This window comes from Somniosus microcephalus, unplaced genomic scaffold (assembly GCF_052327205.1).
Source record: "Somniosus microcephalus isolate GS21.2 unplaced genomic scaffold, FLI_Smic_1.0 unresolved_chr6, whole genome shotgun sequence".
In the NCBI taxonomy this organism is placed as follows: Eukaryota; Metazoa; Chordata; class Chondrichthyes; order Squaliformes; family Somniosidae; genus Somniosus; species Somniosus microcephalus.
In genome coordinates this window covers 1,539,534-1,683,712 of record NW_028225184.1, presented here as the reverse complement: position 1 = coordinate 1,683,712, position 144,179 = coordinate 1,539,534, and positions in this window count along the sequence as shown.

Sequence of the window (144,179 nt, the reverse complement as noted above, 5' to 3'; positions counted from 1 at the left end):
TAGCGAGAGGGTTTGAGTACAGGAACAAGGATGTCTTGCTGCAGTTGTACAGGGCCTTCGTGAGACCACACCTTGAGTATTGTGTGCAGTTTTGGTCGCCTTATCTGAGGGAGGATGTTCTTGCCATGGAAGGAGTTCAGCGAAGATTCACCAGGCTGATACCTGGGATGGCAGGAATGACGTATGAGGAGAGATTGGGTCGATTGAACTTGTACTCGCTGGAGTTTAGAAGAATGAGAGGTGATCTCATTGAAACTTATAAAATTCTGACAGGACTGGACAGACTAGATGCAGGAAGGATGTTCCCGATGGTCGGGGAGTCCAGAACCAGGGGACACAGTCTAAGGATAAAGGGTAGGCCATTTAGGACAGAAATGAGGAGGAATTGCTTCACCCAGAGAGTGGTGAGCCTGTGGAACTCTCTACCACAGAAGGCAGTGGAGGCCAGTTCATTAAATATATTCAAGAAGGAGTTGGATATATTTCTTAAGGTTAAAGGGATCAAGGGGTATGGGGAGAAAGCAGGGACAGGGTACTGAATTTGGATGATCAGCCATGATCGCATTGAATGGCGGAGCAGGCTCGAGGGGCCGAATGGCCCACTCCTGCTCCTATCTTCTATGTTTCTCTGAACAATTATCCAATAGCGATCATAACATGATCGAGTTCAAAGTACTGTTTGAAAGGGAGAAACGTGAAACAGCTACTAAGATTCCAGATTTAGGTGAGGCCGACTTCAATGCAATGAGACAGAGATGGTCCACAGTAAACTGGGCAAATCTGTTAATGTGTAAAATGACAAGATCAGTGGGAGGTGATCAAAAAATAATTTAATGTGATACAGCACCAGTTTATACCCCTAAGGGGAAAGAGCTCGACTTGCCAAAAAACAGCCAGGGATGACTGAAGAGGCAAGAAACAGTATAAAACTAAAAGAAAAAGAAAAAAGTGGCACGGCTCCTGGCGAATGGGAAAGATACAATTGGCTATGATAAAATTGACCCTTAGTGTTAGGGGGATTAAATACGTGGGGTTACAGGGATAGGGTGGGATATGTGTTGGTGTAGGGGTTACGGGGATCGGGGGTGGGATATGTGTCAGTGCAGGCTCGATGGGCCGAAATGGCCTCTATCTGCGCTGCGGGGTTTCTGTGAAAAAAAAAAAAAAATCAGCAAAGGGTGTCAAAACAGAAAGTAAGAGCTGCAGAAAGAGAGAAAGAAAGAAAGAACTTGCATTTATTTAGCGCCTTTCACTTCCTCAGGATGTCCCAAAGCGCTTTACAACCAACAAAGTACTTTTGAAGGGTGGTCACTGTTGTAATGTGGGAAACGCGGCAGCCAATTTGTGCACAGCAAGCTCCCACAAACAGCAATGCGAGAATGATCTGATAATCTGCTTTAGTGATGTTGGTTGAGTGATAAATATTGGCCAGGACACTCCTGTTCTTCTTTGATAGTGCCATGGGATCTTTAACGTCCACTTGAAAGGGCAGATGGGGCCTTGGTTTAGCGTCTCATCCGAAAGACGGCTGAAAAGAAGAACGATAGAGTTTAGTCTCAACGAGCTGCTGAGAATCAGGGATTTCAAACAATCCCATTAAAATGGGACCAGCAGGAATAATGATCACAAACGGCTCTAGTAATAAATAGTTCAAAACTTGCAGTCTAAGAGGAAGATAAAATATATATAAAGAAAAAAAGATCCTTCAAAGACTGTGAAAAGAAGCTTGCAAAGGATATCAAAACCAACACAAATTTTTACAATTTTGATGGCCTCCAGTTTTGCTCTTCCCCACAAGTGGAAACTGTAATGTCCGCATATAAATAACACACGGACTGCAGGAGAACGGTAATAACAGGTGTTTACTGAACAGAGGGTATGCTGGAACTAACTGTACAAATTACACGGTGTTATATACAGGTGTGGTCACTACTGGTACTGCAGACAGGGGCTGTAAAAGATAGTTCCTCTCTTAAAGGTACACACATTACAGAAACACTCTGGCCTAGGAATTCAGTATCGCCGCGTTTGGGGCGCTGCAGCCGGGCGTTCGCTAAATTTAGCGCCCGGCACAACTTAGCGCCACCTTCGCCAATATTCAGTTGCATCACCCCAAGAGGTTGCTGCGGAGCTAAAGCAGGCGATGCACGACTATCATAAGGTGCTAAACCGGCGAGCCGAGGCGCTAACACTGAGGGCGGGCACAGCGCAGGTGTGGCGAGCTGCTGATTGATGGCAGACACGGCGGCGCCGGTCAGTTCTTAAAGGGGGAGGGTCGACTTGTTTGGCTGCCATGCCCTGCACACTGCAGCCCTCAAGCAAGGCCTGAGCATTGATGATTCATCAGCTCTACACCCCCCCAAGAAACTGGAGAAGGCTCGTGAGTGAGTGGAGCGCTTCAGTGAGGATACCCTGAGTCTTCTGGTTGGTGCTGTGGAGCACAGGTGCCCTACCCATTTCCCTGATGGTGGGAGGAGGCCACTTCCAAGCGAATACCGAAAAGCCTGGAGGGAGGTTGCATACAGGGTCACCACCAACAGCTTGGTTGCCAGGACTCCACTTCAGTGCAGGAAAAAGTTCAACGACCTCACTCGGGTTGTCAGGGTGAGTACTCTTTCCACTATCCTCTGCATTCCTGCATGTGCACCTCAGTTTCTGGCCGAATGGACCTGAAAGCCCCAATGCCCAGCCCTCAACCAGGAGCTATGGGGCTCTCATGAAAACCACTTGCACATTCATCACTTAACACACTGTCAGGGCTATTCCACCATGGGAGGCAGTGCAGGCAAGATCAGGGCTTCACATTGTCAGAGCTATTCCACCATGGGAGGCTGTGCAGGCAAGATCAGGGCTTCACACTGTCAGGGCTATTCCACCATGGGAGGCAGTGCAGGCAAGATCAGGGCTTCACACTGTCAGGGCTATTCCACCATGGGCGGCAGTGCAGGCAAGATCAGGGCTTCACACTGTACTTAGAGGCCGTCCTTTCTCTTGCAGGGTAAGCTGGCCTACAACCACAGGCAGCAGCTACGGACCGGGGGAGGCCATCCTGACCTGAAAGAGCTCAGCGACCTGGAGCAGCGTGTGGAGTACATTATGTCAGGCCGACTGATTGGCCCCGTCACCAGTGGAGATGCCGACCCTGTTCTGGACAGCGATGGTAAGCTCATCAATTTTTGGACCTCTCTCTTTCCACTTGTGCCTCACACCAGCATCCATTGCCACTATCGAACCAATGCAGTGCATAACAGCACTCATGCCTCCCTCGCTGCCGCCCTGTCCTCACTCTAAATTAACTCTTGTGTCTCCCTGCTTTCAGATGCTGAATCGCCAGGTGAGGAGGTGGCCCCTCAAGCTGCCACTGTCAATGAATTGGAAGGTGAGGAGGAGGAAGAGGAAGCCGGCCCATCAGAGCCACCCTCATCCGAGGCAGCCCATGGCCATGATGGGGACACATCTTCCCTGGAGGGGAGCAGGGGCGAGGTGTTTGAGGAGAGTGAAGCTCCAGGGCCCAGCGGGCTCCAGCAACGCGGGAGGGGTGGGGAAGCTCGGCAGCCTTCTCCCCGGAGTGTGAGTGCGGCCTTCAGTCCTGCTACGGTGAGCACAGAAGAGGTGCGGTTCCTTGCGGAAATGGGTGCCCCGGCTGAGCGCAGGCACACTGAGCTCATGGCTGCAGTGGCAAGGATGCCTGACTCCATAGAGTCACTGGCAAGGAGTGTACAGGAATTTGGGGCAACACAGGCCAGGAGTCTGCAAGAATTCAGTGCAACACAGGCCAGGAGTCTGCAAGAATTCAGTGCAGCACAGGCAAGGAGTCTGCAGGACTTCGCGGCAGCACAGGCGGCTTCCAGCCAAGTGTCATAGAGTCATAGAGTCATAGAGTAATACAGCACGGATAGAGGCCCTTCGGCCCATCGTGTCCGCACCGGCCATCAAGCCCTGCCTAATCTAATCCCATATTCCAGCATTTGGCCCGTAGCCTTGTATGCTATGGCATTTCAAGTGCACATCCAAATGCTTCTTAAATGTTGTGAGGGTTTCTGCCTCCACAACCCTTTCAGGCAGTGAGTTCCAGACTCCATCCACCCTCTGGGTGAAAAAGCTCTTTCTCAAATCCCCTCTAAACCTCCCGCCCTTTACCTTGAATCTATGCCCCCTAGTTATTGACCCCTCTACTAAGGGAAAAAGCTCCTCAGCATCCATCCTATCTATGCCCCTCATAATTTTGTACACCTCAATCATGTCCCCCCTCAGCCTCCTCTGCTCCAAGGAAAACAAACCCAATCTGCCCAGTCTCTCTTCATAGCCGAAGCACTCCAGCCCTGGTAACATCCTGGTGAACCTCCTCTGCACCCTCTCTAACGCGATCACATCCTTCCTGTAGTATGGCGACCAGAACTGCACACAGTATTCCAGCTGTGGCCTAACCAGTGTTTTATACAGCTCCATCATAACCTCCTTGCTCTTATATTCAATGCCTCGGCTAATGAAGGCAAGTATCCCATATGCCTTTTTTACCACCTTATCCACCTGTTCCGCCGCCTTCAGGGATCTGTGTACTTGCACACCCAGATCCCTCTGACCCTCCATCTTGCCTAGGGTCTTTCCATTCATTGTGTATTCCTTTGCCTTGTTAGTCCCCCCAAATTGCATCACCTCGCACTTTTCCAGGTTAAATTCCATTTGCCACTGTTCCGCCCATCTGACCAACCCATCTATATCGTCCTGCAGACTGAGGCTACCCTCCTCGCTATTTACCACCCTACCAATTTTTGCATCATCAGTCGTGCTGTGCATTCACTGGCTGGTCTGATGCAGACACAGATCAGGGCCACATGGGCACTTACTGCTGCCACCCTCGCTGGATCGGCCAGGCATCGCCGGGGCCCTTGCCGCACCGCAACAGCCCAGCAGTCTGTTCTTCAGCAGGTTGCTGCACCTGCTGCAGTGCTGTCCCCTTCGAGTGCCAGTGTGTCAGCCGACCAGGGAGTGTCTGTGCTATGTCAGGTTGGCAGCATTCCTGCAGCCAACACTGTCACTCCTCCACTGCAGCTGCCACCACCCGTATGACAGACTGCTGCCGCCCAAGCAGAGTTGGAGCAGTCAGCAGCCGGGCCCTCCAGGCCCAGAGCTGGTCCAGGCCGTCCCCCAAGGGCATCTGCCATCTCACCATCTGACCCTCAGCAGCCTTCCCCCAGCCTTGCTGCAGCCACTGGGGTCCCATTGAGGAGGAGCTGCAGGGTGGGAAGGGGCCATTCGCACATGTGGGGCGGATCACCCTCACAGGGGAAAATGTAGGAGGTGTGGCCAAATGTTTGTTTTAAATATGAAGGCCGAGACTGGTGTGTTTGTTTTATAAAGGCCGAGACTGGTGCGTTTGATTTTTATGAAGGCCGAGACTAGTGTGTGTGTGTTTTATGAAGGCCGAGACTGGTGTGTTTGTTTTTTATGAAGGCCGAGACTGGTGTGTTTGATTTTTATGAAGGCCGAGACTAGTGTGTGTGTGTTTTATGAAGGCCGAGACTGGTGTGTTTGTTTTATAAAGGCCGAGACTGGTGTGTTTGATTTTTATGAAGGCCGAGACTAGTGTGTGTGTGTTTTATGAAGGCCGAGACTGGTGTGTTTGTTTTTTATGAAGGCCGAGACTGGTGTGTTTGTGTTTTATGAAGGCCGAGACTGGTGTGTTTGTTTTTTATGAAGGCCGAGACTGGTGTGTTTGTTTTTTATGAAGGCCGAGACTGGTGTGTTTGTTTTTTATGAAGGCCGAGACTGGTGTGTTTGTTTTTTATGAAGGCCGAGACTGGTGTGTTTGTGTTTTATGAAGGCCGAGACTGGTGTGTTTGTTTTTTATGAAGGCCGAGACTGGTGTGTTTGTTTTTTATGAAGGCCGAGACTGGTGTGTTTGTGTTTTATGAAGGCCGAGACTGGTGTGTTTGTGTTTTATGAAGGCCGAGACTGGTGAGTTTGTTTTTTATGAAGGCCGAGACTGGTGTGTTTGTGTTTTATGAAGGCCGAGACTGGTGAGTTTGTTTTTTATGAAGCCCGAGACTGGTGTGTTTGTTTTTTATGAAGGCCGAGACTGGTGTGTTTGCTTTTTATGAAGGCCGAGACTGGTGTGTTTGTGTTTTATGAAGGCCGAGACTGGTGTGTTTGTGTTTTATGAAGGCCGAGACTGGTGTGTTTGTTTTTTATGAAGGCCGAGACTGGTGTGTTTGTTTTTTATGAAGGCCGAGACTGGTGTGTTTGTGTTTTATGAAGGCCGAGACTGGTGTGTTTGTTTTTTATGAAGGCCGAGACTGGTGTGTTTGTTTTTTATGAAGGCCGAGACTGGTGTGTTTGTTTTTTATGAAGGCCGAGACTGGTGTGTTTGTTTTTTATGAAGGCCGAGACTGGTGTGTTTGTGTTTTATGAAGGCCGAGACTGGTGTGTTTGTTTTTTATGAAGGCCGAGACTGATGTGTTTGTTTTTTATGAAGGCCGAGACTGGTGTGTTTGTGTTTTATGAAGGCCGAGACTGGTGTGTTTGTGTTTTATGAAGGCCGAGACTGGTGAGTTTGTTTTTTATGAAGCCCGAGACTGGTGTGTTTGTTTTTTATGAAGGCCGAGACTGGTGTGTTTGTGTTTTATGAAGGCCGAGACTGGTGTGTTTGTTTTTTATGAAGGCCGAGACTGGTGTGTTTGTGTTTTATGAAGGCCGAGACTGGTGTCTTTGTGTTTTATGAAGGCCGAGACTGGTGTGTTTGTTTTTTATGAAGGCCGAGACTGGTGTGTTTGTTTTTTATGAAGGCCGAGACTGGTGTGTTTGTGTTTTATGAAGGCCGAGACTGGTGTGTGTGTTTTTTATGAAGGCCGAGACTGGTATGTTTGTTTTTTATGAAGGCCGAGACTGGTGTGTTTGTTTTTATGAAGGTCGAGACTGGTGTGTTTGTTTTTATGAAGGCCGAGACTGGTGTGTGTGTGTTTTATGAAGGCCGAGACTGGTGTGTTTGTGTTTTATGAAGGTCGAGACTGGTGTGTTTGTTTTTATGAAGGCCGAGACTGGTGTGTTTGTTTTTTATGAAGGCCGAGACTGGTGTGTTTGTGTTTTATGAAGGCCGAGACTGGTGTGTTTGTTTTTTATGAAGGCCGAGACTGGTGTGTTTGTGTTTTATGAAGGCCGAGACTGGTGTGTTTGTGTTTTATGAAGGCCGAGACTGGTGCGTTTGTGTTTTATGAAGGCCGAGACTGGTGCGTTTGATTTTTATGAAGGCCGAGACTGTTGTGTTTATTTTTTATGAAGGCCGAGACTGGTGTGTTTGTGTTTTATGAAGGCCGAGACTGGTGTGTGTGTTTTTTATGAAGGCCAAGACTGGTATGTTTGTTTTTTATGAAGGCCGAGACTGGTGTGTTTGTGTTTTATGAAGGCCGAGACTGGTGTGTGTGTTTTTTATGAAGGCCGAGACTGGTATGTTTGTTTTTTATGAAGGCCGAGACTGGTGTGTTTGTTTTTATGAAGGTCGAGACTGGTGTGTTTGTTTTTATGAAGGCCGAGACTGGTGTGTGTGTGTTTTATGAAGGCCGAGACTGGTGTGTTTGTGTTTTATGAAGGTCGAGACTGGTGTGTTTGTTTTTATGAAGGCCGAGACTGGTGTGTTTGTTTTTATGAAGGCCGAGACTGGTGTGTTTGTGTTTTATGAAGGTCGAGGCTGGTGTGTTTGTTTTTTATGAAGGCCGAGACTGGTGTGTTTGTGTTTTATGAAGGTCGAGACTGGTGTGTTTGTGTTTTATGAAGGCCGAGACTGGTGTGTTTGTGTTTTATGAAGGCCGAGACTGGTGTGTTTGTTTTTATGAAGGCCGAGACTGGTGTGTTTGTGTTTTATGAAGGTCGAGACTGGTGTGTTTGTTTTTTATGAAGGCCGAGACTGGTGTGTTTGTTTTTTATGAAGGCCGAGACTGGTGTGTTTGTTTTTATGAAGGCCAAGACTGGTGTGTTTGTGTTTTATGAAGGCCGAGACTGGTGTGTTTGTTTTTTATGAAGGCCGAGACTGGTGTGTTTGTGTTTTATGAAGGCCGAGACTGGTGTGTTTGTGTTTTTATGAAGGCCGAGACTGGTGTGTTTGTGTTTTATGAAGGCCGAGACTGGTGTGTTTGTTTTTTATGAAGGCCGAGACTGGTGTGTTTGTGTTTTATGAAGGCCGAGACTGGTGTGTTTGTTTTTTATGAAGGCCGAGACTGGTGTGTTTGTTTTTATGAAGGCCGAGACTGGTGTGTGTGTTTTTTATGAAGGCCGAGACTGGTGTGTGTGTTTTTATGAAGGCCGAGACTGGTGTGTTTTTTTGTATGAAGGCCGAGACTGGTGTGTTTGTTTTTATGAAGGCCGAGACTGGTGTGTTTGTTTTTTATGAAGGCCGAGACTGCTGTGTGTGTTTTTATGAAGGCCGAGACTGGTGTGTTTGTTTTTATGAAGGCCAAGACTGGTGTGTTTGTTTTTATGAAGGCCGAGACTGGTGTGTGTGTGTTTTATGAAGGCCGAGACTGGTGTGTTTGTGTTTTATGAAGGCCGAGACTGGTGTGTTTGTTTTTATGAAGGCCGAGACTGATGTGTTTGTTTTTATGAAGGCCGAGACTGGTGTGTGTGTTTTTTATGAAGGCCGAGACTGGTGTGTTTGTTTTTGTTTGACAATTTTCCACATTGTCGGATAGATGCCAGTTTTGTAACTGTACTGGAACAGCTTGGCAAGAGGCACGGCTAGTTCTGGAGCACAAGTCTTCAGCACGATAGCCGGGATGTTGTCGGGGGCCATAGCCTTTGCTATATCCAGTGTGCTCATTGTATTGTGGATAAAGGGAAAAATATTATCATTTGGTAAGTTTTTTTATTGGGATTTGGAATCCATTGTGCTCCTTTAAAAAGGGACCATTATGATTGAGGGTTTAAGTGCTTCCATTTAAGGATTAATCATAATTGATTAACTCAGTTGTTTACAGCCACCAGACTCCCGGGCCTCCAGGGGGCGCTAATTCAAGGAGTCTCCTTTAAGTTCTGATACTGCTCAATCTGTCGAAAGACCCCAGTCCCTATTGGCTCCTAAATTGATTTTGACATCTGTTCATTAATTGTAATTGGAAACAAAATTAAATGATTGTCAGTTTAGTTCATTTGTTTTTTTCTTGTGGGGTTTGGGTGGGGTGACGAGAAGGGAAACTAGGTCAGGCAACTGGTTAGCCTCCTCAGCCAAGTGGTGTATAAAAGGCCCAGCCGGCCTCTTTCCCTGATTGGGAGATTGCAAGGGGCTGTGTGAGGGAAAGGCTGGAACTGAGGCAGCCAGAACATGATAAGCCTGCACAAAGGTTTAAGAGTGCTTACTGGGTTGGGGAGAGATGTGAATTCTCCTAATGCAAAGCAGTTGAATTTGAGAATGGAACCTCTCTGGTCATTGAGGTGTGAAATTGGGAGTTTCTTTCATCTCTTAGAAAGATATGAGGAGACTTAAAATTGCAGTAATTGCAAAGATCCTTTTTTTGGAAACTGCAACTCTTCTAGTTTCACACCTGGTTTGTGCTCTGCTTTAATGCTTTTGAAGCTGGAGTTGTAGTGGGTTCACTTGTTAGCTGGTGTACAAAGCAGCTTGAATGCTCAGTATGGGCTGATTATAAACCTATTAAATTAAATTTCTCTATAAAGGAGAGAGTTGAGGGGTTTCCCATGGATTGATGAAGCTCAGCTTAAACGTGGCGCAATAGCAGTACGCTTTGCCTCTAAGGCAGAGAGTGAGGGGTTCAAGCCCCACTCCAAGACTTGAGTACATAATCTAGGCTGACTCCCTGGTGTCATATTGGAGTGCTGGATTGTAAAGAGTTGCTGTCTCTGATGAGATGACTAATCTAAAACTAACTTGTGTTTAGGAACACTTGAGAAGTGAGACTGAACTAATGAGTTCATGGATTGGCCTTGTTCAGACTGATCTTCAATGGGAATGGTACAATCCAGTTTAATAATCTCTTTAACAAGCAGTTGGGATTTGACTAACTTTACAACCAATCATGTCTGATGCTGCAACTTGGGCTGAAAAGGCAGGAGACCAATTTAAACTTTATTGACTCCCTTCAAACTTCTATAAAGTGGGGCAGGTTTCTCAATTGGAGACCAGTGTTTACCAGGAGTATGAAGTAGTTAATTGAATGGACTGGGGTTAGGATTGAAAATTGGATTAATAATCAGCACCAATGGATCCAGTTCAAGAAACACTGCTGGTAATTGGACAGGTGCTGTGATCAGGGGGAGTGCTTCTGAGCACTTGGTTAACAGCAAGCTATTGCTCAGACTTTTAAATAGCAAAAGTTAGTCAGTGGAAAGAACATGCTGAAAAGCTATAAGGGTTTGTGGTTCTGGGGTGGGGGGGAAGCATTTCTCAATACAAAACAGATTGATTGACTGGGCCTTTAATTAGGGATCATTGATGGGCAGTTTTTCTGTTCTCCATATCTTTCTGGGAGAAACTTCATTTCAGCTCTGCAGGAATTTCAAAGAGAACCTTTTTATAAAAAAAAATAAAGTTGTCCATATCACCAACTTCCAATTGCACACCTGGTTTACACTACTTTACTTTAATCCCTTTTGAAACTGTCTGAGCTTTTGAAACCCAGATTCTGAATGGTGTACACCTGACATTCATGATTGAGCAGGGAATGGGTTGGTTCTGTAGAGATACAGGAGCAAGCATGATACCAAATCTTGAGCTGTTGGAGGTCACGCATCGGGACAGGAGGAGGCTATTCATCCCCCTTGAACCTGCTATTCTATTAAATCATGGCTGATGTGAGCCTCATTCTATTTACCTTCCTTTGCTCCACATCTCTACTTTACCCAACAACAAAAATCTCTTGATCTGTCTTGAATTTCAATTGACTGCAGCCTTTGGGGGAAAGTTGCACATTTCCACTAACGTGCTTCCTGATTTCACTCTTAAATGACTGAGCTTGAAGATTATGGCCTCGTTCTGGGTTCCCCACCTGCAGTTTTTCTCTCTCTGCCTATACAAATCCTTTTTTTTTTAAACAACTATTTAGACCAACTTTCTAAACTCTCTGGGGAATACACAAGTCTGTGCAACCTGTCTTCCATAATTGAACTCTTTAAACCCGGTATCATTCTGGTGAATCTGCGCTGCACCCACTCAGAGGCCGATATATATTTTCCTGGGGGGCGGGGCCCAGGACTGAACGCAGTGTCCAGATAGGGTCTAACCAAGACTCTGTGCAACCAAAATCTCTCTTCCTCACTCTTTGAATTCCAACCTTCAAGCTAAAGGCCAACATTCCATTAGCCTTTCTGAACCAGACCACCAGCTTTGTGATTTGAGCATTCGCTGCTACCTGACAATGTGCTGAGTTATTGTAAATAATTTGGCTTTTTGATGAAATGGAGATCCATTTGAGGCAACTGGACCATATTTTGAGATGGAATTTTAGTCTTGAATTCCGATGAATCCTGGACTCTGAGCACTCCTGCCCCTGAACCTTCATGCACTTGTTGAAACCAGTTCCTGGAGCCAAATTCTTGTGCAGCAGTTTTGAAAAATAAAGCTGGCTTTTAATTTGAACAGGAATGAACCATTGGGTTTTTACAACAATCTCTTAGCTTCCATCCAGCCCATTCAAATTCAATTTGCCATGGTCAGATTAGAACTCAAGTACTGGTTTGCTAGTCCAGTACAGAACCACTAGGCCACCATACCCTCAGCAAAATTCACCTTGGTCAAGCTTCATATGGACTCTGCCCATTTTACCCAGTGCTGTTAATTTCCTGAATGTTTGTCTAATTCTAGTAAGTTCTCTACATTTTGGGATCATTGGAATTGGAAGGGTTTTAGATCATCTAGTAAAGAATCTTTTTCAGCATGTCTCAAGTGCTTTACAGGCAGCCAATTTATGAATGGCAAGGTCCCACCAACAGCAATAAGATAATGACCAGATCATTTGTTTTATAATGAACTGAGCGATAAATATTGGCCAGAACACCAGGGAGAACTCTCCTGCTCTTCAAAATCGTGCCATGGGATCTTTGTGGCTGGTTAACTATTGTGTGCCTCACTTTTGCTCCAATCTTTGGGTTTGCAGAGAAGCAACAAGGACACAAGAATTTTTAGGAACAGGAAAAGGCCATTAGACCCAACAAGCCTGTTTCTCTCTTGGCCCCACCTTCTCGCCATATCCCTCAAGCCAAGGATCTTGCTGCCTCTACTGTCTGTCAATGACTCTTCCTGGGAACTGATTGCAGCAAAGCCCTGAGGAAAACTAGGATCAGCTTTTTGTTCAGGATGTGGGTGTCGCTGACCAGGCTGGCATTTATTGCCCATCCCTAGTTGTCCTGAAGGTGGTGGGCTACCTTGAACAGCTGTGGTCTTTGTGGCAATGGTGTTGGGTCGAGGAATTCCAACATTTGAGCTGACTAATGAAGGGTGAGTGTTATTTCACCAAGTGAGGGTGGTGTGTGACCTTGGAGGTGATGGTCCCACAACATTGCTTCTCTTGTCCTTGCTGGTAGAGGTCATGGAGGGCAGTAACCTTGCTACACTGCACCCAGTGGGTTGGACATGCAGCAGCCACACAGCACTACTGGTAAAGGGTGGATAGTGAGTCTAGTGGCAGGACTGCTGACTAGGTGAACTGCTCTGTCCTGGGTGGTGGTGGTGAGCTTCCTGAGGGATGAACAGGGAATGGGAATCTTCATCTCAAGTACGAATATGCACCACTAAATTGGAAACCAGATACAAAAAGTGACTCGAGGGGAAGGTGTCCACTACATGAGAATTAATACAACCTACTATCGGATTCTCCATCTGCTCACTATCATTGTGAGGGAATGGGTTCTTGGTTAATGGGTTCGGAAGATGGCCAATAACTCCACTGCTCTTATGTAGTCTTTTCCACAATACTTCCTGACTCACTCACTGTGCTGGCCATTGCTGACTCTCCGAAACCAGTTCCTTCACTCGACCCCAGCGAGGGAAGTTGCCAAGTTGAAGACTTGGTTGAGGGGGGGGGTCTGTGCACCCTGAAATGCTGCTGTTCGTGGTTGTCAAGTGATTAACGTACATTCGTGCTATACGTTGCTAGTCTGAGGGGTTACCTCCGCTTGTTTATTTATCTAGCTGTCGGTTAGGGTTATATATATACTCAGCAATTCAGGCCACTCCAGAACTTGAGCCCATAATCCAGGCTGACACTCCCAGTGCAGTGCTGAGGGAGTGTTGCACTGTCGGAGGTGTCTTCTTTCAGATAAGCTGTTAAACAGAGGCCCCCATCTGTCCTCTGGTGGGTGTAAAAGATCTCAATGTAGGAGTCTCTGCACTCCTAGCAAAGAATCTATAAACTCACTGGAAGTTAACAAACTGAGTTTAATGTATTAAAACTTTACAAAACAAGAAAATGCAGGAGAAGCTCTAAACAGGTCTTTTCACTATCACTCCACATGAGGACTGGCTGACCACGCCCTCTACCTCTGACGTCACATGACCCACGTGGTGATTTTATCGCGTCAGAGTGCGATTTTGTCAATCTAGCTGTTTAACCAGAGCCAACATTAAAAGGTGATAAACATGCTTAAAGGCAATTATACAAGTCACTGAGAATCTTAGTGGCTTTTTGCCACATCAACACTATTTCTAAGAGCAGAGGGAGTTCTCCCCAGTGTCCTGAGCCAATATCGTCCCTCAACCAACATCACTGAAAATAGATCAGCTGGCTTTGTAATTGCTGTTTCTGGGATCTTGCTGTGTGTGAATTGGCTGCTGTTTCCTCAGTTACAGCAGTGACTAGACTTCAAAAGTAACTCATTGGCTGTGAGGTTGTGAAAGGCGCTATATAAATGCAAGTGCTTTTTAGTTTGCTGTTTACAGGCATTCTCAACTGAGAATCCCCCACCACGCTCCGTATTTCCCCCCCCCCCCCCCCCCCCCAAACCCACCACGTATCTCCGACGTGGTACAGGGATCTTACGTGTTGTTGGGAGAGGTGGATTCGGTCTGTTCCTGTGTGCAGCCATGTCTCTGCTGGTAGCAGCTCGGGCACTATTTTCCTCTTTATTGGCACCTTCCTGTCTTCCCCCCCACCCCACCAGTTTGCTGATTTATTCCACATTGCTTCAAAGAAGCATCCCCTGCCCCCTGGATTCGAGGGCCGAAGTCTGAGGGAGCTCTGGAGATATTCATGTAATGCAGCCATTCAAGCCCGAACTATAAATGGGGTCTGGCACCCAACAGTCGGGGTCTGTGCAGGTGATTGGAGGCGGGTTGGGTGGGAAATTTGAAAAGTTGCAGCAGGTCAGGAACCTGCCATCGCACCGGCCTTTCCCTAGGGTGCGTTGCTGGTGCAGCAGCAACCAGACAGGCAGAGGTGGGTGACCTAATTCAAATCATTAACGGGTAGTTGTCAGACCCTTGAGCACCTTTTTCAGACTACCTTTCTAATTTCCCTGGCTGCCTGCGGGATTCACACAGCTCGGGAACCACATCTGTCGGCCTGAGGCAGGAATTGAGTGGCCATTGATCCAGCTGATTCGATGATGGCATGAAATGTACTATAAAAGCTCCCACCTCACAGCTGATCACTTTCCTCGGGCAGAAGCTGTTGTGACTGCATTCTCAGCACAGACTTAGCTTTTTACAGGTGGCAAGTGTTTCCAGCAAAGTCGCCATCTCGTCTCACCTCATTGGTAGAACCAATCACAGCATTGACAGCTTGCTCCTCTGATCTCTACTTGAACTGCCATCTATTCCATAAACATGGGTGCCGTTTATACTGTCACCTTGGTCCTCTGAAATCGGGCCATGAGCCCCAACACCAACCGATGCCCTCTTTGCCATTGCACACAATCACATCCATTTCACCAAGAATGAAGCAAGTGTCACTGCACGTGCGGTTGGATTAGCTAATCTGGCAGGCTTTCCAAGGGTGCAAGGCATCGTTGACTGCACACATGGCCCTTAAGCACCCCATCGCAATCCAGGTATTTTTGTCAACCGCAAGGGCTTCCACTCCCTCAACGTTCAGCTGGTGTGTGACCACAAGAAGGAAATTTTGCATGTTTTTGTCAAGTACCCTGGCAGTTGCCATGACTCCTACATACTGTGCCAGTCTAGTGTGCCTCCGCTATTCAGTCCACCAGACCAACTTAACGCAAGGCTACTTGGAGACGAGGGCTATCCCCTGAGGACATGGCTAATGATGCCATTGAAAAGCCCATCCAACGAAGTAGAGGAGTGCTAAAACTCCAGCCACATGTCCACCAGAGCCATAATCGAGCAAACCATCGGTTTGCTGAAGATGCGCTTCAGATGCCTGGATAGATCAGGTGGAGCCCTGCAGTACTCAGCAGCCAGGGTCTCCAGAATCATCGTGGTTTGCTGTGCACATCTGGTCCGGTCCCCCTCAGTGCCTGCAAGTGGCTGGAGAGCACCTTGCTGCACATCAGGGGGGCCATGGGGACCTGTTTCTGCACAAGCAGTCCTACTCAGAAGGACTTCCATGAAGGTCTGGTTTCTCTGTTCAATAGATGACCATCGCTCCTTCAGAGATGTCATTCTATTCAGAACATCACCATGTTTTCTGCACTCTGGCGACTTATCACGTGCATGGAGGTTGCCACTTTTTCCATGGTGAAGTGTTCATGCGCCAATGACTCCACAAGGGGTCTGCTCATGTTAGCAATGAACTCCTCCATTCGCTCCACACTTGCAGCGACCCTGGAGACAAAACCTGCCAGAGACTCCTGCATCTGTTCCTGGAGTTCCAGCCCTGCTGATGTTATGGATGGACCCAGAGGCAGAGGGTCGACATGCAGCTGAGCCGAGCTGGCAGATTCCTGCACCCTCCGACTAGGACTCACCACTGTTGTCCCTGTCTCCACAGTCTGCTGATGCTCACTTGTGAGCTGTGATATACCAGGTGACAACACTACTCTATCTCACGATGTTCCCTCCGAGGTGTGAGTGTCTGCGCTGGTGTTGGGTGCGGTGAATTCTGCTGATGCTACACCCTCAGAGGTTGCAGCTTCCTCTGAGGAGTCTTGAGGCTCATGCTAGTGGGGATGGATGCTTGCAATGGTCCTGTGGGGGAGTAAAGGAAAGATTCAGATGAGGCCAAGGTTACATGCATATTGCAGATGATCATACGTCCATCTGTTAGAGCTTCAGAATCATTATCAGCGGCTCATGCAATGTCATTGAGAGACATGGAAAACTATTCTGTCACCAGCTTGCTGTATTGTGCCTGTCTGTCCGTGTCTTCCACCCCCACCCCCCCCCCCTTGGAAATCTTCCTCCACTCCCACGATCTCCAGGACCGCCGCCTCCCAGGGGATGAGCTGGGCTACTGAAGGTGGCCCTCCTCCTGTCGTTGCTCTTTCCCTCTTATTGTGAGCTCTCTTTTCCTGCAATGAGGGAGACGTGTGGAGTTTGAGTGAGAATGAAGGAATGAGTGTAGAGACTCCAGAGCATAGATGCTTAGAAGGGGACAAAGATGAAGTGAGGTGGCAAGACCAAGGGCCCTCCCTGTGTGTTGTAAGTTGTAATAGCATCAGTGATAGGGAGTGTGAGGGCAGCACAGTCGATTAGTTAGGTGAATGTGACCATAGAGGGGGAATGGGTAAGGGTGCATGGATGTCAGTGTCAAGTGGGAATTGGAGGAAGAGATTGCTAAAGCTGAGTGCTGGTGAGGAAAGGCAATGGGGATCAGATTGAGGGTGATGGGAAATTCATACTCACTTTTCCAGTGCACAGAGGGTCATGAAATCTCTTCCTGAACTGAACCCAGCTTCTGCAGGATATTGACAGAGTTGACCTCCTCTGCCACCTGGATCCACACAGCCTTGGTCTGCTGGGGAGGCTTCTTCCTCCCTGAAGAAGGGAAGAGCACCTCTTTATTTGCTCTTGCTCCCTCTACTAAAGCCTGCAGGGCAACATCAAAGTGGGGTGCAGACCTAGATCTCTGGCTGGCCATTCTTCCTGCAGGTGTCTCTAACATGTAAGGGCAAGAGCTTGGCAGTCTGCAGAAGAAGCAAGGCTTGTTGCAGACCTTAAATGCAGCAGCAATGATGACATCATCAGAGGCGACTTTCGAATTGGTAATCTCCTTGGCCATGGGTTCCCACACGTTGGAACTCAATTGGCCAATTAAGTTAAAATGGCATCATTTTCCCACATCGTTTTAGAATCGGGTGGCTAACACGAAATGCAGATTACACGACTCCAGCCCGCCCCAGTAACAAAATCCAGCCCATTGCTTGTGTCAGGATGGCCAAGCTTCCCATCATGCCTTGTAATTATGGTGGCAGCCTAATACATGGCTTCCAACATAGCATGTTACAATAACATTCCCATTAACCCTGTGCTTCCCACATCAATCTAAGAATAAGGGGCTGCCCTTGCAAAACTGAGATGAGGAGGAACTTCTTCACTCAGAGGGTAGTAAATCTGTGGAATTTGCTACCCCAGAGAGCTGCGGAAGTTGCAACATTAAATAAATTTAAAATGGAGATAGACAGTTTCCTCGCAGATAATGGAATTAGGGGTTACGGGGAGAGGGCAGGGAAGTGGACGTGAGTCTAGATTCGGATCAGCCATGATCCTATTGAATGGCGGATCAGGCCCGAGGGGCCATACGGCATGCTCCTACTTATGTTCTTATGTTATGTAATCCCTCCTGTTGGCCCTGCTCAAGAATCCTTTCCCTCCCCAACAGCCACACCCGGATGTTCTACCTAATGGCTTTATATCCAGGGATCCTCTGGACAGCCACAAGTGTCGCATCCCGACTATTGAAGCTCTTACGGCGTCACCTGTGTCCTAGTGACCTGGCTCTGCCTGGGTTTAAACCACCACTCATCATCGGCGACCAGTCAAATTCAAGTATGGTATGTCCTCCTTCAGTCATCTACTTGTGGGTCTTCAGGTGGCTGTGGAGGCCAATCCGAGATCCACAGACTCTACTACAGTGTGGGCATGTAAGACTATTGGTAGTGACTGGAGTATGGGTCGTCTTAAGTTGTTGTGTCTCCTTACGGCGCTGGCGTTTATCCTCAGCGGCATGCTGGAGATTCTTTTAATGTAGTGCGGCTCCGTTGTGGATACACTTTCTCCAATTGTCTCTGTCCAGTGCGATTTCCTCCCAGTTATCAATATCGAGATGGAACTTTTTAAGGATTACTTTGATGTTATCTTTGTAACGCTTCTTTTGACCACCAGGAGACCTCTGCCCTTCCTTCAACTGGGAGTACAGAACCTGTTTTGGGAGACGTGAGTCTGACATGCGAATGACATGTCCTATCCATCGGAGTTGATGCTGCATGATGAGCGTAGTGATGCTGTAGATATTGGCCTCTTCAAGTATACTCCAGTTTGTACGCTTGTCCTCCCAGCTGACCCTCAAGATTTTGCGTAGAGAGCGTTGGTGGTATTGCTCTAAGGCTTTGAGATGTCTACTGTATGTAGTCCAGGTTTCAGCTCCAAATAAAAGGGTGGGAAGGATGATGGCTTTGTATACAAGGATTTTAGTTTGGACTTGGAGGTCATGATTTTCAAAGACTCTCCTCAGTTTAGAAAAGGCTGCACTTGCACAACTCAGGCGGTGATGGATTTCAGAATCAATGTCCGCTTTGGAGGATAAATGGCTACCAAGATATGGAAAAGTGTTATTATCAATCTACAGAAGGAGGAGTTGCAAGCTGATTAGGTGATGGCTGGTGGAGCACCTGGGTTTTCTTTATATTCATGGTGAGGCCCAGAAGTTTGTAGGCTCTGGATAAAGCATTCAAAGTGTTTTGTAGATCATGCTCGGAAAGAGCTGTGATGGCGTTATCATCTGCATACTGTAACTCCATAATGGTAGTGATGGAGACTTTGCTCTTGGCCTTAAGCCTATTGAGATTAAAAAGTCGGCCATCAGTACGGTAAAGGATTTGAATTCCGATGGGCAGATCATTGCTGATGAGATGGAGGATAACTGATGAACACTGCAAAAAGGGATGGAGTAATGATGCAGCCCTGTTTTACTCCTGTCTCAACTGTGAAGGGCTCTGAAATAGAAACGCTGCTGCTGAGAACTGCTGCGGACATGTTGTCATGTAGCAGCCTCAGAACTAAGATGAATTTATTGGGGCAACCAAGCTTAGACAAAATATGCCATAAAGTCTGGCGGTGGACAGTGTCAAAAGCTTTAGTTAAGTCTATGAAAGCCATGAACAATGATTGCTTTAGTTCATGGCATTTCTCCTGTAATTGACGTGCTGTGAAGATCATATCAGCTGTTCCTCTGGATGGTCGGAAACCACACTGCGACTCCGGAAGCACCTCCTCGGATAACGGCAAAAGTCTGTTAGCAAGGACATGGGCAAGCACTTTACCTGTGGAAGAAAGAAGGGAGATACCTCGGTAGTTACCACACACCGACTTTTCCCCCTTTTTAAAGATAGTAACAATCAAAGCGTCTGAGATCTTGTGGAACTTCTTCCTGCTGCCATATTTTCAGGAGGAAGTATGTGTGTCAGGAACTCACGTCCACCTTTTAAGGATTTCTGCTGGAATCCCATCTGAGCCGGCAGCTTTTTCGTTTTTCATGGACCTGATGGCATTCTGCACTTCTACAATGCTTGGGGGAGCCCCCATTTCCTCCCTTTCTGGTCTCTGCGGTAATTGATTGATGGACTCCAGATCTGTGCTACTGTGTCAGTTGAGCAGTTCTTGAATATGCACCCTCCATCTTGTGTCAATTGCCTCCTTGTCCTTGAGCAGAGTTAAACCGTCCTTAGAGCGTAAGGGGTTTAAGCCACGGTAGCTTGGTCCGAAAACTGCCTTGGTGGTACTGAAGAAGCCTCGAGTCCCCAGTATCCGCCATACGTTGTATTTCTAGGGACTTTTGAGACCACCAGTTGTTCTTCATCTCCCTTATTCTCTGCTGGACATCTGCCTTAACTCTGGCATGAGCCTTTCTTTTGGCCTTGCTGCTCATGTTGTTTTGCCAGGCGCAGAAAGCTTTCCTTTTCCTTTCTATGAGCTGTTCAATTTCTGAGTCGTTCTCATCAAACCAGTCCTGATGTTTCCTGGACTTGAAACCGAGTATGTTCTGGGAGGTGTTGAGGATAGTGGCTATCAGCAGTTCCCAATGTTCTCCAGTATCATGTGGGTATTCCTTTGGCAGACTGCCTGATGGAATCCTGAAAGCACTGCTGTATGGCAGTGTCCTCAAGACATTCAATGTTTAAATTTGGCCGGAACTGCTCCTTCTGAGCACGTATCTTGGGCTTTAGTTTGAGGGACATAGTTGCTCGGATAAGGTGATGATCTGTCCAGCAGTCATCAGTGCTGAACATGGCCCTAGTGACCAGAACATCATGATGATCCCTTGCCCGTACAATGACATAAGCCAATGAGATGCCACAATTTTGAGCGGGGGTGCCTCCAGGAGGTTTTGTACTTTTTTTGTCGGAAGAAAGTGTTTGTGATTGAGGTTGTGCTCGGCACATTTAGTGACAAGAAGTAGTCCATTTAAGTTGGACTTTCCGATGCCCTCTTTTCCTATGATGCCTTTCCATAGTTGGTAATCCCGACCGACCCTGGCATTGAAGTCCCCAAGAAGAATGACTTTATTGTCTTTTGGGATACCAGACAACGTTTTATCCAGGTCAGCATAGAAGATCTCCTTTACTTCATCGAGCGAATCCAGGGTGGGAGCATAAGCACTCACAACTGTTGCCATCTGATTGTTGGATAGGGTTAGACGCATTTTCATGAGGCGTTCATTGATTCCCACAGGAAATTCGGAGAGTTGGCTAACAAGTTCACTTTTGATGGCAAATCCAACTCCATGGATCCGGGGGTTTTCCGTTGGTTTCCCTTTCCAGTAGAATGTGTAACCCCCCTTCTCCTCCTTCAATTGACCACCTTCTGCTGGTCGAGTTTCAGATAGGGCCACTATATCAATGTTGCATCGTTTCAACTCTCTGCATACGATGGCCGTCCTTCTCTCTGGTCGATCACTTGTTGCACTGTCTACTAGTGTCCGCACATTCCATGCTCCGAAGTTCAATTTTCTGTCTTTAGGACACCACTACATGCTCCCTATCTCTAGCTGCCTAAAGACCCACCTGTCTTGGATTGCTCTAAATACTTTGATACGGGCCTGGTTTAAGAGGTGTGCTTTCACCTTTTTTCCATTACTCAGGTTATTGCTTTAGCCAACCTTTTTGGCTTTCCTTCGCCGGGCCCATCCAGACGTCATGAAGGAGATAGGCAACAATCGACAGTTGAATCACCATTAATGCATGCGATATTATGCGGATCCACGGATGGAACAGAATGTTCAGTCCCCAGTCCCATTAGTCATCCCACCAAGTGGTGACCTTAATTTCCTCCTTTATTTATGTCCTTGTTCTGTTGCTGGAGCGTGTAATACATCTTCTGGGGTTGGGTGAGCTTTTTCCGTAGCTGCGCCATGTGTTCCGGCAGTGGGGGCACTTCGTACCCAAATTTGTTGAGGTAGTTTGGTAGTTCCTTCTTGATGCATTCGGACACCTGGATTGAAGTGGATTCTCGTCTGTGTCTATCGATCAATACTTCTCGTCAAATCCTCACCGGTAACCTCTGGGGTGAAACAGAACACCGGGCTGGGGATCTCCGATCTGGTCTGAGTACTCAAGTTTTCTGGTTAGTGGTTTCACAGTACTTTCCTTTGTCGACATAAGCAGCCCGTGTTGGTGTTAAACGGGCTCCAATGGCCTCCATAGTACAGTTTACCCCTTTTATTTGATGCATTAAATCCACAGGCCGCAATTGGGTCAACTCATTTTTGAGGGCAAATTGTTATTCCCTGACGGGTGGTGCAACCTTCCAACTTATTTCCCACGAAACTATCTTCATATGTTACTGCATACATAACGTATTATGAGACATTACCCCATGTATTCCCCTGAATGATTCCCATGTTTTGGGCTCGATATACATCTCGAGGCTCTGTTCCCGGTCCGATCACTGGTATTGCAAGTAACAGTCCCAGCAGACCGCCACTGTTCACTTTACATTCAATTTGTGTGTGGGTATACCTGCACTAGCCCCCTGTGTTGGTATCCTGGGCTAGTCTCTCCTTGATGGGCTGGATTAGCCAATTGCTCATTGCTAATACATAAGGGTACCTCACCTTTTTATCTGGGCAAAGTTTTCCCTGGTCTGTTCCACCACCCCAATTTCCAAATGTGTTACATTTCCTTGGAGCATTTTTGGAGGCTTTATGGTTATCCTCAATAATTTTATTCCTGGTTTGGGCATGCGCCTCTGACAATAGCCACGTCCTGAAGCAAACCGGTAAGCACCTGATCCTCAGTCAATTGGGAGTCTTGGTTCTGATTCTGCTCCCTTCGAATTTCTTTAATTCTGGAGCCCAGGTCTCTAATTTTACTGTCCAGGGTTGCTACATTAATCGTATTAACTATCGAGGTTCCAGTGTTAAATATGGCCGCCACATCATTAAGCGTATTTCTCCTGTGTCGCCTTGAGGTGTTGGCCCGGTGACGGCTGTTCCCTTTAACACCTTTTTCCAGCACTTCTCTTGTTAGTATTTGACACAGCTTCTGGGTTTTATTTGAACCCAACCAGGGATTCCCATCAAGTCTAGTACCACGGGTACCAACACATGGTGTACATTATCATACATTACATTTCCTGTCTGGACCAAAACCAACCCATTCTTTGGTCCCGGTGTTTGCTTCGAACAGTTTAACGGGTTTGGGTATGTTACCATTTTTTGTAGGGGACATGGTTGGAGGTTGGATTGGTCACCGTCTGTGCATATTAACACGGCTGGCTCAAAGTTACACCTCGGCCTCTTTGGCGCGACACACGAGCATCGTCTCTTCTTGCTTTACATTGGTAGAATATTCTCATTGTTCCAAAATATATACATGAAAGATCAGTTTGCTACAGGTTTCTCCCTTCCAACATCCAAGTGGCTGGGGAAAGACATTAGGTGCCAAGGTTGAAACATTATTTGGGCTCTCCCATGTTGAGACTCATAATTTATTATTACCTTTTGCCACCACCTTGCCATTTGGACATTTTAATACATGCTGACTCCCCGTTCTCTAATCCTAATTGTGTTATACTCTCGCCCTTTATAACTTTAGTCTGGTGGAGCCATTCCGATTCTGAGCACAATTTAATCCTTCCTTCTCATATGTCCATATTATCCTAATATGGCCTCTCATCTGTCCATTCATCCCCTGCCCCTTGAGGGTAAGTCCACGTCATACCCTCTGATTTCCCCCTTATTTCCTGTTCCAAGTCTCTCTGGACTGCCAAGAGGAGGATTCCTGGTGCTTCCAGGATGATGTACAGTTGCTGCATTCTTTATCTGCAATAAATAATTAAGGCATTGGCTGATGGCCCTCCTATTGGCTGAAACAGATTTGATTCAATTTTATATGGTTTTACCTGTGACCCAGTGTTTCCAACATTCCCCCTCCTCTCCTGTCTAAGCCTACACGTGTATCACTAGTCATGAGAACCTGAAATGGACCCTTTCCACCGTGGAGCGAATCCAGGTCGCACAGAAGTTTCTTTATACATCACCCAAGTCCCAACCTGTGGTACATCCCGGGAACTAGATTCCTCCCTTTTCAAGTCAGATGCCTGGGCTTGATCCCTAACCTCTGACCTTACCATTTTCAGCTGCTCACATAACTCCAACAAACCTTCTAATCCTATCTTTAAGTGGTTCGGTATCAGTATGCCCAGAAATTAGTGTCTCTGGAAGTCGTATTGCATGACCAGTCATTAATTCATATGGTGCAAGGCCAGTAATTCTATTAGGGGTCACCGGTAATCTGATCAGGATGGATGGGAGAACATCAACCCATGTTGCTTGGAGAGGAGCCACCAACATCCCTCTCATGGGTCAGCCCCACTTCAGAGCTAGCAAGTGGCTGGACAGCACCTTGCTGCACTTCAGGGGGGCCTTGAGGACCCGTTTCTGCACTGGAAGTCCCAGTGCAGAGGACTTGCATGAAGGTCTCATTTGTTTGCTCAACAGCTGAATATCACTCCGAGAGATGTCAGCCTATTCTGAACAATGACCATGTGTTCCATACCCTGGCGACAAAGCTCTTCCATGGATGTTGCCATCCTCTCCTCTACCTTTGCCATCCTCGCCGACAGTAGCCAGCCTTACCATTAAGTTAGACATCCTCTCCGCGGAGGTTGCTATCCTTTCCGTGGTGATGCGTTCATGCGCCAACGCTTCCACAAAGGCTCTGCTCATGTTAGCGATGGATTCCTCCATTCACTCCACACTCGCAGCGATCCTGGAGACAAAACCTGCCAGAGACTCCTGCACCTGTTCCTGGAGTTCCAGCACCGCTGTCCTTCTGGTGGACCCGGAGGCACAGGGTCGACATGCAGTGGAGCCGAGCTGGGAGCATCCTGCGCCCTCCGACGAGGACTCTCCACTGCTGTCCCTGTCTCCACCATCTGCTGATGCTCACTTGTGAGCTGTGATCCACCAGGTGACAACAGTACTCTGTCCTGAAGGTCCCACCGAAATGTTAGTGTCTGCGCTGGTGATGTGTGCGCTTAATTCTGCTGACGCTGCACCCTCGGAGGTTGCAGCTTCCTCTGAGGAGTCTGGAAGCTCAGGCTCTTCCTTTTTGGACAGTGGGGACGGGGGCTGTCTCTGGTCCTGTGGGGGAGTAAAGGAAAGAGTTAGAGCTGTGAGGTCAAGGTTACCTGCACATTGTATTGTGCAGGTGATCATAAGTCAATGTGTTAGGGCATCAGATTCATTTATCAGTGACTCATGCAATGCCAATGAGCGAGATGCCAAACCATTGTCACCAGCTTGCTGTGATGTGCCCGCCTCTCCGTCCCCACTTAAGAATCCTCCTCGATACCGGCCATTTCCAGGGCCGCCTCCTCCGAGGTGGTGAGCTGGGCTACGGAGGCCGCCCTCCTCCGGTGCTCACACTTTCCCTCTTATTGTGGGCTCTCTCTTCCTGCAATGAGGGACAGAAGTGGAGTTTGCATGAGAATGAAGGAGTGAGTGAAGAGAATCCAAAGCATCGATGCTTAGAAGGATACCAAGGGCCCTCCCTGTGTGTTGTAAGTTGTCATTGCATCAGTGATAGTGTGAGGGCTGCATGGTCGAATAGTTAAGTGAATGTGATCATAGAGTGGGAATGGGTAAGGGTGTAGGGATGTCACTGTCAAGTGGAATGTGGAGGAAGAGGTTAGCAAAGCAGTGGGGGGAGAGGGAGGAGGCAGAGATGGGCGGGGATCGAGATTCCAGGGCACTTGGCTCCAGACCTAACTCACTGCCGACTACAAACCCTCTGGTGACACACGGTGTGAGATAGAGATCCATAAACTGAATTGTGTTAATGATTGCAGCCGCTCCCATTGCTGCCAAAGAGTGATATAAGATGTCAGGTACAGAGAAGGGCTATAAGGGAAATGACTTGTGCTAGAGAGAAAATAAATATTTGTATTTCTAGCGCGTCCTTCACCACCTCAGGACGTCCCAAAATGCTTCACAGCCCATGAAGTAGTTTTGAACTGTCATCACTGTTGTGAGGTGGGGCAGACGGGGTGAAAGCACCGGTGGTGGATGCTATTTTCCCCTGGTCGGTCAGAAGAGACCGTGGGGACCGCAAAAATGACTCAATTGCTGTGGGAGGGAGGTCTGGCCCTGCCTTTTGGGCTGGGGCTGTGGGATCCTTTCCCTTGTCCTTCCAAGGATTTTTACAGTCTTTTCTCCAGTGACCGTCTTTCCCGCACCCATAGCAATTTAACCTAGCCTGAGAGGGCTGGTGCCACTCTTTCTTACTCTGGCTCCCAGGTTTAACCTCATGGACTCTTCCCTTGCGTTGGGGAGCCTCGATGCCCCTCATGTTCCTGAAGGCTACTGTGAGCTGGTGGATCACTGCTTCTTCAGTGGTCTGGGGGTTTCGGGGGTCAAACCAAGCCATGACCTGGTCTTGGATCTGGGGTAGGCTGTTTGTCATGAGACACGTGAGTCAACTGGACTGGGTCCAGTGCTGCCCGCCCTGGCATTCTGGGCATGCAGTCCGGTAGACTGGCCACAGCCTGTCTGTGAACGCCTGTGGGGACTCCCCTGGGAGCTGCACTGTTTTTTCCACCCGAGTGAATGGGCTACCATCATTGAGTCCCATGGCCTCCAATACCTCATTCTTGAGACCCTCATAATCCCTCTGCCCCCTCTTGCACTTGCCAGATAGGGACTGGAGGAGATCATCTGCCAGGGAAAACAGCAGCATTTTTGCTTGTTCTGCCTCATCGCAGTCATTTACACTAGTTGCCTGCTCTATCTCCCTGAAGTGCAGAGAGGGGTCTCCCTTTTTAGTGAGTTTAGGGATGTGGCTAACCATGTCCCTGAGCTGATGGGTGCCATACGGCACCACAAACTGATTCTGGATGGCCCCTGGGTCGTCTTCATCAACAGGTGGACCGTACCTCTGTTGTCGGAGGGGGTACACTGGTCCTGGTCCCGGCCTATCTAGCGAGGCCTGCTGAGCTTCCTCTACCTTCCCAACGTCCACCCACCCCCCCCCCCTTTGCTGCCAGAGCTCCTGAAAGCTCGGAGCTGTGGGTGGTGGTCGTGGGACCTTTGATTCCCTGACCAACCTTTTCCTGGGTGTTGCCAGTGCGACGGTTTTACTTGGGTTGCCAGTAAAATCCGACTGACGTGCCTTCGGGCTGATCAGGCATATCATCCCCTTTTGCTCTTTTTAAAGCCATATTATTAAGGCTTTCTAACTCTGCCCTACAGGGGCCATGATCTGCTTCCTCAAACCCTTGCTCGCAGGCCAGCTTATATGCTGCCTTCACTTCTTTAACCTTTTCCTCCTGCTCTTTTAATTCTTGTATGAGGTGAGCATTCTTCTCCCGCACCCTCATCTCATTGCTCTTGGCCTCTGCAACTAGGCACTTCAGGTACTCTGACTCGTGCCTCGTGTGGCTTTTGCCCTCACTAAACTGAACTACCAGGTGCTCTACCTTGGCCTGGTATTCCTCAACCTCACTTTCCCTATCCCAACACTCTGCCCTGGCTTCCCTAAGCCTGCGGGTGACTTCCCCAAGCCTGCGGGAACCTAACCACAAACAAACCAGTGGGATAAAAAGAAACCCAATAACTGCTGCTCTCTCCAGACTCAAACCACTGTCTGCCACATCGCACACCGTTGCCGACGGTCCTGCCGCGGTCACCATTTTGTAGGAATTCCACACAGGTAGCGGGGTTGCGGTTATTGTCTCTGGCCAGTCAGAAGCCTCTGAGCTGCTCCAGGGACCCCCGTGCGGTTTTGAAGCGCTCCCCTCTTCCTGGTTCTGACTGCCGGACTTATTCGGTAGCGATGTAGACAGAAAACGTGACTCATGGTTTGGGTGCAAAACAGACCAGTATTTATTGAAACAAAAAAAAGAAACAAACTTAAAATGTAATCGATACAGCACTTGTGCCTGGTACAGCAATTTTGCTTAATGCAGTACACTCACTACTCCTTGCTCAGTGCAACACTCCTTTAAATACAGTACACTTTATTAAAAAAAAAAAAAAAAACAGCTACAGTGTTCACCACAGCACTTCTCTGCTTGGTACAACACCCCTTTAATACAGTTTCAATATAGAACTCAGTGTTCACTATAGCACTTCTCTGCTAGTGCAACACTGTCTTACTTAAAATAGGGGAGGAGAAACGGACACAACGAGGGAAAATCGACTAAAATCACAGTTCTAACAAAATTCCCACTTAATTCCCACCCCTATACCTATTCTAATTTACCTTGCAAAGGGCCAGAAAAATATATGCTCCCCAATTAAAATGCCTGCTCCGTGCCCTGCGATCTTTGATCCTCACTGCCCCGAAGTAAAAACACCCCAGTATTTTAAAAGTAAACTGGTGTTCCACTTCTTCAGGCAGGCTCCCACATTGTAGAGGGCACAGAGGTGAGGCCACAGAGAGAGAGAGATGGCTTCTGAGAAGCTATCTTTTATACCCCATTTGGGGCCGAAACCTTCCCGTCCAAATCCGGATGTATCTGGGCTAAAACTGAAGGGATCCAAACTGTCCCCATTGTCCAGAATGGGTTTGGATGAATTACCCATTCATTTAAACTGTTCCTTTTCTCAGTTTAAATGTGTCTTCAATTGTCTGTGATGGGCTTTGAATGAAACTGCCTTGGTTTGGGGAAAAAAAAGGCATGTCTATTTCCTTGATTGCTTTGAGTAAACAGCCTTGAAGGTAACAAAGTCATTGTCCTTGTGGTCAACCGAAACCGCAGTCTTAAGTGGATAATCCTTTGTGTACACAAAGTAGCAGTTTCTGTAAACACATCGATTGTCTGCTGCAGGGAGGGGAACTCCCCTTTGATTAGCAGCTTGACTGCCCCATTGAACCTTTTTCACAGACACTGCAGGCTAAGAACATAACATAAGAAATAGGAGCAGGAGTAGGCCAATCGGCCCCTTGAGCCTGCTCCACCATTCAATAAGATCATGGCTGATCTGATCCTAACCTCAAATCTTCTATCACTCTCCATCCCACCTGAACCAATATGATCTCCCGGGAGAGGCGAAAAACCAGATTAAAAAAATCCAATGGCCAATTTGTGAGAAAAGATCTGGGAAATTCCTCTCTGACCCATCTAGGTGATCGAAACTCTTCCAAGAGATCACTCTGTCCCTATATTTTCTACAGTACTTGCCTTCTGTAAAGGTGATCTCCACCCCAGCCAGGAACAGGAATAAAACCATCTCCTGAAATCTAACACAGAATTAGAACACAAGAAGTAGGAGCAGAACCAGGCTACATGGCCCCTGGGCCCGCTCCACTACCCACAGGGCTATGACCATTCCGAACCTAGACTCATGTCCAATTTCCTGCCCACTCCCCGTAACCCTTAATACCCTTTACTTCTAGGAAACTATCTCTTTCTGTTTTAAATTTATTTTAATGATGTAGCTTCCACAGCTTTCTCGGGCAGCAAATTTCACAAACCTACCATCCTCTGAGTGAAGAAGTTCTCATCTCCGTTTTGAAAGAGCAGCCCCTTATTTTAAGATTATGCCCCCTAGTTCTAGTTTCACCCATCATTGGGAACATCCTCACCACATCCACCCGATCAAGCCCCTTCACAATCTTATGTTTCAATAAGATCGCCTCTCATTCTTCTGAACTCCAATGAGTAGAGCCCCAATCTACTCAACCTCCCCTCATATGACCACCCCCTCATCCCCGGGATTAACCGAGTGAACCTTCTTTGTACTGACTCGAGAGCAAGTATGTCTTTTCTTAAGTATGGACATCAAAACTGTATGCAGTATTCCAGGTGCGGTCTCACCAATACCTTGTATAATTGCAGCAATACCTCCCCTGTTTTTATATTCTATCCCCCTAGCAATAAAAGCCAACATTCCATTGGCCTTCTTGATCACTTGCTGCACCTGCATACTAACTTTTTGAGTTTCGTGCACCAGGACCCCCAGATCCCTTTGTACTACTGTACCTTTCAAGTCCTTTATCTTCTGCCATGCGGTCTGATGGCCATTTTGATACCTGGATTTTAAAGGTATATCACCCAGGTATTCTTTAATCAAAAATAATCTTCGGAACTGTAGGAAATTTTGAAATTATTGTGAACTCCCTACACACCAGAGAGCAGACTGCGCCACTGTTTACCGTCTCACTGAAAGGCGGCACCATTTGACAGTACAGATTCTTCAGTGCTGTTCCGGAGTGTTATCCTCGGTTATGTGATGAAGTCTATGGAGTGGGACTTCATCCCACAATCCTCACACTCAGAGGTGAGAGCGCGCCCCCCGAGTCACAGCTGACCCCTACCACTGGGGCAGAGGCAGCTGCCCACCTGCTTCTGGAATGTGTGTTTGCAGAGGCAGTCTGGAGAGAAGATGCAGTGGATTTTCTGTAGAGGCCGGGTCCTCCCAGGAAATTCCCTAACACGGGCCTCTGTGCTCAATGGATCCTTCCCAGGGACATTTACAGAATCACAGAAAACCCCACAGTGCAAATAGAAGCCATTTCGGCCCATCGAGCCTGCACCGACACATATCCCACCCGATCCCCGTAACCCCTACACCAACACGTATCCCACCCTATCCCTGTAACCCCACGTATTTAATCCCCCTAACACTAAGGGTCAATTTATCATAGCCAATCAACCTAACCCGCACATCTTTGGACTGTGGGAGGAAACCGGAGCACCCGGAGAAAACCCACGCAAACACGGGAAGAATGTGCAAACTCCACACAGACAGTCGCCCGAGGCCGGATTCGAACCCGGGTCTCTGGCGCTGTGAGGCAACTGGACATTGGCCCAGAAAAAACATCAACTGATTGTGGAAGGACTTGGAGTGACATCTTTCCTCCAATATTAGGAAGAATCTCTTCTCACAGTGGTGAGAATGTGGAACTCGCTGCCACATGGAGTGTATGCAGTAGAGGGCATGGATGAATTGAAAGGGAGGCTTGAATTCCAGGATGACTATATACTGTGCAGAATGAATTGGGAGCTTTTTTTGTATATGTTTGAGCAAATGAAATGTGATTTTGGATATAGAAAACATCTCTAGATACTCAAACCCTGTATCGGGTATTTGGGGTCTGTGGATTCACATCTCAGCCAGTGCTGCCCTCCCAGTCCCTGATAAAGAGGAAGTACATCACAGGGTGTGGGGGTGGGACTGTGGGACAGACCAGTGGGAAATGGGAGGGGGTGAAACGACATCCTATTGGGATTGATCTTTAAGCGCTTCCCCCCTACAGGAAGGACATTCGAGCAAATCCCGCAGGGAGAAAACACAGACTGTGACTTTTTGGGATGTACCCTCCATCAGACTGAGAGAAACATGCTTTTTAGTGAGGCTGGGAAAGTCGAGGGGGAAGGGGGAGAGGAGAGACCAATGTTGATTTGAAATAAATGACTCGTTTTACTGCAGAGATATTGTCTGTAATTCTATCCTGCAAAATGTTCCATATCTTTCACAATATACAACATTGAGGTATATTTTTATGTTTTCCTGGCTGGGCGTTAAGCAGCGCCTGGGTGAAGCACAGAAAGTGAAATCCAGCGTGGGGGCTCCATACCCCTTACACAGCCCAGCAGGACTTTCTTACATTCACTTCAATGGAAGGAGAATCTGGGCAGGTTCTGTCATTGGCTGCAATCCTCCCCGCCGGACAGAATTCTATTCCATTGTGTTTTGGAACCTACTCTCGGCCATCACCAGCATGGTGCGACTGCTGCCTCCCACACAGAGGCGCCTCTCACCCCGGCTGCTCTTCCAGCTTCGCAGTCATTTACACAACTTTACCCGGCTCGCAAGTCCCAACCCGGGAGTCCACCTGGAGTGTGTGTAGGAGTGGGAGGGGGAATGGAGAATGGCTGCACCGGCCCTGACAAGCCTCAGTTCTGCCGCTGTATATTTCAGATACAAGTTCACACATCACTCAGTGCTGAATATTAAATGTCCCTCGCACCACCCAAAGCAACTCTGGGTTTGAAAGATCAACAGGTGCCGCTTGCACCCAGCGTTGCTATGGGGAAAATTACTGTAAATATATCTGGTGACGTACTTCTGTCCTTTGAATATCATTTCAATAGGCCTGTCCATGTGTGGCAGGCAAGCCAATGGGCGGAAAATAGGTGGAATACATCCAGAACCAAACTTCCACCCACTCACCCGAGCTCTGCCCATTTAATTACCAGAGGGAGGGTGGAAGGGCCCAGGCCAGGGCTTTGATGCTAAACTACATTGGTTTATATATTGCATCTCCAGATAATCTCACCAGACGCATCTGAGCTGTTAGGAAGTTTATTGTAGGTGTCAGCTGTGGCTCAGCGGTTAACACCGTCGTCTGAGTCTGAAGGTTGTGTGTTCAAGTCTCGCTCCAGAGTCTTGAACACAAGTCTGGGCTGACACTCCAGTGTGGTACTGAGGGAGTGCAGCACTGTCGGAAGTGCTTGTCTTTTGGAAGACACGTTAAACTGAGGGCCCGTCTGCTCGCTTAGGTGGAAAAAAGATCCCACTGCACTATTTGAAAAAGAGTGAATCATCCTCGGTGTCCTGACCAACATTTATCCCTCAGTCAGCATTACTAAAAACAGATTATCTGGTCATTATCACATTGCTGTATGTGGGAGCTTGCTGTGCGCAAATTGGATGTCGCATTTGCTACTTTACAACAATGACTACATTTTAAAAACTTGTCATTGGTTGTAAAGTGCTTTTGGGTCATCATGAAGTTGTGAAAGGTGCGATACCAATTCAAGTCTTCTATTTTCAAAGAAATCACATGGTTAGATTTTGCCAAATTTGATTGCCACGCACCACTATCTAATTGTAACTAAATATATCAGTTATTTCAGTCTGCAAACCTGTGGTTTGTGTGATAATATACATTTAACCCTTTTAGCTCCGGTATCATTCTGGTGAATCTGCGTGGCACCAGACTCTGCCATTTACAGAAACAAGAGCTTAGACGAGACTACATTTAATTCAGTCAGTTAATTACCCCAAGTCAGGGATCTCCGACCAAAGTTAGATCAGGAGAAACCCTCCCTGTGAAATTTCAGGGGCAATTCTTCATAGCCCGCATTGGCCGGGAATTTCCTCCGCCAGTTTTCCTTTTGAGAGAAGGTGCGAACCCGGGACAGGATGGAATGTCCCGCAAACTGCTCCCCTCACACTATCCCACTTTCTGGACTCTGGGAAATTTACATGGATCGGGCAGCGGGCCCCCCATTAACAACACAACTGGGGTCCCCACCTCAGGAAACTCAAAGCACAGGCCCGGTCACAGTGGAACAGTGCTGGGCGGAGGAAATAGCAAGAGGGGAAAATTCCGTCAATTTTATGCGAGCCCGGTTCTCCCGCCCGACCCCCTGCACTGGATCTTTCTGCACAACCATCCCTCCCAGCCATTGCTGCCGAGGCTCAATGTGACATGGGACTATTATGCGCCACTCCCCAAATGGGCTCTAATTTAAGACCAGTTGAAAGGGGTTTGGGGCGGGGGGCGATGTGGTGTAACAGGGTCACGTCCCAACTTGTGCCCCTCCCTGTGCAGAATACTGCTTACTATTATGTCAAATCGACCGAGGATATCAGGTCCCACTGCATCTCATGTCAATCCAGCTCTCACTGGTGACTGAGGTCAGAGAACTAAGTTTGATGGCATCCCTGCTCCCAACAAACACTAACTGCAAACGGTGCTGACACTTTCTGTGGAATGGGGAGGAGCATTCCTGATTCTCCTCACGCCCCCGAAATGAAACCATTGTCTGATTATCTTTCCCTGGGCAGCCTCCAGCACTGCCTTTAAGGATCGCTGGTTAGGCCGCTAGAGACCCGCCTGACAACCGAGCTTGGGGATAAGTTGGAGATCTTTCCTGTGTTATGGGCAGGAATGATTTGAGCAGGGAATCAGGGCCTGGAGAGCGCAATGTGAGCCGCCACTGTGGGTGTCACTCAGTGCCTGTAATGTTTGAATGGAGGTGGTGAATCAGTGGGGATCAGAAAGTCAGCCTCGACCATTGGCTAGAATCCAGGAGTGGAGCTGGAACCCACAACACTTGGACCCAGAATCCAAAAGGGCTGCAGACCACACCAAGTTTACACTGGGATTGACATTCAATGCCTCTTCTGGATTTCTATCTGATTGTCAATTATCAATAAATCAATCACTTACATAGACAGGTTTTCTCATTGACAAGTGACTATCAGTAAATTGACATTTTGACATTGTCCAGTGATGAGGACAATTTAGTGCAGATAAAAAGGCTGGCGGCTCAACACTCGGCCGGTGATCAGGGCCTGACCTTGTCACCTTCCTGCAGGCCTGTACACATACTGACAGCGAGGAGTAGCCACACTCTCCTTAAAGCACTCAATCGGACAGTTTCTATGGCAGGTCAGAGAGCCGGTCCTGCAGACTGCCCCAGTGCACAATGTTGATTCTCAGTCCGAACACTCAGATTGAAGAGAATGGTACACTGATCATCATCAAATGGTGAAGTGCCCACTCTGTCACTTCTTCAATTGTTGCATCAAATGTTTTTAACTTCAGGGCAGTGATGTCATTAGTGCCCCGTGCTGACCTGTAGCAACACAGAGGGTGAAATTTGTCTTGGCAGGTAGCGCAAAACAGGCGCATCTGCTGCCCATTTCACACTCCGCCCAATATTCTTTCCCACAGGTTGTAAAATGGGCTGCTGATTGGTTGTCACCCATTTTGCAGAACTGCCCAAGGTGAATCTCACCCCCTTTGGTCATCGATAAAGTTGCAGAGACCAGTCACTCTGACTTGTGCCCACCTCCAGTCTGACTATAGGATCCCCTGGTCCCACATCACTGGGTGATTTTTCACCGCCATTGACCACCTCTCTCCCCCTGTATCCCATAAACAGGTGACACTACATCACATCGCAGCCTTTCACTCCTCCCGCAAAGAGTAAGTCAGTGGGTTAGAATAACTTGTTCCAAAACACACCGACATAGTACTAGAAACTGTTGAGCTCAATTGCTTGGTGCTGTGTTAATTACACTTCGATTACAAACTGATTAACAACAGGAACTGTTTATTACACCAGACCAGGAGAGAGAATCTATAATCAAGCCATAGGAAATGAAAGCAATTAATAAATCCCAATCCAGTAGATTTTCTTCGGTTCTGCATTTTTCCCACCCTCATGTAAACAGGGACTGATGTAAGGGTGGACTTTCTCAGTGAACGTGTGGAGATTGTACATGTTGTCCGCATTGTAAAATGACACCTGTCCAGCCTCATAGTCCAGGTACACCCCGATCTTCCGGGGCTTCACACTCTGGTTGAGGCGGGGGTAGATGGTGAAGTGAGAGCCTTGTATTAATTTCCATTCCTCAGCCAGTATTCAGTATCCAGATTCTGGTACCGCTACCACATAGCCTTTCCTGTCAATGGACTCTCGGGCCACTCCCTGATCCCACTCAATCTTTTTCCCAGTAGTGCCTCCCTGATGTGAATCCCTCAGATCCCAGGACACCGAGCCTGTTGTTAAACCTTTCCGGAGAGTGAGTGAGAGACGCCTCCATCTCTTTTCACTTTTCACTCAATTCAATTCAATTCAATTCAGTTCAAATTACTTTATTGGCATGACGAGATAGATCTTATGTTGCCAAAGCACAGAAATACATGTATGATTGACCATATAAACACAGATCTAGACATAGTGGCCCCGAATTACAGAACCACATTAACAAACACCTTCTGAAAACCCATATACATCACATATGTTTCATTCCATCGATCTATATCGAAAATTCTTAAAAACAGTGTGAAAATTTGTCAAACACGACTTGCCTACAGCTTATCAGTTCGAGCCACCATGATCATCCCCTCTATCAATAAATGTTCACGAATTTGACATTCAAATAGAGATTCCAGGAGTTTACTCACAACACAGTCCTCCCTCTATCTCATCTGCACTGCTCGATAGACTGCAAAATCCACCGCGAAATGTGCTATTGCCCTTCCTATTCCTTAGCTGTATAGATATAGGGTTGGATTTTGCCAGTGGGGCGGGCTGGGGTCGTGTCAGGTGGTTTTTGTGTCAGGAACTTTAAGTAGTTTCCAGGTCAGTAAACTCATGACGTTCCCTGTAATTCCTGTCTGTTGCCTCTGGCCTCTCCTTTTCCCAATCCCACTAAAACTGTTCCCTTTGTTTTCAGTCCACAAAGAGTTATACCCGAACCGTTCCCTGGTCCTTTGTACAGATACTGACGGAGCCGCTGGGCATTTTCACCTCTTCATATCATTGTTTCAGATTCACAATATTTTCAGTTTATCTATTTAGTTCCTATTTGACGAGTATCTCTTCGGTAACATTCTGTGATTCTAAGATTTGATATCCTGTCAGTTCTGTGATGTTTAAATAATCCAGACTCATTCTGTGTCCCTCCCACTTACCCAATGTTCTTGTCCACTGAAATGCCCCTCGTATGTTAACAATAAGCTGACTCCATCCACCCCTCCTTCAATCGCCTGTTCCAGTCTGTCCCAGTAGAATTTCGTGAACCGGAACAGCTGGTAATCGTCGCACTTTGTCAAGAACTCCGTGATTGTAGAGTTCGGATCTGTGAACACAAATGGAGAAAACTAAACACATTATCCACTTTCTACCCAGGTGGCTACATGTCATCGTATACCAAATGGCTACAGCTTCCTCTGAGCCACATTATCAAACACCTTCTGGTGAGCCACATTATCAAACACCTTCTGATAACCCACATACACCGCATGTACAAAATTCCATCAACCTGTATAGTCACGGCTCCACAAGACTGCATCTTAATGTGTTAGGAGATTGGGCACATGACTAGCAAATGATGTTTAGCTTGGATAAGTGCCGTGTTATGCCTGTGGGCAGTGCGAGTGCTCAACATTCATACACCCTTCATGGTATTAAATAAGGGGGAGAAAGGAAGATCCAGGCATTCTAGTGGATACATCTCTAAAGGTACAGGAGCAATGCCATGAAGTGATAGCTAGAACAAAGGAAATATTGGGGTGCATTCATAGGACAGTAGGGTATAAGACGACCTATTCTGTCCTAGTACAAGACTTTGGTAAGGCTTCACTTGGAATACTGTGTCCAGTTATGGTCCCCACATAAGTTGGGTGATATTGGGGCTTTGAACCTGTTGCAGAGGAGGGACATTAGACTAATTCCCAGTATAAAGCAACTTCGTTATCAAGATAGGCTAAGAATTTGGACTCTACACTTTAGAGAAGTGATGGGCCTTCAATAACCACAAAACTAGAAGTTATAGACTTAAACAAGTTGGCTTTTAATCACTAAGATCAGAGCTAACATCTCAACATGCCGACTGGTTCACAGGAATGAGTCATACAGATCCTGGGATCTTTATGGAAGAGAAGTCAGGGGCAGAGCCAAGAGCCAAGACCTGGAACCTCCCAGGTTAGTCGGGAAAGAGGAAGTGAAACTATACACAGTGGGGGAGGGTAATATACATGAGTGCAAAACGAATACAGGATCAAGACAAACAGATTTCATTACATTCACCCCTTCTATAGATTTAGTCCATCGGGGTAATGTTTCTTAAAAGTTGGTATAAGTGAGTCTGTCAGGAGGTTTTGCAGTTCTCCGTGATCGGCGCAAAGCCAGTTGGGGTGCCTCTAGGGGAGTGGATTCTGGTTCCTCTGCTGTCCGGGCCTCCACAGTGTCTTCCAGTTTATCTGCAGTGTCCTCCAGGTTAAAGTTGGGTATTGATATCTCTGGGCGTCCTGTCTGTTTGTAGTGTAGGTCCTCATCGGGTAGTCTCCCATCGTTCTCTCCGCTCCCCGAGGGAGCGAGGTCTTTTATGGAAACAGTGTCCTCTCGCCCGTCAGAGTATTCGATATAGGCGTACTGAGGGTTTGCATGGAGGAGCTGTACCTTTTCCACAAGGGGGTCTGTTTTATGGCCTCTCACGTGCTTCCGCAATAGTACTGTCCCCGGAGACGTCAGCCACATGGGTCGAGATATGCCCAAGGTGGATTTCCGGGGGAAAACGAACATCTTTTCGTGAGGGGTAGCGTTAGTGGCAGTACATAACAGACCTTATGGAGTGGAGCACGTCGGGGAGGACTTCCTGCCAGCGGGAGGTCGGAAGGCCTTTTGACTTTAAGGCTAACGTGACAGCCTTTCAAACAGTAGCATTCTCCCTTTCCACTTGCCCATTACCCCGGGGGTTGAAGCTAGTGGTTCTGCTAGTGGCTATCCCCTTCGAGAGCAAGAACTGGCGCAGCTCGTCACTCAAGAATGACGTCCCCCTATCGCTGTTTATGTAGTTCGGCATGCCAAACATGCAGAATAGATTACAGAGACACTTGATGACCGTGGCACTGATCATGTCTGGGCATGGAATGGTGAAGGGGAAGCGGGAATATTCATCAATGATATTGAGGAAGTATACGTTATGGTCGGCAGAGGGAAGGGGGGTCCCTTGAAGTCCAAACTTAGGTGCTCGAATGGCCATGTGGCTTTGATAAGGTGTGCACGGTCAGGCCTGTAGAAACGAGGCTTGCATTCTGCACAGATGCGGCAGGCTCTGGTCATTGCCCTGACCACCTCGATGGAGTGGGGCAGATTGCGGGACTTTATAAAATGGTATAGTCGGGTGACCCCTGGGTGACAGAGGTTGTTGTGGAGACCCTGTAGTTTGTCCGTATGAATGCTGGCACACATTCCCCACGATAGGGCGTCTGGGGGTTCATTAAGGGCTCTCGGCCTGTACATAATATCATAGTGGAATGTGGATAGTTCGATCTTCCACCTGAGTATTTTGTTTTCCCCCTTTTGTTATTAAACATGAAAGCCACCGACCACTGGTCGGTGAGCAGGGTGAAACGTTTGCCGGCTAAGTAGTGTCTCCAGTGCCGCACTGCCTCCACTATAGCCTGTGCCTCCTTCTCGACAGAAGAGTGCCTGATTACAGGTCCCTGAAGGGTTCGGGAGCAGAAGGCCACAGGTCTCCCAGCCTGCTTTGAGGGTCGCAGCTAAGGCGAAGTCTGACGCATCGCTTTCGACTTGAAAGGGAATGCATTCGTCCACTGCACACACTGCAGCCCTTTTTAATGTCCTGTTTGATACTGGTGAAAGCCTCCCGAGCTTCAGCTGATAGTGGGAAGGACGTCGATTTAATGAGGGGTCGGGCCTTATCAGAGTAATTGGGCACCCATTGGGCATAATACGAAAAAAATCCCAGGCACCTTTTTTAAAGCTTTGGGATTGTGTGGCAGGGGCAGTTCCTTTTTAGGGGGCGTAATCGGTCAGGGTCCGGTCCAATTACCCCATCTTCCACCACACAGCTGAGGATACAGAGACGGGTTGTGTTGAAGACACATTTGTCTTCGTTGTAGGTTAGATTCAGCTTTAGGGCAGTTTTTAAAAATCTCGCAAGATTTAGATCGTGGTTTTGCTGGTTGTGCGTCCAGATAGGGGTAGGTAGCTTGTAGTTTATTCTCATCAACCATGCTGCCCATCTCACGTTGGAAGACCGAGACCCCATTTGTTACCCCGAAGGGCACTCTGGAAAATGGTAGAGGCGCCCGTTCGCCTCGAAGGCGGTGTATGGGTGGTCCTCCATTCTAATGGGGAGCTGGTGATACGCGGATTTGAGGTCGATAGTCGAGAAGACTCGGTATTGCGCAATCTGGTTGACCATTTCTGATATGCGGGGTAAAGGGTAGGCGTCCAGCTGGGTATAAATATTAACAGTCTGGCTGTAGTCAATTACCATCCGTTTCTTTTCGCTATTTTTAACTATGACTACTTGGGCACGCCACAGGCTGGTACTGCATTCAATAATGCCTTCCCGCAGGAGTCTGTCCACTTCCGCCTTGATAGTGTCTGTCTTCCAGACTGTACCGTCTACTTTTGGTCACTATGGGCCTACAGTTCGGAGCGAGATTAGCGAATAAAGAGGGCGGGCTGATTTTTAAGGTTGATAGGCCACAGACTGAGTGGCGGCTGGGACCCGCCATATGCTAGCATGACACTTTCGTGGTGGCACTGGAAGTCCAGGCCCAAGATTACATTAACAGAGTTCTGGCATCACGAGGAGTTTAAAATCCTTGTAGTCCATGCCTTTTACAGTCAGTGTTACCACACAGTAGCCCAAAATGTCCGAAATGTGGGGCTTAGCAGCCATAGCAATTCTGCTCCGTGTAGGGGTTACCGTTAATGAGTGCCACCGTACCAGGCTAGGGTGGATAAAACTCTTGGTACTCCCACAGTCAATTAAACATTTTGTTAAATTCCCGTTTACCTGTATGTCCATCATGGATTTTGTCAACGGGTGTGGCCTGGATTGATCCACCATGATCGAAGGCACTGTTGGGCCCTGGGCGGCCGTTGAGTCAGGAAAAGATGGTGGATCCCAAGATGGCGGCCCGCACGGCACGCACGAGGTGGTGACTGAGTTGGAAATCGAATTCCCCCTGCAGACTTTGCTAAAATGCCCCTTTTTCTTACATTTGAAGCATGTAGCGTCCTTCGCTGGGCATCGTTGTCTGGGGTGCTTGGCCTGGTCGCAGAAGTAGCATTTCGGGCCTCGAGACATTGCCGCTGTAGTAGGACTCCTGGGTGAACTTCTGTGTGGGGACTCCGGCGGTGTAGAGCTGGTCTGAGACCTGGATGGGGAAGATGGCGGCCCCCTCGGTGCGCACGAGGTGGTGAGGGCCGCATGGCCGGAAGAATAAGATTCAGAGTTTTTCTGGGCCACGTCCAGTGATCGTGCAGTGGCCACTGCCTTTTTTAAGTCCAGGACCACCACCTCCAGCAGTCTCTGCCGGATATAATTCTATTTGAGGCCCATGATGAATGAATCGCGGACCAATTCGTCAGAGTACGCGTTCGCCATCACGGCCTTGCAGTTACAGTCCCGGACCAGGTCCTTTAGGCCCTGTAAGAAATCGTCCATTGATTCCTCTGGTCGCTGCCTGCGTGTAGCCAGCAGATGTGTGGCGTACACTTTGTTTACCGGCCTCTGGTATTGGGCCTTCAGGATAGTGATGGCCTCCATGTAAGAGGTGGCGTCCCGGATGAACGAATAAATCCGATGACTTACGCGAGTAGTCAGTAGACTCAGTTTATCTACCTCGCTAGTGGATGAGGCCCCCGCGAAGAATTTGAAGCATTTGAGCCAGTGTCCAAATTGATCTGATGCTTCAGCAGAATGTGGATCCAAGTCCAGACGCTCTGGTTTTAGGAGTCGATCCATCCTAGTATTCTTTAGTGATTAAAATTGATGGGCCTTCAATAACCACAAAACTACAAGTTATAGACTTAAACAAGTTGGCTTTTAATCACTAAGGTCAGAGCTAACATCTCAACACGCGACTGGTTCACAGGAATGAGTCATACAGATCCTGGGATCTTTTATGGAAGCGAAGTCAGGGGCGGAGCCAATTGCCAAGACCTGGAACCTCCCAGGTTAGTCGGGAAAGAGGAAGTGAAACTATGCACAGTGGGGGAGGGTAATATACATGAGTGCAAAATGAGTACAGGATCAAGACAAACAGATTTCATTACAAGAAGCAAAGACTAAGCGGTGATCTGATTGAGGTTTATATGATGGGAATCGATTGTGTTCCATTTGCCACTTTGTTCCAATTACATAGCTTACGGAGGGCCAGGGGTCACCATTTTAAGTTGTGCAAGGCCAGATTAAAGTTCAATGTCAGGAGGTGGTTCTTTTCCCAGAGAATAGACGACCTCTGGAACAGGATACCTTCTCTGGCGGTGGACACTGACTCGGTGAATTCCTTCAGGTGAGAACTGGACCGGTTTCTGTTTGGTGCGGACATTACCGCTTACAACAGGAAGACACTTCTGGGAATTCAGTGTAAGATTGATTTGCTGGACTAGTTTCAATCGCCTAGATGGGTCGGAGAGGAATTTCCCCTATTTTAATTCCCCAAATTGGCCTGTTTTTTTCACATCAGCCATGGTTTGGTTTGGGATAGCTAGAACAAAGTATGACAAAGCATTGCAATTGTCTGGGAAAGTCTGGATGGACCAAAGGGTCTTCACCTGTCCTTCATTGTTCGTAAAATTGTCATATACGACTTTTCTACAGCTAATCCATTCTAGCCTCCCCTCATCCTCCTTCTTGCTAAATGCTTGCTAATTCGACCTGGATTAACAGATTTGGTGGCGTTTCTACACAATGGTCTCTGGTTACCAGGGTAATCCTCTCTCCACATTAGAACAGAAACATCACTTGGGCTTCTTCAGTCCACCTGTATATTTTTGATATTAAACGTGGGTTGAAATGCTGTGGTCAGTCCCTCCTATCTCCTCTCTGACTTCCTCTAACAGTCTGGGGTGCATTATTTCTGAGCCCAGTGACTTCTCCACCTCGGCTACTTTAGCCAGATCCAAATCCTTCTCTACAGTGATCTCTAACTGTGGGCCCACATCCTCCTCTAGTACATGAAAACTTCACTTCCACCATCATTTTTAGAAAGTAAAGGAAATATTTTGAATCTCCCCAAAATTGCATCCGTCACAACTAGTTTACCCAGCCACCCCTCTATCTCACCTCAACTGCTGACTGGCCTGCAAAACCCACTGGGAATTGTGCTATCTTCCTTCCTATTGCTGAACTGTGTACATATGGATTCCATCTTAGCATTGCTCCCTGGAACACTGTTATCTTCTAAACCCCTCCCCTCTCTCTCTCTCTCTCTCTCTTCCTTTCAGACATTCCTTAAAATTTAACTCTCCTAATATCTCCTTATCTGACTGTCAAATTCCCAGGGGTTGGGGGATGTCGGGAAGCAGATCGATGGCGCCGCGTGTGAGCCGCACGCAGTCGGCCCCGATGTCGAGGAGCGTCTGCCGGCTGTACAGTAGGTCTGTCCTCAATTCCCGTATCAGCAGAGTCCAGAAGAGAGTGAAAACGCTCAGTCTCGGGAGAGACAAAGCCACTGTGTCCGTGTGTGCTGCCATTTTAAGCTGTTGGAGGTCACACATCGGGACAGGAGGAGGCTATTCATCCCCTTGAACCTGCTATTCTATTAAATCATGGCTGATGTGAACCTCATTCTATTTACCTTCCTTTGCTCCACATCTCTACTTCACCCAACAACAAAAATCTATTGATCTGTCTTCAATTTCAATTGACTGCAGCCTTTGGGGGAAAGTTGCAGATTTCCACTAATGTGCTTCCTGATTTCACTCTTAAATGACTGAGCTTGAAGATTATGGCCTCGTTCTGGATTTCCCACCTGTAGAAATTTAGTGTTTTTCTCTCTCTACCTATACAAATCCTTCACTTTTTAAGCAACTATTTAGATCAACCTTCTAAACTCAAGGGAATACACAAGTCTGTGCAACCTGTCCTCCATAATTGAACTCTTTAAACCCGGTATCATTCTGGTGAATCTGCATTCCTCCCCCTTAAAGGCCGATATGTATTTTCCTGGGGTGCGGGGCCCAGGACTGAACGCAGTGCCCAGATAGAGTCTGACCAAGACTCTGTGCAATCAAAATATCTCTTCCTCACTCTTTGAATTCCAAACTTCAAGCTGAAGGCCAACATTCCATTAGCCTTTCTGAATCAGACCACCAGCTTTGTGATTTGAGCATTCGCTGCTACCTGACAATGTGCTGAGTTATTGTAAATAATTTGGCTTTTTGATGAAATGGAGATGCATTTGAGGCAACTGGACCATATTTTGAGATGGAATTTTAGTCTTGAATTCCGATGAATCCTGGACTCTGAGCACTCCTGCCCCTGAACCTTCATGCACTTGTTGAAACCAGTTCCTGGAGACCAATTCTTGGGCTGCAGTTTTGAAAAATAAAGCTGGTTTTTAATTTTAACAGGAATGAACCATTGGGGTTTTACAACAATCTGTTAGCTTCCATCCAGCCCATTCAAATTCAATTTGCCATGGTCAGATTAGAACTCAAGTACTGGTTTGCTAGTCCAGTACCAGAATCACTAGGCCACCATACCCTCAGCAAAATTCACCTTGGTCGAGCTTCATATGGCCTCTTGCCCATTTTACCCAGTGCTGTTAAGTTTCCTGAATGTCTGTCTAATTCTAGCAAGTTCTCTACATTTTGGGGTCATTGGAATTGGAAGGGTTTTTAGATCATCTAGTAAAGAATCTTTTTCAGCATGTCTCAAGTGCTTTACAGGCAGCCAATTTATGCATGGCAAGGTCGCACCAACAGCAATAAGATAATGACCAGATCATTTGTTTTATAATGAACTGAGGGATAAATATTGGCCAGAACACCAGGGATAACTCCCCTGCTCTTCAAAATAGTGCCATTGGATCTTTGTGGCTGGTTAACTATTGTGTGCATCACTTTTGCTATATTCTTTGGGTGTGCAGAGAAGCCACAAGGACACAAGAATTTTTAGGAACAGGAAAAGGCCATTAGACCCAACAAGCCTGTTTCTCTCTTGGCGCCACCTTCTCGCCATATCCCTCAAGCCAAGGATCTTGCTGCCTCTACTGTCTGTCAATGACTCTTCCTGGGAACTGATTGCAGCAAAGCCCTGAGGAAAGCTAGGATCAGCTTTTTGTTCAGGATGTGGGTGTCGCTGAACCGGCTGGCATTTATAGCCCATCCCTAGTCCTGAAGGTGGTGGGCTACCTTGAACAGCTGTGGTCTTTGTGGCAATGGTGTTGGGTTGAGGAATTCCAACTCTTTGACCTGACTAATGAAGGAAGAGTGTTATTTCACCAAGTGAGGATGGTGTGTGACCTTGGAGGTCATGGTCCCACAACATTGCTTCTCTTGTCCTTGCTGGTAGAGGTCACGGAGGGCAGTAACCTTGCTACACTGCTCCCAGTGGGTTGGACATGCAGCAGCCACACAGCACCACTGGTAGAGGGTGGATAGTGAGTCTAGTGGCAGGACTGCTGACTAGGTGAACTGCACTGTCCTGGGTGGTGGTGGTGAGCTTCCTGAGGGATGAACAGGGAATGCGAATCTTCATCTCATGTACGAATATGCAGCACTAAATTGGAAACCAGATACAAAAAGTGACTCGAGGGGAAGGTGTCCACTACATGAGAATTAATACAACCTTCTATCGGATTCTCCATCTGCTCACTATCATTGTGAGGGAGTGGGTTCTTGGTTAATGGGTTGGGAAGATGTCCAATAACTCCACTGCTCTTAAGTAGTCTTTTCCACAATACTTCCTGACTCACTGTGCTGGCCATTGCTGACTCTCCGAAACCAGTTCCTTCACTCAACCCCAGCGAGGAAAGTTGCCAAGTTGAAGACTTGGTTGAGGGGGATCTGTGCACCTTGAAATGCTGCTGTTCGTGGTTGTCAAGTGATTAACGTACATTCGTGCCATACATTGCTAGTCTGAGGGGTTACCTCAACTTGTTTTTTTATCTAGTTGTAGATTTGGGTTAGGGTTATGTTGTATCCATGTGTTAATGGAGACACGGAATGCAGGAGTTGGTTTAACAGGTGTTTACTGAACAAAGTCTGGAGGTGAACTAAAAGATACAAGACACTATACAGGCTTATATAGCCTGAGTGGCCACTACCGGCATTACAGTGCACAGGGGCTCTTAAAGGCACATACACCACAGGTTATATATATGCTCAGCAATTCAGGCCACTCCAGAACTTGAGCCCATAATCCAGGCTGACACTCCCAGTGCAGTGCTGAGGGAGTGTTGCACTGTCGGAGGTGTCTTCTTTCAGATAAGCTTTTAACAGAGGCCCCCATCTGTCCTCTGGTGGGTGTAAAAGATCTCAACATTATTTCTAAGAGCAGAGGGTGTTCTCCCAGTGTCCTGAGCCAATATTGTCCCTCAACCAACATCACTGAAAATAGATCAGCTGGCTTTCTAATTGCTGTTTCTGGGATCTTGCTGTGTGTGAATTGGCTGCTGTTTCCTCAGTTACAGCAGTGACTAGACTGGAAAAGTAACTCATTGGCTGTGAGGTTGTGAAAGGCGCTATATAAATGCAAGTGCTTTTTAGTTTGCTGTTTAGGCATTCTCAACAAGTGAATCCCCCACCACGCTCCGTATTTCCCCCACCCACCCACCCACCCACACCACGTATCTCCGACGTGGTACAGGGATCTTAAGTGTTGTCGGGTCAGTTGGGGGAGGTGGATTCGGTCTGTTCCTGTGTGCAGCCATGTCTCTGCTGGTAGCAGCTCGGGTACTGTTTTCCTCTTTATTGGCACCTTCCTGTCTTCCCCCACCCCACCAGTTTGCTGATTTATTCCACATTGCTTCAAAGAAGCATCCCCTGCCCCCTGGAGTCGAGGGCCGAAGTCTGAGGGAGCTCTGGAGATATTCATGTAATGCAGCCATTTAAGCCCGAACTATAAATGGGGTGTGGCACCCAACAGTCGGGGTCTGTGCAGGTGATTGGAGGCGGGTTGGCTGGGAAATTTGAAAAGTTGCAGCAGGTCAGGAACCTGCCATCACACCGGCACCGGCCTTTCCCAAGGGTGTGTTGCTGGTGCAGCAGCAACCAGACAGGCAGAGGTGGGCGGCCTAATTCAAATCATTAACGGGTAGTTGTCAGACCCTTGAGCACCTTTTTCAGACTAACTTTCTAATTTCCCTGGCTGCCTGCGGGATTCACACAGCTCCGGAACCACATCTGTTGGCCTGAGGCAGGAGTTGAGTGGCCATTGATCCAGCTGATTCGATGTTGGCATGAAATGTACTATAAAAGCTCCCACCTCGCAGCTGATCACTTTCCTCAGGCAGAAGCTGTTGTGACTGCATTCTCAGCACAGACTTAGCTTTTTACAGGTGGCAAGTGTTTCCAGCAAAGTCGCCATCTAGTCTCACCTCATTGGTAGAACCAATCACAGCATTGACAGCTTGCTCCTCTGATCTCTACCTGAACTGCCATCTATTCCATAAACATGGGTGCCGTTTATACTGTCACCTTGGTCCTCTGAAATTGGGCCATGAGCCCCAACACCAACCGATGCCCTCTTTGCCATCGCACACAATCACATCCATTTCACCCAGGGTCAAGCAAGTGTCACGGCACGTGCGGTTGGATTAAATAATCTGGCAGGCTTTCCAAGGATGCAGGGCGTCATTGACTGCACACGTGGCCCTTAAGGCACCCCATCACAATCCAGGTATTTTTGTCAACCGCAAGGGCTTCCACGCCCTTAAAGTTCAACTGGTGTGTGACCACAAGAAGGAAATTTTGCCTGTTTGTGTCAAGTACCCTGGCAGTTGCCATGACTCCTTCATACTGCGCCAGTCTAGTGTGCCTCCGCTATTCAGTCCACCAGACCAACTTAACGGATGGCTACTTGGAAACAAGAGCTATCCCCTGAGGACAAGGGTAATGACGCCATTGAAGAGCCCATCAAACGAAGTAGAGGAGCGCTACAACTCCAGCCACATGTCCACCAGAGCCATAATCGAGCAAACCATCGGTTTGCAGAAGATGCGCTTCAGATGCCTGGATAGATCAGGTGGAGCCCTGCACTACTCGGCAGCCAGGGTCTCCAGAATCGTCGTGGTTTGCTGTGCATGTCTGGTCCGGTCCCCCTCAGCACCTGCAAGTGGCTGGCGAGCACCTTGCTGCACATCAGGGGGGCCATGGGGACACATATCTGCACTGGCAGTCCTACTCAGAAGGACTTCCATGAAGATCTGGTTACTCTGTTCAATAGATGACCATCGCTCCTCCAGAGATGTCATTCTATTCAGAACACTCACCATGCTTTCTGCACTTTGGTGAATTATCACGTCCGTGGAGGTTGCCATTTTTTCCATGGTGATGTGTTCATGCGCGAATGACTCCACAAAGGCTCTGCTCATGTTTGCAATGGACTCCCCCATTCGCTCCACACTTGCAACGACCCTGGAGACAAAACCTGCCAGAGACTCCTGCATCTGTTCCTGGAGTTCCAGCCCTGCTGATCTTATGGATGGACCCAGAGGCAGAGGGTCGACATGCAGCTGAGCCGAGCTGGCAGATTCCTGCACCCTCCGACTAGGACTCTCCACTGCTGTCCCTGTCTCCACAATCTGCTGATGCTCACTTGTGAGCTGTGATACACCAGGTGACAACACTACTCTATCTCACGATGTTCCATCCGAGGTGTGAGTGTCTGCGCTGGTGCTGGGTGCGGTGAATTCGGCTGACGCTGCGCCCTCAGAGGTTGCAGCTTCCTCTGAGGAGTCTTGAGGCTCATGCTCTTCCTCCTGGCTAGTGGGGACGGAAGCTTGCGATGGTCCTGTGGGGCAGTAAAGGAAAGAGTCAGATGAGGCCAAGGTTACATGCATATTGCAGATGATCATACGGCCATCTGTTAGAGTTTCAGAATCATTATCAGCGACTCATGCAATGTCAGTGAGAGAGTTGGAAAACTATTCTGCCACCAGCTTGCTGTATTGCGCCCGTCTGTCCGTGTCTCCCCCCCCCCCCCCTCGGAATCTTCCTCCACTCCCACGACATCCAGGACCGCCTCCTCCCAGGGGGTGAGCTGGGCTACTGAGGGTGGCCCTCCTCCTGTCCTTGCTCTTTCCCTCTTATTGTGAGCTCTCTCTTCCTGCAATGAGGGAGACGTGTGGAGTTTGATTGAAAATGAAGGAATGAGTGTAGAGACTCCATAGCATAGATGCTTAGAAGGAGACAGAGATGGAGTGAGGTGGCAAGACCAAGAGCCCTCCCTGTGTAAGTTGTAATTGCATCACAGTGATAGGAAGTATGAGGGATGCATAGTCGAATAGATAGGTGAATGTGACCATAGAGAGGGAATGGGTAAGGGTGCATGGATGTCAGTGTCCAGTGGGATGTGGAGAAAGTGATTGCTAAAGCTGAGTGCTGGTAAGGAAAGGCAATGGGGATCAGATTGAGGGTGATGGGAAATTCATACTCGCTTTTCCAGTGCACAGAGGGTCGTGAAATCTCTTCCTGAACTGAACCCAGCTTCTGCGGGTTATTGAGAGTTGACCTCCTCTGCCACCTAGATCCACACAGCCTTGGTCTGCTGGGGAGGCTTCTTCCTCCCTGAAGAAGGGAAGAGCACCTCTTTATTTGCTCTTGCTCCCTCTACTAAAGCCTGCAGGGCAACGTCCAAGTGGGGTGCAGACCTAGGTCTCCGGCTGGCCATTCTTCCTGCAGGTGCCTCTAACTTGCAAGAGCTTGGCAGTCTGCGGAAGAAGCAAGGCTTGTTGCAGACCTTAGATGCAGCAGCAATGATGACATCATCAGAGGCGACTTTCGAATTGGTAATCTCCTTGGCTGTAGGTTCCCACACGTTGGAACTCAATTGGCCAATTAAGTTAAAATGGCATCATTTTCCCACATCGATTTAGAATTGGGTGGCTAGCACGAAATGCGGATTACACGACCCCAGCCCGCCTCAGTAACAAAATCCAGCCCATTGCTTCTGTCAGAATGGCCAACCTTCCCATCATGCCTTGTACTTATGGTGGCAGCCTAATACATGGCTTCCAACATAGCTCCAGCATGTTACAACAACATTCCCATTAACCCTGTGCTTCCCACATCAATCCCTCCTGTTGGCCCTGCTCAGGAATCCTTTCCCTCCCCAACAGCCACACCCGGATGTTCTACCTAATGGCTTTATATCCAGGGATCCTCTGGACAGCCACAAGTGTCGCATCCCGACTATTGAAGCTCTTATGGCGTCACCTGTGTCCTAGTGACCTGCCTATGCCTTGGTTTAAACCACCACGACATACTCCCTATCTCTAGCTGCCTAAAGACCCACCTGTCTTGGATTGCTCTAAATACTTTGATGCGGGCCTAGTTTAAGAGGTGTGCTTTCCCCTTTTTCCCTTACTCAGGTTATTGCTTTAGCCAACCTTTTTGGCTTTCCTTCACCGGGCCCGTCCAGACGTCATGAAGGAGATAGACAACAATCGACAGTTGAATCACCACTAATGCGCGCGATATTATGCGGATCCATGGATGGATCCGAATGTTCAGTCCCCAGTCCCGTTAGTCATCCCACCAAGTGGTGACCTTAATTTCCTCCTTTATTTCATGTCCTTGTTCTTTTGCTGGAGCGTGTAATACATCTTGTGGGGTTGGGTGAGCTTTTTCTGTAGCTGCACCATGTGTTCTGGCAGTGGGGGCACTTCATACCCAAATTTGTTGAGGTAGTTTGGTAGTTTCTTCTTGATGCCTTCGGACACCTGGATTGAAGTGGATTCTCGTCTGTGTATATCGATCAATTCTTCTCCTCCAATCCTCACCGGTAACCTCCGGGGTGAAAAAGAACACTGGGCTGGGGAACTCCGATCTGGTCTGCATACTCAAATTTTCTGGTTAGTGGTTTCACAGTACTCTAATGAGACACAGGTGAGGAGAGAGATACAGAGATATGGCAGCAGTGTACTGAGGCATCCTAAACCGCCCACTTGCAGCCAGCAGAGGAACGTGTAGCTGGGACCCTGACATCCTCTCCATCTCACGGTCTGAGTCCGGCTCTCTGTCCAGTTGGGCTCCCTCTCCTGGTATGTGTCTGATCCCGGTTCTCTCTCCATTCGGGCTCGTGGTCCGAGCCTGGCTCTCTCTCCCTCTAGTGGGATGAGTCCAATCCCGGCTCTCTCTCCAGTCGGGCTCCCTCTCCTGGTACGAGTCCGATCCCGGCTCTCTCTCCCGGTCCGAGTCCAGCTCTATCTCCAGTCGGGCTCCCTCTCACTCTCGTGGTCCGAGCCCGGCTCTCTCTCTCTCTCTCTCTCTCTCTCTCTCTCTCTCTCTCTCTCTCTCTCTCTCTCTCTCTCTCTCTCTCTCTCTAGTCGGGCTCCCTCTCGCGGTCCGAGCCCAGCTCTCTCTTCAGTCTGGCTCCCTCTCCCTCTCGCGGTCTGAGTCCGAGCCCGCCGCTCTCTCCAGTCAGGCTCCCTCTCCTGGTCCTAGTCTGAGCCCGGCTCTCTCTCCAGTCGGGCTCCCTCTCCATCTCGCGGTCTGAGTCCATTCCGATCCCAGCTCTCCAGTCGGGCTCCCACTCCCTCTCGCGGTCCGAGCCCGGCTCCCTCTCCCTCTCGCTGTCCGAATCCGAGCCTGGCTCTTTCTCCAGTTGGGCTCCCTCTCCTGGTAAGCGTCCGATCCTGGCTCTCTCTCCAGTCGGGCTCCCTCTCCCCCTCACGGTCCGAGCCCGGCTCCCTCTCCCTCTCGCGGAACGAGTCCGATCCCGACTCTCTCTCCAGTCAGGCTCTGTCTCCCACTCGTGGTCCGAGCCCGGCTCTCTCCAGTCGGGCTCTCTCTCGTAGTCCGAGTCCGAGCCCGGCTCTCTCTCTCTCCAGTCAGTCTCCCTCTCCCTCTCGTGGTCCGTGTCCGAGCCCGGCTCTCTCTCTCTCCAGTCGGGCTCCCTCTCCCTCTCATGGTCCGTGTCCGAGCCCGGCTCTCTCTCCAGTCGGGCTCCCTCTCCCTCTCATGGTCTGAGTCCGAGCCCGGCTCTCTCTCCAGTCGGGCTCCCTCTCGCGGTCTGAGTCCGAGCCCGGCTCTCTCTCCAGTCGGGCTCCCTCTCACGGTCCGAGTCCGAGCCTGCCGCTCTCTCCAATCAGGCTCCCTCTCCTGGTCCTAGTCTGAGCCCGGCTCTCTGTCCAGTCGGGCTCCCTCTCCCTCTCGCGGTCTGAGTCCGTTCCGAGCCCGGCTCTCCAGTCGGGTTCCCTCTCCCTCTCGTGGCCCGGCTCCCTCTCCCTCTCGCTGTCCGAGTCCGAGCCCGTCTCTCTCTCCAGTTGGGCTCCCCCTCCTGGTAAGCGTCCGATCCCAGCTCTCTCTCCAGTCGGGCTCCCTCTCCCCCTCACGGTCCGAGCCCGGCTCCCTCTCCCTCTCGCGGTACGAGTCCGATCCCAGCTCTCTCTCCAGTCGGGCTCCTTCTCCCCATCGCGGTCCGATTCCGGCTCTCTCTGCAGTTGGGCTCCCACTCCCTCTCACGGTCCAAGTCCGAGCCCTGCTCTCTCTCCAGTCGGGCTCCCTCTCGCGGTCCGAGCCCGCCTCTCTTGTCAGTCTGGCTCCCTCTCCCTCTCGCGGTCTGAGTCCAAGCCCGCCGCTCTCTCCAGTCAGGCTCCCTCTCCTGGTCCAAGTCTGAGCCCGGCTCTCTCTCCAGTCGGGCTCCCTCTCCATCTCGCGGTCTGAGTCCGTTCCGAGCCCGGCTCTCCAGTTGGGCTCCCTCTCCCTCTCGCAGTCCGAGTCCGAGCCCTGCTCTCTCTCCAGTCGGGCTCCCTCTCCCTCTCGCTGTCCGAGTCCGATCCCGGCTCGCTCTCCATTCGGGCTCGCGGTCCGAGCCTGGCTCCCTCTCCCTCTAGCGGGATGAGTCCGATCCCGGCTCTCTCTCCAGTCGGGCTCCCTCTCCTGGTATGAGTCCGATCCCGGCTCTCTCTCCAGTCAGGCTCCCTCTCCCTCTCGCGGTCCGAGTCCAAGCCCAGTTCTCTCTCCAGTCGGGCTCCCTCTTCCTCTCGTGGTCCGAGTCCAAGCCCAGTTCTCTCTCCAGTCGGGCTCCCTCTTCCTCTCATGGTCTAAATCCAAGCCCGACACCCTTACTAGTCGGGCTCCCTCTTGCTTTCCGACTCCGAGCCCGGCTCTCTCTCCTGTTGGGCTCCCTCTCCTGGTAAGCATCCGATCCCTGCCCTCTCTCCAGTCGGGCTCCCTCTCCCTCTCGCGGTACGAGTCCGATCCCGGCTCTCTCTCTTGTCAGGCTCCCTCGCCCCATCGTTGTCCGAGTCCGGCAGGACTTGTACTGCAACACAATTGTTAGTCATTGGGTCACAGCTTGTACTGTTGTCAAACCTCAGTGGCAAGCATATAAATACCACAAACTCATTTGTGCCCCACTACATAATCACTAGCAGCCAGTTTCTGCAACACCGGGGCATGAACCATTTGAATTCGACATACCTTACTGGCAAAGCGCAAGGAATTGAGTGACTCGCTGAAGTTCTCTTCCAAAGGGGAGATATTCACAAACATCAGCCTGCAAGGAAAAGGTTACCAGTTTTAAAAAAAATTCACAAATTAGGTAAATGGAACATCATAGTACCGACTGGAGGAGAAAGCAGCTTACGTCTTTGAATTGCCTGGTAAACTATTCTGCAGCAGGTAGGTCAGCTTGCTGTTCCGGAAGGGGATATGGGATTCCTGGAAAAAACAAGGGAACTCTTTAGTGACAAGAGACTATTGGTAAAATAGCTCCACCCACCAGCACTGTCCCACTCCAGAGACATGAGCCCATAAATCTAGGCCGACACTCCCAGTGCAGTACTTAGGGAGTGCTGCACTGTCAGAGGTGCCGTCTTTCAGATGAGATGTTAAACCAAGGCCCCCGTCTGTCCCCTCAGGTGGATGCAAGAGATCCCATGGTACTATTTCGACAAGCAAGGGAGTTCTCCCCATTAGATAGGGTGTAAAAGGGGTATGGAGCCGAACCAGTCCCGTTCACAAAGCTTTGAACCTCCTATACTGCATCTTACCTTTTTTGACAGTGACTTGATTACACGCCCAAGGCAAGAAAAGCTGCTGTTAATTGCCTGAGCCTCCTGCAGATGATCACCCTTCGGGTGTGATTTATCCATGCGCTCACTGCCTGCCAGGTCCACCAGACTCAGGGTCGCTGAACCCATTGGGGGAAAAACCAACATCAGCATTAGCAAAAAAGCAAGGTTACCGCATCGGGCTGAAAACATTAAAACCTGCTTGGAGAGGCAGGTCTCGAATCGGAAAGGTTGACAGGGACCACGTTCCATGTTTGACAGCAACACAAAATGCCACGATCTTGGTAGCAAACGCATCAATAACCAATTGCCTTATGGAGAGGGTGGTACTCATTCTATTGGACACCAAACGGCATTGTAGCATTTTCAAACCAAGACAAGAGGCGTGGGAGAGAACGGTTTTCAGAGCAGAGGGAGAAAGGGAAGGAGCAGAATCTTTAGGAGGCGTTGGAAAGTAGGGAGGGGGGTGGGGAGGTGAGAGAGAATCAGGTGGAACTGCAGAGGGAGGGCGTGTCTGGCCATTGTGTAACAGTGGGACTGGGCAGCTACTAACAGGCCAACAGCACATGATCGGAGTAGGGAGGGACGAGCTACAGGCTCCGGTTCAAAGCTAGCAGACTGAAGGGATGAAAGCCTCCTTCCTATGCAGGGTGACTCTGGTAGTTAGTCTCACGCTAATCTCCGATCCAGCAGGATGGCCAACGTGGGAATCGGGAAAGTGTCACATTGGTGCACAGTCGGGATTGTTAAGGTTGGGGTGGTGCCATATTGTTGGGATGAACTAGAGGGAGCTGCTGCTGCATCTGGTTACACAACACTGAATCTCAGGGGGGGGGGCGGGGGCAGGAAGGAGAAGTGTTGTCTGATATGCAAAGTGCATTACTTCCCCATTATTTGCCTCAGGCTCTTGTTGCAATGTACGGCAGGGATTCTGCCAGTTCATTCAGGTTACACACCTAGTGTCAGCTTCGAGTCACAGTGATGGGAAGTTAGTGAGGGGTGCGATTTGTCTTTTCAAAGTAGCACGACTACCGCCAGGGGCTGTGCATAAGTAAATGGAGCCTTTTGTTGGGCACCACGGGTCAGTGCTGCCCTACAGCAACACATAGGAGCTGGGTTAGCAGCTTGGACAAGACACAAGTGGCTGTGCGCTCATTGGGTGCTGCAAATAGAACCCCTTGTAGATTGTATAATTCCAGTGTAAAGAGGGGCAGCAGGCAATGTTAACCCACTGCTTCAGTTCTACAGACAAGCACCACAAGCAGCATCTAAGGAGGATCGCTGCAGCCCAAACTCTGCCCATCGCTAGAGAAGGTAAACGTTGGGACAGATACTCACGTGTACTGGAGATCGGCAAATAGAGATGGTATTTATGAAAGAGAATGTCTTTTAATCTAATGACTGTTCAACTCTTTATACAGCAGTTACAGGAGACATCATGCTAGTGATGCATCTAGAACGAAACTGAAACCAAACTAAAACTGCCTTGCTTGTCTCTGTCACATGCCCTCTGCTGGTCAGGCACAAGCAATCAATACATGCAAACATGCTGGTAAGGCATCATAATCAAACACCATCTCTATTTGCTGATATCATTAGGGGGGGGGGATGGGGGGGAGAGGGTAGAGGGGGGAGAGGGAAGGGGGTGTGGGGGTTGACAGTATCTCCAGAATTTTCTGTTTTTACTCAAGCTATTGGTGGGTGGGGTACAAATGGAACGCTCAAGATCTGTGGTGGGACTGAGAGGGTGCATGGGGAGAAAGAGAGCAAGGAACAGAAACAGCTTCTATTTTAACCTGATGTAAATGGAGTGTAAAAATTCGATAGGGTGTAAAAGGGGTATGGAGCCGAACCAGTTTGTAAACAAGCAAAGGAACCAGATATGCAAGACTTCGTACTGAGCTGGTATAGTGCCCAGGGAGAAGCAGTGTTAGAACTTCAATGGATCAACATCCCTACTTTGCAGAATTTCACTTCTGAAGTAATTCCCACTGCCACACAATGACTCCATCCAGTAAACATTGGAAGCAGAAAGCAAGCAGACAGTGGTGTCATCCAGACACTCGAATAAGTGGGCAGTGCAGCGACACCATTTCATAGTCCCTGTAAAGTCAATTGGGCAACCCTTTCGTTTCCTGCTTTGCGGGAAGAACAGAACACCCCTGACTAACAGTCAGTAGCATTGCTGCAGTTAATGTTTATTGCTGGTTACCAGTTTGAAGGATCAGGGACACAGCACAGGTCAATCTTACCTCTTCCATTTTAGTCAAGATGATCACCTTCTCATCATTGGGCAAGAACTGAACGTGCGCAAGTTCATTGCCATCTTCCTTCTCCGAGTCCAGAACTGGCCACATACAGCAGATCACGCGGATGTTACCCTGCAAAGGAACACAGCAGAGGGAAAATTATTGGTTACATATGGGGCGAAGAGAAAGAATTCCTCCGATCATCTACTGCTTGTGAAGCCGAAGCTACGAGCGAAGGAGAAAGCACTTCATGGCCGAGCAAATGACCAGCTGAGCCGTTCAGACCAGCAAGGCCCCAGCTTCACCCACATTCTGGGCTCTGTTAGTCTGTTTTACTTTAGCTGCAGTAAGTCTGGCCTGTGGCGAAAGACAGACCATGTTTTACTCATTGCTATGTACTCACTCCTGGTGGAAGCACTTGGCTATGGTGTATTGTGACCCGACTGATGCCCCAGAGTTAATTAGCCGGCCTTCTTCAACAGCCATTTAGGCAAGTACCCTAGGTTGACTGTTCAAGGTAACCATTGGAGTCTGCTCCAATCCCTGTAACCCACCCCCTACTTTCTTCCTGTTTAACTCGTGTTGTTCAGTCCTTTGAATTCCTTTAGTACTAACCCGACCGTTTGTGCCTTGTTACCAATTCATTGACCACCTAAATCAAGCCCCATTAGGAACTTGCCTTTCACATTCTTGGAATGTCCCAAAGCAAGTTAGCCAAAGAATGACTGAGTGTAGTCACTGTTACAACAATGGGATCAAGGAGTAGTTAACATGTTTCAGCAATGTTGGTCAGGAGAACTGAATCCCAGCTCCTCTTCAAAAGAGTTGCAAGATTTGTTTTGTCCAGTTTTCTCTCCCTCCCCCAACCCCCACCAGGAGGGCAGGACTTCAGTTTAACATCTCATCCTACAATGCAGTACTGCTTAGATTATGGGCTGAAGTCCTGAAGTGGGCTTAAACTCTCAACCTTCTAATTAAAAGGCACACACAATTCCAGTAGATACCTTAACCTCAGCTCCAGGTCCTGACCCTAGTCTCTTCCCTGGTATCTGGTGAATCTAACTCTACCTTACCATTACTTTCTATAGTGGTGTGCCTCACAACTGTACAGTATTGTGACTGCAATCCAACCAATGTCTTGTACACACATTACACCATGCTTTTTGTATTCAGTCCCCTGGACCAGATGCATTTCCATTTTGCTCTCCTCCCTGCCCTTACACTGAACTGTATTTGCCACATCTATCCTCCTATATCTCCATGTTCTTCCCATTTGCAACACTCCCACTTTGGCAGTCAGCGAGTCTCTAATTTATCCATGTCCAACATGCCCAGTATTTGGAGAACAGAAAGGTGCCAGCACAGATTCCTGGCAATGGCACTGGCTGCCTTGGGCCTTGTGTACCTGGAGCTCTTGCACAGTGTTGTGCAGTTTGCGCCTCTCTTGTTCCGTACAGTGCAGCCTTTCCTCCCGATCCACGACCACATCTCGCAGCGACGCGATTGTTGTCTGCTGCTCCTCTATGCACGCAACCTTGTGCGCAAGGTCCTGCTCTGTCAACGTCAGCTTGTTCTGGACAAAGAATGGCAACGTGGCCAGTCAGCACTATTATTTTAGACACCATCTGAAAGGGACACGTTAGTAAACATGGTACACAACTAACTAATACATTTGCCCCAGTAACAGCCGATCCCTAACTTCAAGACTCTTCCCTGCAATATCCCGGTGAATGTTTGAAAGCGAAGTGTGGAACTGATCAGCTCTGGAAAAACATCCCTTGTTTCTGTCTAGTGATCATAGGCTTGTTCTTTCAAAAGCAGTGGACCGATTTAAAAAATCATAGAAATTTTGGGGGATGTTTAAGCGCCTTGATCGCCCCGTCACACTTTTCCAAGTCTGTGCTGTCAGTGGGACATTCTCCATTGGGGATGGGGAGTTCCACCCGTCAGGGATTGGGGGCCCTCACCATCGGCAGTGTGACTTTGTAAGACTATCCCTTTAGTTAAACGACCCTCTGCTAGTAGATATTTCTCTAAAGGGCATCGTATTCATTGAATCGCCTCAGTGGCTGCACAGAAGGAGGCCATTCGTGTAGTGTATGTACCTTTAAGAGGAACTATATTTTTATGAAGCCCTTGTGTACTGTAGTACTGGTAGTGAACACTCGGGTATATAAGCCTGTATAGCGTCTTGTATAGTTTAGTTCACCTCCAGACTTTGTTCAGTAAACACTTGTTAAATCATTCCTGCATTCCGTGTCTCCATTAACACACGGATACAACAGTGGCGACGAGTTAGAAACGGACTTACCTGCAATTCGGCAGCACCTCAAGGAGATCAATTCCTCAGACGAAGGTCGAAGAAAAAAAAACTGTGGTTTCACCAGCTAAACGGGCTGGTGGCAGGTAGTGCACTGATCCTTCCTGGGCGGCGGGCTGGGGCTCGATCGGGTGGCTCTGCAGCGGGGCCGGGCAGCGAGTCGGAAGGCAGAAGCAAACAGAGACAGAGGGTGGAGCACTCAGGAGACGGCCGGCGCTGCAAAGCAGGTTGGCGTTCGAACCAAGCAGAGGGAGGGGAAAGTCCCAGAGAGTCCGACGGGAACGATTCTCCAAGTGATGGAGAAACTGTTCAAAATATATGTGTAAATAAAAACCGCGGAGAACAGCGTTGGCAGCAACGGCAGGAAAGCGCGGGAGGCGCCATTTTGACTCAGCAGGGAAGAAGGGACAGCGCGGGAGGTGCCATTTTTGATTTTCAGGATGCCTAAGACTGGCAATATTACTGCTTTCGATAGTGATATAGAGGATTGGACCACATATGTGGAAAGAGTGGAGGTATATTGCAAGGCGAATGAAGTAACTGATGATAAAAAGGCATCGGTACTTCTAAATCTGATGGGCGCAAGGACATGCGGGCTGTTACGAAACTTGATCACTCCAGCCAAACCGATGGACAAGAATTTTAAGGAGATTGTTGATACCCTACAGGAGCACTTAAACCCAACACCGCTGCTGATAATGGAACGATTCAAATTCTTCAGGAGGAATCAGCACAAGAATGAAAGTAACGCTGATTACCTCACCGAATTACGAAAGCTGTCAAAGCACTGCCAATTCGGGGCAGGACTGGCAGATTCTCTGAGACAAATTCGTCTGTGGTCTCCTAAGCGAAGGAACACAGAAAAGGCTACTTTCTGAGAAAGATTTGACACTGGACAAGGCTTTCAGTGTGGCTGTATCATACGAAGCAGCAGCAAGAGGAGCTGCAGAGATACAGCAAAAGCCACAGGACTTCGGCACCCATGAAATGACACGGGGTTTCGAGAGATGTTCTCGCTGCGGCAGATCCACCCATGACCAGAGGGACTGCTGGTTCAAGGACAAAGCATGCAGGCAATGCGGAAAGATGGGACACATGGCACGTGTATGCCGATCTGGAAAAAAATCCACTGACAGCAATAAGGAAAAGTACAGAAAGGTACAAATGATGACGGACAGTAGCTCCGAAGACCAGAAGAGCGATAGCAACTCTGGAAACAAGAGACTAAGCTGTCTCAAATTACATAATGAAGATTACCAGACCATTTGGGTTACCCTCACGATAGCGGGGTCCCCAGTTAAAATGAAGGTAGATACATGATCAGCTCTGACCGTCATAAGTCGACGGGATTACGAGCGGCTATTTCCGCATATACCTTTTGAAAGACACACCCATTATCTTGAAGACATATACGGGGCAGAAAGTATAACCCAGAGGGAAAATAAGGGTGCCTGTTGTATACAACGGCGAGGAAATACAGAAGTTGTATTTATACGTTCTGCAAGATGGTGGCCCACCGTTGTTGGGACGTGAATGGATCAGAAAGATATGTTTAGGCTGGCACTCCATTCAGGCACTGACGGTGACCAGTAAGAAAAAAAATGATGATGACTTCATACCTGGACGATTAAAAGACATCTTGGCTAACGCCAAAGAAGTGTTTCAACAGGAACTAGGAACCCTGACAGGCGCCACCGCCTCAATAAAAGTGGAAGATGCGGCAATTCCCAAGTTTTTTAAGGCAAGGCCGGTGCCATACGCAATTCGTCCAGCAGTCGAGGCAGAGCTGGAGAATTTGGAAAAAGCAGGCGTGTTATCCAAGGTAGATTGGAGCGAGTGGCCAACACCCATCGTCCCGGTCATGAAGGAAACGTTGAATAATGATAAATCTGAAGAACAGAGAAAAATTCGCAGGGGACTTCAAGGTGACTGTAAACCCGGTTCTTCACACGGTACAGTATCCTCTTCCGAGGATAGAAGATATTTTCGCCTCACTATCCGGAGGGAAACGTTTCGCCAAAATTGACTTGGCACAGGCATATCTACAGATGGAGGTTGAGGAGGCCTCTCAAAAAATCTCACGATAAACACACATAAAGGCCTGTACCAGTACAATCGACTGGTTTTCGGAGTAGCATCAGCTCCAGCTATCTGGCAAAGAGCTATGGAGCAAGTCCTGCAAGGGATTCCGGGGACTCAGTGCTACCTAGACGACATCCTTGTAACAGGAGAAAACGACAACGAGCACCTTGCCAATTTGGAGCAGGTGCTCACGAGGCTGAGAGAACGGGGCCTATGAGCAAATCGCCCCAAGTGCGAATTTTTCCAGAAACAAATATCATATTGTGGCCATGTCATTAACGAAGAAGGGTTGCATAAGTCACCGGAAAAAATTGAAGCGGTCGTAAAAGCCCCAGCACCTGAAAATGTCTCACAATTAAGGTCGTTCCTGGGATTAATAAATTACTCTCATAAATTTTTACCGAACTTGTCAATGGTTCTGCACCCTCTTAACGCACTGCTACAAACGGGAGTACTTTGGAAATGGAGCGAAGACTGTAAACATGCCTTCCATAAATGCAAAGGCTTGATCACGTACAAGGAAGTGTTGGCTCATTACAACCCATCACTGCCAATCAGACTGGCGTGCAATGCATCCCCTTACGGCGTGGGAGCGGTATTATCGCATAGATTCCCTGATGGCTTGGAGCGGCCGATAGCTTTTGCGTCACGCTCATTGAACTCAGCTGAACATAACTATGCCCAGATCGACAGGGAGGCACTAAGCCTGGTGTGGGGAGTGAAGAAATTCAACCATTACCTACACGGACAAAAATTTACCTTGTTGACTGACCATCAACCCCTCGTCTCCATATTCAACCCTAAAAAGGGCGTTCCCATTATGACAGCGCAAAGGCTACAGAGGTGGTCCCTTTTCCTAGGGGCACACCAATATGACATAGAATACAAAGGAACAAAACAGCATGGGAATGCTGACGGTTTATCGCACCTACCGTTGCCAACGCTAGAAGAGGCACCTACAGTGGACCCAGTGGAGATGTTCCACTCGACCATAGTGGAATGTCTACCAGTGGCAAATTCTACCATTGAAAAGGAAACGAGAAATGACCCGACTCTCTCACGAGTCTACGATTTAACGGTGAAGGGATGGCCAGCACATGGCGAACCACTGTTGCCAGCATTCTCGCAAAGAAGAGAACAGCTGTCAGTGTGCTGAGGAACCTTGATGTGTGGATCCAGAGTGGTGATTCCGCCCAAACTCCAGGATAAAGTGCTAAAGGAGCTTCACGAGGGGCATCTGGGTGGAGTAAAAATGAAGAACTTAGCCAGAGCGTTTGTGTGGTGGCCAGGTATCGATGGAGACATCGAAGAAATGACCAAGAGCTGTCTAGGATGCCAGAAGGTCCAGAACGCCCCACCACAAGCCCCTCTACATCCATGGGAGTGGCCCTCCTCTCCATGGCAAAGGGTACATATCGACTTTGCTGGTCCATTTATGGACTCAATGTTCTTAATCGCGGTTGATGCACACTCCAAGTGGCCGGAGGTAATAAAGATGTCCTCCACCACCACGGAAAAAACCATCACAGTATTAAGGACCATATTTGCCAGGAATGGGCTGCCTGAACAGATCTGTTCTGATACTGGACCGCAATTTGTATCCGAAGAATTCAGGAAGTTCTTAAAAAAAACAATGGGGTTAAGCACTACACGTCCGCCCCATACCATCCCGCCACCAATGGATTAGCTGAAAGGTTTGTCCAGACCTTCAAGAAGGCCATAAAGGCCATGGGTAATGAAGACATAAATCTACAACATAAGGTAGATAACTTCTTGTTTGCATACAGGAATGCAACACATGTGGTTACAAACCAAACCCCCGCCATGATGTTTTTCAATAGAAGACTAAGATGCCGGCTGGATTTGATCAAGCCAAACATCAGAAGGGACGTAGAGAACCGACAATTTCAAGGCATGAATGAAAGGCCAACTAGAACCTTCCAGATAGGTCAACAAGTTTTGGCCCGGGACAGGGCTTGATGGCCGGCGCGGACACGATGGGCCGAAGGGCCTCTATCCGTGCTGTATTACTCTATGACTCTACCGTACCGAGAAATGGCAGCCTGGAACTATTTGCACACGACTAGGACCACTGATGTATACCGTGGATATTGTAGAAAGCATAATAAGGCGCCATGCTGACCAGATCATAGAGTCATCCAAAAAGGGACAACCTACACCACAACTCTATATGCCTAATGATGAAGCAGAGATACCCACAGTATCTACCTCCGATCCGGTGATACTGGAACCAGATGAACCCAACACTGGCATTCAAGCCGAATCGACCTTGCCAAAAGAACCTACTACACCACCAAAACCTACTACACCACTGAGGCGTTATCCGGACCAAGTCAGGAAGCCTCCAGACAGACTGAATTTATAATTGATTAACTTCAGCAAATGTGTAGATTATTGTTCTTGTAAACATGTTAATTAATGATTACTTAAAATGTTATGTACTATTTTTCTAAAAGGGGAGGAATTGTAGTGTATGTACCTTTTAAGAGGAACTATTTTTTTGAAGCCCTTTTGTACTGTAGTACCGGTAGTGATCACTCAGGTATATAAGCCTGTATAGCGACTTGTATAGTTTAGTTCACCTCCAGACTTTGTTCAGTAAACACTTGTTAAATCACTCCTGCATTCCATGTCTCCATTAACACACGGATACAACAATTCGGACCATCGAATCTTTGCTCGCTCTTGGACTGGAGCCTGGCCTGAGATGATGTAATATATTTGGTTTTGTTTGTTAAAATCGTACATTGCTTTTCCTTTTGAAGATTTAATAAGTAATTTTCATCGTTGAACCAGCCTTCAAAGTTTAAGTTAATGCTGCTGAATAAGTTAAGTGTCTCGGGGGGGTTGTGGAAAGCACGTTAGTGTATGTACTTTGCAGAAGGAACTATGGCCTAGAAATTGGGTTGGTAGCGCCGGCGCTGAGCGCCTAAAGAGACCTAGAATTAGGGCGAAGCCCTATGTTGGGGCGAACGCTATGAAGATAGCGCCAACTCAGATAGTGACTATACATTTAGCGCCTGCGCTAAGTGTTTGTGCGCGCCCGCGAGTGCAAGCAGCTCATGACGTCATTTCAGTGTACAACGTCTTTTAGGAGCGCCTGAGCGCATATTGGGTGGTGCCCGGAGCCTTAGCGCCCAGCGCTATTAGTGACAGTTCGAGGGAGGGCTAACAGGCCCTTCTCGGAGTAGGGCGGCACTATTTAAAGGGGACAGCTCTAGTGCAGAATCTTCTGCCACTTGGCCTGCTCATTGCGATCGCTGCTAGAGAGAGTTGGCGAGCTAATGTGGAGCGGAGTTCTGGGATTTGAGCTTTACAGTACTTGGGACCTTCAACCCTGTCCGAAGCACTTGCAGCACTACACCTAAAAGCCTTTTGACCAACTGGCATCGGAATGGGAGCTTGTTTGGAGGGCGACGGCCTCATCGCCCAACACTGTGAAGGGGCAGAGAGATGGCAGGAGAGAGGGCCGGGATTGGCCAGAAGGAGGAGGGGCAATGGAGGTTGGCCAATCCGACGGGATGCTGCGAGGGTCTTTAGGCAGCAGGTGACAATCCTTGACATGTCGAAGGAGCAGTGTTTGCGAAGGCTCCGAATCTGGAGGGGCATTCTTACTGATCTGTGCCACCTGCTTGGTCAGGATCTGCAGCCACGTGAACGCTGCAGAACCTCTCTGTCCGTGATGGCTACACTGACTGATGGCCTCCATTTTTATGCCAACGGATCCTTTCAGTCAGCCATTGGGGACAATGCGACTGTCGCTCAGGCTGCAGTCCGCTGTTGCATCCGGCAAGTGACAGATGCCCTTTATAGGCGAACGCGTCAATTCATTACCTTCCCTCGGACCCTGCACAAGCAGGCGGAGGAGGAGGAGCAGGAAGATGGAAGGGCTGCTGAAAGTGGAAGGTCCATACGTCAGAGGCTCCTCTGGACTCGTGTCGACACCCCTGTGGCGGAATGATGAGAGTCTTAACTCGTGCACTTTGGATGTTTGAGGGCCTCTGAATGCCAGCATCACTGAAAGTAGTCACATGCACCATGCAACATTGAAACTTCTGTTTATTGACACAAAAGTCTTTCATTACAGCTAAACAACGTAATGTGAGCAGAAACCATAACTTTCAAAATAACTGTGAACTGTTCGGCAAAGCCGCAAAACTCAACAACCTTCTGCAAATATAACAGCAGGTGAGGGTGTCCTTGAATTTGGACAAACAAACGTCTCAGCACCTCCCTCTACAACTGGCCCCTTGAGGGAGAACGACTTCTCTTTCGTGCCCGGCCCCTTCCCTCCCTGTTGCTCCTACGTAATTGGACCCCAGTGGCGGGCTCAAGGCTGGGGGACGCTTGCTGACTGTCTGTAAGCGCAGAAGCCCCTGAGGGACGGCCTGGCCGACCTCTGGGCTTGGAGGGTGTGGACGCAGGATGCTTGCTGTGACCATGGCTGGAAGCAGCGTGGCCTGCAGGTGGTGGCAGCTGCAATGCAGGCGTCCCAGCGCTGGCATGTGCAATGGTCTCCTGCCGAGAGAGGACACCTGCACCATGGTCGGACGACACACTGGCTATCTGAGGGGAGCGGCTCGGCTCATCCACCACAACCGCATGCTCCACTGATTCCTGGCCTTGTACGGGAGTGGAAGGGCCCGGGGTGATCCTATCTGATGCAGAGAGGGTGGCTGCAGTGAGAGATCGCGTTGCGTCAATCTGGCTGTGTAGGAGCCCAGCAAGTGACTGCGTGGCAACAATGAGGACCTGTGTGCCAGGTGCCAGTGCTTCGGAGAAGGCCTGGACAGTTCTTCCCATGGCTTCGGACAAGGCAGGTGCTGACCACTCCACTGCCTCGGACAAGCCCTGCACAGACTTTTCCAGGGATTGTCCGAAGCCCTGAACAGTCCTTTCCATTGCCGACTCAAAGCCGTGGACAGTCCTCTCCATTGTTGGGCCGAAGCCCTGGATAGGCCTGTCCGTTGTGGCCCCGGTGCCCTGGATAGACCTGTCCATTGTTTCCCCGAAGTCCAACATACTCCTAGCCAATGAATCTATTGACTCAGGCATCTTCTCCACTGCAGCCATCAGCTCCGTGTGTCTGACCCGGGCCTGTTTGCTCATCTCAGCCAGGCGACGCACCTCATCTGCACTCTGTGCAGCAGTCATGACGACCTGCCTTGCCCTGCGGGGAGACGGTGGCTGAACTTGCCTATCCCCCCTGCGTTGCTCCATGCTGCTTGGTCCGGCAACTAGTTCATCCTCAGAGCCACCCCCCCTCCCCTCCAGGGGACTACTATCCCCAGTCTGCAGATATCTCAGCTCCCCGGATTCTGCAACGGCTGGTCCAGATTCCTCCTGGTCCTCGCCTCCGGTGGCACTGGCAGCTTCAGCGCGTTGAGCCCGAGTTGGTGCTGCTTCATCTGAAAGTGGGAGGTGGAAGAGTGGCTTTAGCAAAAGGACAGCTTTGCTGAAAGGCATGCCAGATTGCGGCAAGGCTCTGACATGGCTGCACACTGAGGATGCATGCTGGCGGGGGGACCAAGTGGAAGGCAACAGGTGAAAAAGATGAGAGTCTTACCCTCACTGTCGGTAATGGGGTCGCCAGATGCAGTGGTCACAGGACCAGACAGACATCCTCCAAGTATCTGGTGCACTCTCTCCTCCAGATCCGTGAGAGTGACCACTTGTGCAGGTCTGCCACCGGTTCGACGCTGCTCCTTTCGAATCATCGCCAGCTTGGACTGCAGGGGAAAGAAGGGGAGGTTCTGTTACATGATGCCTTGAGACCTCATCGCATGCCCCCCATGGTGCAAGAGCCCTTACATGAGGCCTTGAGACATCTGTCCATGTGTGTGCCCAGAAAGGGCCATGGGTGCATACTGACAGATGGCCATTGGCGCATCATTGCAGCAGGGTGCCCGAAGTCAGCTGCAGATGGAGGGAAGCACAAGTTTGGTAAACCATCACTCACCCTAACTATCCGTGTGAGGTCGTTGAATTTCTTCCTGCACTGAACAGGGGTCCTGGTCGCCATGCTGCTGGAGTTGACCCTCACAGTAACCTCCCTCCAAGATCGTCGATAAGCCTTCTGATTCGGCCTCTTGCCATTATCCAGATACAGGACCTCCTGACAGTGTTCAACTGCAGCCACCAAGTGGTCCAGAGCCTCAGTGCTGAAGCGCTCTGCTCTCTGCCTAACCTTCTCCATGATGAACAAGTTTGTACCGCCAGACAAGGGCGAGTGCCGAATCTGAGGCCTACAGGGCGTTGGGTGTTGAAGCTCAGGCTGACTGACCCACCCCTTTAAGAGCCGGCCGGCGCCTGGAGGTCTCGTGCTTTCCCGTAATTGAGTTCACCTGCGCTGCACCCGTCCACGTCGAAATTGAGTAGCGCTTGACCTTTTGCGCCTTAAGAGCACCGTGCAATGGCTGATTTAGCGCCTCAATCCCCTTTGGGGGCGATGCGTTTCGTCTGGCTATAAACTTTGCGCATCGCCAGTTCTAACGCCTCAAGCGGGGCTATACCCAATTTCTAGGCCTATATTCTGCAGTCCCTGTATACTGCAGTACCAGTAGTGACCACCCCTGTATATAAGACTGTGAAGTAACTTTGCATAGTAGTTCCAGTTTTGTCTCCACTCAGTAAAGACCTGTTGTAACCAACTCCTGCAGTCCGTGTCTCAATTACACATGGACATAATACTGGTGACGAGCAGATCCAAACTTACCTACAGTTCTGCACCACCTCATGGGGATCCATCCAACACAAGGTGGATAACTTCTTGTTTGCCTACCGGAATGCGACACATGCGGTGACCAACCAAACTCCAGCCATGATGTTCTTCAATCGATGACTAAGATGCCGCTTGGATTTGGTTAAGCCAAACATCAGAAGAGATGTGGAGAACAGACAGTTTCAGAATATGAATGAAAGGCTGACCAGGAATTTTAAGATAGGTCAACCAGTTTTGGCCCGGGACTATCGCACAGAGAAATGGCAGCCAGGAACGATCTGCACACGGCAAGGACCTCTAATGTATACCGTGGACGTTGGAGAGAGCATTGTAAGACGCCATGCTGACCAGATTCTAGAGTCACTGGAAAACGTCAAATCTACACCACGATCCTATACACCTGGTGATGAAACCGAAGTACCAATTGCATCTACCTCAGAATCGGTGATATTGGAAGCAGACGAACCAAACAACGACGTTGATCCCGAATCAACTTTGCCAGAAGAACCTGATACCCCAAAGAGGCGTTATCCGGACAGAATCAGGAAGCCTCCTCAAAGACTGAATTTATAATTGATTAACTTCAGCTAATGTATATAGCAACTGTAATTGTAAATATGTTATTTAATTATTAATCGAATGTTATGTACTGGTTAGCTAAAAGGGGAGGAATTGTAGTGTATGTACCTTGAAGAAGGAACTATATTCTGCAGCCACTGTATACTGCAGTACCAGTAGTGACCACCCCTGTATATAAGCCTGTGCAGTAACTTTGTATAGTAGTTCCAGTTTTGTCTCCATTCAGTAAACACCTGTTATAACCAACTTCTGCAGTCTGTGTCTCAATTACACACGGATGTTACAATATACAGTTAATATCAACATTGTTTCTGAAAAATGGGATCTGCGTTCGAGGATAGGGAACTGGAGTCGAGGTACAGATCAGCCATGGTCTAATTGAATGGTGGAACAGGCTCGAGGGGCCATGGGATGGTACTACTGTATTAAGCTTCTAATCATGATTTGGAGGAGGCTGTGTGCTGATACAGTATATTAGTAATAACCATAACACTATCACACTGCATCCTTAATCCTTATATCTGGCTTTCTATCAGATACGTGTAATATGTTTTGCTAAAACTAAAATCGGGTTGAAAATGGGGTTGCGTATTATTGGATGTAGATGACTGCAGCCCATTTGGCGCACACGGCACTATGGGCAGGAATCAGAAACAGGAGTAGGAGTTGGCCATTTGGCCCCTCGAGCCTGCTCCGCCATTCAATAAGTGACTCATGGTGCCAGAAGTGTATGCCCCACAAGGCTCATGAAAGCCACATTTGCCGCCCCTCACAATGAGGCTGATGCACCTGAGAAATACCAATTCACTCGGTGCCCGTTACAAACTCCGTCGCAAGGAAAGGCTACGGGAAAATGTTGAATTTTTTTTTGGATTGCTTTGACCTTCCATCAGTGCCATTGCCCTCACCTGTGCCCTTGGTTGAAATCGAGACCATCATTTTCCATTTCTGTGCGCTGCTGGGGAGACAGATCCGTAAATTCCGCACCCCCAGCCCATGATTTTCCGACCAGTAAAGTTATTGGTGGAAAATCCCAGCCCGGTAATCGAACCTGTGGCAATTTGCTCTGGTTAGTGTTACCAATGGGTGCGGCCTTTGCTCACTGGAACCCGGAACCCACAAGGATAATTTCAAAGAAAATTAAACCTCACAAATGATATTTTGAACACAGAAAAAAGAAACACACTTGTGTCAAAAACTCAGATCCGAAGAGACTAATTACAGAGAAACGTTAATGAGAGGGGAGATTATCTTCGATATCACAGACTCAAGGAAAGGATAGTAGAGCATATTTTCTAATAAGCATTGAACAATGCTCAGTAGCTTGTCCTGTGCGCTCCTTTAATGCCACCGTTCATCTTTTTACACGTTACGCGTTTGTTCAGGAACAGCTCAGAAACGCGACTCCAATCTGCTCTTTTCAGTTTCAAATGGGGATGTGTTCCAGTTAAAGAAATAACGAGCTTGTATTTCTACAGCGCCTTTCACAACCTCAGGACGTCCCAAAACATCTTACAGCCAATGAAGTACTTTTTGAAGTGTCGTCACTGTTGTAATGTAGGAAATGTGGCAGCCAATTTGTGCACAGCAAGCTCCCACAAACAGCAATGAGCTAAATGGGAAAACAGGAACTGCTAGATGAAAAATGTCCATCGATTTCACCTTGTATCACCCTGGTAGTCCAATGATACAATGATAATGGAGAGCTTGACTTATGAGAACAATACATGCCACTTTCCTTCAATGCCCAACAGCATAAGGGCCGTCTGCATCACCTGTCCGGTGAAGTGACTCCCCTGGTCGGACTCCACATACTGTGGTAGTCCCCACCGCGAGAACACCTCTCGGACTAGGATCCTTGCAGTTCCCAGAGCCATGGCATTTCTACAGGGGAAGGCTTCCACCCACTTGGTGAACACATCCACCAGGACTAGGCAGTACTTAAAGCCTCCCTGGGCGGTGGGCAGGGGCCCGATGTACTCGACCTGGATCGACTGCCATGGTCCCTCTACCCGCCTGATGTGTCCGATGGGCACCTTCCTTTTCCGGGGGTTAGGGTTGTTTGCAGCGCACACGAGACAGTCTGCACAGAACTTGCAGACGTCCTCCCTGAGTCCCGGCCACCATCCTGCCTTGTTGCTTCTCTGCAAACCCAAAGAGTATAGCAAAAGTGATGCACACATTAGTTAACCAGCCACAAAGATCCCATGGCACTATTTTGAAGAGCACTTGTTAGCTGGTGTACAAAGCAGCTTGCATGCTCAGTATGGGCTGATTATAAACCTATTAAATTTCTCTATAAAAGAGAGAGTTGGGGGATTTCCCAATGGATTGATGAAGCTCAGCTTAAACGTGGCTCAATAGCTCTATGCTTTGCCTCGAAGGTGTCTCCATCTTTTTCCAAAGACAGTGGCAGGATGCTGGGAAAGGGATGAGGTGGAACGTCAGCACACGGGCGTGCGGAGTCCCATACTCTCCAATCCTGGTGAATGCCACTGAGCTCATCACCCGCCCCCGCAAGCCCTTGCCCACAATTCCGGTAGCCAAAGCCAGCAAGGAAGGTGCCCTGACACTACCAAGGGACCCGGGAACGGACTGGTATTGGTACCCACTGAGTGAGGAGGACATAGACAGGCTAAGTGAGTGGGCAGAGATTTGGCAGATGCAATATAATGTTGGAAAGTGTGAGGTTATGCACTTTGGCAGAAAAAAATCAAAGAGCAAGTTATTATCTAAATGGAGAGAAACTGCAAAGTGCTACAGTACAAAGGGATCTGGGGGGTTCTGGTGCATGAAACACAAAAAGTTAGTATGCAGGTGATCAGGAAGGCCAATGGAATCTTGGCTTTTATTGCAAGGGGGATGGAGTATAAAAACAGGGAAGTCTTGCTGCAGTTATACAGGGTATTGGTGAGGCCACACCTGGAATACTGCGTGCAGTTTTGGTTTCCATATTTAAGAAAAGATATACTTGCTCTCGAGGTGGTTCAGAGAAGGTTCACTTGGTTGATTCCGGAGATGAGGGGGTTGACGTATGAGGAAAGGTTGAGTAGATTGGGACTCTACTCATTGGAGTTCAGAAGAATGAGAGGCGATCTTAGCGAAACATATAAGATTGTGAGGGGGCTTGATTGGGTGGATGCGGTGAAGATGTTTCCACTGATGGGTGAGACTAGAACTAGGGGGCATAATCTAAGAATAAGGGGCTGCCCTTTCAAAACTGAGATGAGGAGAAACTTCTTCACTCAGAGGGTAGTAAATCTATGGAATTTGCTACCCCAGAGAGCTGTGGAAGCTGCAACATTAAATAAATTTTAAATGGAGATACAGTTTCCTAGCAGATAAGGGAATTAGGGGTTACGGGGAGAGGGCAGGGAAGTGGACATGAGTCTAGATTCGGATCAGCCATGATCCTATTGAATGGTGGAGCAGGCCCAAGGGGCCGTATGGCCTACTCCTGCTCCTACTTCTTATGTTCTTATAGTGGAAATGCCTTCTGTCTATTGAGTTAGTTTCCATCACTCTCAGGCAGTGCTTTCAGATCAAAACTCGGTGTAAATCATCTATCGTCATCTCTGCCCGGTTCTTTTGCCAATTGAATTAAATGTGTCATTTAGAGACCCTCCAGCCAGTGGAAATTGTTCCACTCTATCTACTCTGGCCAAAACCCATCATCATTTTGAAAGCCTGTCAAAAACCTCCTTGACCTTCTCTGCTCTAAAGAGAACACTCCCAGCTTCTCCAGCCTATAAATGTTGATTCATCCGCTTTCAATAGATCGACTTGAAAGCGGTTACACTGTTTAAATGTTTGTAGGTATGTTTCTGAATAGTAAATCCCATTCTGGAAATGGGACCCAATTGATTCATTTCGTAGCTTGTGCTGTTCAAGGCTTTCAACCCAATGCCTTTCGATTTTTTTATTTTGCTTGCAGTGTTGGGCACGTTGGCGACCAACTATGTCTCCACTATTGCCAGCGAGGCAGTCCCTTGCATGGACGATGCCGTTACCTCTATGGCCAGGATAGAGAACGCGGCCGCTGTTCTGGAAGCCTCGGCTTACTACAGGCAACAGATTGTAGAAGTGCCAATGGAATCGAAGGAACTTTCGCACCTACATAGGAAGTGCAAAAAAGGTGCCCTTCAAGTCTTTATGCAGCATTCCTTCAAAGACCAGAATCAAGAGTACCAAAAATGAGTGGTGGTAAGGGTTCCTACACACCTTTTTTGTCTGTTGGCTCTACACGTTGGAGATGTTCTTTGGAAGAGCGCCATATTTAAACCTGCACTGGACGTTTCTGCAAAGGCGTTTTTTAAAATTATATTTGTTCCTGGGATGTGGCCGTCACTGGCAAGGCCAGCATTTATTGCACTTCTTGAACTGCTGCCGTCTGTCTTCTCTAGCGGTTTTTACAATTGAATGACTTGCTAGGGCATATCAGAGGGCAGTTAAGAGCCAACCACATTGCTGTGGGTCTGGAATCACATAGGCGAGACTGGGTAAAAACAGCAGATTTCCTTCCTTAAAGTACATTATGGTATCTTGGTCACCGTTACAGGTACTAGCTTTTATTCCAGATTTATTTAATGAACTGAATTTAAATTCCCCAACTGCCGTGGTGGGATTTGAACTCATGTCTCCGGATTATAGTCCAGACCTCTGGTTTACTAGTCCAGTAACATAACCACTATGCATCAACACTGAACCACCTTCCCAATTTCTGATTTCTTCACCTCTGCAACTTCTGTTGGAATAGGATCGTTACAGCACAGCAAGAGGCCTTTCCGCCCGTCGAGCCCGTACCGGCTCTCTGCAAGAGCACTTCAGCTAGTCTCAATCCCATGCTCTTTCCCCGTAGTTCTGCAAATGTTTATCCTTCAGGTAATTATCCAATTTCCTTTTAAAAGCCACGATTCCATCTGCCTCAACATCCTTTCAGGCCGTGCATTCCAGATCCTAACCATTGTGGGGACAGGAGCAGGGAGGATGAGCAACCTGGCCTCAGCACCATGGAACGGGGGGCCATTCAAGAGGGGGGAGTAAATAGAAATGTTGTAGTGGTTGGGGATAGTATTATTAGGGGGATAGATAGAGTTCTCTGCAGCCGAGAGCGAGAGTCCCGAAGGCTGTGTTGCCTACCCGGTGCCAGGGTTAAGGACATCTCCTCTGGGCTGGAAAGAAACTTGCAGTGGGAGGGGGTGGATCCAGTTGTCGTGGTCCATGTTGGTACAAACGACGTAGATAGGACTAGGAAGCCGGTTCTGTTAAAGGAGTCTGCGCAGCTAGGGGTCAAATTAAAAAAACAGGACCTCAAGGGCAATAATCTCTGGATTATTACCTGAGCCACGAGTGAATTTGGTTAGGACAAATAAAATTAGAGTTAAATGCGTGGCTCAAAGACTGGTGTGGGAGAAATGGGTTTTGCTTCCTGGGACACTGCCACCAGTACTGGGGCAGGAGGGAGCTGTTCCATTGGGACGGGCTTCACTTGGCCAGTGCTGGGACTAGAGTCCTGGCGGATCATATAACTAGGGCTGTAGAGAGGGCTTTAAATTAACTAGTGGGGGGGAAGTTCCTAGAGAGCAAATAATAAAAATGACAACATAGAAGGTCATAGACTTAGGTAGCAGTGGGGAAATTAAAAACAAGAGCGTGTCAGGAAGGGGCAGAAGGTATGGAGTAAAAGGTAAAGTAATAAAAAGGGCAAAAGCAGGAACTAAGTGTCACAAAACATATTTGAAAGTTCTCTATCTGAATGCACGTAGCATTCGTAACAAAATAGACGAGTTAATGGCACAAATAACTACATGTGGGTATGATCTTGTGGCCATTACAGAAACATGGCTGCAGGGTGACAATACCTGGGAATTAAACATACCAGGTTATTTAACGATCAGGAAGGACAGGCAGGAAGGAAGGGGCGGTGGGGTGGTTATGTTAATAAAGGAAGGAATCACAATACAGAGAAATTATATTGGGTCAAAAGATCAGGATAATGAAACAGTTTGGGTGGAGATAAGGAATAATAAGGGGAAAAAAACACTAGTGGGCGTAGTCTATAGGCCTCCGAACAGTTGCAACTCTGTTGGACGGAGTATCAATCAGGAAATAGTTGAGGCTTGTAATAAGGGAACATCTATAATTATGGGGGATTTTAACTATCATATTAATTGGACAAATCAAATTGGGCAGGGCTGCCTTGAGGATGAGTTCATTGAGTGTATTAGGGGTGGGTTTCTTGAGCAGTATGTAACTGAACCGACCAGGGGGCAAGCAACCTTAGATCTGGTCCTGTGTAACGAGACAGGATTAATTAAAAATGTCCTAGTAAAGGATCCCCTTGGAATGAGTGACCATAACATGGTTGAATTCCATATTCAATTAGAGGGTGAGAAGTTTGGATCTCAAACAAGTGTGCTAAGCTTGAATAAAGGAGACTATGAAGGTATGAGAGTGGAATTGAGTAGAGTGGATTGTGAAAATAGATTAAAGGGTAAGACGATACATGATCAGTGGTGTACATTTAAGGAGTTATTTTACAACTTCCAAAAAAAATATATTCCACTGAGAAGAAAATGGTGTAAAAGAAAAGACAGCCATCCGTGGCTAAGTAAAGAAATTAAGGATAGTATTCGACTAAAAACAAGGGCATATAAGGTAGCCAAATCTAGTGGGAGGATAGAGGATTGGGAAAACTTTAAAAGACAGCAAAAAAGGGCAGTAGACAGAAGGCTGGAAACTATAGACCGATCAGGAAGGCCAATGGAATGTGTTGTTCTGGCAGGTTGTGATTAACTTAATTGCAATAGGTCAGAAAATTACGTTAGTTGCTGCTGACTCGGTTTTAGTCCACAGGCAATGGTACAAAAATACATTAGATATCAAGTATCCCATCATGCACTAGTAAGGGCAAAATCATATTTCCACATTCCCTCCTTTTGTCCTTATCAAGGACAACCTAGTCTAGCAAGATTGCATTTAATCTTTCCTTCTCCATCAAATAGGTCCTTGATCTGTACCTGCATCATTACTTTAACTGGTTCTGCATAATAACTGTGGCCAACGCTTGGTCCTGTACTCTTATCCAGGCACCATGAGCTTACTGGTCTCCCTAGCCCAGATGTATTGATGAGGACCAGGGAGGGGAGCTGTCTAGCATGGTCATACTTAGGCTGATACCATCCTTTGAGGGTGTCCAAATCGTACCCTGCCGAGGTCCAATGCCTTTGCCAGTCTTCATCTACTATAATCTTTTTGGGGCCATTTAACTCATACTTGGTAATACTCCCATTTTGGCGTAAAATCCATTCCATCGTCTCTGACTCATTGAAGGGGATAGGTCTTAATGGAATTCCCCCTATACTATGTATGGGAACATGGGCAGAAACCCAACAGCTGGAAGCGCTTACCGTTGTTGTGTACATGTATGCCATATACAAAAATGTATTTATATACAATTCGGGCATTGCAGGTATTATAAGTGCCCCAAGGAAACATAGTCCTAATGTCCAGTTCCATTTACCAATGGGTTGGTGATTTCTTTCCTTGTTTTCTGGAGCTCTTTTGCAGTGGGAGGCGTGGATCCATGTTGGTCTCTCTTTCACCTTTACATCAGTATTAGTTGCTAGGAGTACTTGGTACGGACCTTCGAATCTGGGTTGGAGACCGTTCTTTCTCTTGAATACTTTCACGTATACGTTGTCTCCTGGTTTTAGGTTATGGCACCTTCCTTCAGCTGGTTCAACCTGGGCTTGCTTGACCTGTTGGTGGAAACTGGAAATACACTTAGTTAAGGCAATGCAATAATTCAACATATGTTCATCCATCTTGTGAATGTCCATCTGCTTGGCAGTGAAGGGTGCAGAAAATGGCAGTCTCTGAGGTCGTCCCATGACGACTTCACGTGGTGACAGTCCCGTCGTTCTGTTTGTTGCTGATCGCCTTACCATCAATGCCAAGGGTAACAGTTCGACCCATTTAAGTCCTGTCTCGCTGCAGAGTTTGGAAAGTTTATTTTTCAGCATACCATTATATCTTTCTACCAGTCCCGCTGACTGTGGATGACAGCTGCAGTAGAAGTGTTGGTTGATCTGTAAAGCCTTACACATTTCTAGCACAACTGTCCCAGTAAAATGTGATCCATTGTCACTTGAAAGTTGTGCAGGTATACCAAATCATGGTACAATTTCTTTTAATAAACATTTAGCAACAGTAACTGCATCATTCTTTTTTTTTTTTACATGGAAAGGCTTCAATCCATCGTGAAAACACGTCTACAATAACTAATACATATTTAAATCCTAAACATACTGGTAATTCAATAAAATCCATCTGTAAATGTACAAAGGGTCCTGTTGAATTTGGGTGGGAGGCAGCCTGTACCTTTTCCATTTTACCTGGGTTCATTGTTTGGCAGGTAATGCATTGTTCACTAATTTGTTTTGTAATTGTCAATGCCTGGTGAATACCAAGTTTGTGTGATATAGTCTGCCATCCCCCCTTTGCCTGCATGTGAACACGTGGACACATCGGGCAATCCATGGGAGTATTGACTTGGGAGCCGCCGTGCGGCCGTCATGGTAGACCCATACTCCTTCAGGTGTTTTAAAACGAGAATCATTCACCCAAGCTAACACTTCGTCCGGACTGGCCTGTAATTGATAGGCCAAAACGTCATCAATTGTGGGTGGGGGATTGTCTGGATCTTGATTTCTAAGAACATATGCAGACACTTGTGACCCTGTATCAGAGAGAGCAGCAGCCTTAGCTGCTCGATCCGCCCTATCATTGCCCAAAGAAGCATGGTCTTGATTGCCTGTATGTGCTTTGCATTTAATAACAGCAACTTTTGTAGGACACTGGAGAGCCTTTAAAAGGTTATCAATTTGTTCAGCATTTTTAACTGTAGATCCTGATGAAGTCAGGAATCCTCTAAGTTTCCAAATTTGACCATAATCATGAGTGACTCCAAATGCATACCGAGAGTCAGTATAAATATTCACTGATTTTCCTGTAGCTAAAATACATGCTCTTGTAACAGCAAACAGTTCTGCTTGTTGTGCTGAAAAGAAAGATGGTAGTGAGCATGCTTCGATAATTGAATGATCATTGGGAATGGCATATGCACTTTTTGGCGAGCCCTTTTCGTCTCTGAGGGCTGATCCATCAACATAAAATATAAAATCGCTATTGTCCAGAGGAGTTTCTACAATGTCTATACGAGGCTTAGTGATAAGCTGAGTCACTGATTCACAATGCCTCTTGGGTAGGTGATGCAATTAGCAGGTCGTCTACGTACTGTATGAGGGTTGACCCATCGGTTAAGACAATGTCCTGTAAATCATGTTTGAGGCACTGCGAAAAGATAGTTGAGCTTTCTGTATAGCCTTGTGGCAGTCTGGTCCATGTGTATTGGGTTCCTTTGAACGTGAAGGCAAACAGGAACTGGGAATCTTGGTGAATAGGAATGCTGAAGAAGGCTGAGCAGAGATCAATGACCGTATAATACCTTGAATTAGGAGGTATACTGGCCAGGATAGTGGCTGGGTTTGGGACAACCGGGTAGGCAGGGAGAACAGACTCGTTAACTGCTCTTAGGTCTTGAACCAACCCTGACTTATTCTCCACTCCTGTTGAACTGCAGCTTTTGATAGGCGTAGGACCATCTGTCCTAGATCAGAAGATTTGAATTCATGTGCCACTGCTAGTGTACAGTGTGGCTTAGAGACTTTTACCCTGAATAATTCCCATGCTGTTTGGGTCAACAAGATTGGTGACGCTATTCCTTCTTGCCCAATTAAAATTCTTCGGATTTTAAGTGAATATTTCTGATGCAGAAAGGGCTTGTAATTAATTGCCACTTCTAGATCTTCTCCCGTTTTGTCATAATAGACTGTACAGTGCAATTTATCATGCCAATGTCCCAAATTAAACTGCTTCTGGTATTCTGATACTGATCTTGTGACATACTGCAATGCTCCCACAGTCATCAGTAATTGTTTACTGAGGTTGTCATCATGATTAGTCCAACAATAAGCTGAGTCACTGATTCACAATGCCTCTTGGGTAGGTGATGCAATTAGCAGGTCGTCTACGTACTGTATGAGGGTTGACCCATCAGTTAAGACAATGTTGTGGCGACATGCCACCACTGGACATAATCCGCTCACGGCGGCACGGACAGTTTAAGCAGACGCCCCCAGCCGGGGGCCCTTTCCTCCAGCAACTTGTTTCCCGCAGGGACAGGCTGCCAGGAGCACTTCCTGTCTGGGGAGTATTTAAGTGGATGCGCGGGCTTTTCCAGTTTCTCTTTGCCATGAGGTTGAATAAAGCAGTTGTGTTTTACTAGCTCTGGTCTCGACTCCCACGGTATCTCAACACTGGTGACCCCAACGCTCAGGACGAATCCTAAGCTAGCATAGCGGATACAAACGCAGTCATGGTTAAACTACCGGACTTTTGGGAGAACCTGGCCGAAGCCTGGTTTGTTCAAGCTGAGTCCAGATTCTGGCTGAAACACATTACAGTCGACGCCACAAAGTACGACTACCTCGTCTCCTCTCTCACCTATGCCACAGTCCCCAAGGTTTGGGCAGTGCTGCAGGCTCCACCAGTGGATGGCAAGTACGAACATCTGAAGGCTGCGCTCCTTAAAAAATTTCAAACGTCCTCTTACCAGCGCAACTGCCAACTCCTTGACCTCCCCGGCCTTGGTGACGCTTCACCCTCGGATCTGCTTTCCCACATGCTGTCCCTCTCGGACGACAAAGACACCAGCGCCCTCTTTCGCACGCATTTCATTCGGCAACTCCCCGCCAGCATCCGCCTGCTCATTGTGGAGTCTGGCTCCACGGACCTGAATGACATAGCCGAAAAGGCCGACCGGCTGCTCTCTGCGCAGTCCGCTTGCGACGTCGCACCCGACCACGCGGTCTTCCCGGCCCACTTGGCCCGACCGCCCTACCACTCCGGGTCACTACTACTACCACACCCGTTTTGGCACTAGGGCCCAACGCTGCACGCCACCGTGCACTTTCAAACCCCCCCCCCCCCCCCGCGATGGCCGTGGGGCAAAAGGGGCCTCTACTGTACGTCGCCGATTTCTGTGCGACACAGGGGCCCAGCACAGCATCACCCCCGCCTCCGCCCTCGAAATCCAAAGCGGCACACGGGGTATTACGCTGGCCGCAGCCAATGGCTCAGACATCCGCACATATGGCACCCGCATGGTCACGCTCGACCTCGCAGGCCGCCGCTACTGCTGGGAGTTCCTCACAGCCAAGGTACTCTGCCCACTCATCGGTGCCGACTTCCTACGCGCCCACGGCCTCCTTGTCAACATTCCGAGGCACCGCCTCGTCAACATCAACACTATTGGCCCCCATCCCCGGCATATTCACCCCGGCCCGTTCGGCCGGCCTGACGACCTACTGCCTCGCCAGAGCCACGGACGACTACTCGGCACTCCTAGCCAAGTTTCTCGGCCAAAGCCGCCAAACACGGTGTGGAGCAGTATATCCCCACCACCGGCCCCCAGTTTCTGCCCACGCCCGCAGACTCAACCTGTCCAAGCTGGAAATCGCGCGGGCCGAGTTCACCACCATGGAACAACTTGGCATCATCCGCCGCTCCAGCAGCCCTTGGGCCTCGCCCCTCCACATCGCCCCCAAGCCCAGCGGAGGCTGGCGCCCTTGCGGGGACTACCGCCACCTCAACGATGCCACCACCCCCGACCGCTACCCGGTGCCGCACATCCAGGACTTCTCGGCCAGACTGGCCGGATGAACCGTCTTTTCCAAGGTCGACCTGGTGCGCGGTTACCACCAAGTCCCCGTACACCCCGCGGACATCCCCAAAACGGCCGTCATCACCCCATTCGGCCTGTTCGAGTTCCTGAGGATGCCCTTCGACCTCAAGAATGCAGCCCAGGCTTTCCAGCGCCTTATGGACTCAGTCCTCCGGGACCTGAACTTCCTATTCGTCTATCTAGATGACATTCTCGTGGCCAGCTCCTCCAAACAGGAACACCTCGAACACCTTCGCATCCTGTTCGGGTGCCTAGCCCAACACGGGCTCATCCTCAGCCCGGCGAAGTGCCAATTCGGCCTAACCGAGATCGATTTTCTCGGTCACCACGTCACCCCTGCTGGGGCCGTCCCCCTGCTCAACAAGGTGCAGGCCGTCCAGCAATTCCCCCGCCCCAAAACCATCAAGGGCCTCCAGAAGTTCCTCGGGATGGTGAACTTCTACAACAGGTTCATCCCCAGAGCTGCAGCCCTCATGAAGCCCCTATACGACTCCCTCCGAGGTAAATCCAGCAAGATGGACATAGCCTGGACCACTGACACGTCAGCCACCTTCGACGCCACCCTGCTCGCGCACCCGAGGGCTGATGCCCGGGTCGCGCTCACTACCGACGCCTCCAACCACGCGGTCAGAGCCGTGTTCGAGCAGTGGGTCAATGGCGCCTGGCAGCCACTTGCCTTCTACAGCCGCCACCTGCGCCCCCCGGAGGTCAAATACTCTACTTTCGACCGCCAGCTTCTCGCACTCCACCTGTCGGTCCGCCATTTCAGGTTCCTCCTGGAAGGCCACCGCGTACGTGGACCACAAGCCGCTCACGTAGGCGATGGCCAAGCACACCGAATCCTGGTCAGCTAGGCAGCAAGCGGCCGTGTCCGAGTTTACTACAGACATCCAGCACATCTCCGGTAGAGACAACGTTGTCGCCGACTGCCTTTCCCGTCCTGCCATCTGCGCGAATCACCTCGCGGTCGACTACGCGCAACTAGCAGCGGCCCAGCTCACGGACCCAGACCTCCTCTCGGCGGCTGCCAGGGCTACGCCTAGCCAAGGTCGCGCACGGGCCCGAAGCCACGGCAGTCACTTGCGACGTCTCACTCGGCCAACCCAGGCCGGTCGTCCCTGCAACCTGGCGCCGCCGCATCTTCGCGCTACACGCGCTCTCCCATCCGGGTGCCCGCGCATCCGTCAAACTCCTCTCCCAGCGTTTCGTCTGGCGCGGCCTCAGCAAAGGTGTTCAGACTTGGGCCACCTCCTGCCTACGGTACAGCTACACACAAAAGCACCCCTGGGAGACTTCGAGGTACCCAGCCGCCGCTTCGACCACGTACACGTCGCCATCGCAAGGCCAAACTTATCTCCTCACGATGGTCGACCGCTACACACGCTGGCCTGAGGCAGTGCCGCTGCCCTCCACCACTGCAGCCGACATCGCCAGGGCGTTGGTTAACACCTGGGTCGCAAGGTTCGGCGTACCAGCCGACATAACCTCTGACAGAGGCGCCCAGTTCACCTCCGAGCTCTGGACGGCCACAGCACGCAACCTCGGGGTGATGCTCCACCGAACCACCCGCAGGCCAATGGGCTGTGTGAACGCTTCCACAGGTCACTCAAGGCCTCACTCCGCGCCGGCCTGCAGGACAGTACCTGGACTGACCGCCTACCGTGGGTGCTACTAGGCCTACGCACCGCGGTCAAGGAAGACCTCCAGTCCGCGGCAGCGCAGTTTGTCTACGGACAACCGCTGCGCGTCCCAGGTGAATTCTTTCCGGAGGCTACCACGCCTTGGTCGGCCAAACAGCAGCGGCTCAACTCTCTCTTCCGCTCAGCAGTTCGCCCCACTTCCGGTCAACCGACACGGCGAACTCGCACCTCACGTCCCGCCAAACTTACAGCAGGCGCGCTTCATCTTCGTGTGACACGACGCGCACCGCGGGCCCCTGCGACCCCCGTATGACGGACCGTACGAGGTACTACAAACCGGGGACAAGGTCGACACAGTCTCCATCGACCGGCTCAAACCAGCACACACAGAACCAGGGGAACAGGTCCCCGTGGCCCGGCCTCCAACTAGAGGCCGTCCAGCCAGCACAGCCGGCGGCGAACCGCCCGGCCCCACCAACTAGACCGGCGACCACTCAGAGCCGCTCCGGCAGAACCATCAGACCACCGTCACGACTCGTCCACGCCTCCTAAGCGGATTCTGGGGGGAGCTCTGTGGCGACACGGTGGCACGGACAGTTTAAGCAGATGCCCCCAGCCGGGGGGCCCTTTCCTCCAGCAACTTGTTTCCCGCAGGGACAGGCTGCCGGGAGCACTTCCTGTCTGGGGAGTATTTAAGTGGATGCGCGGGCTTTTCCAGTTTCTGTTTGCCATGAGGTTGAATAAAGCAGTTGTGTTTTACTAACTCTGGTCTCGACTCCCACGTTTGCCGCGGTATCTCAACAACCGCCTACTTCCACCTGGGTAACATCACCCATCTCCGCCCTTCCCTCAGCTCATCCGGGCCTTTCTTACCTCTAGACTCGACTATTCCAATGCTCTCCTGGCTGGCCTCCCACATTCGACCCGATTTAAACTTGAGGTGATCCAAAACTGCCCGTGTCGTAACTCAACGCCAAGTCCCGTTCACCCATCACCCCTGTGCTCGCTGACCTACACTGGCTCCCGGTTAAGCAATGATTCGATTTCAAAATACTCATCCTTGTTTTCAAATCCCTCCATGGCCTCGCCCCTCCCTATCTTAGTTATTCCCTCCAGCCTCACAACCACCGTCCCCCGCAATAGAATCACAGAAAAATTACGGCACAGAAGGAGGCCATTAGGCCCATCTTGTCCGTGCCGGCCGATTTAAGTGCTGTCCACACTAATCCCACTTTCCAGCACTTGGTCCATAGCCCTGTAGGTTACGGCACTTCAGGTGCACATCCAAGTACCTTTTAAAATGTGATGAGAGTTTCTGCCTCTACCACCCTGTCAGGCAGTGAGTTCCAGACCCCCACCACCCACTGGGTGAAAACATTTCTCCTCAACTCCCCTCTAAAGCTCCATCCAATTACTTTAAATCTACGCCCCCTGGTTGTGGACTCCTCTGCCAAGGGAAATAGGTCCTTCCTATCTCGGCCCCTCATACTTTTATACACCTCAATCAGGTCTCACCTCAGCCTCCTCCCCCCCGAGACATCTGCGTTCCTCCAATTCTGCCCTCTGGAGCATCCCTGATTATAATCGCTGCACCATCAGTGGCCGTGTCTTCTGTTGCCTCGGCTCTAAGCTCTGGAATTCCCTCTTTGAACTTCTCCGCCTCTCATTGAAAATAGGAGCAGGAGTAGGCCATTCGGCCCCTCGAGCCTGCTCCGCCATTCAATGAGATCATGGCTGATCAAAACCCACCACTGTGACCAAGCTTTTGGCCATCTGCCCTAATTTCTCCTTTTGTGGCTCAGGGTCACATTTTTCAATGTCTTACAATACTCCTGTGCAGCACCTTGGGACGTTTTCCTACGTTAAAGGCACTATAGAAATACAAGTTGTTGTTGTTCTCATTGTTGGAGGTGAGCGCTGAACAGGCCCCTCCCCCTACTCCGCACGCACCGCTCCAAGGTGAGCGCGGGCTCTGAACAGTCCCCGACCCCTCCCCCTACTCTGCACGCGCCGCTCCAAGGTGAGCGCGGGCTCTGAACAGGCCCCGCCCCCTCCCCCTACTCCGCACGCGCCGCTCCAAGGTGAGCGCGGGCTCTGAACAGGCCCTGCCCCCTCCCCCTACTCCGCATGCGCCGCCGGGCCCCGCTCCCGAAATTCATCCTCATCTCTCCTAAATGGCTTACCCCTTATCCTTAGACTTAGAGATGAAGAGGAATTTCTTCACCCAGAGAGTGGTGAACCTGTGGAATTCTCTGCCATAGAAGGCGTTAGATATTCAAGAAGGAGTTAGACATATTTCTTAAGGCTAAAGGGATCAAGGGATATGAGGAGAAAGCAGGAACAGGGTACTGAGTTTGGATGATCAGCCATGATCTCATTGAATGGCGGAGCAGGCTCCTGTTCCTATCTTCTATGTTTCTTCTTTGTTTAATCTGAAGAACACGAGAGGGGGGAGGGAGTCCCTTTTAATGTGAAGTAGGTGGGTGTCCCTGTAAACAGTGTGGCGCTCCCGCAGTACTGCCTCTCCGTCAGTGTGGTGCTCCCTCAGTACCGACCATCCGACAGTGCAGCGCTCCCTCACTACTGCCCCTGCCATGGAGCAGCGCTCACTCAGCACCGCCCCTCCGACAGTGCGGCACTCCCTCAGTACTGCCCCTCCGACAGTGCGGCGCTCCCTCAGCACCGCCCCTCCGACAGTGTGGCGCTCCCTCAGCACTGCAGTGGAGTGTCAGCCTTGCTTTATATGCTCAAGTCCCTGGAACGGGATTTCTTAACTCTGGTTTATATTTTCTAAGGTCTCTCTGGTGTAGCGGGGACTGTTGGTAAACCAGTTAACTGTAGTATTATTAGTGGGATTCATTGATTTAATTTAAATTCAATTAACTAAAGGGTAAGTCATGGCAGGACAGCCCGGCCACGTGATATGCGGGAACTCGGGGACACTTCCTGTGTCCCTGACAACTACATGTGCAGGAAGTGCATCCAGCTGCAGCTACTGACAGACCGCATTGTGGCACTGGAGCTGCGATTGGATGCATACTGGAGCGTTCACGATGCTCAGGACATCGTGAATAGCATGTTTAAGGAGTTGGTTACCCGTTCCCTTTCTTCCTGTCCAACAGGCAGAGTACTAGGCGCAGGCAGGTAATGCAGGGGTCCCCCGTGGCCATCCCCCTCTCCAACCGGTACACCACTGAGTACTGTTGGGGGAGATGGCTTATCAGAGGAAGGCAGCAGCAGCAGCCAACTTCCTGGCACCAGGGGTGGCTTTGCTGCACAGAATGGGAGGAAAAAGAGGGGTAGAGCTATAGTAATAGGGGATTCAATTGTAAGGGGAATAGATAGGCGTTTCTGCGGCCGCAAACAAGACTCAAGGATTGTGTGTTGCCTCCCTGGTGCAAGGGTCAAGGATGTCTCCGAGCGGCTGCAGAACATTTTGGAAGGGGAGGGTGAACAGCCAGTTGTCGTGGTGCATATAGGCACCAACGATATAGGTAAAAAGCGGGATGAGGTCCTAAAAGTGGAATATAGGGAGTTAGGAGGTAAATTAAAAAATAGGACCTCCAAAGGTAGTAATCTCAGGATTGCTACCAGTGCCACGTGCTAGTCAGAGTAGAAATAGAAGGATAATTCAGATGAATACGTGGCTAGAGGAATGGTGCCAGGGGGAAGGATTCAAGTTCCTGGGACATTGGAACCGGTTCTGGGGGAGGTGGGACCAGTTCAAACCGGACGGTCTGCACCTGGGCAGGGCTGGAACCGATGTCCTAGGGGGAGTGTTTGCTAGTGCTGTGGGGGAGGGTTTAAACTAAAATGGCAGGGGGTTGGGAACCTGAGCAGGGAGACAGAGGAAAGGGAAACAAGGTGTGGTAAACCACTGTAGTTCACTGTGTTCACGTTGTTGTTGTTGTCGTTCACTCTTGTTTCACTGTTACGTCTGACTATGCCTCAGCTGACTCCGCCCTCGGCTACCGAGTATAAGGACGGCCGCATGGCAGCTCCAGGCATTCGGTCGTCCACTAGAGGCATAGTCCTGATCTGTCTGAAGTGCAATTCAGTAGTTAATAAAAGCCTGTCGTTCTGAACTCTGCTCGGCCTCTTATTAGAATTGATAGCGCATCAATTTTATTAACTACTGAAAAAAAAAAATAATAATAACGATGCTGCAGATACTTAAGATCAAGTGCCTGGAACTCGACCCGCAAGAACCGGACTCGACTGCTAAGTTCTCGCGCTGGCTGAACTGTTTTGAGTCCTTTCTGGCTGCATCCGGCGAGACCGTCGCCACCGACGCCGACAAGCTCAGGGTGCTGAATTCTAAAGTAAACCACCGAGCTTTTGCCCTTATCCGGGACGCTACGAGCTACCAGGGGGCTATCGACATTTTGAAGGAGCAATACGCACGCCCGGTCAACTATGTTTACGCAAGACATCTCCTGGGGTCTCGCAAACAACAGCCCGGGGAACCCACAGAAGCATACATACGGGCGCTGAAGGAACTCTGCCGAGCCTGCGAATGCAAGCAAGTATCAGCCACGGAACATACGGAGGAGCTCATCCGTGACGCCCTCGTTGCGGGCCTCAGGTCCACTCACACACGGCAGCGACTGCTGGAAAGTAGCAAGCTCGACCTGAAGAAGGCGATTTCACTCACCCTTTCGTTGGACGTAGCCCACCGGAACATGGAGGCCTACTCCCCGGACCGCGCGGCCGCCTCATGGATGCCGCAGCCGCCGCCATCTTGGGACGCGGCGCCGCCCCGGCCTCAACTGCTGCAGCGATGTCCCGCCCGAGCCAGAAATGTTATTTCTGTGGCCAAACCAAACACCCCAGGGCGCGCTGCCCGGCGAAAAACGCGGTCTGCTCTGCCTGCGGTAAGAAGGGACACTACGCTGGCGTCTGCAGAAGTCAGAAGACCCCTACCTCCAGCAGCGCCGCGTGCGATTCATGGGAGCGGCCATCTTGCCTTCCTCCAGCCTCGTGGGGATCGGGATCGTCATGGGCGCTGCCATTTTGTCCTTCTTCTCCGACTCCGCCATTTTGCCAACGGGCCCCCGACTCACCCACCGCCGCCTCACCGGGGTTCTACAGCGGCCTCCATTATGCTGGATCAATCCAGACCCCATCAGCTAGCCAGGTCCACGATGGACATCCAGGTAAATGGCCGCGCCACAACTTGCCTTTTTGATTCCGGGAGCACGGAGAGCTTCATGCACCCTGATACGGTACGGCATTATTCCCTCTCGGTCCGGCCAACGCGCCATCGGATCTCCATGGCCTCAAAATCTCGCTCAGCAGACGTCGGCGGCTACTGCGTAGTGACCCTCTCGGTGAAGGGCTCCGTTTATAAAAATGTAAAGCTATTCGTCCTGCCACATCTCTGCGCTGCCGTTCTGCTGGGGTTGGACTTTCATTGTCACTTTAAGAGCGTCACCTTGACATACGGTGGACCTCTTCCCCCCGCTCACTGTCTGCAACCAGCAGTTTTTAAATTGCCCGCCGCGCCCCACCTGTAGTCTCTCCACCCTCAAAATCACCCTCCCCCCCCCGTTCGCCAACCTCACCCGCGACTGCAAGCCTATCGCCACAAAGAGCAGGCGATACAGCACCGGGGACAGATCCTTCATAACATCTGAGGTGACGCGGCTCCTGAAAGAGGGGATTATTGAGGATAGTACCAACCCCTGGCGAGCTCAGGTGGTAGTCGTTAAGACTGGCAACAAGCAGCGCCTGGTCATTGACTACAGCCAGACTATCAACAAGTACACCCAGTTGGACGCATACCCTCTCCCCCGCATAGCCGACATGGTTAATAAGATAGCGCAATATCGCGTTTTCTCGACCATTGACCTCAAGGCAGCATACCACCAAATCCCTATCCGCCCCGAGGACCGCTAGTACACAGCTTTCGAGGCAAACGGCCGTCTTTTTCACTTACTCAGGGTTCCTTTCGGCGACACCAACGGTGTCTCCATCTTCCAGAGGGAGATGGACCGGATGGTCGACGAGAATGCGTTACAGGCCACGTTTCCCTACCTGGACAACGTGACCATCTGCGGCCATGACCTGCAGGACCATGACGCCAATCTTGATAAGTTCCTTCGCACGGCCCAACTCCTAAACCTCACGTACAACAAGGAAAAGTGCATATTCCGCACAGCCCGCCTCGCTATCCTTGGTTGCGTGGTGGAACACGGAGTCATCGGCCCTGACCCTGACCGGATGCGCCCATTGATGGAACTTCCCCTGCCCCACTGTCTCAAGGCCCTCAAAAGGTGCCTGGGCTTCTTTTCCTATTACGCCCAGTGGGTCCCTCATTATGCGGACAAAGCCCGTCCACTTATCAAGTCCACCTCCTTCCCCCTGACGGCGGAGGCCTGCTCAGCCTTTCACCGTATAAAAGACGACATTGCCAAGGCCACCATGCACTCGATAGACGAGTCCATCCCCTTCCAGGTGGAGAGCGATGCATCCGACTTTGCCCTGGCCGCTACCCTTAACCAGGCGGGAAGACCCGTGGCCTTTTTTTCACGAACCCTCCAGGGCTCCGAACTCAGACACTCCTCTGTGGAAAAAGAGGCCCAGGCCATTGTGGAGGCGGTGCGCCACTGGCGGCACTACCTGGCTGGAAAACGATTTACCCTGCTTACTGACCAACGTTCAGTCGCTTTCATGTTCAACAACAAGCAGAGGGGCAAAATCAAGATTTTGAGGTGGAGAATTGAACTTTCCACCTACAATTACGACATCTTGTACCGGCCCGGGAAACTTAACGAACCCTCAGATGCTCTATCGCGAGGCACATGCGCCACCGCGCAGATCGATAGACTACGGGGCCTCCACAACGACCTCTGCTACCCGGGGGTCACCAGGTTCTTCCATTTCATTAAAGGCCGCAACCTGCCTTACTCCATCGAGGAGGTCAGGACCATGACCAGGAGCTGCCCAGTCTGTGCAGAGTGCAAGCCGCGCTTCTATACACCTGACAGAGCAAACCTGATCAAGGCCACCCGCCCTTTTGAGCGCCTGAGTGTCGACTTTAAAGGGCCCCTCCCCTCCTCTGACCGTAATGTGTACTTCCTCAACATAGTTGATGAGTACTCCCGTTTCCCTTTCGCCATCCCCTGCCCGGACACGACCACCGCTACGGTCATTAAATGCCTGCACAACCTCTTTGCTCTGTTCGGTTTTCCCAGCTATATTCATAGCGACCGGGGCTCGTCCTTCATGAGCGACGAACTCCGTCAGTACCTGCTCATGAGAGGTATTGCCTCAAGCCGGACCACCAGCTACAACCCCCGGGGGAACGGACAGGTTGAAAGAGAAAACGCGACGGTTTGGAAGGCGGCCCTCCTAGCCTTAAAATCTAGGGGCCTTCCGACCTCCCGTTGGCAGGATGTCCTACCTGATGCGCTCCACTCCATCCGGTCACTGCTGTGTACGGCCACCAACGCCACCCCCCATGAGCGAATGTTCGTTTTTCCCCGGAGGTCCACATCCGGTACCTCACTACCACACTGGCTGACGTCTCCAGGGCCCGTCCTGCTGAGGAAGCATGTAAGGTCCCACAAAACGGCTCCCCTGGTAGAGAAGGTTCACCTCCTCCATGCCAACCCCCAGTACGCCTACGTGGCATACTCGGACGGGCGGGAGGATACAGTCTCCATTAGAGATCTGGCACCCTCGGGGTCCACTGACCCGTCACCATTGCCCTCCACCACGACCCCCTTCGACACGGCCCAAAATTCAGTAGACCAAATTCTCACCCCTATCCATTCCACCCCAGTAGACGGCATGCCGTGACCCCAGGACCAGCCGGAGTCCACTCGCCCACCCAACACCAAAGAGGACGATACACCGGTGCCCGACCCCGCTCAAGACGCATCGTTGGAAGCTGTAACATCGCAACCGTCGCCACGAAGATCTCGACGGCAAACGAGGCCGCCCGACAGACTCGCCTACTCGAACTTTTGATACACTTCACCCCACCGGACTTAATTTTAAACGAGGGGTGAATGTGGTAAACCACTGTAGTTCACTGTGTTCACTTGTTGTTGTTGTCGTCGTTCACTCTTGTTTCACTGTTACGTCTGACTATGCCTCAGCTGACTCCGCCCTCGGCTACCGAGTATAAGGACGGCCGCATGGCAGCTCCAGGCATTCGGTCGTCCACTAGAGGCATAGTCCTGATCTGTCTGAAGTGCAATTCAGTAGTTAATAAAAGCCTGTCGTTCTGAACTCTGCTCGGCCTCTTATTAGAATTGATAGCGCATCACAAGGATAAAAGCAAAAGATAGGAAGGAGAAAAGCAAAAGTGGCAGTCAGAGAAATCAATGGGTTAAATCAAACGTGGCCACAGTAAATAATAATTCTAATAGGTCTAAGAGCGTTAAAAAAACAAGCCTGAAGGCTTTGTGTCTTAATGCGAGGAGCATTTGTAATAAGGTGGATGAATTGGCTGCGCAAATAGAGGTAAACGAATATGATTTGGTTGGGATTACGGAAACATGGGTCAAGGATGGCCAAGACTGGGAACTCAACATCCAAGGGTATTCGATATTCAGGAAAGATAGGCAAAAAGGAAAGGGAGGTGGGGTAGCATTACTGGTTAAAGAAGGGATTAACACAATTGTAATGAAGGATATTAGCTCTGATGATGTGGAATCTGTATGGGTAGAACTGAGAAATACTAAGGGGAAAAAAACATTAGTGGGAGTGGTATATAGACCTCCAAACAGTAAGGCGGAGGTTGGGGATGGCATTAAAAGGGGAATTAAAGAAGCATGCAATAAGGGCACAGCAGTCATCATGGGTGACTTTAATCTACATATAGATTGGGCTAACCAAATTAGTAACAATACTGTGGAGGGGGAATTCCTGGAGTGTTTACGGGATGGTTTCCTGGACCAATATGTCGAGGAACCAACCAGAGATCAGGCCATCTTAGACTGGGTATTATGTAACGAGAAAGAATTAATTAGCAATCTTGTTGTACGAGGCCCCTTGGGTCGGAGCGATCATAATATGATTGAATTCTTCATTAAGATGGAGAATGAAGTAGTTGACTCAGAGACTAGGGTCCTCAATTTAAATAAAGGAAACTACGATGGTCTGAGGAGCGAGTTGGGTAGGATTGATTGGGGAATGGCACTCAAAGGGTTGACGGTGGAGAGGCAATGGCAAACATTCAAAGACCGAATGGATGAGCTACAGAATTTGTTCATCCCAGTTTGGCATAAAAATAAAACAAAAAAGGTGACTCAACCGTGGCTGACGAGGGAAATTAGGGATAGCATAAGATCGAAGGAGAGGACATATGAATTGGCCAGAAAAAGCAATAATCCTGAGGATTGGGAGCAGTTTAAGATTCAACAAAGGAGGACAAAGGGATTAATTCAGAAAGGGAAAATAGAATATGAGAGTAAGCTTTCAGGGAACTTAAAAACTGACTGTAAAAGCTTTCATAGATATGTGAAGAGAAAAAGATTGGTGAAGTCAAGCGTAGGTCACTTGCAGTCAGAATCAGGGGAATTTATAATGGGTAACAAAGAAATGGTAGAACAACTAAATACATATTTTGGTTCTGTCTTCACAAAGGAGGACACAAATAACCTCCCCAGAAATACCGCGGATCATAGGGTCTGATGAAAGGGTGGAACTGAAAGAAATCAGTATTTGTAGGGAAATGGTGTTAGGAAAATTGATGGGACTGAAGGCCGATAAATCCCCAGGGCCTGATAATCTACATCCCAGGGTACTTAAGGAAGTGGCCCTAGAAATAATAGATGCATTGCTGATCATCTTCCAGAACTCGATAGACTCTGGAACAGTACCCATGGATTGGAGGGTAGCTAATGTTACCCCACTATTCAAAAAAAGGTGGCAGAGAAAAAGCGGGGAATTATAGACCGGTAAGCCTGACATCGGTAGTGGGGAAAATGCTAGAGTCCATTATAAAAGATGCAATAGCAGAAGACTTGGAAAGCAGTGACAGGATCGGACAAAGTCAACATGGATTTACAGAAGGTAAATCATGCTTGACTAATCTACTGGAATTTTTTGAGGATGTAACTGGTAAAATAGTTAAGGGAGAACCAGTGGATGTGGTGTATTTGGACTTTCAGAAGGCTTTCGATAAGGTCCCGCATAAGAGATTGGCGTGCAAAATTAAGGCACATGGGATTGGGGGCAAGGTATTAACTTGGATAGAGAACTGGTTGGCGGATAGAAAGCAAAGAGTTGGAATAAATGGGTCGTTTTCCGAGTGGCAGGCAGTGAATAGTGGGGTACCGCAAGGATCGGTCCTAGGACCCCAGCTGTTCACAATCTATATTAATGATCTGGGCGAGGGAATTGGATGTAATATCTCCAAATTTGCAGACGACACAAAGCTGGGTGGGAGGGTATGCTGTGAGGAGGATGTCGTGAAACTCCAGTACGATTTGGACAGGTTGGGTGATTGGGCAGAAACATGGCAAATGCACTATAATGTGGATAAATGTGAGGTTATCCACTTTGGTGGCAAAAACAGGAAGACAGATTATTATTTGAATGGCAATAGATTGGGAGAAGGGCAAGTGCAAAGAGACCTGAGTGTTATTGTGCACCAGTCGCTGAAGGTAAGCATGCAGGTGCAGCAGGCGGTTAAGAAGGCAAATGGTATGTTGGCCTTCGTAGCAAGAGGGTTCGAGTACAGGAACAAGGATGTCTTGCTACAGTTGTACAGGGCCTTGGTGAGACCGCACCTTGAGTATTGTGTGCAGTTTTGGTCGCCTTATCTGAGGAAGGACGTTCTTGCCATGGAAGGAGTGCAGCGAAGATTCACCAGGCTGATACCTGGGATGGCAGGAATGACGTATGAGGAGCGATTGGGCTTATACTCGAGTTTAGAAGATTGAGAGGGGATCTCATCGAAACCTATAAAATTCTGTCAGGCCTGGACAGGCTCGATGCAGGAAGGATGGTTCTGATGGCCGGGGAGTCCAGAACCAAGGGTCATAGTCTAAGGATAAGGGGTAAGCCATTTAGGACTGAAATGAGGAGGAATTTCTTCAGCCAGAGAGTGGTGAACCTGTGGAATTCTCTGCCACAGAGGGCGGTGGAGGCCAGTTCATTAAATATATTCAAGAAAGAGTTGGATATATTTCTTAAGGCTAAAGGGATCAAGGGATATGGGGAGAAGGCAGGGACAGGGTAGTGAATTTGGATGATCAGCCATGGTCTCATTGAATGGCGGAGCAGGCTCGTAGGGCCGAATAGCCTACTCCTGTTCCTATCTTCTATGTTTCTCTGTATTAAATTCCATCTGCCACCTGTCTGCCCATTCTGCTAGCCTTTCCATGTCCTGTTACAGTCGATTGGTATCACCCTCACTGTTTGTCACCAAATTTGGGCGTGTGGCATCGGCAAATTTAGAAATTCTACACTGCATTGCAATATCCAGGTCATTTATATGTATATGAGCAGGCTCGAAGGGCCGAATGGTTGACTCCTGCTCCTATTTCTTATGTTCTTACAAGTGCAAGTCTATCTTGAACCCACAACCTTCTGACTCTACTATCCACTGAGCCACAGCTGACTCCAGTCTTTCACACAGTTTCACCATAACTTCCTTGCTTTTTGCACTCTACGCCTCCCCTAAAGCAGGGGAGTTATGATGAATTGTTAAACAGTTTTTTTTGCAGAGTGACCAAGTTTGTCTGCAGGAAACAAATGTGCATGTCAAAGAAGCTTGTATTATGAAGCTTGTGCCCCTTTGCCAGGCCCGCTGCCTGCGGCCAGCTCTGTGCTGCCTGCGGCCCCTCTCCTAGATTCTGATTCCAGCCCCAGCTCTGTGCTGCCTGCAGCCCCTCTCCCAGATTCCAGCCCCAGCTCTGTGCTGCCTGCGGCCCCTCTCCTAGATTCTGATTCCAGCCCCAGCTCTGTGCTGCCTGCGGCCCCTCTCCCAGATTCCAGCCCCAGCTCTGTGCTGCCTGCGGCCCCTCTCCCAGATTCCAGCCCCAGTTCTGTGCTGCCTGCGGCCCCTCTCCCAGATTCCAGCCCCAGCTCTGTGCTGCCTGCGGCCCCTCTCCCAGATTCCAGCCCCAGCTCTGTGCTGCCTGCGGCCCCTCTCCCAGATTCCAGCCCCAGTTCTGTGCTGCCTGTGGCCCCTCTCCCAGATTCCAGCCCCAGCTCTGTGCTGCCTGCGGCCCCTCTCCCAGATTCCAGCCCCAGCTCTGTGCTGCCTGCGGCCCCTCTCCCAGATTCCAGCCCCAGTTCTGTGCTGCCTGCGGCCCCTCTCCCAGATTCCAGCCCCAGTTCTGTGCTGCCTGCGGCCCCTCTCCCAGATTCCAGCCCCGGCTCTGTGCTGCCTGCGGCCCCTCTCCCAGATTCCAGCCCCAGTTCTGTGCTGCCTGCGGCCCCTCTCCCAGATTCCAGCCCCAGCTCTGTGCTGCCTGCAGCCCCTCTCCCAGATTCCAGCCCCAGTTCTGTGCTGCCTGCGGCCCCTCTCCCAGATTCCAGCCCCAGTTCTGTGCTGCCTGCGGCCCCTTTCCCAGATTCCAGCCCCAGCTCTGTGCTGCCTGTGGCCCCTCTCCCAGATTCCAGCCCCAGTTCTGTGCTGCCTGCGGCCCCTCTCCCAGATTCCAGCCCCAGTTCTGTGCTGCCTGCGGCCCCTTTCCCAGATTCCAGCCCCAGCTCTGTGCTGCCTGCAGCCCCTCTCCCAGATTCCAGCCCCAGTTCTGTGCTGCCTGCGGCCCCTTTCCCAGATTCCAGCCCCAGCTCTGTGCTGCCTGCAGCCCCTCTCCCAGATTCCAGCCCCAGCTCTGTGCTGCCTGCGGCCCCTCTCCCAGATTCCAGCCCCAGTTCTGTGCTGCCTGCGGCCCCTCTCCCAGATTCCAGCCCCAGCTCTGTGCTGCCTGTGGCCCCTCTCCCAGATTCCAGCTCTGTGCTGCCTGCGGCCCCTCTCCCAGATTCCAGCCCCAGCTCTGTGCTGACTGAGCTGCTCTCACCTGGGGACAGCGCGTCACAATCGGCCCCAGTGCACCTGAGCTGGAGAGGAGGACCCGCCCCCTAGCCGCGCCGCTATTGGTTGACGGACCAGGCCGCCCAGTTCAGTCCGCCCACCTCAGCCCTCGTCCAATTGGTCAAAGCACCCGTCAGTCACAGGCCGGGCCTCCATCCACTTGAATTGCCTCTTCCTCTGATGACGTCACAATCGGGCCCCAGCCTACCAGCGCCGGGGAGGAAGGTCCCGCCCCCTAGCCGCGCCGCCATTGATTGGAGGGCCAGGCCGCCCAGTTCAGTCCTCCCAGCTTAGCCCTCTTCCTATTGGTCCGCGCTCCCGTCAGTCAGATTCACGTTGCTCCGGCTCAATCCGCTCCGTCTGACGTCCGCGGAGGTCCCGCCCGCCCGACTCTCAGGTTTGGTTTTCTCGTCTTTTACTTTATAATCTCGGTCTCCGCTCCCCCCCCTCACCTCGACTTAAATCGATTCCCCAACAGTTGACTTTACCCCGGCCGCTGATTCCGCCTCTTCCCCGGGCCCGGCCTTCCGGCTGCTCCCCGGAGACCCCGCGCAGGCGCACTGGCAGCCTGGTGTTGTGGTGGGGCCGATTGAGCATGCGCGGACCCGCGCCTCCACATTTAAAGGGACACCCGCCCCCTCCACATTTAAAGGGACACCCCCTCTCATGTATTCTTATGATTAAACATGGAAGAAACATAGAAGATAGGAGTAGGCCTTTCGGCCACTCGAGCCTGCTCCGCTATTCAATGAGATCATGGCTGATCATCCAAGTTAAGTACCCAGTCCCTGCCTTCGCCCCATATCCCTTGCTCCCTTTAGCCTTAAGAAATATATCCAACTCCTTCTTGAATATATTTAATGAATTGGCTTCAAGTGCCTTCTGTGGTAGAGAATTCCACAGGTTCACCTCTCTCTGGGTGAAGTAATTCTTCCTCATCTCTAAGTCTAAAGATAAGGGGTAAGCCATTTAGGACTGAGATGAGGAGGAATTTCTTCACCGAGAGTGGTGAACCTGTGGAATTCTCTACCACTGAAGGCAGTTGAGGCCAATTCATTAAATATATTCAAGAAGGAGTTAGATATATTTCTTAAGGCTAAAGGGATCAAGGGTTATGGGGAGAAGGCAGGGACAGGGTACTGAATTTGGATGATCAGCCATGATCTCATTGAATGGCGGAGCAGGCTCGAGGGGCCGAATGGCCTACTCCTGCTCCTATCTTCTATGTTTCTATGCGACCCCTGGTTCTGGAACCCACAACCATCAGGAACATCCTCCCTGCATCTAGTCTGTCTAGTCATGTTAGAATTTTATAAGTTTCAATGAGATCCCCTCTCATTCTTCTAAACTCCAGCGAGTACAAGCCCAATCGACCCAATCTCTCCTCATACGTCATTCCTGCCATCCCAGGTATCAGTTTGGTGAATCTTCGCTGCACTCCCTCCATTGCAAGAACATCCTTCCTCCGATAAGGCGACCAAAACTGCACACAATACTCAAGGTGTTGTCTCACCAAGGCCCTGTACAACTGCAGCAAGACATCCTTGTTCCTGTGTTGAAACGGATTTTTTTGGTCCTCAATCTGGTTCAGTACAAACACTGAGTCGAATACTGGTTTAGTTCAACAGTTGTTTTATTCTGTTGTCCCGGGAGACTTACTCTGATACAGCACCGTTCTGACTCCAGCAGAGTCTCGACAGGTTCCACCAGAGCAAGCAATCTTTCATACAGTGGGTCACATTATTATACTTTACTTTTGAAAAGACATTAACACATCGTACATTCTACACCAATCCCGAGCGAGGCACGTACACAGTTTAAAGTGATGTCCTGGCCTGGCAGTTTGAAATAAAGAAGTCACAGTTCACTGGTTTATAATATAGAAAATATGCAGGTAATGGTTTCACGATCACCTAATCATTATGGTAATGCATGGTAATGTGTTTTCGGATCGCCTATTGTCAGTATACCCTTTGCACTCCACCCTACATTGTTCCACCAGCAAGGTGTGACATCGTGGGTGCCAGCCATATTAGCATTTTACTTCCTGCTGCCTTCAGTTTCTTGAATTAACATGATCATCTCTCACAATATGCAAGTGACTCAGCGATGTCGACATTGCACCACCATTTTAGGCTAACAGGGTCCTCCATTTTAGATTGGCAGGGTCCTTGGCCATGCGGAGCGAGTTGTTACCTTATCTTTGCATTCTATATTCTCATTCCCCCCCTTTTATCATTCCATGATAACCATCTAAGGTACCCTGTGATTCTGGGCTTCATCCTACTGGTTCATCTCTACTTTATTGAGTCTATTATACTCCTCCTCCATTAATTCCTTCACCATCTCACTCGCTTCACCCTCTATATATTTAGTAATTCAATTTCTTCTTCTGATGATTTCCTTTTTTAATAGTCCATTACAGAAGTCCCATTTAGTCACGTTCCAGGATCCGAAAGCTTTAAGATTCTTGTCTTTGTACTGGAGAATATCTCTTCGGCACATTTCTTCAGTCGATTGAACGCCCCGCCCGCGAGCAGGATAACGCTCAGAAGCAGTAATAAGGTCCTCATCTTGATCCTCCGTGATCAATCAATGCGACTTATTAGTTATTAATCTGGAAAACAAACTGCTTACACAAGATCCAAAGTTAAAAACTTAAAGCTAAAATTTTAAAAATTAAAAATTAGAAATCGTATAATAAAAGTAGGATTTTGGCAGGCCAAAACAATCCAAACACAACACCAGACCTCGTAAAACTGCAGTCACCTTTATCAAGGCCGAGCGTGAGTTCTGTAGTCTCTTATCAATTAAAATAAAATTAATGATTGTTCGTAAAATCTACTCTATACTGTACTGAAATCTACTAATTATCTCCCCCCCTTTTGATTGGTTTCTCCAATCAATTTACAATGGTGGAAGTGCACCCATGCGCTTCTTCCCTCGACCTTAGCTGCAGTCGGGGTTGTTAGTAAGACCTGATATGGACCTTCCCACCTTGGATCTAGACTTTTACGAGTCCAGTTCTTAACCATCACATACGAACCTGGTTCAATTTTTAGAGAAGCAGATAAGTCAGGAAGTTCACCATATGCAGCACGGACTTGTGAATGCAGCCTACGTAAAACCTTAGTAAGAGCCAAGACATAGGTCGTCATTTCTTCAGTCATATGGTGAAAATGCACCGTTGTAGCAGCATTTTGGTTCCAGGGAGTCTTGAGTGGTTTACCATAGATAATCTCAGCAGGGGTAAGTCGTGCTTTACCCGCGGGTGTGGTGCGGATCTGAAAGAGAGCCACAGGAAGCAATTTCAACCAGGTTAAGCCGGTTTCGGCTACCAGTTTAGCAAGTTTGTTCTTCAGAGTCTGATTGGTTCTTTCGACAAGTCCTGCAGCCTGTGGTCGATAAGCACAATGCAATTGCTGATGAATGTTCAACTGGCTACAAAGTTCCTTGTTCACTTCGGCAGTGAAGTGAGGACCGTTGTCAGAACTTAACGAGTTACTAAATACATCTACAATGACAAGTACGTATTTGTAACACTGACATCTTTCCAACTCAATGTAGTCCATTTGCAGGGTCTCAAAGGGATCCTCCGGTAAAGGGGTTTTTCCCCATTCGCAAGACACTCCCTTTCCAGGGTTGTGTTGTTGACAAGTCAGGCATCGATCGCTAATGTTCTGTGCTATTGCTTGAAGCCTTGGATGCCACCAAGTACTTAGAAGCACATCACTCACTGCCCTGGCACCACAATGAGTTGCAAAGTGTACACATTCAATAACCCAAACAGCTAGCTCCTCAGACATGCAAGTCTGTTCCGCGGGAGTAGTCCAGAGTTTTGATAAAGGGTTATATACACATCCCAATTCTCCCCACAAATGCTTATCATAGAGTCATAGAGTTTTACAGCACAGAAAGAGGCCCTTCGGCCCATCGTGTCTGCGCCGCCCATCCATCCCTGTCCAGTCTAATCCCATTTTCCAGCATTTGGTCCATAGCCTTGTATGCAATGGCATTTCAAGTGCTCATCCAAATGCTTCTTGAATGTTGTGAGGGTTCCTGCCTCTACCACCCTTTCAGGCATTGAGTTCCACATTCCAACCACCCTCTGGGTGAAAAAGTTCCTCCTCAAATCCCCTCTAAATCTCCTGCCCCTTACCCTGAATCTATGCCCCCTTGTTATTGACCCCCCTACTAAGGGGAAAAGTTCCTCTTTGTCTACCCTATCTATGCCCCTCATCATTTTGTACACCTCAATCAGGTCCCCCCTCAGCCTTCTTTGCTCCAAGGAAAACAACCCCAGCCTGTCCAGCCTCTCTTCATAGCTGAGGCGCTCCATCCCAGGTAACATCCTGGTGAATCTTCTCTGCACCCTCTCCAAAGCAATCACATCCTTCCTATAGTGAGGCGACCAGAACTGCACACAGTACTCCAGCTGTGGCCTCACCAGCGTTTTGTACAGTTCCATCATAACCTCCCTGCTCTTATATTCTATGCCTCGGCTAATGAAGGCAAGTATCCCATATGCCTTTTTAACCACCTTATCTACCTGTTCCGCTGCCTTCAGGGATCTATGTACATGTACACCAAGGTCCCTCTGACCCTCTGTACTTCCTAGGGTCCTACCACTCATTGTGTATTCCCTTGCCTTATTTGTCCGTCCAAAATGCATCACCTCGCACTTTTCAGGGTTAAATTCCATTTGCCACTTTTCCGCCCATCTGACCAACCCGTTTATATCGTCCTGTAGCCTGAGGCTTTCCTCCTCACAATTTACCACCCCACCAATTTTCGTGTCATCTGCGAACTTACTGATCATACCTTTTACATTCTCATCCAAATCATTTATGTAGATCACAAACAACAAGGGACCCAGCACCGATCCCTGAGGTACCCCACTGGACACAGGCTTCCAGTCACAAAAGCAACCTTCGACCATCACCCTCTGCCTCCTGCCACTCAGCCAGTTTAGGATCCAACGCGCCAAGGCACCCTGGATCCCATGGGCTCTTACCTTCTTGTCCAGTCTCCTATGCGGGACTTTGTCAAAAGCTTTACTGAAGTCCATGTAAACCACATCCACAGCATTTCCCTCATCCACCCCCCTAGTCACCCCCTCGGAAAATTCAATCAGATTTGTCAGACATGATTTACCCTTGACAAAGCCATGCTGACTATCCCCGATTAATCCTTGCCTCTCCAAGTGGAGACTAATTTTGTCCCTCAGAATTTTTTCCAATAATTTCCCTACCACAGATGTTAGGCTCACTGGCCTGTAATTCCCTGGTTTATCCCTGCTACCCTTCTTGAATAATGGTACTACGTTAGCTGTTCTCCAGTCCTCTGGTACATCCCCTGTGGCCAGAGAGGTTCTGAAAATTTGTGTCAGAGCCCCTGCAATCTCCTCCTTTGCCTCCCACAGCAGCCTGGGATACATCTCGTCTGGGCCTGGGGATTTATCCACTTTTTGGCCTGCTAAAACCGCTAGCACCTCCTCCCTCTCGATGCTAATATGTTCAAGTATGTCACAGCCCCCTTGCCCGATTTCTATGTCTGCATCGTCTTTCTCCATAGTGAACACAGATGCAAAAAATTCATTTAAAACCCCGCCTACATCATCTGGCTCTACACACAGATTGCCACTTTGGTCCCTAATGGGCCCTACCCTTTCCCTGGTTATCCTCTTGCCCTTAATATACTTATAAAACATCTTAGGATTTTCCTTTATTTTGCTCGCCAGTGTTATTTCATGGCCCCTCCTCGCCCTCCTAATTTCTTTTTTAAGTATGCCCCTGCATTTTTTATACTCCTCTAGGGCTTCTTCCGTCTTTAGTCTTTTGTAACTGCCAAAAGCCCCCCTTTTATTTCTAATGCATTTTTGTATATCCCTTGTCATCCAAGGTTCCCTTTGCTTGTTGGTCCCACCCTTGACCTTTACAGGAACATGTTGGCGTTGTACTCTCTCTACTTCCCTTCTGAAAGTCTCCCACTGTTTTGATGCGGATTTTCCTATAAGTAGCTGCTCCCAGTCCAATTTGGCCAGATCCTGCCTTATCATATTAAAATCGGCCTTCCCCCAATTTAGAACCCTTATTTCCGGGCCGTCTTTGTCTTTTTCCATGACCACCTTAAATCTCACCGAATTGTGGTCACTGTCGCCAAAATGCTCTCCTACTGACACTTCCACCACTTGCCCGGCTACATTCCCCAGAATTAGGTCCAGTACCGCCCCCTCTCTTGTAGGACTTTCTACATGTTGGCTTAAAAAGCTCTCCTGGATGCACTTTAAGAATTCTGCACCCTCTAAGCCTTTCACACTCTGACTATCCCAATTTATATTGGGGAAGTTGAAATCCCCCACTATTATTACCCTATTATTTTCGCACTTTTCTGAGATTTGCCTACATATCTGTTCCTCTATCTCCCCCCGACTGTTCGGGGGCCTATAGTACACTCCCAGCAAAGTGCTTGCCCCCTTTTTGTTTTTAAGTTCTACCCATATGGCCTCATTAGAGGAACCCGCTAATATATCAACCCTCCTTACAGCAGTAATTGACTCCTTAATTAATATTGCAACACCCCCTCCCCTTTTACACCCCCCTCTGTCTCGCCTGAAGATTCCATACCCCGGAATATTGAGCTGCCAGTCCTGACCCTCCCTCAACCATGTCTCCGTGATAGCAACAATATCGTACTCCCATGTGTTCAACAACAACTTCAGTTCATCCACCTTATTTGCAAGACTCCTTGCATTAAAATAAATGCCTTCCAGCCCTGCCATATTCTCTTTTGCCTTCACATATTTGCTTTGCCTTCCCAGCTGACTTGTTTTTCCCTCTGTATTTGGCTGTAAATCACCCCCTACTATAGCTCCACTCTGTATCCCATCCCCCTGCCGAGTTAGTTTAAACCCCCCCCAGCAGTGCTAGCAAACCTTCCCGCAAGGATATTGGTTCCCCTCTGGTTCAGGTGTAAACAGTCCGACTTGTACAAGTCCCACCTTTCCCAGAAGCAGACCCAGTGATCCAGGAAACTAAAGCCCTCCCCCCTGCACCATCCCTTTAGCCACGCATTCATCTGTTCTATCTTCCTATTTCTATATTTACTAGCACGTGGCACCGGGAGTAATCCAGAGATTACAACCCTCGAGGTCCTGCTCTTTAATCCTTCACCTAGCTCCCTAAATTCTTGCTGCAGGACCTCATCCCTCTTTTTACCTATGTCGTTGGTACCAATGTGGACCACGACCTCTGGCTGTTCACCCTCCCCCTCCAGAATGCCCTGCAGCCGCTCAGTGACATCCTTGACCCTGGCACCAGGGAGGCAACAAACCATCCTGGATTCACGTCTACGGCCACAGAAACGCCTATCTGTTCCCCTTACTATAGAATCCCCTACCACTATTGCTCTCCCACTCTTTTTCCCCCCTTCCTGGGCAGCAGGAGCACCGCCAGTGCCAGGAAGCGTCCTCCTGCAACTTAATCACCTCTTGGATGGTTGGCATTAGTTTTTCCGAGGTAGACTGATTCTTGTTGGAATTTTTAGTCTGCCTCATAATTCGGGGCACAATCATTTGGTGGCTCCTAGAAGCAATTTTGGCCGCCTCATCAGTGCGGCGGTTTCCTATATCTACCGGGTTTTGGCCAGTGGTATGGGCAGAGCATTTAATCACGGCTATCTGTTTGGGGAGTAAAAGGGCTTGCAGGAGGTCTGAGACTAACTGACGGTGTGAGATCGGACTGCCCGAGGAGGTTAGAAATCCTCTATTTTTCCACAATTGTCCAAAGTCGTGAACTACTCCAAAGGCATATCTAGAGTCTGTATATACATTGATTCGTAATCCTTCTCCCAAAGTACAAGCTCGTATGAGTGCAAACAGTTCGGCTTGCTGGGCAGAAAAAGGGGATTCAAAGGCTGCTGATTCTAAGGTGACACCTTCCTGATTTACAATTGCATAACCAGAAATTCGTTTTCCCATGTCATCAATTGAAGAACTGCCATCCGTATACATGGTAATACCGGGATCCGTAATAGGAGTGTCAAACAAATCCGGTCGGACTGAGGTATCATCCTTAATGAGGTGTAAGCAATCATGGCTTGGTTCATCACTCTCGGAAGGCGGGTTTGCAATGAAACTGGCAGGGTTGATAATGCTACAGTGTTTAAATGTAAGCCTAGGATTGTTCAGTAAGTATATTTCATACTTATTTTGCCTGGCGGTAGTCAGGTGTTGGGTCTGCAATTGCCCCAGTAACGCAGTGACTGAGTGACAGCTATACACAGTAATATCCTGCTGAAGTGTCATGTTAGCGGCTGACTGTAGACTGTTGTAGACGGCTGTAAGGATCTGGGTGCAATAGGGATGTCCTAAAGCTACCGGATCCATTTTTGATGAATAATAAGCTACCGGTCGATGCTTATCTCCATGCTTCTGGGTCAGGACTGCTGTTGAGCAATCGTTCATTACTGTGCAGTATAACTGGAATGGTCTATCGTACAGGGGACGTCCCAGGGCTGGTGCTTGGACCAGATCCTGTTTTAATTCCTCAAATGCCTGCTGTGCCTCTAGTTCCAGCTCAAACTCTCCCTCTTTAGCCGTGTAGGGAGTCAGATGTTTGGTTAATACTGCGATATTAGGTATCCACTGTCGACAATAATTAACCATTCCCAGCCACTGTCTGACTTGTTTGGCCGTTTTAGGGGCTGGTGTCTCGCATATTGGCTGTATTCTACTGGTTTCCAGACTGCGGTTCTCTGCTGATAACATAACTCCAAGAAATTTAACTGTCTTCTTAGCCACTAGTACTTTAGCTGGAGATACCACATATCCCAATTCTGAGAGATAGTTCAACAACTGAATAGTGTCCTCTCTGTTACTTAGCTCATCAGGGCTGGCAATGAGAAGGTCATCCACATACTGGATCAGATTAGAGCCACGATTTAATGTCAGTGTCTGTAATTGCTGTTGAAGGCACCGCGAAAACAGGGTGGGTGAATTCACAAAGCCCTGGGGTAATCGAGTCCACGTATACTGCTGGCCATTGTACGTGAAGGCAAAAAGGTATTGGCTAGTAGTGGCCAATGGCAGGGAGAAAAAGGCATGCTGGAGGTCGACTACCGCAAAAACTGTAGCATCAGCAGGTATCGAGGCCAAGATGTGTGCTGGATTAGGTACCAGTGCATGAAGTGGCTGAACAATTGCATTTATTCGTAAATCCTGCACTAGGCGATACTGGTCAGGCTTACCAGTTTTCGGAACAGCTAGGATGGGTGTATTACAACTGGATTGGCATGTTACCAAAATTCCCTGCTCCAACAATCCCTTAATGAGTCTATCTATACTCGGAATAGCTTGCTGCTTCAAAGGGTATTGTTGTACCGTTGGCAAGGTCACATTTTCCTTCACTGGGATCTCAATGGGTTGTATGCCGGTTAGACCTACATGCGTTGGGTCTTCGGCCCATACCTGGGGATTCACATACTCCAGTATATCTTTCCCTACATGACGGTGCACCACTGTCAGGCTAGGCTCAAGGTTTTGGTAAAATTGGACCATCAGACCTCCGGGTAACTGTTGCGGCTGGTGGCATTCAGGGTTTGCCTGATCGATCGCTCGTTTTACCATGGGCCCCAAATCTTTGGCGTGGAAAGACTGGTTAACTTCCCGCGTGATATGAGGGGCCACTGTCGAAGGCTGCTTCCACAAGTGTAAGGGAACCTGCACAAACTCTGCTTTTCCCTCAGGTCCAGTTACTACAGCCTTGAGGTAGATTGTCCATTCCGTACCTTCCTGATTTTTAAAATACTCCTCAAGGGTCCTATCCTTTCCACTTCGATCATATGCCAGTGTCACATGATAGGAGGATGCATTGAGGTCGAGTGACCACCATTGAGGTGTAGTCGAAACATAACATTGCCTTTTATTTGCCCAATGTCCTATTGCTATTCCTTCATCACCACAATCAAGTTTGAGTTGGAATGCACATAGTAAGTCTCTGGCCATTAAATTGCAGTCCAAGCCGGTAGTTATTACAAATTGGTGGGTTGCAGATTGATTTTTGTAGGTCACCTGAACTGGTTCTGACATAGCATACTTGGTCCTTTGACCTTGGAAGCCTGATAATTCCTGGGTCTTGTTGGATCGGGGAAGTTTAAGGTCCGATTGGACAGAGGACATGGCGGCTCCAGTGTCTACTAAAAAGGGGTACCATTGATCCTGGATTTGCAACATTAATAAGGGTTCTTGGGCCGACTGTGAACTGCTGGTCACTAGATTAGCTAGTCAATTCTGTGGGAATGGATTATTCTGGGAGAAATTGGTATATCCTCCCCTGCCTCTAGGTCCTCCTCCATCCCCCCCTGCCTCTCCTAGGTGGGTCTCCAGAGGCTAAGGATGGGCAGTCTCTGACCCAATGTCCATCCTTTCCACAGTTATAACACTGCCCTTGTCTTTGACCTTGGTATCCCCGTCCTTGTCCTCTACCCCTTCCTCTACCTCCGTAATTCTGTTGTGGAGTGGCGTAGGGTTGGCCGTATGCAGTAGCATTGAAGCCGTTTGGATGAGGGTAATATCCATAATTCTGAGAGTCTACCCCTCCAGGGTTACAGTATTGAGGTTCCATCTGATACCCTGTCTTGTCTATCGTGTGTGGTTGAATTGGGACTTCCTTCACGACATATTCTGTTTTTACTGTCTTCTGGGGTTGGTTCTCCAAACCTTTACCCTCTTTCCAATGATACTTTACGGCTCGAGCCATTTGAGTTGGAGTATTTTCTGCCCAGTTCATATTATTGGTTTTAACGGCTGTCGCCACAGCAGCCGGGAGACAGTTCATCAGAATGGCGCAGAATTGGGGTGAATTGGCTCCTGCTTGGTAATTGGTGTCCCCTGACTGTCCCTGATAAACCTCACAGAATCTTTCCAAAAATTCCTCAGGTCCCTCATCTTTCTTTGGCTTAGTATCTAGGACATTAGATATATTGATAGGTTTTTGGAGTGTAGCATTGAGTGCTGCAAACATGCGTCGCTCCCTATCAGCTGTGAGGGCGTGGGCGGTCTCTAAAGCGGCATGATTAGGGTGAGTCAGGCGTTCCAAAAATCTAGTGTGTTCGGAAGGAGTTAAAACTTGTTGAATCAAAGCCCATAGATCTCGGGGGTCTGCATTGTACACCTGTATCGTGGTTCGAAGAAAGTCCACAAACCTAGCCGGCGCCTTTTTCCTGTCTGGCATACCGGTTAGGATAGCCATTATCTCATTCGGTTTCCAAGGGAAAAATACATCTATGGTGGGGTTGGCTGCGGCAGCCGCTGCATTTGGGTTTGGCATTGTTCTTACCGGCAGATTTCTGGGCGTTCGTTTTGGTTTAGTAAGGCTAATTTCGGGTTCTGAGTCGGAACTGTTTAAGGGTGAAAGGTTGTCTTCAGAATCAGTAAAGTCACTACATGAGTCAGTGTCATCTGCTTTTGCTGGTTTATGTTGTACTAATTGTCTGGGTCTACGTTTCTTCTTCTGCCAATTCAGACTAGGGGTATTCCCCGGTTTCACGTCTTTCCTGGGATTTGTTGGATCTTTCGATCGGGTTCGACAAGCAACAGGGTCTATATAAACATCAGAAATCGGCGTGATTGGGGAGTGACTTGGGACAGTAAGGGAGGGTGTCGGTGGACTGGTAACGGACGTAATAGGGATCAAGCCAGTCTGATTTGTAAGAGGTAGGTCGGGATAAATGTTATTATATTGGGGTGGCTGAGGAGGTGGCGCGGTAGGAGTTCTAATTGTCCAATTGTTTAAGTCCTCATCCGTTCCGTCTCCGTCAACCTAAGGCCAACCATTGAGCTACGTAGTTCATTTTTATCCTTTTTATCTGGCGCCATTTCAGATTTTGACCTTTTCTCATGTGCACATTCTTTCTTAAGTATTTCAATGGGTTTAGGATTCCCTCCTTCAGTTAGCTTTATTCCTAACTTAACAGCATTCTCTTGCCAGCTGGCTAATAGGGAACTGTCTTTAATTTCTTGGCAGCACTGTCGCCAGAGTCCAATTAGTTTCTTAGTCTTACTTCCCATGTTCTTTTTCCAAATCATTTCTTGAGCTTGTTTAACCGTTTCTAAGCTTTTGGGACCCCCTAGTGGCCATTGTTCGCTGCCTAACTTTTTATTTAAACCCCCTGAGAGTTGTCTCAATTGTTTGGCTTTGTCCGGGTATTGGTCACATAAGGTTTGTAAGGCACTGCCCTCATCACTTGTGGTATCTAGGTAATTACCCATGGTTCTCTTACACTAAGGGTTCTTTTTCAGGATTCGAGTTACTTTTTGCACGTGTCTTATATATTTCACGGATACCGGCACACAAAATGAAACGCAACACTACAATACTTACAATACTTAGACTTAACAAAAACAGTGAGTCGTCTATAGTCAAATAGTAATTTTAGCCTCTGTCACCGCCTGGTACAGGTATTCTTAGCCTAATTATTCAAATCGTAAATTTAGCCTCTGTCACCGCCTGGTACAGGTATTCTTAGCCTAATTATTCTACTTATACGACCCTTATCTTGCACTCCCCGAGTACAAGTTGCTATAGCTCTAGAGTCCCCGACTCTCTCTTTTTACTTTCTTTCAAGTATTCCTTTTCTCTTTCTTTAAAATCACTTATCTACTTTTTAGTCCAATCGGAGCCTGAGCGGGCCAAGTGAAATACGAGGCCGGCGCTTTACCCGACTTGGATACTTATTTCCTAAGTTTACACAGTATTCGCCAGATTGACCCAGATCTCGTCGGGACACCACACAAGAATTAGCGAGTGGCAAAACTTTTATCGGACTTACGGATCAGAGGAAAACCGAAGTGGTAAATTTAAACATACTCACTCCGGGGGCCCATTTCCTCCTCTCACGTCCAAAACTAGTTCGGCTCTTAATTTCGCGAATTCTCGGTGATCGTCCGTTGAGATCCCACTTCTGACACCAAATGTTGAAACGGATTTTTTTGGTCCTCAATCTGGTTCAGTACAAACACTGAGTCGAATACTGGTTTAGTTCAACAGTTGTTTTATTCTGTTGTCCCGGGAGACTTACTCTGATACAGCACCGTTCTGACTCCAGCAGAGTCTCGACAGGTTCCACCAGAGCAAGCAATCTTTCATACAGTGGGTCACATTATTATACTTTACTTTTGAAAAGACATTAACACATCGTACATTCTACACCAATCCCGAGCGAGGCACGTACACAGTTTAAAGTGATGTCCTGGCCTGGCAGTTTGAAATAAAGAAGTCACAGTTCACTGAATGGTTTATAATATAGAAAATATGCAGGTAATGGTTTCACGATCACCTAATCATTATGGTAATGCATGGTAATGTGTTTTCGGATCGCCTATTGTCAGTATACCCTTTGCACTCCACCCTACATTGTTCCACCAGCAAGGTGTGACATCCTGGGTGCCAGCCATATTAGCATTTTACTTCCTGCTGCCTTCAGTTTCTTGAATTAACATGATCATCTCTCACAATATGCAAGTGACTCAGCGATGTCGACATTGCACCACCATTTTAGGCTAACAGGGTCCTCCATTTTAGATTGGCAGGGTCCTTGGCCATGCGGAGCGAGTTGTTACCTTATTTTTGCATTCTACATGATCTCATTGAATGGCGGAGCAGGCTCGAGGGGCCGAATGGCCTACTCCTGCTCCTATCTTCTATGTTTCTATGCGACCCCTGGTTCTGGAACCCACAACCATCAGGAACATCCTCCCTGCATCTAGTCTGTCTAGTCATGTTAGAATTTTATAAGTTTCAATGAGATCCCCTCTCATTCTTCTAAACTCCAGCGAGTACAAGCCCAATCGACCCAATCTCTCCTCATACGTCATTCCTGCCATCCCAGGTATCAGTTTGGTGAATCTTCGCTGCACTCCCTCCATTGCAAGAACATCCTTCCTCCGATAAGGCGACCAAAACTGCACACAATACTCAAGGTGTTGTCTCACCAAGGCCCTGTACAACTGCAGCAAGACATCCTTGTTCCTGTACTCGAACCCTCTCGCTACGAAGGCCAACATAACATTTGCCGCCTTATTCGCCTGCTGCACCTGCATGCTTACCTTCAGCGATTGGTGCACAAGGACAACCAGGTCTCTTTGCACTTCCCCTTCTCCCAATCTATTGCCATTCAGATAATAATCTGCCTTCCTGTTTTTGCCACCAAAGTGGATAACCTCGCATTCGTGGGGGGGCCCAATGAGCATGCGTGGCCCCGCCTCTCCACATTTAAAGGGACACCCACCCCCCTCCATATTTGAAGGGACTTCCTCCCCCCCTCGTTGTCTTCTGATTAAAGGGACAGTGACAATTCCCCCGGCCACCGCACTTTAGCAAGGATGTGAAAGACCTTGAGAGCCAGCCAGTGGCTCCATTGGGAGCACCCTCGTCTCTGAGTCAGAAAGTTGTGGGTTCAAAGACCCCACTCCAGGGACTCGAGCACATAAACCTAGGCTGATACTCCGGGACAGTGCCGAAGGAGCGGTGCTTAGGGGGCGCAGCCCTGTCGGAGGGGCGGTACTGAGGCAGCACCACACTGATGGAGGGGCGGTACTGAGGGAGCGCCACACTGTCGGAGGGGCAGTACTGAGGGAGCGCCGCACTGTCGGAGGGCCCTCTTTCGGATGAGACATTCAGGTGGACATAAACGATCCCACTATTTCGAAGAAGGGCAGGAGAGTTATCCCTGGTGTCCTGGCCATTATGTATCATGCAAATTGGCTGCAGTGTTTCCCACATTACAACAGCGACTACACTTCAAAAAGTACTTCATTGGCTGTAAAACCGTTGATTGTGAAATGCGCTGTGTAAAGGCCAGTCTTTCTTTATTTTCTCTCCTGTATTTACATTAATTACTTATATAAACCTGTTTTACCATCTCTTGCAAGGGGAGGAATTGCAGACGGGCAGCTTAACGCAAACTTCACGCGAAGATCTGACAGAGTCACTGGATTCATCAGGACCTGAATATCATCGACATATGGAAGCGGAAAGCAGCAATCAGAATGCGGGCAAACTGCACACGTGTCTTGTGTGTGGACGTGGATTCAACCGAAGGTGCTGCCTGGGGAGGCACAAGTGTAAGCAAAGCGAGGAGAGTCTGTGCAAATGTCGGGAATGCGGGAAGGGATTCAGTTGCCTCTCCGAGCTGGAGACTCATCAACGCAGTCACTCCATGAAATGGCCGTTCACCTGCTCCATGTGTGGGAAGGGATTCACTCAACAATCCGCCCTGCTGAGACACCAGCGAGTTCACACCGGGGAGAAGCCGTTCGCCTGCTCCATGTGTGGGAAGGGATTCACTCAACAATCCGCCCTGCTGAGACACCAGCGAGTTCACACCGGGGAGAAGCCGTTCGCCTGCTCCGTGTGCGGGAAGGAATTCGCTGAACAATCCGCCCTGCTGAGACACCGGCGAGTTCACACCGGGGAGAGGCCGTTCGCCTGCTCTCACTGTGAAAAGAGGTTTAAACAGTCTTGGAACCTGTTGATACACGAGCGTGTTCACACCGATGAGAGACCTTTTCAGTGCTCCGACTGCAAGAAGAGCTTCAGAAGGTCCAGCGACCTGATACAGCACCAGCGAGTTCACACCGGGGAGAGGCCGTTCACCTGCTCAGTGTGTGGGAAGGGATTCACTCTCTCCTACGCCCTGCTGATACACCAGCTGGTTCACACTGACGAGAGGCCGTTCTCCTGCTCCGAGTGCGGGAAAGGATTCAATTGTCCCTCCTCTCTGCGGATACACCAGCTTGTTCACACTGACGAGAGGCCGTTCACCTGCTCCGAGTGCGGGAAAGGATTCACTCGTCCCTCCTCTCTGCGGGAACACCAGCTGATTCACACTGACGAGAGGCCATTCTCCTGCTCCGAGTGTGGGAAAGGATTCACACGTTCCGACTTTCTGCTGATACACCAGCGAGTTCACACTGACGAGAGGCCGTTCCCCTGCTCCGAGTGCGGGAAAGGATTCACTCGTCACTCCTCTCTGTGGCTGCACCAGCGAGTTCACACTGACGAGAGGCCGTTCTCCTGCTCCGAGTGCGGGAAAAGATTCACACGTTCCGACTCTCTGCTGATACACCAGCGAGTTCACACTGACGAGAGGCTGTTCTCCTGCTCCGAGTGCGGGAAAGGATTCACACATTCCGCCTCTCTACGGGAACACCAGCGAGTTCACACTGACGAGAGGCCGTTCACCTGCTCCGAGTGCGGGAAAGGATTCACACATTCCGCCTCTCTACGGGAACACCAGCGAGTTCACACTGACGAGTGGCCGTTCACCTGCTCCAAGTGCGGGAAAGGTTTCAGTCGTCCCTGCTCTCTGCGGCGGCACCAGCTGGTTCACACTGACGAGAGGCCGTTTAAATGTTCCGACTGCGACAAGAGTTTCAAATGCTCCAAGAACCTGAAGATGCATCGACGCATCCACACCGGGGAGAGGCCGTTCAGCTGCTCTCACTGCGGGAAGAGGTTTGGTGAGTCATCGACCCTGGTGAGACACCAGCGACGGCACACCGGGGAGAGGCCGTTCACTTGCTCAGTGTGTGAAAAGGGATTCACCAGTTCATCTGAGCTGCTGAGACACCAATGAGTTCACACCTGAGCACACTGGTCCCATTCTGCTGTTAATTACATGAAGGACTGTTCTGTGTTAATAATGGCAATTACGGGGTTGGGGGGGTGGTGGGGGGGGAGGCAGTTTGAAGATGCTGATAACCCCAGTAACTAGGCTGGAGTTTAAGAGGGGTCAGCCTCGGCTCAGTGGGCGACACTCTCACCTCTAGAGTCAGAAGGTCGTGAGTTTGAGTCCCACTCTGGAGACTTGAGCACGTAATCTAGGCTGACACTCCAGGGCAGTACTGAGGGAGAGCTGCTCTGTCAGAGGTGCCATCTTTCGGATGTGACGTTAAATCGCTGCCCTCTCAGGTGGGTGTAAAAGATCCCGTGGCCGCTATTTTGAAAAACGGAAGGGAGAAAGGATCTCGACTTGGAAGATCAGGAAGTAGATCTGAAACTGTAATGTCGCTTGAAATGATTGTAAGACTGAATTTAACTGTGACTGTAATAATTATGTTTTGTAGGTAACAGAGCATGGGAAAAACCAGTACGAATCCAGTATGAGGTGATTTTGGTGGTGCCTCCTGTGTCACTACCACCACAACTACCATGGTTTACGGGTCTAACAGGACCTGGCCCATCAACCAACACGTTTTTAAGTACGAGCTGCACAGTTATGTGGCACAATTCAGACCCGACATTCCCCTATTGTTTGAGGGTTTCAGTGAGCTCATGATACGACTGAACTCCTCCCTAAAGCATTTTTATGTTTTGGAGCAAGACAACTGGAGAATAGATATTGAAATTGAAAGCATAAGGGACAACACACACTGGTGGGATATTGGGCTTAATACATCAGCATGCCCTTAGGCTTGTATTATTTCACACGCTCTGGTTGTTCTTCAACTTGTAATGATTTTGTATTTGAGATATGTAACCCATGGAGTAAAACTTTGAACTATGTAAGATCAGAAGTTTGTTTAAGATCTACCCAGTTAAACACACATGTCACAAGGTAGGGAGTCAAAAATTGTTAGGACTAATAAGACAACATAGGGACAAGCATGGAAATTCCTCATTGGATTAGGATAATTTCCCATGTACTGGTCATATCCCAACTTGTGGTAATGATGTGCTTACTATTCTACACCTGCTACCTGAAACACCTAAAGTCCAATGCCCAATCACATTTAAATATGATCACAGCCCAGAACATGTTAGAGTTACATAAACGGAAGAAAAATAATCCATATGTAAGATTTTAGTTTTGAGGGGTCGGCAAATGCTTCGCCCTCAAGGTAGGGATCTGTAGGATAGGGTGTACCTGTAGGATTTAGTAAACATTATTAAGATTCGATAACCATTTTTATATAACTATAATATGTGCAATTGTATGTTAGACCCTAAAAGCCTGCATAAAATGGAGAATGGCTGAGAGCAAAGCAGGATGGGATTATGCCAACCTGACTAAAACCTCTGTTTAAAATTACTGAAGTAATGGAATGTTGTGCTAAGTTTATGGAGACGAGGAATTCAGCAATATTATGTTTAAAGAGATAAAAACTAGAGAGATAGATAAGAGTTGGAGACGTCCTTCATTGGTCCAGCTATCGGATGGACCGACTGTTTTGTCAACATTCTAGGAAGTTTTGTGTGAAAAGTGAACATAGAGTCATAGAGTTATACAGCAGAGAGAGGCCCTTCGGCACATCACGTCCGCGCCGGCCATCAAGCCCTGTCTAATCCCATTTCCCAGCATTTGGTCCGTAGCCTTGTATGCTATGGCGTTTCAAGTGCTCATCTAAATGCTTCTTGAATGTTGTGAGGGTTCCTGCCTCTACCACCCTTTCAGGCAGTGAGTTCCAGATTCCAACCACCCTCTGGGTGAAAAAGTTCTTCCTCAAATCCCCTCTAAACCTCCTGCCCCTTACCTTGAATCTATGCCCCCTGGTTATTGACCCCTCTACTAAGGGGAAAAGTTCCTTTGTATCCACCCTATCTATGCCCCTCATAATTTTGTACACCTCAATCAGGTCCCCCCTCCGCCTTCTCTGCTCCAAGGAAAACAACCCCAGCCTGTCCAGACTCTCTTCATAGCTGAAGTCCTCCAGCCCAGGTACCATCCTGGTGAATCTCCTGTGCACCCTCTCCAAAGCCATCACATCCTTCCTATAGTGTGGCGACCAGAACTGCACACAGCACTCCAGCTGTGGCCTTACCAGCGTTTTGTACAGCTCCATCATAACCTCCCTGCTCTTATATTCTATGCCTCGGCTAATGAAGGTAAGTATCCCATATGCCTTTTTAACCGCCTTCTCCACCTGTTCTGCTGCCTTCAGGGATCTATGTACATGCACACCAAGGCCCCTCTGATCCTCTGTCTTTCCTAGGGTCTTACCATTCATTGTGTATCCCCTTGCCTTCTTAATCCCTCCAAAATGCATCACCTCACACTTTTCAGGGTTAAATTCCATTTGCCACTGTTCTGCCCATCTGACCAACCCATCTATATCGTCCTGCAGACTGAGGATACCCTCCTCACTATTTACCACCCCACCAATTTTCGTGTCATCTGCGAAGTTACTGATCATACCTTTTACGTTCACATCCAAATCAATAATGTAGACCATAAACAGCAAGGGACCCAGCACCGATCCCTGCGGTACCTCACTGGACACAGGCTTCCAGTCACAAAAACAACCTTCGACCATCACCCTCTGCCTTCTGCCACTAAGCCAGTTTTGGATCCAATGTGCCAAGGCACCCTGGATCCCATGGGCACTTACCTTCTTGACCCGTCTCCTATGCGGGACTTTATCGAAAGCCTTACTGAAATCCATGTATACCACATCCACTGCACTACCCTCATCCACACACCTAGTCACCCCCTTGAAAAATTCAATCAAATTGGTCAGACATGATCTTCCCTTGACAAAGCCATGCTGGCTATCCCTGATTAATCCTTGCTTCTCCAAGTGGAGACTAATTCTGTCCCTCAGAATTTTTTCCAATAATTTCCCTACCACTGATGTTAGGCTCACTGGCCTGTTATTCCCTGGTTTATCCCTACTACCCTTCTTGAATAATGGTACTACGTTAGCTGTTCTCCAGTCCTCTGGCACATCCCCTGTGGCCAGAGAGGTTCTGAAAATTTGTGTCAAAGCCCCTGCAATCTCCTCCTTTGCCTCATACAGCAGCCTGGGATACATCTCGTCCGGGCCTGGGGATTTATCCACTTTTAAGCCTGCTAAAACTGCTAGTACCTCCTCCCTCTTGATGCTAATATGTTCAAGTATATCACAGTCCCCCTGCCCGATTTTTATGTCTACATCGTCCTTCTCCATAGTGAACACAGATGCAAAAAATCTGAGATAAAGGCACTTTGTAATGCATGGAGAAAAAGTCAGAAGGATCAAACAAGGTCATAAGATGGCTAACGAGGGAGCAAGACTTTTTACCAGGTGTTAGAGGATTAATTACTGCCACGTCGGCAAAACGAGAGGGAAAAGGGTATAAAGGTACAGGTTTTGAACATTGAAAGCAGCGCACCGTGTAACCAGAGATTGATAGGAGCTTCGGTCAACAGAACACAGCAAGATCCCAAGGAAGCGCGCATGGGTCAACGGAACACAGCAAGATACATCAGGAGACTTGTGCCGCGGACACTCGGAAGGAACGCCGGGGTTTCAACGATCAGACTGTGACTATCTTCTTGTTAAGTACTACTTGTTTGTGCTGGCTGTTTAATGCTTAATAAACCTGTTTTACTGATACACAATATACCTGGACCCAGAGTGGTTTGTGTAGTCACGGACTGTTTTACTGACACACAATATACCTGGACCCAGAGCGGTTTGTGTAGTCACGGACTGTTTTACTGATACACAATATACCTGGACCCAGAGCGGTTTGTGTAGTCACAGACTTTCTTACTGATAGATGGTTACAGTGAGGGGGTGGTGTGTACCGAGAGTGCTACAGTGAGGGGCATGGTGTATATCAGGGTTGTACAGTGAGGGGTGAAGGGTATATCAGATTGTTATAATGATGGGTGTGGGGAACAATGAGTGTTGTGGGTTTTACCAGTGTGTTAGTGTGAGAGGTGTGTGGTATTTAAGAGAGTGGGGTCTATCTGTGTGTTTCAGTGAGGGGTGCTGGGTATATCAGAGTGTAATGAGTTATACCAGAGTGTTAGAGTGAGGGTTGTGGTGTATGTCAGAGTTTTACAGTGAGGGATCTGGGTTTTATCAGAGTGTTATATTGAGGGGTGTGGGGTATATCAGAGTGTTACATTGAGGGGTGTGGGGTATATCAGAGGGTTAAAGTGAGGTGAGTGGGATATATCCGAGGGTCAGAGTGAAAGGTTTGGGATACCTAAGAGAGGATTAAAGTGACGGGTGTATCAGAGTGTTAAAGTGAATGCTGTGGGGAATATCAGAGCATTACAAGTGAGGGGTGTGGGGTATATCACAATTTTCAACTGAGGGATGTGGCGTATAACAGTGTTACAGTGAGGTGTCTGTGGTATATCAGAGTGTTACATTAAGGGGTGTGGTGTATGTCAGAGGGTGTTACAGTGAGGGGCGTGGGGTGTATCAGCGTGTTACAGTGAGGAGTGTGCGAAATATCGGATTGTTATATTGATGGGTGTGGGTTATATCAGAATGTTTCAGTGAGGGGTGTCGGATGTATCATCAGCGTGTTACAGTGAGGGATGTTCGATATCTAGTAGAGTTTCAATGAGAGGTGTAGGGTATATCAGAATGTTATATTGAGAGGTTTGTGGTATTTAAGTCAGTGGGTTGTATCTGAGTGTTGTAGTGAGGGATGCTGGGTATATCAGAGTATAGTGAGGTATACCAGAGTGTTAGAGTGAGGGGTGTTGAGTTTGTCAGAGTATTACTGTGAGGGGTCTGGGTTTACATCAGATTGTTACATTGGGGTGTGAGTGGTATATCAGAGTGTTAATGTGAGGTGAGTGGGGTATATTGATGTGTTATTGAGAGGGGTTTGGGACATGTAAGTGAGGATTAAAGTGAGGGGTCTATCAGAGTGTCACAGTGAGTGGTGTCGGGTGTATCAGAGTGTTACAGTGAAGGGTGTGGGGTAAATCAGAGTGTTAAAAGTGAGAGGTTTGGTATAACTAAGAGAGGATTAAGGTGAGGGGTGTATCAGAGTGTTAAAGTGAATGCTGTGGGGAATATCAGCGTTACAGAGAGGGGTATGGGGTATATCAGAGCGTTGCAGTGAGGTGTATGGTGTATATCAGTGTTACAGTGAGGGGCGTGGGGTATATCACAGTTTTCAACTGAGGGATGTGGGGTATAACAGAGTGTTACAGTGAGGGGTGGTGTATATCCGAGGGTGTTACATTGAGTGGCGTGTGGTGTATCAGAGAGTTACAGTGAGGGGTGTGTGGTATATCAGATTGTTATAGTGATGGGTGTGGGTTATATCAGATTGTTTCAGTGAGGGGTGTGGTGTATATCAGAGTGTTACAGTGCGGGGTGTGGGTTATATCAGTGTTACAGTGAGGGGTGTGGGGTATATCAGTGTTACAGTGAGGGGTGTGGGGTATATCAGAGTGTTACAGTGCGGGGTGTGGGGTATATCAGTGTTACAGTGCGGGGTGTGGGGTATATCAGTGTTACAGTGCGGGGTGTGGGGTATATCACAGTGTTATGGTGATTCGTGTGGGTTATATCAGAATGTTTCTGTGAGAGGGATAGAGTACCTCAGGGTGTTACACTGAGGGTGTGGGTTAGATTCGTGTTACATTCAGGGGTGTGGGGTATATCAGTGTTACAGTCAGGGGTGTGAGGTATATCGGTGTGTTACAGTGAGGGATGTGGACTATATCGGTGTGCTACAGTGAGGGACGTGGAGTATATCTATGTTACAATAAGGTGTGTGTGGGGTACATAAGATTATTACAGTCAGGGGAGTGGGTTTACAAGAGTGTTACAGAGAGTGGTTTGGAGTATATCAGAGTGTTACAGTGAGGGGTGTAGGGTATATCAGTGTTACAGTGTGGCATGTGCGGTATATCAGAGTGTTACAGTGAGGAGTGTGGGGTGTATCAGTATTTACAGTGAGGTGTGGGGTGTATGAGAGAGTTACAGTGAGGGGTGTGTGGAATATCAGTGTGTTACAGTGAGGAGTGTGGGGTGTATGAGAGAGTTACAGTGAGGAGTGTGGTGTATATCAGAGTGTTACAGTGAGGAGTGTGGGGTGTTCGTGAGAATACCAAGGTCAAGGAAATAGAAACCAGAAACTGCGAAGGCAGCAAGAAGTAAAATAAAAAGGCTAAACTGATCTTTGGCTGCTAATATGGCTGGCGCCCACAAATGTCACACCTTGCTGTTAGGAACAATATAAGTCAGTGTGCAGAAGTTATACAGACAATAGGCGATCAGAAAACGCATTACCATGATTGCAAACGCATTACCATAATGTTTAGGTGATCGTGAGCACATTACCAGGATATTTACTTAACTGTAACCCATTCAGTTAAATGTGACTTCTTTATTTCAAACTGCCAGGCCAGGAAATCAAATTAAATGTATACGTGCACAGCTCAGGATTGGCTCAGAATGTGCGATGTGTTAATGTCTTCTCAAATGCAAGTATAATAATGTAGCACACGGTATGGCAAATTGCTTGCTCTGTTGGATTCGCAGACTCTTGCAGGAGTCGGTGTCGATATATCAGAGTAAGACTCCGCGGATAATAAATCGTTTGAATTCTCCAGTTGTTCGACTCAGTGTTTACTGAACCAGACTGAGGGTAAAAGAATCCGTTCTAACATTCGAATAAAATTTTGCTGGACAAGATTTTGCTGGAAAAGACACAAACAACAAATTCGCTGACTGGGACTAATTGAATCTCTGCACAGTGAGACATGCCACGCTTACGCATGGCTGGAACAAAGTTCGTCTCGTGTCCTGACTGGGACTATTTAGATCACTGAGGACTAACAAAGTTCACTGGTATCCTATCATCGAACTAATCACTTGTATCCTATTATCGAACTAATCACATTCCGCCGGGGAACAAGACGGAACGAAGATCTGAAGAGGCAGAATTGGCAACACAAGTGTGTAAACTCCTGACTGGAGGAAAATAACGATATGCGCTAATAAACGAATTGATTGGATGAATGTAAATGATCTAAAACCAACTTCTTGGAATTGTATATAAGCTCGGCACGTACTACAATCGGGGAGACGGTGCTCTCGCAGACCGCGTGGTTGCAGACGCTTCTCCCAGAGCTCCGTCATTTAATAAAGTTGTCTCTCTTACTCAAAGTCTAGTTTCCGAGGAATCATTTTTCCTACAACAAATTGGCGCTGCAAGCAGGGCGCCACGGAGCTGAACAATCGTACGAATCAGTGACCAGGGTGAGTAGTCAGATTTTTGACCGGCCATAAATCAGAGACACTCGACAAGGCGACTGAACGGCGAAGCAGCACCAAAACGAATCTGGGACACAGACTGAGTGGGTAAGAGACACTACTTGATTTGTATGTGTGTATTTGTACTTGTGTAATAGTAACTAAGTAAAACCTCGGATCAGGAGGACACTTGTCTCAGACACCTAGCCTCAGGCCGGTTGTTAAGAGGGCAAATGCCCCACGCGAAGGCCAGGACCATGAAGTAGGTGCCGAGACTCGAGACTCCAAGGTGTTCTAAAGTCGAGATACTAGTCGAGTATGGTTAACATTTTTCTGCATTATATCATGTTGCTAAGTGAACTAGGAGATTATTAGTGTCGGTGTTGTAGGACCCTGATCAGGTAAACCGGCACCGGGGAGGGGTAGAAACCCCGTCCAACAAGCAAGCATTACACGTCCGGGCAGTTTTGAGAGAAAGACAAACCCGGACCTCTGAGAACGCTGGCATAGAGTGCGACAAGAAGCTCGGGTATTCTTGGAAGGAAAGAATAGGGGGGCTCTCTAAGGAACAGATCCCAGACACGAAGGAACGATCGGTGAAGCAGCGGCGATGTCAGGTGAGGAAGTTAAGAGGGGACCTTCGGGCTCCCTCACATATTCTTATATGACAAACCGACAGTCGTTAATTAAGAAGATGCAGAAAGACGGGTGGGATGTGTCACAGACTTTAGAACTCCAGAGAAGCTGGTTGACTAAACAGACAAAGGATAAAACCAAGAAAGCAGGAGTGTTATTAGTACACCAACTAGCAGGACTCATTGAACAAGTAAACGTAATAAAGAAAGTTGCACAAGACAAAATACAGATGGTTACGGAACTAGAGACAAAGGCGAAATGTCAAGCAAAGATTATAAAGGAATTAGAGTGTAAGGTATACAAGGGGGGGCGAATGGGGACTTGTCCAGACACCACCTCCCTTCCCCCATATTACAGTGCAGAACCAACAGGCCCTGCAGGCGAGGGGGACGTTGAAATAGTCGAGATGGCTCCTGTGAGTCGGGGCGGGACATTGGCTAATCCCACCGCCAGTACCCAATAAAGGCGGAGGCCAGGAAGGCAGTCGTGGACATAGTGAAGGGGCTAGTAGAAAGGGGTATCCTGAGGGAAACCACGAGCACTACTAATTCCCCCACATGGCCAGTAGAGAAACCTGATGGGAGCTATAGGTTGATTATAGACTATACGGCCCTCAACAGGGTCACTCCTAAATTACACCCCATCGTTGCCAGCCCCTCAACAATTTTGAATGGGCTATCCCCTGAACAGAAGATATTCACCGTTTTAGACATAGCTAACGGATTCTGGGCACTCCCATTAGATCCAGAATCACGAGAAATTTGCATTCACAGTAGGGGATAAACAATATACGTGGACCCGATTGCCACAGGGATTCCATAATAGCCCAGCTATTTTTCACCGCGTCATGAGTGATATCCTAAAACAGATAGAAGTACCTAAAGGAAGCACTATTTTGCAGTATGTCGACAACATACTAATAGCCTCGGAAACGAAGGCAGACCATCTGGCAACCCTATATTTAGTACTAAGGGCCCTAGAGACGGCTGGCCTCAAGGTAAGCCCTAAAAAAGCACAGATAGGAAAAACTCAGGTCCTATACCTGGGACATCTAATCTCCCAAGGACTTAAAGAAATGCCACAGGACAGGAAACACGCTGTCCAGGGCATGCCGAGACCCGTAACAGTACTTGGAGTCAGGAAGGTACTGGGGCTCTTTAATTACAGTCGAAATTTTATCCCGGGGTTCGCTAAATTAGCAGAACCTATACAAAGATTAGTGAAAGGGGGTAAACCCGTGTTGGAACCGATAGATTGGGGACCGGAACAAGAGGAAGCTTATACTCAACTAAAGTCTGAGCTAATATCAGCCCCAGGGCTAGGACTGCCAGATATGAGTAAGGACTTCCACATACATTGCAACAATGAAGAAGGGTTTTACACAGCAGTAGTTACACAGGATCATGGGGATAAAAGAAGGCCCGTCGCCTACTATTCCACAGTGGAGGGACTGGTAGTCACAGGGCTCTCCCGGTGCATAGCTGCATTGGATTGTGCGGCTTGGGCAGTAAAGGTTAGTGAGCCAATAGTAATGACAGGAAACGTTATATTGCACACTAAACACACTCTGGTAGAGATGCTGAATACCGGGAAATTAAGATCCGTCTCGAACATGAGACATGCCAAGTGGGAGGCCGTCCTCCTCCCTCCGAGTAAAGCAGTAACCATTGTTAGAGACACAGGGGAGAACCCGGCAGAAGGAATACTGGGAACTGGGGAGCCCCACAACTGTGGGGACGTAGATATGAACCTGGATGAAGATAGGATAAAAGACACCCCTTTAGTGACAGCGGAAGAGACGTTGTACGTAGATGGTTCACGCAAGTATGTAGATGGGCTGCCCCGAATAGGGTGGGCGATGGTTAATGGCGAATTAAAAACTGTAGAGTCAGGATGGATTGATGGAGGCCTATCGGCCCAAGTGGCAGAGCTAGTGGCTCTCACCAGGGCACTAGAGTTGTCAGAGAATAAAATCGTGAACATTTACACAGATAGTAGGTATGCCTTTGGGGTGGTCCACGATTATATGACTGCATGGGGTAGGAGGGGATTCATTACTACGGGAGGCAATCCCATAAAACACCAGCTGAGGATAGAAGCCCTCCTAGAAGCTAGCGACAAACTCCAACAGGTAGCAGTAATTAAGATTAAGGCACATCAGAGGGAACCGGACCAGACTAGCCCAGACTGGTTAAATCACCAGGGGAACCAGGCTGCGGACCAAGCAGCACAAAGGGTGCTAGAGCAAGAAAGGATTGAAGAAGTACCAATAGCCGCTGTGAGCAGCTCCGAGGACGAGATAAGTATTGACGAACTCCATGAGGACACCCCCGACGTCGAAAAAGGTACGTGGGAAGAACAAGGCGCAAAGCGGGGAAGCGATAATGTCTGGCGAAAGGATAACAGGGTAATGGCCCCCAAGTGCATTCAAAATATGCTATTAGAACTCCACCATGGGCTTGTACACTCAGGGAGAGAAGCGATGATGGGAAGCCTCAGCAAAGAATGGTGGCGGAAGGGGATGGGAAGAGATATCGCTGGGGCAGTCGGGAGAGCAGGAGGCCAGTAACTGGTGAGTTTAAAAGCTCACCTTTCGCGGGCTTTTTCTTTCACAGCTGGTGCAGTCGGGAGAGCAGGAGGCCAGTAACTCTTATATAGGTGGAGCTGTTGCTAAACCCGAAACACTACAGTGTAGTGTCTCCCACCCTTCCACCTCCTCTAACCTTTTAGGGGTTAGGGGAAGTTGAAAAGGTAGGTTCAATTTATTTTATTTCAGGAGCCTAACCTAGGTGGAAAAGGTTCCAGGACAGGAGGCGGCAGTGAAAATACAACACCAGAAAACAGGTAGGTGACTGGTTGGTGAGTACTTTCACAAACTTATTCTAAGTAGAATTCAATAATTAAGCTAAATCGTAGTAAATGAAAGGGTATTGTAAGGGTTAAGTCATGGAAGGGCAGTTCGGACCCGTGTCATGCTCCTCCTGTGCCATGTGGGAAATCAGGGACACTGTCCCTGACAACTATGTGTGCAGGAAGTGTGTCCAGCTGCAGCTCCTAGCGGACCGCATGGTGGCGCTGGAGCTGCGAATGGACTCACTCTGGAGCATACGCGATGCTGAGGATGTTGTGGATAGCACATTCAGTGAGTTGGTCACACCGCAGGTAAAGGCTAGCTCAGACAGTAAATGGGTGACCAAAAGGCAGGGTAAAGGCAGGAAGGTAGTGCAGGAGTCACCTGCGGTCATCTCCCTCCAAAACAGGTTTACCGTTTTGGGTACTGTTGGGGGAGATGACTTATCAGGGGAAGGCACCAGCAGCCAGGTTCAGGGCACCATGACTGGCTCTGCTGCACAGAAGGGCGGGAAAAAGAGGGATAGGGCTATAGTGATAGGGGATTCAATTGTAAGGGGGATAGATAGGAGTTTCTGTGGCCGAGACCGAGACTCCAAGATGGTATGTTGCCTCCCTGGTGCAAGGGTCAAGGATGTCTCGGAGCGGGTGCAGAGCATTCTGAAGGGGGAGGGGGATCAGCCAGTTGTCGTGGTACATGTAGGTACCAACGATGTAGGTAAAAAGAGGGAGGAGGTCCTACAAGCTGAATTTAGGGAGTTAGGAGCTAAATTGAAAAGTAGGACCTCAAAGGTAGTAATCCCTGGATTGCTACCAGTGCCACGAGCTAATAAGTTTAGAGAGAGTAAGATAGATAAGCTAAATACGTGGCTTGAGCAGTGGTGCAAGGGAGAGGGATTTAAATTCTTGAGGCATTGGAACCAGTTCTTGGGGAGGAGTGACCTGTACCAAGGGGACGGTCTACACCTGAACTGTGAGGGAGCCGATGTCCTCGGGGTAATATTTTCTAGGGCGGTTCGGGAGGATTTAAACTAATTTGGCAGGGGGATGGGAACCTAGGTAGTGGAAAAGAGGGAAGTCATATGAAGTCAGAAATAGATGGTAGAAAGGTCATAGAGTAATAGAGTAATACAGCACGGATAGAGGCCCTTCGGACCATCGTGTCCGCGCCGGCCATCAAGCCCTGTCTAATCTAATCCCATATTCCAGCATTTGGCCCGTAGCCTTGTATGCTATGGCATTTCAAGTGCACATCCAAATGCTTCTTAAATGTTGTGAGGGTTTCTGCCTCCACAACCCTTTCAGGCAGTGAGTTCCAGACTCCAACCACCCTCTGGGTGAAAAAGTTCTTTCTCAAATCCCCTCTAAACCTCCCGCCCTTTACCTTGAATCTATGCCCCCTAGTTATTGACCCCTCTACTAAGGGAAAAAGCTCCTCAGCATCCATCCTATCTATGCCCCTCATAATTTTGTACACCTCAATCATGTCCCCCCTCAGCCTCCTCAGCTCCAAGGAAAACAAACCCAACCTGCCCAGTCTCTCTTCATAGCTGAAGCGCTCCAGCCCTGGTAACATCCTGGTGAACCTCCTCTGCACCCTCTCTAACGCGATCACATCCTTCCTGTAGTGTGGCGACCAGAACTGCACACAATATTCCAGCTGTGGCCTAACCAGTGTTTTATACAGCTCCATCATAATATACAGCTCCATCATTGAGAAGCAATAAGCAAAGGAGAGAAACACAAAGGGCCAAACTAATTCATAATGAGAGTGTGAAAAAAGCAAGCCTGAAGGCTTTGTATCTTAATGCTAGAAGCATTAGGAACAAGGTGGATGAATTAGTTGTGGAAATAGAGGTAAACAAGTATGATTTGATTGGGATTACAGAAACGTGGCTGCAGGGTGGGCAAGGCTGGGAACTTAACATCCAGGGATATACAATATTTAGGAAGGATCGGCAAAAAGGTAGGGGAGGTGGGGTAGCATTGCTGGTAAAGGAGGGGATTAATGCAATGGAAAGGAAGGATATTAACTCGGATGAAACGGAATCTGCATGGGTAGAAATGATAAATAGCAAGGGGAGGAAAACCTTAGTGGGTGTGATATATAGGCCTCCAAATAGTAATATGGAGGTGAGGGAAGGCATAAAAAGGGAAATTAGAGAAGCGTGCGATAAGAGCACAGCTGTCATCATGGGTGACTTTAATTTACATATTGATTGGACTACCCAAATTAGTAAAAATTCTGAGGAGGAGGAATTCCTGGAATGTTTTCGGGACGGTTATCTGGACCAATATGTCGAGGAGCCGACTCGAGATCAGGCCATTTTAGACTGGGTATTGTGCAATGAGAAGGGACTTATCAGCAATCTTCTTGTACGAGGCCCCTTGGGTCAGAGCGATCATAATATGATCGAGCTCTCAGTCGAGATGGAGAGTGAGGAAATTGAATCAGAGACTAAGGTCCAGAACATAAATAAAGGGAATTACGAGGGTATGAGACGGGAATTGGGTAAGATTGATTGGGTGGTGTTTCTGGGGGGATTGACAGTGGATAGACAATGGCAAGCATTCAAAGATAGAATGGAAGAATTCCAGAACATGTTTATACCGGTTTGGCATAAAAATAAACCTAAAAAGGTGACTCAACCGTGGATAACGAGGGAAATTAGGGACAGCATAAAATCAAAAAAAGGGCATATCAACTGGCAAAAAAAAGCACCAGACCGGAAGATTGGGGGCAGTACAGGATACAGCAAAAGAGGACAAAGGGATTGATCAGGAAGGGGAAAATAGAATACGAAAGTAAACTTGCAGCAAACATAAAGACAGACTGCAAAAGCTTTTATCGGTATATCAGGAGGAAAAGACTGGTAAAATCCCAAGTCGGTCCCTTGCAGTCCGATTCGGGAGAATATATAATGGAGAATAAGGAAATGGCAGACCAATTAAACTCATACTTTGGTTCTGTATTCACAAAGGAGGACACAAATAACCTCCCAGGAATATTGGCAAACATAGGGACTAATGAGAGGGAGGAGCTGACAGAAATTAGTATCTCTAGGGATATGGTGTTGGGTAAGTTGAGGGGACTGAAGGCCGACAAATCCCCGGGGCCTGATAAACTACATCCTAGGGTACTTAAGGAGGTGGCCCTGGAGATAGCAGATGCTCTAAGGATCATCTTCCGGAACTCCATTGACTCGGGAACAGTACCCGTGGATTGGAGGGTAGCTAATGTTACCCCAATATTTAAAAAGGGGGGTAGAGAGAAAGCAGGGAATTATAGACCAGTAAGCCTTACATCGGTTGTGGGCAAAATGCTAGAGTCCATTATTAAGGATAAAATAGCGGAGCACTTGACAAATGGGGAAAGGATCGGACAGAGTCAACATGGATTTACAAAGGGTAAATCGTGTTTGACTAATCTGCTGGAATTTTTTGAGGAAGTAACTGGTAAAATAGATGGGGGAGAGCCAGTGGATGTGGTGTACCTTGACTTCCAGAAAGCCTTCGATAAGGTTCCACACAAAAGATTATCATGCAAAATTAAGGCTCATGGATTGGGGGCAAAGTATTAACGTGGATAGAGAACTGGCTGGCGGATAGAAAACAGAGAGTTGGAATAAACGGCTCGTTTTCGGAGTGGCAGGCAGTGACCAGCGGGGTGCCGCAAGGATCTGTCCTGGGACCCCAGCTGTTCACAATATATATAAATGATCTGGATCAGGGAATTGGATGCAATATTTCCAAATTCGCTGACGACACTAAACTAGGAGGAGGGGTGGGCTCTGATGAGGATGTCAGGAGGCTACAGTGCGATTTGGACAGGTTGGGGGAATGGGCGGATACGTGGCAGATGCACTATAATGTGGATAAATGCGAGGTTATCCACTTTGGGGGTAAAAACAGGAGGGTAGATTATTATCTAAATGGCAATAGATTGGGAGATGGGGAAGTGCAGAGAGACCTGGGTGTTCTTGTGCACCAGTCACTGAAGGAGAGCATGCAGGTGCAACAGGCGATTAAGAAGGCAAATGGTATGTTGGCCTTCATATCAAGGGGGTTCGAGTATAGGAATAGGGATACCTTACTACAGCTGTACAAGGTGCTGGTGAGACCGCATCTGGAGTATTGTGTACAGTTTTGGTCGCCACATCTGCGGAAGGATGTTCTTGCCATGGAAAGAGTGCAACGGCGATTCACCAGGCTGATACCTGGAATGGCGGGAATGACCTACGAAGAGAGATTAAATAGTTTGGGCTTGTACTCACTGGAGTTTAGAAGATTGAGAGGGGATCTCATCGAAACATATAAAATTATGGCAGGCCTGGACAGGCTGAATTCAGAGAGAATGTTTCCAATGGCCGGGGAGCACAGAACCAGGGGCCACAGTCTAAAAATAGCGGGCAAATCATTTAAAACAGAGATGAGGAAGAATTTCTTCACTCAAAGAGTGGTGAGCCTGTGGAATTCCCTGCCACAGAGGGCTGTGAAGGCTAATTCAATAAATATTTTCAAGAGAGAATTGGATATATTTCTGAAGGCTAAGGGGATTAAGGGTTACGGAGAAAAGGCGGGGACGGGGTACTGAACTGGTAAGATCAGCTATGATCTCAGACGAAGATCAGCCATGATCTCATTGAATGGCGGAGCGGGCTCGAAGGGCCGAATGGCCTACTCCTGTTCCTATCTCTATGTTTCTATACTGCCATCGATGTATCACCTGTGCGCAGTATAACCCCGGGCGACCCATAAAGGTCAAAATGGGACATCAACCAAGGCCACGAGGGCCCTGGGAGCATATACAAATAGACTTCACAGGTCCCCTTCCACCGTCGCACGGGAAAACATACTGCCTCGTGGTCATAGACCAATTCACCCGCTGGGTAGAGGCTTTCCCCACGTGAAATTGCACCGCTTTGATGGTTGCCAGAGTCTTAGCTGAAGAAGTAATCCCCAGGTGGGGAATACCAATTCAAATGGACTCTGATCAAGGTACCCACTTTACCGGGAGTGTCATAAAAACGGTATGCCAATTAATGGGAATTAAACAAAAATTCCACATCCCATACCACCCTCAAAGTTCGGGCATGGTGGAACGAATGAACCGAACCCTTAAAAATGCATTGGCAAAGGCAATGCAGACGTCGGGGAAAACCTGGACTGAAGTATTGCCCATTACCCTAATGAAGCTGCGAGCCACTGAAAACCGAACGACAGGCTTGACCCCTTATGAATTGATGACAGGAAGGGCGATGCAATTGCCAGAAGGCATCATAACAGGTGGGGCCGATGTAGGCCCTTTAAAAGATAGACTAAAACGATACGTTCTGGAACTTAGCACTCAATTAAAGGAGATGCAAAAGAATGTCCGTGATAATCAGGAGGACAAGGATTGGGCACAAGAGCTCACAATGACGGCTTATGTTCCCTCAGCGGGTAGTTAAGTCATGGTGAAAACTTTGCCCAGCAAACCAGGGTTCGCCCCAAAATGGAGTGGGCCATATGAAATCATAATCAGTGGGGATACCTGTGCCTGTCTAGACATAAGGGGTAAAGGAGTATGGAAGCATTGGACACAATTGAAAGTATATAAAGACCACTGACTGGCTACTTTCTGAATCTGTTTTACAGGTGATCTGCATACCCTTTGTCATAAAATTCCTCTAAAGACTGGACTGTAGTGATATATTAATCATGTTTAGAGTATTATGGGTAATGGTGTTATTTCATATTGTCACGGGAAGCGCGGTACCCCATTTACGTAAAGAGAGAGGATTGCATGTAAATACCTTTCTGTATATGTCATATGTCTATGCGAACAAAATGGGCCAAAGCTCCTGCTGGGTGTGCACCCATGTGCCCACCCATACGGGGGCAGGAATCCCATTAAGGCCTATCCCCTTTAAGGTAGAGGAGATGGTAGGGTGGTTATTATACTCTAATACCACCTGGAATAAGGAGGATACCATACAAACCCAAACTAGCTTGAATCCAGATCAGCTGGAACATGAGTGGAAACAGGCAGGGTATAACCCCACGAACTTTAAAGGATGGTTTCATCCCCAGTACGATAATCGAAGGTATCCAGAAGAGCTATTAGTCAGCACAGGGGGAAAACTAAACAATGCAGAGGAGGAAGTCTGCTTGGTAAACTATGATGAGACAGGGTTAGTGGTTGGATGGAGTAAGTGCAAGTATAATTACACTTTAACCAAAACCAGTACTAAACCACCAGGTGCCCTAGAATGGCCCTACGTGGGAATGTTTAATTTATCCGAAGTGCTAAACCGGACTAGCAATCTACCCTGGAGGGGAATACCTGGGATCATGTACCAACTTTGGAACAAATTTGAGGCCTATAATAATACCTATTTCATTTGCGGATATAAGGCGTATCCATGGCTTCCACGAACCTGGACTGGGTCATGCTATATAGGATATGTAGTACCATACATTCATTATTTATCCTCCCTAACCCACCACTACGGGTACCAGTCATTATGGCAACCAGCCAAGCGTGTTAAGAGAGCTATTACGGAAACCGAAAGATTCTGGGCTATAGCATTCCCCTGGTACGGAACAGGAAAAATAGCAAGGGAATCCATAAACATGGCAGCAGTGCTCAAACAAATAGCCGACGATACGGCTGAGTCCCTGAGAGAAATGAGTGCCGAAATGGTGGCGATCCGGACCACCGCCTTACAGAATAGGATAGCCCTAGATTATCTGTTGGCGGCGCAAGGAGGCACCTGTGCCCTGAGCGGGACAGACTGCTGTACATATGTCACAGATAGCTCCGAGAATATCACGAGCCTAGCAAATCATATCCAAGAAGAAATAAAGAAGCTCCATCAACCCACAAGCACAGGGTGGCTTGATTGGTTGCTAGGGAAAACCGGGTCGGGAGCGTGGATGATGCAAGGGATAATAATAATAGTTGTAATTTGTATGTTGATGTGTTGTGTGCTGAGCCTTATAAAGTTGTGTTGCCAAACTGCTATGAAAACCGTGATGCCGATCGCCTCTATCGTGGAGGAACACACCAACCTGCTACCAAGGGACGAAGAACACTAATACGACACTGTCGAAGGAACAACCGAACCCCCGGACATAAGCCAGTGGCTGTAAGCACCGACGAAAGGGGGACCGAGGATGGTCATCTGGGAGCAAATGAATCGTGCTCCAGGACCAAGAGGAGGGATCGTTAGAATAAAATTTTGCTGGACAAGATTTTGCTGGAAAAGACACAAACAACAAATTCGCTGACTGGGATTAATTGAATCACTGCACAGTGAGACATGCCACGCTTATGCATGGCTGGAACAAAGTTCGTCTCGTGTCCTGACTGGGACTAATTGGATCACTGAGGACTAACAAGGTTCACTGGTATCCTATCATCGAACTAATCACTTGTATCCTATTATCGTACTAATCACATTCCGCCAGGGAACAAGACGGAACGAAGACCTGAAGAGGCAGAATTGGCAACACAAGTGTGTAAACTCCTGACTGGAGGAAAATAATGATATGCGCTAATAAATGAATTGATTGGATGAATGTAAATGATCTAAAACCAACTTCTTGGAATTGTATATAAGCTCGGCACGTACTACAATCGGGGAGAAGGTGCTCTCGCAGACCGCGTGGTTGCAGACGCTTCTCCCAGAGCTCTGTCATTTAATAAAGTTGTCTCTCTTTCTCAAAGTCTAGTTTCCGAGGAATCATTTTTCCGACAACAGGGGTATATCAGAGTGTTACAGTGAGGGGTGTGGGGTATATCGGAGTGCTACAGTGAGGGGTGTGGGGTATATCAGTGTGTTACAGTGAGGAGTGTGGTGTATATCAGTGTTACAGTGAGGAGTGTGGTGTATATCAGAGACTTACTGTGAGGAGTGTGGGCTATATCAGTGTGTTACAGTGAGGAGTGTGGTGTATATCAGTGTTACAGTGAGAAGTGTGCTGTATATACGAGGGTATTGCAATGAGGAGTGTGGAGTATATCAGAGTGTTACAGTGAGGGGTGTGGGGTATATCAGAATGTTACAGTGAGGGGTGTGGGGTATATCAGTGTTACAGTGAGGTGTGTGGGGTATATCAGAATTTTACAGTGAGCAGTGTTGTTTATATCAGAGTTTAACATTGAGGGGTGTGGAGTGCATCAGAGTGTTACAGTGAGGAGTGTGGGGTATATCAGCGTGTTACAGTGAGGAGTGTGGGGTATATCAGCGTGTTACAGTGAGGAGTGTGGTGTATATACGAGGGTGTTACAATGAGGGGCGTGGGTTACATCAAAGTTTTACATTCAGGGGTGTGGGGTATATCAGTGTTACAGTGACGGGTGTGCGGTATATCAGAGTGTTACAGTGAGGAGTGTGGGGTATATCAGAGTGTTACAGTGAGGAATGTGGGGTATATCAGAATTTTACAGTGAGCAGTGTTGTTTATATCAGAGTTTAACATTGAGGGGTGTGGGGTGCATCAGAGTGTTACAGTGAGGAGTGTGGGGTATATCGGAGAGTTACAGTGAAGGGTGTGGGATGTATCAGAGTGTTACAGTGAGGGGTGTGGGGTATATCAGAAATTTACAGTGAGGGGTGTGGGGTATATCAGTGTTACAGTGAGGGGTGTGGGGTATATCAGAAATTTACAGTGAGGGGTGTGGGGTATATCAGTGTTACAGTGAGGGGTGTGTGGTATATCAGTGTTACAGTGAGGTGTGTGGGTTATATCAGAATTTTACAGTGAGCAGTGTTGTTTATATCAGAGTTTAACATTGAGGGGTGTGGGGTGAGGAGTGTGGGTTATATCAGAGTGTTACAGTGAGGAGTGCGGTGTATATCTGTGTTACAGTGAGGAGTGTGGGGTTTATCAGAGTGTTACAGTGAGGGGTGTGTGGTATATCAGTGTTACAGTGAGGAGTGTGGGGTATATACACGAGTGTGTTACAATGAGGAGTGTGGGGTATATCAGTGTTACAGTGAGAGGTGTGCGTTATATCAGAGTGTTACAGTGAGGAGTGTCGGGTATATCAGTGTTACAGTGAGGGGTGTGGGGTATATCAGAGTGTTACAGTGAGGGGTGTGCGGTATATCAGCGTGTTACAGTGAGGAGTGTGGGGAATATCAGACTGTTACAGTGAGGAGTGTGGTGTATATACGAGGGTGTTACAATGAGGGGTGTGGGTTACATCAAAGTTTTACATTCAGGGGTGTGGGGTATATCAGTGTTACAGTGAGGAGTGTGGGGTATATCAGAGTGTTACAGTGAGGAGTGTGGGGTATATCAGTGTAATGTATGTAACCTGTACTACCTTAAGAGGATACCTTAAGGCGATGGACTACTTTTTGATGGCTCCTATACATTGTAGTACCGGTGGTGACCACACCGGTATATAAACCCTGCGGAGCAAAGTGTACCTCAGTTCCGCCCTGACCCTCAATCACTAAAGACCTGTTTACTTACTTCTGTAGTCTGTGTCCTGTTATTCAGTATAACTGCATTTGTAAACACAGACTCAACAATCAGAGTGTTACAGTGAGGAGTGTGGGGTATATCAGACTGTTACAGTGAGGGGTGTGGTGTATCTCCGAGGGTGTTACAACGAGGGGTGTGTGTTATATCAGCGTGTTACATTCAGTGGTGTGGGGTATGTCAGAGTGTTACAGTGAGGGGTGTGGGGTATATCAGTATGTTACAGTGAGAGGTTTATGGTATTTATGAGAGTGGGTTGTATCTGTGTGTTTCAGTGAGGGGTGCTGGATATAGTGTTGTGAGGTATACCAGAATGTTAGTGAGGGTTATGGGTTATATCAGTGTTTTAAAGTGAACAGAGTTGGTTATATCAGAGTGTAAAATTGAGGGGTGTAGCGTGCATCGGAGTGTTAAGTGAGGTCAGTTGGGTTTATCAGTCTGTTACAGGGAGAGGTTTGGGATATGTATGTGAGGAGTAAAGTGAGAGGTAAATCAGAGTGTTAAAGTGAAAGGTTGGGGTATTTCAAAGTGTTACAGTGAGGTGAGTGGAGCATTACTCTCGATCTAACACATGTGGAGCTGCCTGTTCCAATGAAAGCTCAACGACCTGATAAGTTAACTCTGAACACAGCAGTCATCATGGGTGACTTTAATCTACATATATACTGGGCTAACCAAATTAGTAATAATACTGTGGAGGAGGAATTCCTGGAGTGTATACGGGATGGTTTCCTGCACCAATTTGTCGAGGAACCAACTAGAGATCGGGCCATCTTAGACTGGGTATTATGTAATGAGAAAGGATTAATTAGCAGTCTTGTTGTACGAGGCCCCTTGGGTTGGAGTGAGCATAATTTGATAGATTTCTTCATTAGGATGGAGAGTGAAGTAGTTGACTCAGAGACTAGGGTCCTGAATTTAAACAAAGGAAATTACAATAGTACGAGGCGCGAGTTGGATAGGATTGATTGCGGAATGTCACTCAAAGGGTTGACGGTGGATAGGCAATGGCAAAAATTCAAAGAACGTATGGATGAGCTACAGAATTTGTTCATCCCAGTTTGGCGTAAAAATAAAACAAAAAGGTGACTCAACAGTTGCTAAAAAGGGAAATTGGGGATAGCATAAGATCCAAGGAGAGGACATATTAATTGCCCAGAAGAAGCAGTAAACCTGAGGATTGGGAGCAGTTTAGGATTCAACAAAGGAGGACAAAGGGATTAATTAAGAGGGGTAAAATAGAGTATGAGAGTAAGCTTTCAGGGAACATAAAAACTGACTTTAAATGCATTTGTAGATATGTGAAGAGAAAAAGATTGGTGAAGTCAAGCATAGGTCCCTTGCAGTCAGAATCAGGGGAATTTATAATGGGGAACAAAGAAATGGCAGACCAACTAAATACATATTTTAGTTCTGTCTTCTCCAAGAAGGACACAAAAAACCTCCCGGAGATGTCAGGGAACATAGGGTCTGATGAAAGGGTGGAACTGAATGAAATCAGTATTTTTAGGGAAATTGACGGGATTGAAGGCCGATAAATCCCCAGGGCCTGATAAGCTACATCCTAGGGTACTTAAGGAAGTGGCCCTAGAAATAGTAGATGAATTGCTGGTCATCTTGCAACATTCGATATACACTGGAAGAGTACCCATGCATTGGAGGGTAGCTAATGTTACCCCACTGTTCAAAAAAGGTGGTAGAGAGAAAACGGGGAATTACAGACCGGTAAGCCTGGCATCGGTAATGGGGAAAATGCTAGAGTCCATTATAAAAGATGTAATAGCAGAGCACTTGGAAAACAGTGACAGGATCGGACAAAGTCAACATGGATTTACAAAAGGTAATTTGTGCTTGAATAATTTACTGGAATTTTTTAAGGATGTAACTGGTAGAATAGATAAGGGAGAACCATTGGATGTGGTGTATTTGGATTTTCAAAAGGCTTTCGATAAGGTCCCGCATAAGAGATTAGCGTATAAAGTTAAGGCACATGGGATTGGGGGCAAGGTATTGACTTGGATAGAGAACTGGTTGGCAGACAGGAAGCAAAGAGTTGGAATAAACGGGTCTTTTTCCGAGTGGCAGGCAGTGACTAGTGGGGTACCGCAGGGATCGGTCGTTGGACCACCAGCTGTTCACAATATATTTTAATGATCTAGACGAGGGAACTAGATGTAATATCTCCAAGTTTGCAGATGACACAAAGCTGGGTGGGCGTGTGTGCTGTGAGGAGGATGCAGAGAAACGCCAGAATGATTTGGACAGGTTGGGTGATTGGGCAGAAGCGTGGCAGATGCAATATAATGTGGATAAATGCGAGGTTATCCACTTTGGTGTCAAAAACAGGAAGGCAGATTATTATCTGAATGGCAATAGATTGGGAAAAGGGGAAGTGAAACGAGACCTGGGTGTTCTTGTGCCCCAGTCGCTGAAAGTAAGCAAGCAGGTGCAGCAGGCGGTTAAGAAGACAAAGTTTATGCTTGTATTCATAGCGAGAGGTTTTGAGTACAGGAACAAGGATGTCTTGCTGCAGTTGTACTGGGCCTTGGTGAGATCACATCTTGAGTATTGTGTGCAGTTTTGGTCGCCTTATCTGAGGAAGGATGTTCTTGCCATGGAGGGAGTGCAGCGAAGATTCACCAGGTTGATAGCTGGGATGGCAGGAATGACGAGGAGAGATTGGGTCGATTGGGCATATAAATCGCTGGAGTTTAGAAGAATGAGAGGGTATCTCATTGAAACTTATAATATTCTAACAAGACCAGACAGACTAGATGCAGGAAGGATGTTCCTGATGATTGTGGTGTCCAGAACCAGGGGTCACAGTATAAGGATAAGGGGTAAGCCATTTAGGACAGAGATGAGGAGTAATTTCTTCACCCAGAGAGTGGTGAACCTGTGGAATTCTCTACCACAGAAGGCAGTGGAGGCCAATTCATTAAATATATTCAAGCAGGAGTTGGATATATCTCTTAAGGCTAAAGGGATCAAGGGATATGGAGAGAAAGCAGGGACAGGGTACTGAATTTGGATGATCAGCTATGATCTCATTGAATGGCGGAGCAGGCTCGAGGGGCCGATAGGCCTACTCCTGCTCCTATTTCTTATGATCTTATATTCTTAAAGCTCCCTGAATACTGTCCCATCAAACACATAAATGCAGATCTATTCATACAGTGTATAAACAGATATATCCCTGAGTGTATAAATATACATTCGTATAATTTGTATATACTCTTTTCTTAGGTTTACTGGTTGTCCCTCTGTTTATGGCAAGCTGTAACATAGGGTGCCGCTAAGGTTACAGTTTCTCTGTTCCCCTAGTAGGTATGGGAGTTTTTGGTCGTCATTCAAATTTCTGAATTCAGGGCATATTTGTGTGAATTTTTGGTAGAAATTCTCCGATGTCCTGATATTTTCCACAAGCTGTGAGGAAGTGCACCTCTGTCTCCACCACTCCCTGACTGCAGTGAGAGCATATCCTGTCCTCTCTTGGCAGCCGGGTCTGTCTGTGTCTGCCTTTTTCGATCGCCAGGCTATGTTCACTAAGTCTGTACCTTGTCAAGGTTTTTCTCAGTTTGCTATCCTTTACCATGGTCAGGTATTCAGCCATGTTGTATTGTCTGTTTAGTGCCAAGTAGCAATTGAGTTTGTTTTGGGTTTTTGTTGTTTCTGCCCAATATGACAGGTATTTTTCCTTTTGCTTAGTAACAATTGTGTTGGGTCGAATTCTCTGTGCTACGATGTCACTGTCCTGGGGCTGGTTATTGTTAGTAGTGTTAGTGGTTGCTTCACTGAGTCCCAGGACTAGTTGACTGAGGGTATTCTTCTTTATGGTCCTCTCTTGGCATTTCAAGGCTTCGTAATGATAGCAGTGGGTGTATTGATTTCTTTGTGGGTTCAATGATGAGACATTTATGAAAGAGAATGAGTTTTAATCTAAAGTCTGTTCAACTCTTTATACAGCTTTTCAGGAGACACCCTGCTAGTGATGCATCTTAAATGAAACCGAAACCAAAAATAACTGCCTTGCTTCTCTCGGTCACATGCCCTCTGCTGGTCAGGCACAAGCAATCAATACACGCAATCATGCTATTAAGGCATCATAATCGAACAGGCAAATACCATCTCTATTTGCTGATATCATTACAGTGGGGGTTGCTCATTTTTAGGTGTTTCCAAAATTTGGTGGCTGTTTTTTGTATAGTAATTATTAATGGATATTGGCCTAGTTACACACCTTTCTCTCTCGCTCCTAGTCTCTCTCTATCACAGCACAGAGTTACACACCTTTCTCGCTCCTAGTCTCTCTATCACAGCACAGAGTTACACACCTTTCTCTCTCGCTCCTAGTCTCTCCCTATCACAGCACAGAGTTACACACCTTTCTGTAAAGTCTGTGGGTTGTGCAGTTAATAAATACACAGACTTCAGAAGTAACAAACAAAACAGGTCTTTACTATTCGAAGGTCCGGGCGAATCTGCCCAATAACTCCTGGCACAACACTTATATACTGGTGTGGTCACTATCGGTATTACAGTATACAGAAGCCAAACAAATAGTGCCACACCTAAAGTAGTTCCCTTAAAGGTGAACGGTTACATTCAATAGTTCCCTTAAAGATAGACGGGTACATACACTACACTTTCCCTCTCTCTCTCCTAGTCTCTCTCTATCACAGCACAGAGTTACACACCTTTCTCTCTCGCTCCTAGTCTCTATCACAGCACAGAGTTACACACCTTTCTCTCTCGCTCCTAGTCTCTATCACAGCACAGAGTTACACACCTTTCTCTCTCGCTCCTAGTCTCTCTCTATCACAGCACAGAGTTACACACCTTTCTCTCTCGCTCCTAGTCTCCAACACAGCACAGAGTTACACACCTTTCTGTCTTTCTCCTAGTCTCTCTCTATCGCAGCACAGAGTTACACACCTTTCTCTCTCGCTCCTAGTCTCTCTCTATCACAGCACAGAGTTACACACCTTTCTCTCTCGCTCCTAGTCTCTCTCTATCACAGCACAGAGTTATACACCTTTATCTCGCGCTCCTGGTCTCTCTCTATCACAGCAGAGTTACACACCTTTCTCTCTCGCTCCTAGTCTCTCTCTATCACAGCACAGAGTTACACACCTTTCTCTCTCGCTCCTTGTCTCTCTCTATCACAGCACAGAGTTACACACCTTTCTCTCTCACTCCTAGTCTCTTTCTATCACAGCACAGAGTTACACACTGTGATGAAATATGCCATTCATGAGGCACTCTGTATTCTCTGTGTTTTATTGTGCCTGTGACTGTGGCAAGCAGGGGAGTTTAGTTTTAGTTTCAGTTTCATTTCCTTACCTGTATTGTATTGTGTGTAGGGCTCCGCCCATACCTGGCCCCTACTTAAGCAGGCCCCAGCGTGTCTCACAGGCAGTACAGCAGATCTCTGGATGAGAGACACTTCTCCACTGTGTATTACTTTCTGAGTTAATAAACGCCTTGCTTTGCTCCGTTAACGTTGAGCCTCGGATTCATTGAGGCACATCAATTTTATTAACTCAATTTTCAACGCAATGGATCAACTCTTGAAACCCGAACGTTTGGATTTGGACCCGCATGCTTCGGACGCATCGGCACGATTCAGACACTGGTTTAAGTGTATGGAATACTTCCTGGACAATTCCGCAGCCAGCACAGATGCTACGGACGCTGAAATTATGAAACTTGGAATCCTGCGGAATTGTGTAAGCCAGCGGGTTTACACCCTCATCCAAGACGCCGACACGTACCCGGCCGCCTGCGACATCCTAAATGCACATTACCAGCAGCCTACGAACGAGGTGTACGCTAGGCATCTGCTCGCTACTCGCACACAGCGACCTGGGGAATCGCTGGAGGAGTTCCTAGTCACCCTGAAAACGCTTGGCAAAGACTGCAAGTGCCAAGATGTAAAAGCCGCAGTGTACACTGACGAGCTTGTTCGTGATGCCTTTATCACAGGCCTCAGCTCCACTTACATCCGGCAGAGACTACTGGAAAAAACAGGATTGGACCTGAAACAGGCTGTGGACACAGCGCGATCCCTGGATGTGGCCCAGAGAAACTCGGACGCCCACTCCTCAGCCCGCGCCGCCCATGCGTGCACCAAAGGCACCGCCATCTTGGAAGGCATCTTCCCCGCCCGGCAGCCCGACACCCCGCTCTCCCCCCAGGAGCCCTACGACAGCCGCGACGCGTCGGGGCCCCAACTGCTACTTCTGCGGGCAGCCGAAGCACACCAGAAACCTGTGCCCGGCAAAAGGCACCATCTGCTTTAAGTGCAGTAAGAAGGGACACTTCGGGAAGGTGTGCAGAGGGAACCCCGCTGGAAAACCCGCCACGGCCGCGTGTGCGCCGTGGGAGCGGCCATCTTGGACGCCATCTTGCCCGACCTCGTGGGGTCCGCCATCTTGTGAGCAGACAGCGTGGACGCCATCTTGTCTCGATCAGGGCCCTACAGCGGCATCGGTCACAGTGGACCAGACCAGACCGCACACGCTATCCAAATCAATGGTGGACATCGAGGTAAACGGGTGCGGGGTTAAATGCTTAATTGACAGTGGAAGCACGGAGAGTTTTATCCACCCTGAACTAGCACAACAACTCTCTCTAACGGTGGTCCCTGCTCGGGGCACCATCTCTATGGCTGATAAAACCCAGACATCGACCATTTTGGGTTACTGCGCGGTACAATTATCCGTTAACGGAACTGTATACGATAATTTTAAATTACTAATCATGAAGAGTCTATGTGCGAGCGTGATCTTGGGCCTGGATTTCCAGTGCCACCACCAAAGCATCACGCTGAATTACGGTGGGTCCCAGCCGCCCCTCACAGTGTGCGGTCTGGCTACGCTGAAGGTAAAGCCGCCCTCGCTATTCGCGAACCTTACTCCCAACTGCCGGCCAATAGCGACCAAAAGCAGGAGGTACAGCTGGGAGGACAGGTGGTTTATCGTGACCGAGGTGGACAGGCTGCTGAGGGAGTGCGTTATTGAACGCAGCACCAGCCCGTGGCGCGCCCAAATGGTGGTGGTGAGGGGTAGCGAGAAGAAACGGATGGTGATCGACTATAGCCAAACGATCAACATGTACACCCAACTAGACGCCTACTCGCTACCCCGCATATCAGAAATGGTGAACCAAATTGCCCAATACCGGGTGTTCTCCACCATCGACCTCAAGTCAGCATACCACCAGCTCCCTATCAGTCCAGAGGACCGCCCGTACACCCTTTGGGGTGACGAATGGGGTCTCGGTCTTCCAGAGGGAGATGGACCGCATGGTCGATGACCACCACTTGCAGGCAACCTTCCCCTACCTCGACAACGTCACCATCTGCGGTCACAACCAGCAGGATCACGACTCGAACCTCGAGAGGTTCCTGAAAACCGCACAAAAACTCAACCTCACTTACAACACCATGCGCCTCTGCATACTAGGCAGCGTGGTGGAGAATGGGGAAATCGGACCAGACCCCGAAAGATTGCGCCCCCTACGGGAGCTCCCCCTGCCCAACACTCCCAAAGCCCTGAAAAGGTGCCTGGGGTTAATTTCTTATGCCCAATGGGTCCCCAACTACTCCAACAATGCCCGCCCCCTCATGAAAGCATCCTCTTTTCCGCTCTCTGCTGAGGCCCACGCCGCCTTCAAAAGCATTAAGCGGGATATTGAACGGGCCACGCTACAGGCAGTGGATGAGAACACTCCCTTTCAAGTGGAAAGTGATGCATCTGACTTTGCCTTGGCGGCCACCCTCAACCAGGCGGGGCGGCCCGTAGCTTTCTTCTCGAGGACCCTCCAAGGGCCCGAGATCAGACACTCCTCCATGGAAAAGGAGGCCCAAGCCATCGTGGAGGCAGTGTGCCACTGGCACCACTACCTCGCCAGCAAACGCTTCACCCTACTTACCGACCAGCGGTCGGTAGCGTTTATGTTTAATAATAAACAGAAGGGGAAGATTAAAAATGATAAGATTCTTAGGTGGCGGATCAAGCTCTCCACCTTCGAGTATGAAATCATTTACCGGCCAGGGGCCCTTAACGAATCCCCCGACGCCCTCTCACGAGGGATGTGTGCCAGCACCACCGGGGATCGGCTACAGACCCTCCACAACGACCTCTGCCACCCAGGTGTCACATGGCTGTTCCACTTCATAAAGTCGCGCAATTTACCCTACTCGACTGAGGAAGTTCGGTCTCTGACCAGGAACTGCCGCACTTGCGCTGAGTGCAAGCCTCGGTTCTACCGCCCAGATAGAGCCCACTTAATCAAAGCTACACGGCCCCTTGAGCGGCTCAGCTTAGATTTCAAGGGCCCCCTCCCGTCAGTCGACCGCAATGTTTACTTCCTGAACATTGTGGATGAATACTCCCGTTTCCCATTCGCCTTCCCCTGCCCAGACATGACCAGCGCCACGGTCATTAAATGCCTCAACAGCATGTTCTGCCTGTTCGGTATGCCGAGCTACATCCATACGGATAGGGGGGCGTCCTTCATGAGTGAAGAGCTACGCCAGTACATGCTGTCCAGGGGGATCGCAACGAGCCGTACCACCAGCTACAACCCCCAGGGTAATGGCCAGGTGGAGCGAGAGAACGGGACAGTATGGAAAGCAGTCACTCTAGCTCTAAGGACCAAGGGCCTCCCCATCTCCCGCTGGCAGGAAGTCCTCCCAGATGTGCTCCATTCAATACGGTCGCTATTGTGTACTGCCCCTAATGCCACGCCTCATGAACGGATGTTTGTCTTTCCCCGGAAATCCACCTCAGGCATATCCATGCCTTCATGGCTCTCCACCGCAGGTCCGGTACTTGTACGAAGGCATGTGAGGGGCCACAAGAAGGACCCTCTCGAGGAGTCAGTGCACCTACTCCACGCCAACCACCAATGCATGTATGTCCGGCACGCCGACGGAAGGGAGGACACCGTGTCCATAAAAGACGTCGCCCCAGCCGGTAATGACAACAACCATGACAACAACAGCAATCACAGCAACTCTTACCCACCCACTATCCTTTCATCGCCCCCGGAAGAACATTGACCAACGGCACCCCCACCAACTACCCCTTCAACAACCCTGGCGGCGCCCCCGGCAGAGACCCAGGAGGCCACCGGGGACACCCAGCCGACACCCGCGGCAACACAACAGCTACGTCGGTCACAGAGGACTATCAAACCCCCGAACAGACTAAATCTGTAGAAGGGGTGAATGTGATGAAATATGCCATTCATCAGGCACTCTGTACTCGGTGTTTGATTGTGCCTGTGGCAAGCAGAGGAGTTTAGTTCAATTTTCATTTCCTTACCTGTATTGTATTGTGTAGGGCTCCGCCCACACCTGGCCCCTACTTAAGCAGGCCCCAGCGTGTCTCACAGGCAGTACAGCAGATCTCTGCATGAGAGACACTTCTCCACTGTGTATTACTTTCTAAGTTTAAAAAAAGCTTTGCTTTGCTCCGTAATCGTTGAGCCTCGGATTCATTGAGGCACATCACACACCTTTCTCTCTCGCTCCTAGTCTCTCTCTATCACTGCACAGATTTACACACCTTTCTCTCTCGCTCCTAGTCTCTCTCTATCACAGCACAGAGTTACACACCTTTCTCTCTCGCTCCTAGTCTCATTCTATCACAGCACAGAGTTACACACCTTTCTCTCGCTCCTAGTCTCTCTCTATCACAGCACAGAGTTACACACCTGTCTCTCTCGCTCCTAGCCTCTCTCTATCACAGCACAGAGTTACACACCTTTCTCTCGCTGCTAGTCTCTCAATCACAGCACAGAGTTGCACACATTTCTCTCTCGCTCCTAGTCTCTCTCTATCACTGCAGAGTCACACCCCTTTCTCTCACGCTCCTAGTCTCTCTCTATCACAGCACAGAATTACACACCTTTCTCTCTCGTTCCTGGTCTGTCTCTATCACAGCACAGAGTTACACACCTTTCTCTCTCGCTCCTGGTCTCTCTCTATCACTGCATAGAGTTAAACATCTTTCTCTCTCGCTCCTAGTCTCTATCACAGCACAGAGTTACACACCTTTCTCTCTCGCTCCTGGTCTCTATCACTGCACAGAGTTACACACCTTTCTCTCTCACTCCTAGTCTCTCTCTATCACAGCACAGAGTTACACACCTGTCTGTCTCGCTCCTAGTCTCTCTCTATCACAGCACAGAGTTACACAGCTTTCTCTCTCGCTCCTAGTCTCTCTCCTATCACAGCACAGTGTTACACACCTTTCTCTCTCGCTCCTAGTCTCTCTCTATCACAGCACAGTGTTACACACCTTTCTCTCTCGCTCCTAGTCTCTCTCTATCACAGCACAGATTTACACACCTTTCTCTCTCGCTCCTGGTCTCTCTCTATCACTGCACAAAGTTACACACCTTTCTCTCTCGCTCTTAGTCTCTCTCTATCACAGCACAGAGTTACACACCGTTCTCTCTCGCTACAATCTCTCTCTACCACAGCACAGAGTTACACACCTTTCTCTCTCGCTCCTAGTCTCTCTCTATCACTGCACAAAGTTACACACCTTTCTCGCTCTTCGTCTCTCTCTATCACAGCACAGAGTTACACACCGTTCTCTCTCGCTCCTGGTCTCTATCACTGCACAGAGTTACACACCTTTCTCTCTCACTCCTAGTCTCTCTCTATCACAGCACAGAGTTACACACCTGTCTGTCTCGCTCCTAGTCTCTCTCTATCACAGCACAGAGTTACACAGCTTTCTCTCTCGCTCCTAGTCTCTCTCTATCACTGCACAAAGTTACACACCTTTCTCTCTCGCTCTTAGTCTCTCTCTATCACAGCACAGAGTTACACACCGTTCTCTCTCGCTACAATCTCTCTCTACCACAGCACAGAGTTACATACCTTTCTCTCTCGCTCCTAGTCTCTCTCTATCACTGCACAAAGTTACACACCTTTCTCTCTCGCTCTTCGTCTCTCTCTATCACAGCACAGAGTTACACACCGTTCTCTCTCGCTACAATCTCTCTCTACCACAGCACAGAGTTACACACCTTTCTCTCTCGCTCCTAGTCTCTCTCTATCACAGCACAGAGTTACACACCTTTCTCTCTCGCTCCCTCTGCTGATCTCTTTCTATCACAGCAGAGTTACACACCTTTCTCTCACTCCCTCTGCTGGTGTCTCTCTATCACTGCACAGAGTTACACACATTTCTCGCTCCTCGTCTCTGTCTATCACAGCACAGAGTTACACACATTTCTCTCTCGCTCCTAGACACTCTCTATCACAGCACAGTTACACACCTATCTCTCTCGCTCCTAGTCTCTCTCTATCACAGCACAGTTAGACACCTTTCTCTCTCGCTCCTAGTCTCTCTCTGTCACTGCACAGAGTTACACACCTTTCTCTCTCACTCCTAATCTCTCTCTATCACAGCACAGAGATACAAACCTTTCTCTCTATCACAGCACAAAGTTAGACACCTTTCTCTCTCGCTCCCTCTGCTGGTGTCTCTCTATCACTGCACAGAGTTACACACCTTTCTCTCTCACTCCCTCTGCTGGTGTCTCTCTATCACTGCACAGAGTTACACACCTTTCTCTCTCGCTCCATCTGCTGGTGTCTCTCTATCACTGCACAGAGTTACACATCTTTCCCACTCCTTGTCTCTATCACTGCACAGAGTTACACACATTTCTCTCTCGCTCCTAGTCTCTCTCTATTACAGCACAGAGTTACAAACCTTTCTCTCGTTGCTAGTCTCTATCACTGCACAGAGTTACACACCTTTCTCTCTCGCTCCTAGTCTCTATCACTGCACAGAGTTACACACCTTTCTCTCTCGCTCCTAGTCTCTCTCTATTACAGCACAGAGTTACAAACCTTTCTCTCTCGTTGCTAGTCTCTATCACTGCACAGAGTTACACACCTTTCTCTCTCGCTCCTAGTCTCTCTCTATCACAGCACAGAGTTACACACCTTTCTCTCTCGCTCCTAGTCTCTCAATCACAGCACTGAGTTACACACCTTTCTCTCTCGCTCCTTGTCTCTCTCTATCACTGCACAGATTTACACACCTTTCTCTCTCACTCCTAGTCTCTCTCTATCACTGCACAGAGTTACACACCTTTCTCTCTCGCTCCTAGTCTCTCTCTATCACAGCACAGAGTTACAATCCTTTCTCTCTCGTTGCTAGTCTCTATCACTGCACAGAGTTACACACCTTTCTCTCTCGCTCCTAGTCTCTATCACTGCACAGAGTTACACACCTTTCTCTCTCGCTCCTAGTCTCTCTCTATCACAGCACAGAGTTACACACCTTTCTCTCTCGTTGCTAGTCTCTATCACTGCACAGAGTTACACACCTTTCTCTCTCGCTCCTCGTCTCTCTCTATCACTGCACAGAGTTACACACCTTTCTCTCTCGCTCCTCGTCTCTCTCTATCACTGCACAGAGTTACACACCTTTTTCTCTTCCTCCTAGTCTCTATCACTGCTCAGAGTGGTGTGGAGATGCCGGAGTTGAACTGGGGTGGACAAATGTAAGAAGTCACACAACACCAGGTTATAGTCCAACAGCTTTATTTGAAATCACAAGCTTTCGGAGCGCTGCTCCTTCTTCAGATGAAGTGGAGAAATGCATAAAGACACATCTGACATGATTCTCTGACTATATAAGTTGTGTCTTTATACATTTCTCCACTTCACCTGAAGAATGAGCAGCGCTCAAAGAGCTTGTGATTTCAAATAAAGCTGTTGGACTATAACCTGGTGTTGTGTGACTTCTTACAACTGCTCAGAGTTACACACCTTTCTCTCTCGCTCCTTGTCTCTCTCTATCACAGCACAGAGTTACACACCTTTCTCTCTCGCTCCTAGTCTCTCTCTATCACAGCACAGAGTTACACACCTTTTCTCTCTCGCTCCTAGTCTCTCTCTATCACAGCACAGAGTTACACACCTAAATACGTGGCTTGAGCAGTGGTGCAAGCGAGAGGGATTTAAATTCTTGAGGCATTGGAACCAGTTCTTGGGGAGGAGTGACCTGTACCAAGGGGACGGTCTACACCTGAACTGTGAGGGAGCCGATGTCCTCGGGGTAATATTTTCTAGGGCGGTTCGGGAGGATTTAAACTAATTTGGCAGGGGGATGGGAACCTAGGTAGTGGAAAAGAGGGAAGTCATATGAAGTCAGAAATAGATGGTAGAAAGGTGAGAAGCAATAAGCAAAGGAGAGAAACACAAAGGGCCAAACGAATTCATAATGAGAGTGTGAAAAAAGCAAGCCTGAAGGCTTTGTATCTTAATGCTAGAAGCATTAGGAACAAGGTGGATGAATTAGTTGTGGAAATAGAGGTAAACAAGTATGATTTGATTGGGATTACAGAAACGTGGCTGCAGGGTGGGCAAGGCTGGGAACTTAACATCCAGGGATATACAATATTTAGGAAGGATCGGCAAAAAGGTAGGGGAGGTGGGGTAGCATTGCTGGTAAAGGAGGGGATTAATGCAATGGAAAGGAAGGATATTAACTCGGATGAAACGGAATCTGTATGGGTAGAAATGAGAAATAGCAAGGGGAGGAAAACGTTAGTGGGTGTGATATATAGGCCTCCAAATAGTAATATGGAGGTGAGGGAAGGCATAAAAAGGGAAATTAGAGAAGCGTGCGATAAGAGCACAGCTGTCATCATGGGTGACTTTAATTTACATATTGATTGGACTACCCAAATTAGTAAAAATTCTGAGGAGGAGGAATTCC